This window comes from Antechinus flavipes, chromosome 2 (genome assembly GCF_016432865.1).
Source record: "Antechinus flavipes isolate AdamAnt ecotype Samford, QLD, Australia chromosome 2, AdamAnt_v2, whole genome shotgun sequence".
In the NCBI taxonomy this organism is placed as follows: Eukaryota; Metazoa; Chordata; class Mammalia; order Dasyuromorphia; family Dasyuridae; genus Antechinus; species Antechinus flavipes.
The window spans coordinates 146,923,484-147,067,662 of NC_067399.1; the positions used below are offsets into that span (position 1 = coordinate 146,923,484).

At 37.4% G+C, this 144,179-nt stretch overlaps 2 protein-coding genes across 4 annotated transcripts in view; one reads left to right on the top strand and one right to left on the bottom strand.

Moving 5' to 3' along the window:
* The first annotated feature begins 9,879 nt into the window (after positions 1-9,879).
* On the top strand, positions 9,880-74,790 carry LOC127548365 (serine/threonine-protein kinase 10-like). Its single transcript, XM_051975755.1, has 18 exons — positions 9,880-10,560; positions 36,961-37,125; positions 38,076-38,124; positions 38,621-38,770; positions 43,267-43,339; positions 44,490-44,684; positions 47,283-47,364; positions 49,436-49,546; positions 54,360-56,396; positions 56,761-56,891; positions 57,953-58,076; positions 63,170-63,346; positions 66,914-67,043; positions 68,631-68,755; positions 69,532-69,717; positions 71,438-71,563; positions 73,173-73,286; positions 73,970-74,790. The coding sequence occupies exons 1-18, from the start codon at positions 10,414-10,416 to the stop codon at positions 74,081-74,083; spliced, it is 4,236 nt and encodes a 1,411-aa protein (XP_051831715.1). The 5' UTR covers positions 9,880-10,413; the 3' UTR covers positions 74,084-74,790.
* A 21,777-nt stretch (positions 74,791-96,567) lies between these two features.
* The window catches only part of NCAPH (non-SMC condensin I complex subunit H), a 52,563-nt gene continuing 4,951 nt past the window's right edge, over positions 96,568-144,179 (bottom strand). For 2 of the 3 annotated variants that reach the window (XM_051975756.1, XM_051975757.1), the window contains exons 3-19: positions 142,712-142,955; positions 142,430-142,523; positions 141,461-141,553; positions 141,063-141,201; positions 139,948-140,072; positions 134,970-135,159; positions 132,222-132,313; positions 130,258-130,457; positions 112,269-112,417; positions 111,645-111,751; positions 109,172-109,294; positions 107,938-108,045; positions 106,402-106,590; positions 105,644-105,760; positions 104,118-104,200; positions 103,526-103,601; positions 96,568-97,127 (exon numbers count right to left, since the gene is read on the bottom strand). In XM_051975756.1, coding sequence (XP_051831716.1) covers positions 97,068-97,127; positions 103,526-103,601; positions 104,118-104,200; positions 105,644-105,760; positions 106,402-106,590; positions 107,938-108,045; positions 109,172-109,294; positions 111,645-111,751; positions 112,269-112,417; positions 130,258-130,457; positions 132,222-132,313; positions 134,970-135,159; positions 139,948-140,072; positions 141,063-141,201; positions 141,461-141,553; positions 142,430-142,523; positions 142,712-142,955 — 2,189 coding nt within the window. In that variant the 3' untranslated portion in view covers positions 96,568-97,067. The remainder of the gene's footprint in view (positions 97,128-103,525; positions 103,602-104,117; positions 104,201-105,643; positions 105,761-106,401; positions 106,591-107,937; positions 108,046-109,171; positions 109,295-111,644; positions 111,752-112,268; positions 112,418-130,257; positions 130,458-132,221; positions 132,314-134,969; positions 135,160-139,947; positions 140,073-141,062; positions 141,202-141,460; positions 141,554-142,429; positions 142,524-142,711; positions 142,956-144,179) is intronic. The other variant, XM_051975758.1, reaches the window with a different exon arrangement.

Consider the following 144,179-nt stretch of genomic DNA (forward strand, 5'->3'; position numbering starts at 1 on the left):
TCCTTATCCACTGACTCATTCACCACTGCTCATAAATATGCCCATCATTGTCAATCTTAATCTTTTCCTAATGTCCTTTTCTCTCTAAGTCATGTGACATGAATTTATTTCAATTCCTCCTACCTATTTGACTGTTCCTCCTTGATTTCCCTGTATACTATTTCACTTGTGATCTTGTCAATTTCCATGAATTCAAACATCATCTCTACATAGACAATTCTCAGATCTCCTTATCCCGCTCTAGTCTTTTCTAACTTCTAGGCTCATAGCTCAACTGCCTAGTAGACATCTCAAACTCAACACTTCAAAACTGAACTCATTCTCTTTCCCTTCCTTCTTCCAAACTTCCTTATTTCTGTTGAAGACGCCACCATCCTCCCAGTCACCCAGACTCACCACCTGGGCTTCTGTTCTTGACTTCTCACTCTCTCTCATCCTCTATATTAAATGTTTCTATGCCCTGTTAATTTTTTCTTTGTAGCATCTCTCCCATGTCCTTCCTTCTCTCCACCACCTTGGTTCAGAGCCTCATCACTTCACACAGACTATTGGAATAATTTACTGATTAGTCTCATTGCCTCACTAAATTGAATGCCATCCTTCTATTGGATGATGAATTAATCTTCCTGAAGTGCAGGTTGGACTACATCACCTGGCAGTTTAATAAACTCTAGTGACTTCCCATTACTTTGAGGATCAAATACAAAATGTTCTGTTTGGCATTCGAATCCCTTCACAATCTGGCCCTTTCTACCTTTATAATCTATTTTATTCCTCATTATTTCCATGCACTCTATAAATCCAACATTGGTGTCTTTGTTTTTACTCATTCCATACTCCATCTTCCAATCCTTTCATCTTTTTCATTGACTTTCTCCCATTTTTGTAAGTTTCTGTCTCCTTCTGCCTCCTGGCTTTCTTGGCTTTTTTCAAGTCTCAGTTAAAATCCCACCCACTAGGAGAAGCCTTTCTGATCCTTCTTAATGCTAATTAATGCCTTTCTTTTGTTGGTAATATCTAGTTTTATCCTGTTTATTTCTTTTTTGAACAGTTATTTTCATGCAGGCTTTCTTATTAGGCTGTAAGCTACTTGATAATAGGAAATATCTTTTGTGTTACTTTGTATCTCCAATGCTTAGCACATTACTTTGCAAATAGTAGGCTCTTAATAAATGTTGGTTGACTAATTATTTACTATTGTTCAAGAGTGCTGTAAATATTGTCCCAAATTGTACTGGCGTTTGGGAGATATATTGAAGGGCACAGAGGAGTTACACCAATTAGGATTTTTCTCTCCAGGCTACATATGCTTGATATTACATTAATGATAAATTAAATCCAAATTGTTTCAGGTAGATATGACTAAAATGAAGAATATAATACTAAGTTTAAAAAAAATGACTTGCCCAGCACTGACTATTCTCATTTTTATCCAACTTAGCCAGTCTGGGTTTGAGGTAAAATTTCAGGTTTGTTTTTATTTGTAATTATTATTACAGTATTATATTTTATATTATGTAGTATATATTAAATAATATAATATATGACATCTTTATTATTTATAATTATTATTATTATAATAATTCTTTCACATGGTTGTTAGCAGCTTGCAATTTTTATTTTGAGAACTATTTTCTTCACATCTTTTCATAGTTTATCTCTTCTGAATTACTCTTGCTTTTATATGTTTTTCTGATATAAAACTTAGATATTAAACCTTTAACAGAAATATTCGATACTGGATTCTTTTCCCAATTAAATGCTTCTTCTTACCCTAATTGCATTGATTTTATTCACAATTTTTTTAAAATTTCACATAATTAAAAGCATCTTCTTTCTCTGCAATTGCCTCTAACCCTTATATGGGTAAAAATTTATCCAATGTCCATAGGCGTGAAATTTTTTTATGAAATAATCTTTAATATTCAACTTGTCCTTCACTTTATTTCTGACAAATTATTGTCCAGTTTTCCCAGAAATTCTTGTCAAATATAGAGTTCTTTCTTCTGTAATTCATGTATTCATATTTATCAAACCTTGGGTTATTGAGTTTGATCATTTCTGATTCTTTCTTGTCTAGTGTCTTCCACTAATTAAAAGCAAAATCCTAAAAGTATTATGCTATTTTTAATCCAATACCAAATGATTTGGATGATTGCTACTCTACAATATAGTTTGAAGTCTGAAAGTCCTCTCCTTGTTTCATTCCTGCCTTGTCCCATCATTTCCTGTAATATTCTAGATCTCTTGTTCCTTCAAATGAATTATAGTATCATAAGAGGGCAATTTAAGTAACTCATTTGGGACTGAAGCCAGATTAGAAGCAATTGAAAGAGTGGGTAGTGAACAAGTGAAGACATCTGATGTCAACAACCTTTTAAAGAGGTTTGGTCAAGAAAGAGAGGAGAGAGAAGGTGCAGAAGTGTTGAAGGAATGTTGGAGGGTTTTTGGTTTTTTGCTTTTTCTTTCATTTTTAAAGATCAAGGAGATATATGTGTGTTTCTAAGAAGATAATACATAATGCATAAGATGATGCTTTGAATATCATAGCAATTTAACAAATGATGATGGAAATGAACTGAATCCAGTGAAAAGAAAAAGATAGTATTCATACAGGATGTCCCAAAAGTCTTAGCATAGTTTAAGCTCCAAATTACACTAAGAATTTGGGGATATCTTGTATAGACCTTTAAAGTTTAAGAGATGCCTAGTTATGTTCCATGAGCATATAAAGATATCCCTCTCTCCATTATATAGATGACAAAACTGCATCTTAGGTTAATTGATTTGCTTAGGGTCACACAACTAATTTAAGAGTCGGGATGAGACTTTTTAAAAAAATTAATTAATTAATTAATTTTATTTGAAAGAACAGTAAGAAAAAAAGAAAAACAGAAAAGAAATCAAAACAAAATAAAATAAAACAAGAGAACATTGTCATGTGCCCAGCAGAACATCAGGGAGAATTAAAAATATATAACAACAAATTGCCAGATCAAGAAAATGTATATATTAGTGGAAGAAATTATATTTATGAATATCCATTTTTTCTTTACTTTCTTATGAATTGTTCTTTGGTTCTCTGCTGCACACCTTCTTTATTTTATTCTTTTTCTCCCTTTTATCCCTCCACTAACCCCAAGCAAGTTACAGTTAAGAAAAGATATATTTATATATACATATGTGCATATATACATACATACATATACATATTCACACAGATCCCACATACACCCACATGTCTTTCCTATCCCTGCTGCCTCTTTAATTAAGTTCTGCTCCATAACTTGCCTTGCTATTACTTAACCTCCCCCCATCCAAGGATCCCTCTCTTGTCTTCTTTCCTCACTCTTTGCTTCCCCATATACCCATCCCTCCCTTATTTCTTTATAGATTTTGGAGAGTGCTATGCCCTTCATGGTATATATGTAATGTTGCCTATTGAACCCATTCTCGTTGTGAGTAGATTTTCAGAATTACTAACCCTCCTCCTCCCTCTAATGCCTCCGTGTCTATTCTTCCTCTGCACCTCCTTTGTATAATATGATTAGTATTTTTACTTTAACTCTGCCAATTTATCTTTTGAGCTACCTTATTGTTGGTGTGAATCTTAAATATATATAAACACATATATAAAAAACATAACTAATTTGTCCATATTTAAATAGTTTGTCCATGTTAAGTTCCTTAAAACTGATCTTTCATATTGGTTCTTTTGTGCTAAATTTTCTGTTAAGTTCAGGTTTGGTTGGTTCTGAAAATCTGTAAGTTCATTGAATGTCTATTTTTCTCATTCAAAATTATAGATAATTATAGATATTTTTGGCCACAGGCCTAGTTCTTTTGATTGTAGGTAGATAGGATTCTGGGATCTGCAATCATTTATTGTAGCTGCTGCTAAGTCTTATACAATTTTAATTGTAGCTCCAGCATATTTGAATTGTTTTTATCTTGCTTCTTGCAAAATTGTCTCTTTGATCTGGAAGTTTCCATTTTGGCAATAATATTCCTGTCTGTTTTCCACAAAGGATTTTGTTTACCTAGTGATCAGTGGATTTTTTTCTATTTCTACTTTCCCCTCATGTTCTATCACTCCAGGACAATTTTCTAGGATGATTTCCTGCATTATTGTGTCAAGTTTCTCTTTTTGCAGTCCAATTATTCTTATATTTTCTTTTTTTAATCTGTTCTCCAGATCTGTAATTTTTCTTATAAAATGTTTCATATTCTGTTTTATTTTGTCATTTTTAAATAATCTGTTTTGTTATTTCTTAATCTCTCATAGCTTCACTAGCTTCCCCTTGCCCAATTCTAATTTTCAAAGAGTTGTTTTCATCTTTGAGACTCTGTATTGCCTTTTCTAATTAGTTAACTTTTTTTCATAATCTTATTTTTCTTAGATGATTTTAATTTTTTTGTTAGTTTTTCCTCAACATCTCTTATTTGATTTTTGAATTCTTTTTTGAGTTCTTTTATAAATTCTCCTTGGGCAGGAAGCCATTCCACATTACTCTTTGAGGTAGAAGTTTTTTTTTTTTTTTTTTTTTTTTTTTAACTAAAGTGTCTTCCTCTGAAGATGAACCCTGGTCTTCCCTGTTCTCATAATGTTTCAATAGTGGGATTCTTTCTTCTTTGCCAGTTAATTTTCTTTCTTTTTTTTAAAACAAAATGTTTTAGTATAAGTGCCTTTTATTGTAGGGTGGGGGATGGTGCCCCAACCTTCCCTTCACATCTCTATTTTGACCAGAAACCCCAAACCAAGAGCTCCACCCTCCTGCCTCTGCACTTACCAGGTATTGGTTCCTTCTTACCCAGGGACACATCGCAGCAGCACAGCTGGGCTTGGAGTTCTTGGGGTGAGATTTCAACTGAAGTAGGGGAGATATCACTGAAACTATATAGATTTTAGGGATATTAGTCTGATTTGGAGTGAAGAACAGATCAGAGACAGGGAAACCAGCTAGGAACTAGCAATTCAGGCACAAGGTCCTAAGGATCTCTTGAATTGGATTAAATCCAGAAAAGAGGAAAAGACTGAACATTTATATACAATGTCCCAAAAGTCTTAGTGAAGATACTCTATTCCACCCTCCTACCCCTGCTTCTTACTCTGATCCTAACCCTAAACTTAATTCTAACCTCCTACAGATATTACTCTGATTCCCCTCCTCATGTGTGCCATGAAATAATAATAATAGCTAAGATTTATTATTTACTTATGTATGAAGCACTGTGCTAAGCATTCTACAGTTATTATCTCATTTAATCAAATGTCATTATTATCATTTTACAGGTAAGGAAACTGTGGTAAACAAAGGTAAAATGATTTTCACATAGCTAGTAAGTGTCTGAGGCCAAATTTGAACTCAGGTCCAGAGGTCTTTCCACTAGGTCGCTTCATTGAAATAGAAAGAAAAGGGATAACTAAGTCACACAGTGGATGGAATACACTTCTTCATGTTGTATGATGCTGAGTAAGTCACCTTACTCTGTCTGCCTCAGTTTCCTCTTCTGTAAAATGAGCTGGAGAAAGAAATGGCAAAACACTTCAGGATCTTTCCCAAGAAAACTCCAAATGGGGTCATGAAGAATTGGACATGACTGAAAAATAAACAAGTAAGAAGCATTCTGGTAAAAGAATTGCAAATTACAAGACTTAAAGTTGAAAGAAACTTTAAAAATTATCTTTACCTTCTTCCCTATTTTACAAAAGAGGAAAATGAGATCCAAAAAAGAGAAGTAGTTTGTCCTAGATTACACAGGCTAGTACAGACTCAGCAGGGCATATAGATAAAGAAGGGTGCCTTGAGTATCACCAGTGACATTTGCTGCATTGACAAGGTCTCAAGGAAAGGCAGGATAGGCAAGAATGGAAATAAACAGAGTAAGGACAAAATTAAGTAGAGTCCAGTGGGGAAGAATAAGCGTCAAGTGCCAACAGCAAAAAATTGCTACTAAATATCTGATAACTTCCATCTTTTATTTGTAATCAACCACAGATCAAGCAGAGTCAAGTGTCCAGAGCTGAGCATATAACTTGGGACTTGCCAATCACCAAAGAGCTCTTCTGCAAATAGTACCATAAAGATAAGAATGTCAGATGCTTGTCACAAGAAGGAAGCCACACCTCTAGAAAAATCTAAATCCAAGTGCATGGAAATCATCATTCTAGAGAAGTCTTTTCCCCCCACCTTAAAATAGCTGTGGGTATCATGGAGAGGGCACTAGATTGAGAATCAGAAGTCCTGGTTTCTTGTCTCAATTTCCCATTATTTGAGGGACTTGAAGATCACTTAATCCTTTGGGCCTCAGTTCCCTCCTCTATAAAATGGGAAGATTGAATTAGATGATTCCCTAAGGTCTCTTCAAATTTTCTGGTCTCAATTCTCAGATGAAGAAATTAAAACTATTTATAGCCATATGAAAATATGCTCCAAATCATTATTAATCAGAGAAATGCAAATTAAGACAACTCTGAGATACCACTACACACCTGTCAGATTGGCTAGAATGACAGGGAAAGATAATGTGCAATGTTGGAGGGGATGTGGGAAAACAGGGACACTGATACATTGTTGGTGGAATTGTGAACACATCCAGCCATTCTGGAGAGCAATTTGGAACTATGCTCAAAAAGTTATCAAACTGTGCATACCCTTTGATCCAGCAGTGTTTCTATTGGGCTTATACTTCAAATACTAAAGAAGGGAAAGGGACCTGTATGTGTCACAATGTTTGTGGCAGCCCTGTTTGTAGTGGCTAGAAGCTGGAAAATGAATGGATGCCCATCAATTGGAGAATGGTTGAGTAAATTGTGATATATGAATGTTATGGAATATTATTGTTCTGTAAGAAATGACCAGCAGGATGAATACAGAGAGGACTGGCGAAACTTACATGAACTGATGCTGAGTGAAATGAGCAGAACCAGGAGATCATTATATACCTCAACAACGATACTGTATGAGGATGTATTCTGATGGAAGTGGATCTCTTCGATAAAGAGAACTAATTCAGTTTCAATTGATCAAGGATGGAAAGAAGCAGCTACACCCAAAGAAAGAACACTGGGAAATGAATATAAACTGCTTGCATTTTTGTTTTTCTTCCAGGGTTATTTATACCTTCTGAATCCAATTCTCCGTGTACGACAAGAGAACTGTTCAGTTCTGCACACATATATTGTATCTAGAATATACTGTAACCTATTTAACATGTAAAGGACTGCTTGCCATCTGGGGGAGGGGGTGGAGGAAGGGAGGGGAAAAAATTGGAACAGAAGTGAGTGCAAAGGATAATGCTGTAAAAAATTACCCTGGCATGGGTTCTGTCAATAAAAAGTTATTTTAAAAAATTCTCTGGTCTCCTTATACCATGTGTGCTACTGGTTGGAAAAATCTCATTTAATTTTCCCAGCATAATTAAGATGACTCAGGTAGTATTTTCCCAGTGAGGTAATGTAAATCTCTTAAAACAGAATTGTCTTACATTTGGCTTTGAATCTCCAGAGCATAGCACAGGGCCTGGCATATAATACACATTTAATATATTAGTTGATTGATTGATTGATTGACAGTATTGACAGCAAACTGACAATCTTTTGATTATCTGAAAACAGCATGTTTCCCCATCACCCCCATTCCAAACTTCTCTTCTATAGGCTGAGCGTTTCCAGTTCCTTTAATTGTTCTTTATATGGCATATATCCAAGACTTTACTATCTAGGGAGCTCTCCTCTGGACACCCTCCAGCTTATGTTTTAGTTAGTTGTGTTCTATTCTTTGTGACTTCATTTGGGATTCCTTGGCAAAGATATTGGAGTCGTTTATCATTTCCTTCTCCAGCTCATTTTACTGATGAGGAACTGAGGCAAACAGGGTTAAGTGACCTACCCAGGATCACCCAGCTAGTAAATGTCTGAGGTGGATTTGAACTAAGGTCCTCCTGACTCCACCACCTAGCTGCCCTCCAAGTTATTAATGTCCCTAAAATATGGTAAATAAAAAACTCCAGATGTGGTCTGAGCAAAACAGAGTCTGAGGAATTTACCATCTTTTTATTCCTGTACAAAAGTGAACTATAAAACCCTGTCAGATCTCTTCTAGGCATGGACTGTATGTGAAAAATCTAGGAGTGTAGTTAGACTGGAGGAAGTGACCCTAATTTCGGTGTTTTACTTGTCTCTGTATCTTTTTCCTTCCAGGGAGAAAAAACTATGGAGGAACCTTGAATTCCAGAGCTATTTGGCACTGATTTATAGTCTAGATTTTAGAGATTAAGAGGAATGTAGAATGCTTATCATAAACTAGAATTAGGTTTCTGACAGAAGTATCCAGGTACCTGGACCAGGAAAAGGAGTACCAAAAAAGAAAAAGAAAAAAAAAAAAAAGAAAGAAAGAAAGAAAGAAAGAAAGACCAACCTTGAGCATATTAAGCAGCTGGAAAGACTTATTATTTTAAAGATGATGATGATGATGATGATGATGATGATGATAATTGGAGCTAGCATTTATGTAAGGTCTACTTTGTGCCAGGCACTAAATTAAATGCTTTACAAATATCTCATTTTTATGTTCATAATAACCTGGGAGATGTTATAATTATCTGCAGTTTGCAATTGAAACTGAGGTAAACAGAGGCTAAGTGACTTTTGCTCATGGTCATATAACTAGTGTCTAAAATCAGATTTTAATTCAAGTCTTCTTGAGAAGATCTTCTGGAAGAGCTTAGAATCTGGGATTAAGAATCTCCATCTAGGGAAATGAGAGACACCCAGCCAGAAATCCGTAGGGAACATCAGAAAAAGAACCAAAGGAAAAGGATTTTTGCTAGTATCAGGCAAGAGTATGTGTTTTTAAAAAGAGCAAGGAAAAAAATCTATGGTATTTAAGATATATGAGCATGGACTTCCCTGCTTTCTTGAGAATGAGAAAGCCAAGGACTTCAGTACAGCCAGAAGTTGGAAGTCAGTCAGTTAGTCAAAAGCATAGTAATACAAAAGCTTGTATTAGGCACTATGCTAAGTGACTAAATTAAAATACAACCAGAAAGGCAATTTCAGGCAGCATTTGGTAGAGCATCATTCCTCAAAGTATCAAAGGAGACTTTAACCAAAAGAGCAATGCTTTTTCTCTCTGTCTCAGTTTCTTCATTTGTAAAACAGGGATAAATTCTGCACTATTTCACAGAGTTGTTTGGAGATAAGTACTATGTAAACTACAAAACAGATGATTTAACATTTATTATGTTCCTAGGCTACTATTAGGTAAGGGGAACAGTGATTATTAGGTGAATAAAGATGGTTTGATTGAGAGCCAGTAAGACTGCCTTGTCTAGAGCAGAAAGTAGATATGAGGGGCAATTAGGTGGTGCAGTACATAGAGCATAGTCTCTGGAATCAGGAGGACCTGAGTTCAAATCTGACCTAAGACACTTAACTAGTAATAGGACCCTCAGATTGCCTCTAAAAAGAAAAAAAAAAGATAGTGGATATGAGCTTGGGAAATGTGAGAAATAAGACAGAAGTATCCATTTCTCACATTTGGAAAATAAGAGAAACCTGAATGTAGGTCATGTAGGAAATGTAGGTCAAGAACCTTGAATGTCAGACTAGACCATTTGGATTTTATGTTATAGACAACTAGAAACAGTTAAAACTACTCAGAGCCAGGGAAGAGCCAGGACCCTGCTACCAAAACTCTTCTGAAACTAGAAGGGAAGAATTCTCTAAGTTTCTCCCTAAAACATCTGCCTTCTGTGTCAGCCATCTGTGAATGTACATGTGTATCTCTCTTTCTCTCTCATACTCACGTGTTCCTTCTGTCGACTCTTATCTGCAGTTCATTTCCTGTCTTAACAGCCCTCAGTGACCTGCTGGCAAAAGAAACACCAAGTATTTGGGACCTGCCCCAGAAACCACTATGTTGGCCAACGCCCCTCCTGCCCAGGTAGTGCGGATCCTGGGAGCCACAGGTCAGGGAGGAAAGGATCAGAGGGATGAGCTGTGAGGGGTCCGGGCTTGGTGTGAGAGGCACCTGGAGTCCACAAGTCCAGGATGAGAAGATGGGTTAAATCAACCTTGGAACTATCTACTGCTCCACGGTTTATCTCCAGAAATGGGCTAGAACGTGAGGAAAGGGGAATTCACCTCAGGGCCCTTCTAAGATGCCTATTAGCCTCTTCTCTTCCAAAATCTTCCAGGTTCTGAAGTTTCCTGGGTTGTAACCGGGTCAAGGTGCTGGATAATAAAGGGCACAGTGGCCTCAGTGACTATTACTTGTCCTGAAGTCTTGAGACTAGGGATCTCTTCTCCTCCACCCCCCACCTGTACTTCAGTGGGGTATAGTCATTTCAAGGCCTCCCTAGGAAGAAGACAGCATCCCAGTAGCACCTGCGAGGAATAAAGTGCTCACCATGGCTTTCTTCCTGAGGCTGCTCAGATTTGGGACCGAGAAAAAGAAGGGAAAGCATTACACCAACGTGAAACGAGATGTGAATCCTGAGGATGTGTGGGAACTTGTGGGAGAGCTGGGGGACGGAGCCTTTGGGAAAGTATTTAAGGTAAGCAAGAGATGGCTGCGACTAATTCTTGGGAGGGAGATGGAAGATGTTTACTGATTTGACCCAGATGGAGACGTACCTCAAAGGAAATCAGCTTCTCTGGGATGAAGTCTTGGAGATCTTAGTACTCTAGGGATGGACCAGAAGGGCACAAGGGAGCAGGATCCTATATCTTTTCCCACTAGGGGTGTGGGTAGGAAAAATCCTGATTTTTCTCAGTCTCATTTGCCCTTGGCTACCTGCTAGAAAGATCTTGCGTTAGGAACATAGGTTGGAGATTTTACTTTACAAAAAAAAGTAATGAGGCACAAAGGGATAATGACTTAGCCTGGATCACCAGTTAATAGGTATTAGGATGGAATTTGAGCCTAGGATTTCCTGGCTGCCTATCCACTATGTCCTACATGTTGCCCTAGATAAAGGTACAACACATACAGATACTCAAAATAAAACTGGGAATTCCATGGCCCCCACTGCCGATATGTGACTTCCTAACTTCTTCCTGATTTCCTCATGTATTTCCCATATTTCCCATATTTACTTTTGTCCTCTTTTTTTTTTTTGCCTTGTTGATCTCATCCACATACAGTCTCTTCGACTGTTACCTCTCTGTAGACTATTTCCCCACTTTTTATTTCCCACATTTCAAACTGCCAACTGTCATTGCAACTTAAATGTCCCACTGACTCTTCAGACACACCCAACAAAACTCACCACCTTCTACCTCGAATCACTCTCTCCTGACCTGGCCACCTCTAGCGACAGCACTAACTTCGTAGGTACCAGCAGTAGAAACATCACAGTAATGTCAGGTACAACCTATCTTCAAGTCCTATTGATGACTGAGTCTTTCTTCTGATGTCACTTGAAAGTGTCTCCTTTCCATTCCCACAACTTGAACTTGTTTTCATTATTTCTCATCAGGACTAGTTCAGTAACCTCCTTATGGGCCTCCCTGCCTCCATTCTCTCCCCTTCTAATCCATATCTGCCATTACTCTATTAATCTTCCTAAAGCAGTATCCTTCTCTTCTTGCTCAATAATTGGTCACTCCAATCAGAAGTGATTTCTCTTTGCCCTGGGAGGGAGGCTGAAGATGTTTGCTGATTTGACCCAGATGGACACGTATCTCAAAGAAAATCAGCTTCCTCTGGGATCTTGGAGATCTTGTCTCTTGGGATGGGCCAAAAGGGTACAGAGGAGCAGGATCCTATATCTTTTCCCACTAGAGAGGGGTGGGTAGAAGAAATCCTGCTAGTATTTATTTGTCCCTCTTCTCTTATCCTACTTAGAGGGTAGGGGCTGTCCCTGATATTTTATCTCATACAAAGCAGGTTGGTGTTTGTTTGCTTTTTAATGGGTGGTGAATTAATGAATGAATCCACATTGCCTGAATGTTTTCTGCAATAATAATAGCTGACATTTATACATTGCTTTATAAATTGCAAAGTGCCTGGCCTTGTAGAGAGCTGACCTCAGGGCAAGAAAATCTAGATTCAAGTCTGGCCTCTCAAACCCAATAGCTAAGTGACCTCAAAAAGGCATTTTCCTTTTCCCCAAACAATTCTAAGATTGTAAATTACCCGGGGACCATGATAAAGCAAGTTCCTCACCCAGACTTTCCTACTCTGATGTAATTTCAGATAAGACTTTAAGACAAAATCCCTTTGCATAGATTATATCATTGGAACCTCAGAGCCACCTTGTGGGGTCACTTTTATCTATAGGTATGATTAACTTCACTTCACACCTGAGGAAAATGAGCCTCAGAGAGTCTGAATCTCTTGCCTGGGGTCACCCAGCTGTCAGCGCTTTCTCACAAATTCAGCCCTCTGTCTACTATAGGACACTGCTGGACTGATGCTATCAAAACAGCAGAGTGATCTCTTCAAGCTCTCATTAAATTAGTGTGACCTTGGGCACACATTTCTCTCTGTATTTCATTTCCCTCATCTGAAAATGAGTGGGAGTGATTAGCTGACCCATAAGGTCCCTTCAAGCTGAAACACTTGATGAGTTTGGAAGGGGCCTGAGCCCCTTTTCTAGGGCCCTGTTATCTGAGGCTCAGAACAATGACACACCAGCCTTCGGTTTCCTGTTTACGGCTCTTGTTATTATGAAGTGTGGTTTCAACGAGGAAAAAAAAAAGTCTCACTAAAGCAAAGCTTGTGGAGAAGGACTTATTTTTGTCCCTTATACATTTACAGTTTTTTTTTTTCTGGACACCCACTTAGGCAACGTGCTTATTCTAATTGCTCAAAGAGTAATTGTGGAGAAGGGGAAGGTTTTCAGATAAGATGGAACAGAGTCTACACTACCAGGTGGGCTCAGATGCCCATTTTGCTGACCTGAACCAAAGGTAGCTTGCTTATATGAACTTTCCACCTTTCGCCACTTTATACAATTTTTACAGCAACAGCCTGGTTCTTGCTGGGAAGTCCACTGACCAGATGGAGCAACCCAAAAGAATTCCGTTCACAACTGCCTCTGTTTCCTGTGTGCCCACAATAAACTGTGAGGTTCTTGAGAGCAGGGAATGCTTTTTGACTGTCTTTGTATTCCCAGCACTTAGCACAGCATAATAAAACTGATGTCTATTTTTTATTTCAGTTAATTAGCAGCTAAAAGTTCATCTCTACTTGTTGAAAAAACACAATTCAAACCTATGTAGGCAAGAATTGTCGTATTTATGGTATAAACTGTGGTATAGTGAATGCTGTAGAGTATGATACAGTAGACGATGTGCTAGGGCAGGGAGATATAAACAGGTAATTTAATCCTCACCCTCAAGAAGCTCACAGTCTAATAAGGATGACAAATGTACACAAATATAGAAAATGATAGGTAAAAAGAATTGCATAAAATGAAGTGAAATCAGATGAAATAAGAGAACAATTCCTTCTGCGAGGATCAGGGAAAGCTTCACAGAGGAGGCGTCATTTTGAGTTGAGACATGAAAGAAAAATCAGTTCAAACTGAGGCGAGTAGAAACTAGTTTAATTTTAAAGTGGAGAATTTAATAAGCCAGCTAACTGCATGGGAATATGTTTCCATAGCATACAGTGCAGAGAAACTGAGGTGTAGAATTTATATAGTGTTTTAACTAACTAGAGTTTACAAGAAAGATACAGAAACCAGACATGCAATTAGCTTGCTACTTTAACTAACATCTTGCAGCTTTGTCATCTTTAGGAAGATACTTCAGAGAGACAGGAGACAAAAATGAACCTGGTACTAACAAGATGGGGACTATAACTTAGGCCCAGGAGATAAGGGAAGTTGGGTCTCCTCTGGGATGATAGGGAATATAATTCTAGGGAAGGACAAGCTTGTTAAGATATAAAAACATAACTGGGATATGGGGAATAACTTAGCTTAGGACAATCTTGGGCAGGGATTGAGTCAAGGAAGTAGGCACTACCTGGACAATGTTTTTCTTTGCTATCCTTCACTGTGTCAGAAGTGTATGTGAAGGGGGCCAGATCCTCAAGACTTAGGATTTTATCCAAACTCAGTTTTTTCCTGACCCGATTGCAGGAAAAAAAGGAGGCTATGGCCTATTATCCAGGGCTTAATAAAATGTGGGACAGAAATGGGGTGTATGGTGGACTTTGCAGACAAAGGCACATGTATGTGCAAATGAATAGAGAAGGAAAAATTCAGGAAATATTTGGGGTTCTGGGACTCATACAATCATATTTTTAGATAAAGACTTGGATATCATTTAGGCAAACTCCTATATTTTATAGATAAAGAAGGCAAGAATCAGAGAAATGAATGAGCAGCCCAAGAACAGCTCGACAGGAACACACAGAGGGAATAATGGCCAAAAAATTAGAAAAGTAGAGTTGAGTCTGATTGTGAAGGCTCTTGAATGCCAGCCAAAAAGGTAGAGACTTCATTTGATTTAATTGGACCAAAGTTTAATTGAAACTATGGACTTCAATCTAATGAGTGATATGAAGTCATAGCAAGTCATAATTGAGTCTTCAGATTTTATAGATCATTAGGGATACACTACCAGTTTTACTGCAATCTTCAGTATGAATGAAGAGCTTATTAGAAATAAATCAAGTACCAACCCAATTTGTAGACCATATTCCTTTTCTCAAATTATCTCCATAGCATTCTGTTCCTTCCACAACATCCTTGCTGCCATCTCTAGATGGTGTGGCAAATCATGTGATGTTTTTTAACATAATTGAAGCATGTTGGATTTCCTTTGGTAGAAGTCTGAAATTCTACAGCCAAATGTGACATATTGGGGATAAGGAATGACGATCAGGCTTAACATGTTAACCAATCCAAAGATAATTGCATTTTAAACACAATGATGGCTTAAGTGATGTGGACTTTGGCTTTAAGAGGAACTTTCCACTACATGATCTCATTTGCTCCTCATAATTGCTCCAAGAGTGAAGAGGAGATACTCTAGGTATTGCTTATGTCATTTTCAATGGGAGAGGCTAGAGCCAAGAAAGTTTGAGTTATTCCTCTAGAGTTGTTAAGTCAACAAATTAGTTGTGAAGTATTTATTAAACACCTACTATGTGCCAGGTACTATGATAACTGCTGTAAATACAAAGCACAGCAAAAACAATAATCCTTGCTCTCAAGGAGCTGATGGAGGAGAAAACATGCAGTTACATACAAACAAGAGATATACAGAATTAGCTGGATAAACTCCCTCAGAGAGAGGACACTAAGATTAAAGAGTAAATGCCCAGAGTTGAATGATGGAATGGCCTGTGGGAGGAACACCAAGAGCTCTGCACTGGATTGCAGTGTGTGTAAATGGGATCAAAGTATAAGAAGACTAGAAAGTTAAGAAGGGGCCAGATTGCAAAGTCCTTAAATAGCCAAACAAGGGATTTTTTATTTGATCCTGAGGATGACTGAGAACCACAGGAGTTTATTGTATGAAGGACTAACATGGAGATCTAATAATTGTTGCTTAATAACAGCAATATAGTCTAATTGCAACAGCTGAGTTCAGGTCCTCATCCCCTGGACTACAGCAGTAAGATCCTAGTTGGTTTCTTTGTCTATGTCTTGATGTAACTTGACTGGTGGGTCACTCCTTCTACTGGACTGGGGTCTTGAATATCACCCCTTGATCCTCAGGGCAATCTAGCCTAGGTCCCTTGTAGATAACTTTCTCAAAGTTGGAGACTCCATTCTCTAAACCTAGAACACACAAGAATGGATGAACCAAAAAACCAAACCTAGGATCCATTTCTCTGGGTTAGATGGAGGAAAATCTCATAATTCTTTCTCTTAGAGCAAAGTCTCTCACTGAATGCCTTCATACTACCAGAGGCTGGCTGAAGACACTAAAGTGAAGAGATGGCTAAAGCTAACTCGAGCTTTTTTGAAGATGCTGACTATGCTGCTAATCAAAAAAGGTTCTTCCTAACCACATGGCTTGCTAAATGACTTGCATAGCGTCACACAACTAATAAATGTTTGAGGTCAGAAAGGAGAGACTTCCTGACTCTGCACCAACTAGATGTATATAGATGTATGTGTTGTGTTTGTTGTTCACTCATCCTATTATTTTTAACTCTTCATGATCCTATGGACCATCGCATGCCAGGTCCTTCTATCTATCCTCCATCATTCCCTAACGGCTGTTCAGGTTCATTTTTGTGGCTTACATGACACTATCCATTTCTCTTTCTGCCATTCTCTTCCTTTGCTTTCAATTTTTCCCAACATCAGGGTTTTTTCCCAATAAGTTTTGTCTTCTCGAACTATTTAATCTTCAACTTCTTATTTATCCATTTAATGAATAGTCTGGATTAATTTCTTTTAAAGTAGTGACTTATTTGAGCTATAAGGAACACTCAGCAGTCTTCTCCAGCACTATAATCCCAAAGCATTGGTTCTGCACTCAGATTTCCTTATAGTCTAACTCTCATAATCATAGATTACTAATGGAAAAACCATAGCTTTGACTATGTGAACTTTGGTTGCCAGGGTTATATCTCTGCTTCTTAGAAGACTGTCCGATATGCCATAGCTTTGCTTCCAAGGAGCATGTTTTTGTTTACCATGTGCAGTGATGTTTGAGCTTAAGAATATAAAATCTGACCCTGCTTCCATTTCTTCTCCATCTATTTGCCAGGAAGGTGATGGGTCCTGTTGCCAAGATCTTACTTTTTTTTTTTCTGTTAAGCTTCAAGTCAGATTATTCACTCTCCTTTTTCATTCTCACAAAGCGGTTTCTTAGCCCTCTTCGTTTTCTGCCATCAGAGTGATCTTATCTGCGTATCTGAGATCATTGATATTTCTCCCAGCATTCTTAATTCTAGCTTTAGATTCATCCAGCTTGTCATTTTACACGATGTACTCTGTATGTAAATTATAAATAAGGTGACGATATAGAACCTTGTCAAACATACTCCCTTCCCTTTATTTTATTTTATTTTTTTTTAATTGAGGCAACTGGGGTTAAGTGATTTGCCCAGGATCACACAGCCAGGAAGTGTTAAGTATCTGAAGTCAGATTTGAACTCAAGTCCGCAGGGCTGGAGCTCTATCCACTACACCAACTGACTGCCCCTGCCTTCCCAATTTTAAACAAATCAGTTGTTCCATGTTTAGTTCTAACTGTTATTTCTTGGTCCGCATATAGGTTTCTCAAGAGACAAGTAACATGATCTGGTATTCCCATCTTTTTGACAACTTGCCACATTTTGACATGTTCTACACAGCCAAAGACTTTAGTGTAATCAATGAGACAGAAGTAGATGTTTTTCTGAAACTCTGTTGCTTTCTTCATAATCGAGCAAATATTGGCAATTTGGTCTCTAGTTCCTCTGCCTCTTTAAAAACCATCCTCTTCTTTAAAAATCTGTGCTCTTCTGATAATTCTTAATTCACATATTGCTGAAGCCCAACTTGCTGAATCTTAAACATAACTTTGCTGGTATGCAGGTATAAAACCTGATAAGACAGCCATTTTGCTTCCAATTGTTTGGTGATTGAACATTCCTTAGCATTGCGCTTCTTTAGAACAGGAAGTAAACTGATCTTTTCTAATCCAGTAGCCACTATTGAGTTTTTCAAATTTACTGCCATGTTGAGTGCAGAATTTTAGCAAAAACATCTTTCAGGATTTTAAGTAGTTCAACTGTAACTCTATTACCTCCACTAGCCTTATGGTTAGCAATGTGTACTGAGGTTCAGGTTGACTTCATTCTCCAGGATTTATGGCTCTACAGTAATAACCACACCATTGTCATTATCAATTATTTAAGCTCTTATAGAATTCTTTTGTGTATTCTTGCCACTTCTTAAACTCTTCTGTTTTGTACCTCTTCCTAAGTCCCTACCATTTTCGTTTTTATCTATTTTTGATTGAAACATTGCCTTGTATCTCTGATGATCTTGAAGAGATCTATCTTTCCCTTTCCTATTGTTTTCTTTTATTTCTCTGCATTAGTCATTTGAGAAAACCTTATTTCTCCTTGCTATTCTATGGAATTCTACATTAGGTTGAGTATATCTTTCCCTTTCTCCTTTCCTTTTTACTTTCCTTCTTTCCTTAGCTATTTATAATGCCTGATAAGACAGTCATTTTGCGCTCTTGCTCTTTCTTTTATTTGGGATTTTTTTGTTGTTGCTGCCTCCTATACAATATTGTGAACCTCTCTCTGTCCATAGTTACAGGCACTCTATCTACCAGACATAATCCCTTAAATCTATTCATAATTTCATTTCATATTCATAAGAAATGTTGTTTAGGTCATATCTGTATGGTCTGGCACTTTTCTCTATTTTCTTCAATTTATGTCTGGATTTTTCCATGAACCCACAACCAGCTCCAAGTCTTAACTGACTGTATAAAGCCTACACATCTTTGGTTGCAAAGTACATAATCAATATGATTTTTATATTGGTCATCTACTTTGATGTGCTTTTGGACAGTCTTTCCTTTTGGATTGTTGAAAAAGAGTGAGTTCTCTTAACAAAATACTTATCAGTTTTTGCCCTGCTTTATTTTGTACTCCAAAGCCAAATTAGTTTGTTATTCCAGTTATCTTTTGATTTACTACGTTATCCTTCTAATGCCCTATGATGAATGTCACATTTTTTGATATTATTTATTTTTTAAAAATATTTTATTTTTCCAATTACATGTAAAATAATTTTTAACTTACAAATTCTCTCCCTTTTATCCCTCCCCAAGACAGCAAGCAATTTGATAGAGGTTAGACATGTGCAGTCATGCAAAACATATTTCCATATTAGTCATGTTGTGAAAGAAAACAGACCAAAAAAACACACAAAAAAGTTTAAAAAAAATATGCCTCAATCTGCATCTAGACTCCATTTCGTGTTATTCTGGAAGATGTTGTAAATCTTCATAGAATTGAACAACTTTGGTCTCTTTAACATCAGTTATTGTATATAGACTTGTATCACAGTGATGTTAAATGGTTTGTCTTAGATTGAAATAGATATCATTCTGTCATTTTTTAGATCATGCCCCAGCATTATTTTCTTCACCTTCTTATTGAGTAAGGGGGCTACTCTGTTTCTCCTAAAGTATTCTTGCCCACAGACCTATATGTAAAGATCACCCCATCAAATTCAACTATGCCCATTGATTTAAGTTCACTCCTACCCAAGAAGTTAGTGTTTAATCTTTCTATCTCTGACAATATTGACCTTTACAGAATCACCCTTTCATTTTGTTATCACACCCACCCACATCAGAGCTTCCTTTCTGCTGTGACCCCACCACTTCATTCTTTCTGAAGTTACTTGGAGTTGTCCTATGTCCTTTCCTAGTAGTATTCTGGAAACCTTTCAATTCGGGGGAGTCATCCACCATCATCTCTTTTATCATTTTAATACTGTCCATAGGATTTCCATGGCAAAGATACTTGAGTGATTTGCCATTTCCTTCTTTGGCAATCCATTTTTTGTCAGAACTCTCCCCTATGCCTTGTCTGTCTTGGGTAACACTGCACAAAATAGTTCATGGTTTTCTTAAGCTACACAAGCCCCTTTGCCATAACAAGAACAAGGCAGCAATCTAGAAAGTGAACATATATACATATGCATATGAAATATTGAATGGATTTCCATGTTATCCACTCATGTTAGCCTTATGCTAAGAATTAAGGACTTGATAAAGAAATAAACTCAGATAAGAAGACGCTCATCTGTATTGAATTTATTTAATCAGATTAGCGTTCTAACACAAAAGAAAACTAATCATTTCTTTTAATATAAGAAAACCATCACTAATTTTACATTAGAGCAGCCATTTGTTTGATTTAATAAGACACAAAAGTAAGAAATAAAAAAGACAAAAATACCCTGTAAGTTATTCAGAAAACGCTGGGCTTTATAGCATGAATAATTTCTGCAAGAAGGGAGTTGGAAGATATAGGACTTGATTAGCACCAAAGAGGATTTTTGAACAATTAAACTGACTGTATATTAACTAACAGGAAATAACCAGTAACTAATGTGCAAGATATTACAGAACTAAATGCCTCTGTATGATCAGATCATTGCCTGGTTAAAGGTAAGATCAAAATGAATGTTAAATTAAAGGAATTGATAAACACGAGAAAGTAAAGTGCTCAATCTCAACTGCTGCATCCAAACCTCTTTAAACAAGCTGTTGACTGAAGGAAAAAAAAAAGGGGGGAACTGCAAGTTAAAACATTGATAAAGATAAATTTAATCAAAGAAGTCAGAGAGCCAAGAAACTACTTTAACCAACAAACATTTCTTCCCTTTGCCAAGTTTAAGAATTTTGGCAACCAAGGATAAAGCTAATTTAAAATATTAATTCATTTGCAAAACATTATAGAGGACTACATCAAAAGCTTACAAACAGTATCATTTTACAAACCAGAAAAAAATAGTGTAATGGAAAATGAGGTTGGGAAAAATTAACATGAAAGCCAATTAAATTAGAATATTCCAACTATTGTAGGAAGGAAAACAAAGAGATGAACTGGACTAGTTTTCTGAGATTTCTGTAGTGATTTATTTCTGTTAATGTCAGTGAAACCAACATATTTGTATCCTAATACACTATACATCAGCATTCAGCGTTGTATACCCTGATCCTTCACTTCAGTCATGACACCCCTAAAAGTTATCCCCAGGATCAAAGCATGCTTTGGATCAGCATCACTCAAAAATCATAGTTCTCAAGCCTTCACTGACTTTTTTTTTTTACTGGAACAACCAAAAGACTCATTTATTTGCAGCAAAATATTTTTAATTAAATAGCACAGTAAAATATATGAGGAGAATTTCTTCTATATATACATGCTTCCACAAATTTCTTCAGCAAAGACATTTTCCTCTTTAAATTCAGTCCCTATGTTTTGTTGCCTCTTTGTGCCAAGGCAGAGGCACCCTGAGTCTTAAAGGCAGTTGCATTAATTCTCAAATAGCTTGTTTAACAAAGAAAAAACATAATTAGGAAAAATCCCTTTTCCTCTTCCAATCCTCTATCATAAAGCAAACTTTTTTTTTTTTACTGGATTGTATAGGGGCTTGAGAGTTTCTATCTAAAGCTATATTTCCATCACAGGGTTCAACAATTTAATGGATTTTGTGGTAAATTACAGGTTTCAATATCTTTCTCCAGGAGAGAATGAAAACGTTTATAGAGTAAAACTGGAGATGATTTAATGTATGAGGTAATTTTACTCATAATTTTGTTAAGATAGAATATGAAAGTGTCCATTAAAGAAAATTAGCTTTAACAAGAATACTATACTTCAACAACTGTCAGAAAAAAACAGAGACAGAAGGAAGCATAAACAGAAAGACAAAGATAGAAATCTAGAAACATAGAGGGAGACAAACAGATTTTAAGAAAGAGAAAGGCAGAGTCAGAAAGGAAGAAAGAAGAAAGACAAAGAAAGAAAAATAAAAGATGAGAGAAAAAGAAGGGGAGAAGAAAAAAGAAGGAAAGGAGAGGAAGGGAAAGAGTGAAAGAAATCATGTATTTTGTATAAAGAAGACAACTCATTTCAATAAGAAGAAATACCATAAGATTCTACTTTGAACAATTTAGAAGATTTAAAAAATGTGCAGACCATTATTTGAAAACATAGATTTGAGCTAAGTATTTAGCAGCAATACATATTAGTTATAGATAATTCAATTCAAAAATATTTATTTCATGCCTTTTTGTGCAAGGATTGAAATAATGGTCTCTAGTAATGATGAGTACCTAAGAATTTTTCCTACTGCTCCTTCCAGGACAAATACAGTGAACTCCAAGAATTTTTCTGCTTCTATAGCAGATAATATGAAATGATCTTTTCATGTCAAAATTTCTGTGTATTAAATATGGGCAGGAGGATGAGGTCGTGTGAATAATGAAGAAGAGAGCATTAAACATAGTCCTTGCTTTTGTCCCCTCCATCTCTTCCACAGAGAAACACATAATCTAAGAAATTCTCGAATAACTCTGTTACATCCCCAAAATAGGGAGGTCCAAATGGAAGATGATTTCCTTTTTTCCAGATAATAAAGTTTCCCAGGTATTCTTGTTTTCAGATGACGTTGTACTGATTTCATTGAGCCCCAAAGTGCTGATAGACCTCTTCAAGACTCTCTATGGACACTCAAAAGAGAATGGCCTAAAAAATCACACAAGAAAAACCAAGTGAATGAAAATGCTTAGCATATGCAATTGGATGGGCATCCCATTGAGTTAGTCTATTAATGTTGGGGTTTTTTTGGTTGAAAGACAGAGTAGTTGAACAATGATCTGGGCTCAGAACTGAGTAAGAGGAAAGTAGACTACTTATTTGGGGGAATGTGCAGTTATTTCAATAACACCAGACTGCTCCCTGCTGTTAAAGTCCATTGGCATTATAAGGCTATGAATCATACCATATCATCATCTCAAAAGAATCAAAACTATAAATAACCCAAAGGGCAGAAGTAGGCTGCTATATATTACCAAGGCATAGAAAAAATATGTATAGTTATATATCACTAGAACAGAAGTGAGGTGGTCACATGAGGAGAATGAGCAATGAAAGGTGGGAAAGTTGAATGTTGAACTGGTTCTTATAAAATATATTCCACAAAGCTGCCAAAGTGACTTCCCTAAAATGCAAATCTAACCATGTCATTTTCTACCCTAACCTGCCTCAACTCAATAACCTTCAGTGGTTTCCTATTAATTCAAATATATAATTCTCCATTTGTCATTTAAGGTCCTTTACAACCTAGCCTCTTCTTATCTTTATAAGCTTTTCTACTCTTTCTTCCCCTCAATGATACTCTCAATTCTAGAAACTACAGCCTACTTGCAACATGTTGCTCTCACATGATTTCTATTTTTGACTGAGTTTTTTTCATTGACTGTCTCCCATGTTTGGAATGTTTTGCCTTTTTACCTCTTTGTCTCCTGCCTTACCTTTTGTTGTTGTTCAGCCAAATGACATCAGTCATGTCCAACTCATCCTGTCCCATTTGGGGTTTTCTTGGAGAGATACTGGAATGGTTTGTCATTTCCTTCTCCAGTTAATTTTGCAGATGAGGAAACTGAGGCAAACAGGGTGAATGACTTGCCCAGGGACAGACAGATAGTTAGTATCTCAGTCCTAGCACTCTATCCACTGCACTCCCAGTTATTCCTGGCTTCTGTAGATTCCTTTAAGACTCAGCTCAAATCCTACTTCCTACAGGAAGCTTTTTTTTTTAATTGATTTTAAAAGCTTTTTAAAAATTTTTTAAAACATATGTATAGATAATTTTCAGCACTCACCCTTGTAAAATCTTGTGTTCCAAATTTTTTCTCCCTTCCTTCCCTCCATTCCCTCCCTTAGATGACAAATAATCCAATACATCTTAATTAAGCATGTGCAATTCTTCTGTACATATTTCCACAATCATTATGCTTCACAAGAAAAATCAGATCAAGAAGGAAAAAATGAGAAGGAAAACAAAATGCAAGCAAACAATAACAAAAAAGAGTGAAAATATTATGTTGTAATCCACACTCTGTCCCCACAATCCTCTCTCTGGGTGCAGATGGCTCTCTCCATCACGAATCTATTGGAATTGGCCTGAATCACCTCACTATTGAAAAGAGCCACGTCTATCATAGTTGATCTTCACATAATCTTGTTATTGCTATGGACAAAGTTCTCTTGGTTTTACTCAGTTCACTTAGCATCAGTTCATGTAATATCCTGGTAGTCTTTTCTTACAGAACAATAATATTCCATAACATTCATATACCATAACTTATTCATCCATTCCCCAACTAATGGGCATCCACTCTGTTTCCAGTTCCTTGCCACTACAAAAAGGACTGCCACAAACATTTTTGCACTTGTGAGTCTTTTTTATGATCTCTTTGGGATACAGGACCAGTAGAGACACTGCTGGATCAAAGAGTATGCAGTTTGATAGCTCTTTGCATATAGTTCCATATTACTCACCAGAACGGATGAATTAGTTCACAATTCCAACAACAATGTATTAGTGTCCCAGTTTTCCCACATCCCCTACAACATTCATCATTATTTTTTCCTGTCATCTTTGCCAATCTGAGAGTTGCATAGTGGTATCTCAGAGCTGTCTTAATTTGCATTTCTCTGATCAATAGTGATTTAGAACATTTTTTCATATGACTAGAAATGGTTTTAATTTCTTTGAAATTTGTCCATATCCTTTGACCATTTATCAATGGAGAATGGCTTGTATTCTTATAAATTTAAGTCAATTCTCTATATATTTTAGAAATGAGGCCTTTATCAGAACTCTTGGATATAAAAAAAAATTTCCGAGTTTACTGAGGAAGTTTTTCCCAGATCCGCTCCCAACGCTGGTCATTTCCTTCTGAGATAGTCTTCCATTTATACTGTATAATGTCTAGTTATTTGCATGTTATTTTCCCCATTACAACAGAAAATCCTTGAGGGTAGTATTTTTGTCTTTCTTAGCATAGCTAGTCCTTCATACAATTCCTGTACATAGTAAAAACTTAATAAGTGTTTGTTTATTGACTGACAAAAATATTTAAGAATCTAGACTAGAGGAAGGATTCCATTAAGTTAGGTAAATTTTCCAAAGGAATTTGAGAGTTCATGGACAAGACTATATAGGTTGAGAAGACACAGAGAGTATGCAGCCTGAGAACAGTGATGAGAATATGGATAATCTGCTGATTTGTTTTGAGTCTAGCTTTTCTTGAGGCAATCTGCTTGTGTTTTACATCCCTGTCCCTTTACTTGTAGAATTGCCCCAATGGTTGGGCTGCCCTAATGCATCAGTAATCCAGCTAATTGTGGGTATAGTGTCAACTCATTACTCTAGGGTATGAGTGTGGGTTCCAGGTCCTAAGGTGGGGTATTGAAATGCTACCCCAGTGAAAGTAATGACCACATTCATCTCCCACAAAGCTAAAGATAGGAGACCCCAAGGCTCAAGAACAACTTCTTCAGCTACCTGTTGACACCTGCTCCTTCATTTACCATTGGTCCTAAAGCCATCATGCCTGAGGTTCAGTGACCAATGGAGTGGTGGTATCCATCCCTTGTTACCCATGACCTATACTCTCTGCTGCCTACCCTCTCTGCTTAGGTCTCTGGCCTTCCTTTAAATGATTAAAATCGGATTCTTGCTGCTCTCCCTTACTGTTAATGCCTTCTCTAAGATTACCTTTCATTTTTATATATATATGCATATATATATTTATATACATACATAATAGATACATACACATAATATATATGAATAATAGGTAATATATTTAATATATATACTATATCTCTCTCTTATATGTGCATAATTTTTGCATCTTATCTTTCTCATTAAAATATAAATTCTTTAAGAGCAGAACTGTTTTTGTCTTTCTTTGTTCCTAGTACTTTACACAATGTCTGGCACATAGAAGGCACTTCATAAATGTTTATAGATTGATTGATAGTAGGTGTTTAATAAATCCTTGTGGACTTACTGACTTGTTTGACTCTTGGGAAGACCTCTAAGTCCTAAAACTGTTACAAGTGACTGGGAGAGATAGGTATTTATTAACTTGAAAATAATTATGACTACCTTTTGGGGAGAGTTTGGAAATATCAGCAATAGCAAGCTTGTCCCTGGATTCCTGGAGATTTTGTCCAAAAGGCACATCAGCCAATCAACTGCTATCTTTTTTTGTCAGTTCTGATCTGAAATACATCTGCAAGTACTCCTAGGGATGACAATATTGTCTGTAAGAGCATAGATTTAGAGCTAGATTGGAGTTTAAAAATCACTAAGTTTAACGCCTCCTTTTTGTGATTGAGGAAACTGAGGCAAACAGTGCCACACATATCTCTAAAATGGAAGATGAACCCAATGCCTCCTAATTCTAAGTCCAGTACCCCAATAACAACCCTAAGCCTTTTTGATTCCAGTTTCAGATGTTTGACTCCCTGCCTTCTTTCCTCCATCCTTCCCCTCTCTGCCACACACACTTTCAGAGTTCTCCAAAACATTAGTAATTTGTAACTTTTGTTCATCAGAAGTGACTTCTCTACCCATGACTCTCATATATCCTTTTGTGCTCTTGCACTCCCACCATATTCTATTTTCCAAAATGATGATGATGTTTCACAGTTATTCAGTTCCATTTGAGAAGTCTTTACTAAGCATTGCTATGTTCTGGGAGTTGAGGAACCAAGGACAAAACTTGTCTTTGTTCTCTAAGAGCATCCATTCTACTGGAGTAAAGGCAGACAGTATATAACATCATGCTGATATATAGAAAACATTCATCATACTGACTCTAACTATAATATATTGTTATATTAATAATAGTAGCTAATATTTATAAAGTGCTTTAAGATTTGCAAAGCTCTTTATATAAGATGTCCAAAAAAATCTAAGACATTTTAAATGTCAATAGTTAATTAACTATTACTTAGTTAATTAATAATTATTTTTATTAATATTAATAGTTAATAAGTTATTTGCTTTATTTATTTATTTTATGAGGTAAAGTGACTTGCCTAGGTCATAAAACTAGTAAGTATTAGATGTCTGAGGTGGGATTGAATTCACATCTTACCAACACTCTATCCACTATACCAACCAGCTGCCCCAAACAGATTTTTTTTTTAAATAACTACACAATAGCTATTTAAAGCTTTAAAATGTCCTAAGACTTTTGGAACATATATGCTATTAAAGTTTTAAACTATATTGACACATTTGGGACTCATTGTTATAGATGCCCTCGTAGTCATATTATAGCACAATGTCATATAGATATTATATCATATTATATATGCTACATATATTATATAATATGCATATTGTAACAATATAGCATATATATTGCATAGTATTACATGGTTGCATATTTGTTATAATATTTTTTAATTATAAGCTCATTAAGGACAAGGATCATGTCTTAATTATCTTTGTATCCTGTAAGACTCAGCATTGTATTTTTGTCTTTTCTTTTCTTTTTTCTTTCTTTTCTTTTTTTTTTTTTTTTTTTGCTGAGACAATTGGGTGTAAGTGACTTGTCCAGGGTTGCACAGCTAGGAAGTGTTAAGTGTCTGAGACCAGCCTGAGACTTCAGGGCTGATGCTCTACCCACTGCAGCACTTAGTTGCCCCTTCAACATTGTATTTTAAGCTGAATAATTATTTCATAAAACAGTGTTAAGTAAATATTTCTGTGCCTTTTTTAGAGGCAGCAGGTAGTGCAGTGGTAGAGCTCTAGGCTTAGAGTCAGAAAGACTTCAATTCAAATATAGCCCTATTTACTAGTTGTATGATTCTGCATAATTTCCCTTGTTTGCCTCAGTTTCCTCATCTGTAAAATAAGGATAATGATAGCACCTGCTTCATAGAGTTGTTGTGAGGATCAAATGAAATAATCAAAAAAGAAAAAGCACTTAGCACAGCAGCTGGCATATAGTAGGTACTATATAAATGCTTATTTCTTTCTCTTTGTTGACTGGCGCTGTTATTATTTTTTCTCTACCTTGGTCTCTCTATTGGTGTTAGTCATCTCTATCTCTGGCTTTCTCTTGGTAACCCCCTTTCTTTTTCCCATTTCCTCTAAGCTTTGAATCCTAGAGTGGGAATCTTTCTTCATGCATGATTTCCCGCCTTTGGTTAAGAAAAAGACTCCTTATCATGTACTGGAAAATGGACTAGGACCCTATTAGAACCCATCCCGGCATCTTAGAACCTAATGGAGTTTATGCTTTGCTAACAGAGGCTTCATGTTAACATGACAGAACTTGACAGAATTTATGCTCGGCTAGCGTAGCTGACGGAGAACTTCCTCGAATGGAGATTCCAAGAAGGAATTCACCAATTGGAGAAGGAAGTCATGTGCATTAGGCGTGTTGCCAGCTTGAGAAGGCCACAGGGGTAGAGGTGAAGTAATCTGGACTGTCAGGAGGTGAGCCAAGTTTTAAGAGTTGGACCAGAATAAACAGGAAGGGATCAGTCAGGATCATCTTTGGGAAATTACAGAGTTTTAAATGACCTCCAGCTTGTCCTGGAAAATCAATATTCCAATGGTATTATTAAAAGGCTTCAAGACATGGAGAGGCTCCAGAGAAAGTGAGTGAAAACAGGTTATGACATAAAACCAATCTATGGAGCACCTCAAATAAGAACAGAATATTAACAGGGACATGTCCAAGAGAAAAAGAAGATGATCTCGTTACATTGCAAGAGTGAAGGATGACATGTAGACAATCGAAGTCCCACCACCCAAGCTGTTGCTTGTCCTTCGCTCTTGAAGATGACCTTGACATTAGGGAGTTGATTCCATGACATGCAAGCAAATTATATTTGAGGCAGGAAGGGCTGTGCAAGGTTACTGACCTCACTTTCTTCTCTAGAACTCTTTGGGTCCTAGGACCAGATAGAGATCAGGATGACTGGAGATGGCCCTGGATGCAGGCCCCCACTGACATCCTTGAGATGTAAAGAAGTGAGGGATGCAAGGTTAGGAGGACAGTTCTCCATATTTTGCACGGATGCCCATTCCATGGGATGATATGGACAGAAGCCACAAACAAGTCTAGAGAGATTGCAATCTGCATCTTTGGAGAGAACATACAAAGTAATGAAATCATAGATTCATTTGAGCATTTGGGTGAAGTAGCCTGATGTTGGGGGATAGAAGGTTGAACCTAAAAGCTAATAAGATCTGGATACAAACCCCACCTTAAACTCATCCTTGCTGTGTGACATTAGGCAAGTCATGTAACTTCTTCAGGCTTAGTTGTAAATGGAGCTAACAATACCTGTTAGTGCCTGCCTTATGAAATTTTAATGAACCAATAAAATGGTATATGTAAATTAATTTGCAAGCTATAAATATATATATATAAATGTCAACTATTGTTATCACTATGGTATAGAAGGAAGAACAAAGGTTTGAATTTCAAGAAGATATGAATGTGAGTCCTATCACCAACTTGCTGTTTAATATTGGAGAAGTCTATCGTCTTCTCTGAACTTCAGTTTATTTCTCTGTCAAATGAAGGGGTCACACTAAATAAGTTTAAAATACTTCCCAGTTCTAACATTTTATAGTATTCAGTATATGAATAAGAGCTCTGAGAGAGGGCCTTTTATCACTTCCCTGACCCAGGAAATATGTGAATCAGCAAGTTTGCAGAGAAAGGCTAACTGTTTTAAGTTAGTCTCATATCAATCTGAAAGATGATTCTGTCCATTCCTGGAAGAGTAGGAAGCAAAATAGCAAAACAGACTGGAAGAGCCAGGAGATGGAAGCTGGAGAGTGTCCCAGATCAGTTCCTCCTGAGCCAAATCTGTACTGTTGCTTCATTCATTTTTTTGCAATGTTGTGAATTCCTAGAAAAAAGACACCCACAGCCAGATGAAAACACAAACTGACATACAAAACCAAAGTACAAAGCTTGGAAGTTTAGATTCCCTTTGGGAATTGTCAGTACTCCTTTCTATTAGCAAAAACAATAGCAACCAGAGCACCAAATTTATCCCCCTCTTACTGAAGGGCAAATAGCAAGCTTAACATTTTGGCAATAAGGTATTATGACCAGAACAAGACCAGCTGATTTTATCTACACCCAAGACTAACTCTAGCCTATTCTTATTTGAGGTGCTTTATAGATTGGTTTTGTGGCACAAAACCTGCTTATATTCACTATGACCCACTCTACCACACTCAGTGTGTTGGTAATATTCAGTGTCTTAGAGACTCTCCATATTTTGAATACTTGTAATAATATCAATAGGATATTGATATTAAATAGACCATCTAAAACTCCTTGTAATTTCCCAAAGATCCCAGAGCAAAATACAAGATATATTATCTCCCAAATATTTTATCACAATAAAATTAATAACAATAACAGCAACAATAATAATGATAGCTATCTTTTACATAGTACCTACTATGTGTCAAGCACTGTAATTTTAATTACATTAAAATTAAATCAGATTAAAATAACCATTTAAAACTGCTTCTTTTAAGATAGGGAATCTATCTACATCCATGTGTGTGTGTACATATATAATATATATAGTGTAATTACTAATTTACATGTATTTATATATTATATATTTATATTTGTGCTGTATATATTTATGCACATACTTCTTGTCTCTCCCATTTGAATTTAAGACCCTTGTGAATGGGGGATTTTTTTTTCTCCTTTATACTTTTGTCCCCAGAAAGATTGCTTATCCCAAGGGAAGGTTATAAAATAATGAAAAACAGTTAAAGAAAACTAGTTGACATTGTATACATGTCTGATAGCATATGAAACATCCCACTCCCTTAACCCCTCAACTTTCTATCAATGTAATGTTTTTCACCATCTGCCTTTGGAATCCTAATTGGTCAGTCCTACCAAGAATATTCCAGGTGAGTTTAGCTTAGACTTGGACTATTCTGTTCTGTTGTGAAATAATATCTCTATTCCTGTAAACCATCCAGTAACAGAAAATGAATTTTGTTGATTAACTAGGAGGGGGAGGAAAGACAGACTTGGGATGACAGACAGTTCAAGTTAGTGGGTAAGTTCCAATATGATTGAGTGCATTTTCTCTGTGAGGGAGGAAATGTGTGTGATCTAGGGCAAGAGGTAGAGAATGAGATCTTGATGCTGGTGAGCAGCACTTCCTGCCAGTCTTGGTGAATGGAGGAGAATCGGAAACCACAATGATTTCCTCTGGACTGTGGGGTTCAGCGTCTAGGGCTTCTCTGAATCGGGTGGGGAGTGGAGAAGAGGGTTGGGCAGGGATCATATAAACTTAGGAATATAGCAAAGAGGAGAATTGAGACCCTTGTTGTCATATGGATGAGGGAGAGGGGTAGGGAAGGGAAGAAAGGGGAAGGGAATACGCATTATTCCAGGGTTACTATGTGCCAGGAACTGTGCTAAGAGCTTTTTTCCTTTTTTCTTTTTTCTTTTTTTTTTTTTTTTTTTTTTAACAAATATTGACTCATTTGCTTCTCACAACAATCTTGTGATGTAGTGCTAATATTATCCCCACTTTATATCTGAAGGAACTGAGGCAGACAGAGGTTAAGTGGTTTGTGAGGGTCACATAGTTAGTAAGTGACTGAGGTCAGACTTGAACACAGGTTTTGCTGACTCCAGATTTAGCATTCTATTCACCACACCATCAGCGGTTGGGTGGGAGCCCAACACTGGCTGCACTCTCCATAGACCTTCTTTTTCTCTGATCTTTCTGTTTCCCATCCTTCCCTTTTTCCCTTTCCTTTCCTTTCCTTCCTTTCCCTTTCCTTCCCTTTTCTTTTTTTCCCTTCCCTTCCCTTCCCTTCCTTTCCTTTCCCTTTCCTTTCCTCCTCACATTTCTCTTCTGAAAGTTAGGGAGGGTGATAGCAGGAAGAAGAAATATGTCAGGCTATTTGCAGAAATTCTGTGCTAATGGTTTCCCCCTCAAAATAATTATGAACCACATATAAATGGATTCAACGGCCATCACCCCAACGTTGTTATGTGCGTGAGACAGGAGGGAGATGGAATTTTAAGTACTCTGACAGACTGATGTAGGAGATATTCTGGGTCTGAGAGCCTTGCTGGTAATACTCCCTTAGATTTCAGCTCCTCAGTCTTCAAACCGCTTCTCAGAAGGTAGGGAGGAGGATATAGACGTATTCTCGTGTAACAAAGGAGAAGTCCTGGCTCTAATTCCAAGTCCTCAGGTGAACTCAATATAACCTAGACACTGTGATGAAATGGTTCATCAATGAGATCTAGACAGAGCAATAGCCAAAGAAGGCAATAAGGCATTGCCATAAGATGCTGGAATTCAGGGAGCTCACTGTTGACCTGTTCCCGTGATTCCCAGTCCTCTGACAGCCCATGCTACATGTGCTATAACTGCCCTATTTTCTTTCCCAGCCCCTAAACCATTTTACCCTCTTTCACCATTTTCCCCAGTCTACTGAATTCCCCAACCTTATCTTTATTGCTTCCACAGGAATTGGAGGGTTAAGGGTCAAGGGCCTTCTAGGGAATAGGCAACTTTCTTTTTTCCTGAGTAACTTATTTAAGTCATTTCAACTGACCTCTGCATCATCTTCTCCTCAAGGCTGAATTTGCCCCGTTACATGAATTTCTACTTATAATTCTGGACCTGGAGTATTGTCCTTCCTCTCAAGTCACAGCCTTAAAACTCAGAGATTTCCTATATAAACAGGAGTGGCTGGGGGAGGGCAAGCAGTAGGAGATTTAAAGAAAAAACATTCTAAGGATAGGGTATTTCATGATCAAAATTACTAAAGCAGGAGAGCATGGCATAACTATGAATGATAATGAGTAAAGTCTACTGAACATTTTCCAAGAATGTCAGAGGACAGTGCTTTGTATGCTAAGTGTTTATTAAATGCTTTATTCTTTCAATCACTCAATGTAAAGTACTTAAAAGGAAGCAATATGGAAGTAAGACTCAAAAATATGAATGGTAACAGATTGCCATGACCTTTGAATGCCGAACTAAGGAATTGGGATTTATTCTAGAGGTAATAATAATAATAGGCAATTGAAAAATTTTAAGCAGACATAATGAAAATTTCAGATCTAGCCATTTTACTTTGAAATATTGGTGGTTTTGAGGAAGAAAGGACCAACTGCTCAAGTACCACCTTCTGCAAGCAGCCTTTCTTTAGTCTTTAACTCTAAGGCCCCCTTCCCAAACCACTTGGTAGTTATCTAATCTGTATATATTTGTATTTGTTAACTTTCATTTGTAATATGGTGTATTGTTGTTTGTCCTTCATTCTGGAAGAGGATGATTTAGGCTAAGTAGAAGTTAAGGTAAAGAATGTCATCTTTCACCTAATCTCAAAAAATCTAAATAAATAAATAAATGTATATACTCCTTGTCTCCCCTATTAGAATGTTAGCTCCCTTGGAATTCTGCCCCCTACCCTCAATTCTTTGTGCTTTGTGTATCCCTAATATCTACTACAATCAATGCTTGGCAAGCAATAGACATCTAATAAATATTCGTTGGTTGATGGAATGAATTAGCAAAAGTGTAAGTCACAGCAAAGAGAACTCTTCTCCTTTCCTATTTTAGTGGCTTTCCCCCATCTTTAAGAACAAAGCAAAACAAAAAACTTCCTTTGATCCTACCAAGCCCTCAAACTATTGTACTCTATCTCTTCTACCTTTTATGATCAATCACCTAGGAAAAGCTTACTTCACTACCTCTTCTTTCTTATTTCCATCACCTCTATTTTCTCATCTCTACCTCACTTCTCAATCCTTGGCAAATGATTTCTGGGTTATGCTCCAGCAAGATAGAGAACCCAATCCTTGTGATCTCATATCTTTCCAAAATAAGAATTATTTTAAGAGATAAAACAATTTCAGCTATTTCCATGATTTAGGACACAAAGGACGCTAAAGAAGAAGCAAACTGATGAATTAGCAACAAAGAAGGATAATCTTTTATTGGTTCAATTTGCATTTATTTTCAGCCCTGAATTCTTTTCTTCCTACCTCCTCTTTTCCCTCATTGAGAAAAAACAAACAGAATTCCTTATTATATATAGTTGAGCAAAATTAATTTCTGCTTTAGCTATATGTATGTGTATATGTGTATGTGTGTGTGTTTATATCCTGAATTCATAATCTCTCCATCTGAAGATTGATAGCATATTTTTAGAATTGTGTTGGTTCTTGTGTTAATAAGAGTTCCTAAGTCTTTCAAAGCTATTATTATTGTACAAATTGTTCTTTTGGTTCTGCTGACTTCACTCTGCATCAGTTTATAGAGGTCTTCTCTGAAACCATCCCAGAGAAAAGCAGTCTCTTCAACTATTTGTAATTTGACTTCTGATTTCATCATGTAACTGAACCTATTCATGTCAAAATTACCAATGATCTCTTAATTGCTAAGCCAGGTGAGTTTTTCTCAGTCCTCCTACTTCTTGAACTCTCTACAATATTTAACACTATTAACCACTATCTCATTGTAGACACTTACTCTTCCCTGAGTTTTCATTATACTCCACTCTTCCTGGCTGTCCACCTACCTGTCTGACCACTTTTTCAGTTTCCTTTGCTTTGGGATGTCCCATTCCTTGTATATGACTGTGCCCCAAATCTCTAACTTGGATTTTCTTCCCTTTTATCTCCTTAACTCTCATGGAGATTTAAATCAGTTTTCATAAGTTCAACTATCATCTCTATGCAAACAACTACTATATTTACAAATCCAGTTTTAGAATCTCTTCTGAGCTCCAGTTCCATATCATGAACTGCCTATTGGGTATTTCAAGTTGAATTTTCCATAGATAACTCAGAAACTCAACATGTCCAAAACAAACTTCATTATCTTTTCCCAAAAACCCTCTCTTTTCCCTAACTTTCTATGTCATACTCCTCTTTGAGAACAAAGGAAAAACAATTTCTTTTGAAGGTTTTTCCACTGATCTGAGTTTGCAAGCTTAATGTCATCCTTGACTCTTTCTTCTTCCTTACTCTTCATACCTTATCATTTGCCAATACATTCTACTTTTAAAGTTTATCCAGTCTGTCTCCTTCTTTCTATTAACACAGTCACTCTCTTAGTTCAGTTCATCATAACTTTTTGCCTAGACTATTACAATAGTCTTCTAATTTGTCTCTCACTGCTGCAGCACTTAGCACAGTGTCTGGCACACAGTAAGTAGTTAATAGATGCTCTATCTATCTATCTATCTCTCCAATCTTTCTACTGCATATCTGCCAATACCCAAAGCACAGCTCTGACCATCTCATGCCCTCTAACTCAGAAACCCCAGTGTCTCCTTCTTACCTCAAGGATAAAATATAAAGTCTTCCTTAATACCTCACTCTAGCCTACCTTTCTGGGCTTATTGCAATTCTCCTCATATTCTCTATTTAAGTCAAGCTGTCTGCTTACTATTTCTCCAATAATAACATTTCATCTCTATCTCCCTGTCTTTACATAAGCTGTCTCTCACACCTGGAATGCACTCTCTCCTCACTTCTGCTTCATGGAATTCCTGGATTTCTTCAAGGTTCAGCTCAAGTGCCAGCTTCTAACAAGAGACTTATCTTGAAAATTACTTTGTAATTATTTTATCTTTTATTTTCTTTGTATGTTTTTCTCCAATAGAATGTAAGATCTATGAGGGCAGGAATTGCTTCATTTTTGTCCTTATATATCCAGCACCTGCAGTTTGGGGCATGTAGGTACTTCAGTATTTGTTGGGCTGAACTGAAGAGATATCCTAACTACTTCATGGTTGTTGTGAGGCTCAAATGAGATCATAGGTGAGAAAGTATATTAAAAAGTATGCTTTTAATATTGTGCAATCGAGAGGGTATTATAATCATTGGAGCAGCAGAGTGGAACTATGGAGAGAGAACTGGGCCTAGAGTCAGAAGAATCCGAGTTCAAATCTGTCTTAAACATTTGCTAGCTGGATGACCCTGAGTAAATCACTTAACTCTTGTCAATAGAAATTTGAAAAAGAAAATGGCAAATCACACCAATGTCTTTGCCAAGAAAACCTCATGGTCATTATTTAAAATGCTAAAAGACATGATGTCAAAAGATGGACCCTCAAATCAGAATGATCTGGAATGTTACAGTCCAGGTAGTCATGAAGAGTTGGATATAACTGAATAACAACAATAATTATAATGATTGTCTCTTATCCCCCTCCCCACCTTATGTCATTCCTTTTCTTTATGATTTAAAAAAAGATATATTTCTTTGGGGAGGAGGTTCTATTTTTTCAAAAGTGTTTTATTTTCCCAAATACATATAAAGATAGTTTTCAACATTCATTTTTGTAAGACTTTGTGTTTCAGATTTTTCTCCCTCCTTCCTTTACCTCCCCTAGCCCAAGGCAGCAAAGAATGTGATATAGGTTATATATGTGCAGTCTTTTTAGATGCATTTCTACATTTGTCATTTGTATAAGAAAAAAATCAGACCAAAAGGGGAAAAAAATGGTGTCATTCCTTATGGGATTATTTGGGAACTATATAGCAAGCTTGAAGGAAGAAAAAAGTTTGGATAAAAGAAGGTGGGGAAAAAATGTGAAAGCTCTGGAATCTGCGGTGATAGCCAGGAAGAGTAGACAAATAGGCTAGAGACGATATAGGTTAGAAGAAAGAGGCTGGACAATTTAGACTCAGCAACAACATCCAGAGAAACAGCATTTAGTAAGCTTTTAATAAATATTTAACAAATGGATGAATTTGTGAAAGGGTTTACCTGAAGGTAAAGGGTACTGAAAGAGAATGGAAAGTTTTCTCCATTTCCCCTTCATATCATGAAAGAAAAGTTCTTAGCACTTGCCAATTATAGAGTAAACATTATATATATGTATATAATAACATAATAAATGTTTACTGATTCATTGGTTGAAGAAAGATGCCAAGACTCACAGTCAAGGCCTTCTAGTAAGTTCATAGAATTGCCAGGAAATCACTTATTCATTCATTCATACACACACACACAAATCTTAGTCTAATCTTGAGCTCGTTGTTAAAGCTTTAAATCACACTAAGATTTTTGGGACAATACATTGCACTAGATATAGAGATAGAGTTAGAATTAGAAATGTGATTAGATAGGGATAATTTAAGAATTAGAAATCCTAGATTTCTTAGAGTTGCCCATCCAATCCACTTCTTCCCTCAAGCTTGAATCTCCTCTGCATCATCCCTGATACATGGTCAACCAGCTTCTACTTGAAGATCTCTGGTAAGCAAAAGCTCACTTCTTCGTGAGATAACTACTGAATAAAGCATGGCCTTGGTTCCTGTTGGAACTTATAAATCAATAGAACCCTGGATCCTTCTATTCCTCTTGTAAAGGGGTCATGGGAAAGTTAGGGAAGGTAGTAACTGACTCAAGAAGGATCATTTGTGTCTGTATCTTCCAGGCTCAGAATAAGGAGACCGGGGTCTTGGCTGCAGCCAAATTGATTGAGGTTCAAAGTGAGGAAGAGCTGGAGGATTACATAATGGAAATTGATATCTTGGCTAGCTGTGACCATCCACACATTGTCCAACTACTGGATGCCCTCTATTGGGAGGGCAAACTTTGGGTAAGTTGGTGGGGCTATTAAGTACTAACCCATGCACTGATGGAGATCCTCAGAGCATCTCTATCGTTCCTAATACTTAGTTTGAAGTCAGGTAAATGGGGGCATTCGATTCTGTCCCTGCCTTTGCTGTGTAGAGGATGATATGATGTCCATTCTCTCTTCACAGGGTTGTTGTAAGGATCCCATGAGATAACATTTGTTTAAAAAAAGAGACACTTAACACAGTGACTGGTACACAATAAATGCTTATTACCTTCTCCTTCCCACAGTCACATAGCTAGAAGAGCCAGGACTCAAACTTCTGACACTCCCCCTTCCTCCCCCCAAGTCCAATGTTCTTTCCACCTTCTGAACTTGACCTTCTTGAAGACAGTCACCTTTTGTACACCTTCTATCTCCCCAACAATCTGACAGGACTCGGCACAAAGTAGACACTTAAGTCTTTGGTGGATCATTCACTAGTGGGGAGAAGCACTATGAATAATATAGAAAGTGCTGAACTTGGAGTCAGAAATACCCCCAGAGTCTCTCATACTTGCTGGCTATTCTCTGAGCCTCCTGCAACAACTTGACGCTGTCTGGTTAATGGATTGCAGTATTGCAACATAAGTACCACATATACGTGGATGTATTTCAAAATTCAAAATTTCAAAATGTATTTGAAGAGTGGATACATGTGGATGGGTCATAGGACTATTGATTTAGAGCTGGGAGGGAACATAGAGAGACCAGTGTCTGATGTCCTCATTGTACAGAAGTAGACAGCAGAGATGGGATTCAAGTACAAGTCCTCTGATTGATATATATGTATGTGGGGGAGCGGGGGGGTGACGTATATACATGTAAGAGGGACATAGAAATATATACATCAGGTATATGCTGGGGTGCAAGACATAGCTTCAGACAGATTCTCATAAGACATTTGACTCTTCCTCATCTCTGGTCCTCAGATCCTTATTGAGTTTTGCCCTGGGGGTGCTGTGGATGCCATCATTCTGGGTAAGTATAATAAGGAGACTACCACTAAATTAGATACTAGTTTCCACAATTCTGAGAATGTAGCCCTTCAAAGATATCACATCTTACCCAAGTATTTCGTCCCCATTACACAGAAGTGAAAGCTAAGACCCAAGCTATGAAATAGGGTCTCTGGATCTTCTACACTCCCCATTGCCTTGGAATCAAGAAGATCTGCTTGAATCCTGCTTTGGATGCTTATTAACTATGTCACCCTAGGCAAGCAATTTAACCTGTTAGCCTCAGTTTCCTTATCTGTGAACTAGACATAATAATAAATAAGATATCACATGTAAAGGACTTAGCAAACCTTAAAGCACTCTACAGAATGGGGCCAAATGCTTGTGGGACACTATAAATCCTGGCATTAAGAATGATGTTGTTGTTGATGATGATGATGATGATGATGATGATGATGATGATGATTGGAACTTCCAGTACTGAGTCCAAGATCTCATTTTCTCTTTCCTCCTTGCAGAGCTAGAGAAAGGGCTGACAGAGGTACAGATCCAAGTGGTCTGCAAGCAGATGTTGCAGGCTTTGGAATACCTGCATGGATCTAGGATCATCCATCGGGACCTCAAGGCTGGGAATGTCCTGCTTTCTTCTGAAGGCTATGTCAAACTTGGTGAGTAAAATCCTGAACCATCTCCCCAAATCCTCCCCCAACACTTCCTGCTCCCTCATAAACCTTTCTAACAATATCAATTCCTGGACCATTTCCCCACTCCCCAACTGGCCAAGATATCTGTCTCTTAGATCTTGCTACAAAAGTGTACCCATGTGCCTTTACATTAACTTCCAGTACACCACACATTGCAAATCCACAATATAAATCTTCACATCACCCAATATTTTTCTTATAAAAGCCTTTCAACCCCGTCCCCCAACATGCTTACATAACTCTTGAACTACCTCACAATAATAGTAATGATGATGATGATAGTAGTTGCCACATTTTAAGGTGTTCAAAGTACTAAATATGCAATTACATAATTTGAACATCTAAGCAATTAGGCAATGTGACTTGCCTATGATTGTGTATCTAGTAAATATCAGAAGTGAGATATGAACCTGATTTCAGAACTAATACATTTTCTACTATGGCAGTTGGTACTGTATGATAATTGACTAACAAGTCTAATTCCAGTTTGAATCTTTTTCCATCCCTTAAATAATTGTTTCTTGCCCATAAAAGGTGCTAATCTGAATTGGTAAAGAGAGTTTCCTCCTGTGAGGTCCCCATGCCAATTAAACTAAACTAGATCCAGTCCTTATTCCTAGCCTAGTACTCTGCATATAACCATAACAGAAAATGAGATGGATAGCAGGTGAGAGCTCTAATACTGCAGTGAACAATACCTGGCTTCAAATTTTATCTCTAACACTTATTAGTTGTGTGACACTGGGCACATCACTTAACCTCATCTACCTCAGAGAGTAACCTTAATCACCAAGATTAAGTTACTATTGTACTACTACTACTAGCTATATAGGCAACATTTATATGTTACCTTAAGATTTGCAAAGTGCTTTCTTTACACATGTTATCTCATTTGTTTCTCATAACACTTTTAGGCACTATTATTATCCTCATTTCACAGATGGGGAAAACTGACACCAAAGGATTAAGTGATTTGCCTAGTGCCAAATATCTAGTTATCCTAAGACAGGATTTGACTACAAAGGCTGATACTTATTATCTACTGAACTATCTAACTGCCCAGCTAAATCACAAATGGGATACAATCTGTGATTGTAGAGGGAGGACCCAAATCTAAAATGTCCCCAAAATGTGACAGAATCATAGATCCTTTATATGTTTGTGAATTTCACACGTATACACACTCCTGTCACCATCCCCCACTCAACAAATATCTAGTCCCCTCCATGTGTGCTACTCTTTATTGTGCATATCTTCCCAAATATACCTTCCTGCTGATAAGGGACCAAAACAAAGCAATGTTTGGTTGATATAAGGGAGTGAAAAGTCTTCTCTGATGCCACGAAGTACCGATTTCCCCTTCCTTCTCTCTATTCTCTTCTCAGACCATTAAACCCACTCCCTGGTTCAAGCTCAATCATCTTCATTAGGAAATCTCATTCCTACTGACTGACTCATACAAAAACTTTCCATGTTACTCCCCTGCATTCTAGGATCCACTCACTGCTCACAAGCCAGGCCCCATCCCTCAGACAGAGATAATCCCCACACAGACTAGTGACGGTCAACACAGCTGCCCAGGCAGATGACATCATCCTGGTCCTTATGAGCCATCAGGAGACGCTCTCATTCTGCCCCACACCTGGCCTAGAAACATTAGTCTCAAGGTGACTGCTGTGAAGGTATAGGCCCCTCTGGAGCACCCTGAGATCCCTCATGGGGGAATGAAAGAACCCCAGTTTGGCTGACTTTAGGCAAGATCCTTCATCTCAGTGTGCTTTGGGCTGAAGCACAGGGGATCTCAAAAGGAAGAGTCACAGCCCAGGACCCGGTCTCATTACTTCTCAAGGAAAAAAAAAAAACTCAAGATCTCCCTTTTTAGAATTAGAGAGATTATAATTGGGTCCAACACAAATCCATGCCCTCAAACTTTAGGCTCTTTCCTTTGAAATATCATCCTTTTCATTTATCTATGATTAGTTCCCCTCTCAAATGTCCCATAGTAACTGTTCAGACCCTTTAGGAAAGATGTTGATTGCCCAGAGAAGGAGTTTGGATTTTGTCCTATAAGTTTTTGGATTTTTTTAAGAGATAGGAATGGCAAAATCAAAATAGTGTTTTAATAAATGTATTTAACAGTACCTGCAGGTTGAAAGAGAGACCAGAGACAGGGAGAACATTGCAATAAGGTCATATAGCAGATAATAAGTGTCTAAACTAAGGTAGGAGTGGGCTTAGTCACTAACTAAATGTGGCCAGTCAAGGAGATAAATGATTCCCAGGACTGTTTATTCACTAGACTCACTACAAATTTATGTTACTTAGTCTCAATGGGCCTTCACTACAGCAAAGCAATCCTTATGCACTTCCTAATCATTTCACTATCCCTCTTACCAAAGAGATTATTCCAAACCTTTTCATCCTTCTTCGAGCCTCTCATTAAAACCACATCCTCTTAGGCTCAGCCCAGGACCCTGTCACATTACTTCTCAAGGAAAAAAAAACCCTCAAGATCTCCCTCTTTAGAATTAGAGAGATTATAATTGGGTCCAACATAAATCCATGCCCTCAAACTTTAACTAGACTCTTTCCTTTGAAATATCATCCTTTTCATTTATCTATGATTAGTTCCCTCTCAAATGTCCCATGGTAACTGTTCAGACCCTTCCTTCTAAAGTCCCCAATTCTACTCACATTCATTTTCTTCAACAAATATTATTTTTGTCTTCTTTACTGAGAAGGAACCATTGGTTCTGAGATTTCCTATCTCTTCTACACTACACCTCATAAACTCCATTCATTCTCACACATTATCTCTGTCCTTCCATTAGCATCAAAGGAAGTAGAATTCCTCTTTGCCAACATTATTAACTTTCTCTTCTAATAAGCTTTTCAGATATTTTGAGACCTTTCCCTATCAATTGTTTCCTATCTCATCTTCAATTTTTCCCACTCTACTAATTCCTTCTCTGCCTACAAAATGTTCCTTAAAAAAAACAAACACTCTTCTCTTGATTTAGGATTAAGCAATGCTTTTATCTCTCTTCCTGTTCATTGCTAAACTTTTAGGTGGTATGATCTACATTTGCTATATCTCCTCACTCCCTCACTCCTCAGCTCCTGAATTCTGACCTTTTTGTCTCTACTACACTAATGAAACTGCCATTTCAAAAAATACCAATGGCCTCTCGATTGCATGACCCAATGGTCTTTTCTCAATTCTCATCTTCCTTGAACTTTCTGCAACACTTGACATTATTAACTACCTTGTTTTCTTGATACTCTCTCTTAATTGGGTCCAATACAAATCCATGCCATCAAATTTAAAGTAGGCTCTTATCTTTGAAATATTATCCTTTCATTTATCTATGATTAGTTCCCTCTCAAATTCTTCTCAAGTCCCCAATTCCATGCTCATTTTTGCAATATTTGCCATTACAACCACCTGTTTTCTTGATACTTTCTTTTCCCCTGCATTTTTGTCATTTTCCTCCAACTTATGGTCCATTCTTTTAAAATTTCCCTTGCTGTACCATTTTCTTTTTCTAATGGAGATGAAATACATGTTATGTCTTTTCTTCTCACTCTAAAATCTTTTCTTTAGTAATTTTAATCCCTTCTTTGGCCCCAATTATCCTCTCTATATAGATGACTCCCAAATTGACATATCCAAACCTGATTTCTCATTTGGTTTCAGGTCTACATTTCTGGCAATCTCCTTTGAAATGTACAACTGTCACTTTAAGCTCCACATGTCCACAATTAAATTCATCACCTTCCCCTATAGAATCTATATTTCCTCCAAAATTCTCCATTTCTACTGAGAATCATTATCCTCCCAATGACTCTGATTTAATACTTTGGAATCATCCTCGTCTCTTTCCTCTTCCTCACTTCTACTTTCCTCACCTAACAATGAGCTGCCAAATCCCATTGATTCTATTTCCACCATCTTCTATTATCTATCCCTTGCTTTCCACTAAAATGCTGCTGTCTTAGTTTGATTTGATATCATCTCTTGCCTAGAATATTGTAGTAGACTACTAAGTGCTCTTCTCCTTAGCTCCTTTTTCTCCCCACTCTAATCCATGCCTCAAACATGATGAAATATTCTTTCAAGGAAAGAATTCTGGCTCAGTTATTTCCTACCTTAAAACCTGCAATTGTTCCCAATACAGTCAGACCTCTGTAAGTACCTTAAGGAAAGGGACCATGTCCTTTTTCCTATATTTAGTAGGATACCTTGCATAGGTCGAACAAAGTAAGTATTCAACAAGTGTTTAATTGTTGAAGAGAAATAGGAAAGTACAAAGGCCTGTAGATTTGCAAGCAAAGAAATAAATTTGTGAGTAAATAATCAAAGGTATTTAAAGACTCATCCTATGGGAGTTGGGAGGAACAAAGAAAATCTCTGTTTTCTATCCCTCACTTCACCTCCTCCATCTCTTTCCTTAAAACAGCTGATTTTGGAGTGTCAGCCAAGAATTCCCGCACCTTACAGCGAAGAGCTTCCTTCATCGGGACACCATACTGGTACAGCTAGGGGCCCAGGGGCTGGACAAAGTGTCCAACTTCCAAGGGAGCTCATGGCTCCTACTCAGGGATGGGGTGAGATGGGAGATTGGCTGAGCTTTGGGCGTCAATATTTAGAACACAGAGGTGTCCACTGGCTCTAGCCTTTGGATTCTGGCCTCTTAGGGAGGAAGGGGATAGAACAGATACTTGGAGTGATTAAGGGTCCTCCTGGGTAAGAGATGGGCATGGCCCAAGTAATGTAATCTGAAAAGATGTACAGTTTGTTGAGGGAAGTTTATGTTACAGCCAAATCCAAAGGCTAGGTGGGAAATCAAGAAAAAAAGCGAGATGGCTGGTTTCAAGAATAGGAGATTTAGCAGAAAGCCATGGAGTATATACATAATAACTATTGAAGAGACCACAGTTCATCTCACAAAACTCCTTCTCCATGTCTCCTATCCTGTAAACAATATTCTTTTTTAATATACTGATACATTTTGACAATAATACTCATTTCCAGATATTGCCCACCCCTTCCCTCTGTCTTATTAAATCTTTGCTCATGTGACAAACCAGTGACCACCTCCACTGTGTCTGACAATGTGCATATGATATTCTTCACCTTTAGTCCCCTACCTCTTCAAAAAGGAGAAAGAGGGAGGCGTGTTTTTCTACCCTTTTTCTTGGTCATTCAGTTAATTTCCCTTTGGGGAAATTTTATTTTAAGGTGGCTTCTCAGTTTCCTGCTTTGAATATTAGGTGCAAAGAAATAGAGGTGCAAGAGAGAACACTGGGAGTCAGAGGACTTGGGTCCAAACCCTGTGTGGCCTTTGGGTGAATTATTTTTCCCGGATCTCAATTTTCTTTCTGGCAAGGATTGGACTAAAAAATTTATCATGTCCCTTCCTGTTTAATATCAATTATCTTAAAGCTTTCTTCCCTTGCTTGTTTCCCCCAGCCTGCCCCTGAAAAATCAGGCTTTCCTTAGGGACCTCCAGGAAAGACTATTAAGAGGGATGGGACATTCCAAAATATTAGTCTACTGACTACCACACCCCCAGTTTTAGCCTTTTGGTTCCTCTTTTCTTGGTAACTTAAGGGCAGAAAGAGGGGGTCGTTCAGGGAACCAAGATGGACACTAATGATGAATCTGTGCTTCTGGCTACAGGATGGCACCAGAAGTCATCCAGTGTGAGACGTCCAAGGAGGCTCCCTATGACTACAAGGCTGACATCTGGTCCTTGGGGATCACACTGATAGAGATGGCTGAAATGGAACCTCCCCATCATGAGCTGAACCCCATGCGGGTGCTGCTAAAGATCCACAAGTCCCCACCACCCACTCTGCGCTACCCTCAGCAATGGCAAGTGCTCTCCTCTCTTTCATTATAACTGGAGCAGTGCCGAGGAAAAAGCAGGCCAGATTGGAAACAGTCAGAACCTAGGGAACTAATAGACCCAGGGGAGGTGCCAGTATCAAGCACAGGGGAGGATGGAGGCAGTCAGGCAGAAAAAGGAGCGGTGGGCAGCTGGTGGCAAGCAGTCATGGTGACATAGTGTCCCGGAGATTTTGCATCATTCAGCAGGGACCTAACCAGGATTATCAAGATTTAGGGACAGGATTTCAGGATCCAAAAGAATTTAGAGGGGAAGGAAGTGACTGTAGACCAAACCTGTAGCAGTAGAGGGTACAACCAGTGACGTGGGAAGGAGGCATCTCTAAGTTACAGATTGCCCAACTGATCCTCTCCCAGTTTACTCAGTTCTCAAGGACATAAACAGTAAAGAGGACAGGAATTCACTATTTGTTCACTGACTGAAAAAACAAATCCTTGGGAAGGCTTTTGTGATTGTTCTTCCATGAAGGCAAATCTTTATCTTCCTCCCTTGGTGCTGCTGCTGATCTAGGATCCCTGGTCTGGACCATGGACCTTTATTGCTGTCCTTGTAGTTTCACTAGGCTTAGAATGAAAATAAAGGTCTAAAAGATTTTTCTCCTTCCTGTCAATTTCTTTTGATTTAAGTCAGCAATGGTTTATTGGATTTGGGATCAAAAAATCTGCATTTTAATTCCAGCTTGGAGGGAGCTGGAGCAATTGACTTTTCCTCTTTAGAAACGGGTTTCCTTTTCTAAAAGGCCAAAAAGTAGGAAATATCTAAGTTCTGTTCTATCTCAAGTTCAATTCTTCCGTTCTATTTCAAGATATCCTATGGGCCTTAGAAGCTTACTGGATGCAAATTATTGTAAGTAGACGAGTATGTGAATCAGGGATGATGGGCTAATGAAGAAATATGATTGATATTGCCCTCAGACCTATTAGGGAAATGTTGCACATATCCAGCAAAGTGCTGTGTAAGGTCCAAAGTGGAACCTGCTGGTGTTTTCAGGGGAAAATTTTTTCTTAAAGATGGCATTTGGATTGGTTTAGGATACTGTTCCCTGTCTTTTCTCCCAAAACATATTCTTCGCAGTATTCACTATTAAAAATAAAAGTTCACTTAAAGGATTTTCATAGATTTTCCCCCTTCCAGGGGACTGAGTCTGAAACTCTTAATCCTTAGAAGAGTAAGACTGAGAACTGAGACTTTGGTCTCAGAGCAAAAAACATATCACTTTAATTCAACAGTTCAATTCAGTAAAGCAACAAATATTTATTTTTCTTAATAGTTTTTCCCAATAACATGTTAAAACAAAATTTTAAACTTAAAAAAAAGTTTTGAGTTTCAAATTCTATCCCTCCCTTTCTCCTTTCCCCCTCCCTAAGATGGTAAGTAATCTAATATAGTTTATAAGCATGCAATCATATAAAACATTTCCATATTAGTCATTTTGTACAATGACTCAAATTTAAAAAGTGAGAGAAGAAAGTGAATAATAAGTGTGTATTAAGCACTTGGTATCTGTGTTAGAGATATAAGGACAAAAAGAAACTATCCCTGCCCTCAAAGAGCTTATAGTCCATCAGGAGAGACAACATGTAGACATACAAGTATATGTGGAATGTAGATGAAATAACAAAATTTCTAAAATTCCAACTCTGTACAAGTCTCTATCCCATGTACCAGAGACAACTAGATGACATAAAACACACAGCACCTCTTCTCGTGAGACCCACTTCTCTCCCTTTTATCATTATCTAGAGATCAATATACTAAGCAGCTGGGTGACACAGTAGAGAGAACACTGTATCTAGAATCAGGAAGATCTGGTTCAAATCCAGCCTCAGACACTTCATAGATATGTCATCCTTAGTAGTTCACAACCTCTATTTGCCTCAGTTTTCTCATCTGTAAAATTGGGATGTTGATCAAATGGCATATAAGTGTAAAATGCTTAGCACATTTCCTGGCACATGTTACATAAATGTTAACAATTATTAATACATCAACATCTCCTGGTAAGCACTAAATAAATGTTAGCTCTTATTAATATATACATATATTCCATTTCTAATGCTTTTTTTTCTTGGAAAGAAGTTATTGATAATAATAGCTAATATTAATATGCTGCTTTAAGATTTGCTAAATTCTTTCCATCTGTTATCTCATTTGAACACAACAATATGTGGGGTAAGCACTATTATTAAACCCATTTTACAGATGAGAAAACTGACCCAAGAGTGGCTAAATGACCAAGGTCATCTGCTAACAAATGAATGAGGCAGGATTTGAGATCATCTTCCCCACCTCCAGTACAGTACTCCATCCAATATACCACCTAGTGCTGCACGGGGATTACGTGAGACCTTTCATCATTTAAACATTCGTCTTTAACCCTCTCTACTTCCTGATTGTCCCCTCCACTTTCAAAGAAGGAAGCAAAGGCTTTTGTGAGAGTGAAGAAGTCTCTAACGTGGCCTTTCCATGGACATCAAAGGTCGAGGAGAGTTGTTAGGGATGACCCTGAATGTCAGCCACAAGGTTAAGCGTTAAGGGAGCAGTTTCTTGGACATTCCTTTTAGGTCAGAAGAGTTTAAAGACTTCCTGAGGAAATCCTTGGAGAGGGATCCTGAGATGCGATGGTCTGCCTGTCAGCTCCTGCAGGTAAGCAGCCCATCTCCAAGGTGTGACTTGTATCTCGATATCTCTACCACCTTCCACTGTCTTCTGTTCAAATGACCACCATGCTGGAGTATCAGTGTTTGACCCAAATGATCCCCAACGAGGAAGGGGAGTCTGAGAATAAATCAGTCAATTAACAACCGTTTGTTAAAAGTTTAATGGGCCAAGTGCTAGGAATACAAAGGCAAAAAAGAAATAGTCCTAGACCCTCATCGAGGAAGACAGCCCTCAGAATATCCTCACACATGACCCTCCATCTCCCCTTGCCAAACATTTAACTACCTGTCCTTCATGCCTGGTTACGTAAGCAGTAAGTGATTAGAAAAATCACTACTCCTTTCTCAGCTTCAGTTTCTTTAGCCATAAAATGGGAACAATAAGGCTTGCTCTATTTCAAGGACTTGTTGAAAGGCTATATAAAATTTTAAAGTACTCTAACTACATGAACTAACATGATTTGGAATAAATATATGTAATTTTTCTGTCTTTCAAAAGGCCTTTGAAAAGGGTTTGTGCAGTTCCAGTTGTTCAGTAATGACTTAGAGAGTTATCTATATACCCAGAGAGAGAACTATGGGAAATGAGTGTGGACCACAACATAGCATTTTCACTCTTCTGTTATTATTTGCTTGTATTTTTTGTTTTTCTTCTCAGGTTTTTTTCTTTCTTTCTAGATCCGATTTTTCTTGTGCAGCAAGATAACTGTATAAATATGTATACACATATTGGATTTAACATATATTTTAACATATTTAACATGTATTAGACTACCTTCCATCTAGAGAAGGGGATGGAGGGAAGGAGGGGAAAATTTGGAACAAGGTTTTGCAAGGGTCAATGTTGAAAAATTACCCATGCATGGATTTTGTAAATAAAAAACTATAATAATAATAATAATCATGAAAAGAAAAGGGTTGGTGCCAAAGGATCCTTTTAGTGTCTTTTTTTGTGATTCTTCCTTCATTACTCATTGAAACTGAGGCAAACATTTTTTGTCACAAAGAACTAGTTCTAAATAGGAACTATGGAATAGGTATAAAGGGCATTTCTCCAACCTACCCCATCCTAGTACAACCATTTTATTATCCGACCATGATACAGATCTTAGCTGCTGTCTCATCATTTCTCTCTTGTTTCAGAGCCTTTTTAGAAATCCAGGCTTGTATTCCTTCTGTATTAAGACTCAGGAGTCCTATGAACCAGGTTTTGCTGTAGCTTATGCCCAGGAAAACTTGGTAAGACTAGAAGACTGTCCAGAAGTTGAAATGACATACATACCAAAAATTGTAAGAAGTCATGGTATCAGTAACTGACTTTGTGCAGTTTCTAATTATTGCCCAACCTATCCTGCTCCTCAGATATCAAAGTATTGCCAGTAAACTCCTTTTGCTGTTCAGTCATTTTTCAGTTATAGCTGACTCTTCTTGACCCCATTTAGAGTTTTCTTGGCAAAGATATTGGGATGATTTATCATCACTTTTCCAGCTCACAGATAAGGAAACTGAGGCAAACAGGGTTAAGTAATTTGCCCAAGATCACACAACTAATAAGTTTCTAAGGGCAGATTTGAACTCATGCAGATGAGTGTGCCTGACTTCAGGTCCAACTTTCTATTCATTGCCCAACTAGCTGCCTCCAGCAACCTCATAGGCAGCATCAAATACTGCATTTAGTGGTTCCTAAAATAAATCAGCTAATCCTCTAAAATGAAACTCCACACTTACTAAAGATCAGTGACTCAGTTCATTTCTGGTTTAAGTGGAAAGGAAATGCAAAAGGTAATGGAAAGAAGGAAGAATTAATGCCTGTCCCAACCAAGGCTACAGTTCCTGCCAGCCTCCTCCTCTATTTCCCTTTATAGCCATAAATTCTATCCAAAAAACCTTTATGTGCATGAGCAGAGAGATAACCCACCAAAGAAAGAGGTAACCTTCTAGTCTGCTGGAAATCATTGCCTTTTGTGGCTAACATAGAGGGATCCTTTTGCACCTTCCCCTTTTTGCTGGAGAAGAAGCCAGTTCCAAATTTCCCCTTTATTCCTTCTCCTTCCTAGCATCCTTTTGTGTCAGAGGTGGAAGACAGCGGACCTCTACGGGAGCTGATTGCAGAAGCTAAGGCAGAAGTTCTGGAGGAGTTTGAGGAAGAAGAAATAGCCTCCTTTTCGGTAAGCTACAGCTGAATGGCATCTGTATGACTTTTAGCTGAATTGCTCCTTCCTCTGGATTGATTTCCCTGGGGACTGCAAGGCCAAGGACACTTCAGTTTATCTAGGGAACCCATGATTCTCTTGGATCCTTCCCCTTGGAAACAATCCAGTTTGGTACTCTAGCCGCTGGAGCATGAATAATAGAGATAGCAGAGCCTCAATGAACCTTGAAAATGCTATTTTTTTTAAACCAGGTTCTCTCAGAAGCATTAGCATAATAAAAGATGGAAGATAGAGGTCTGTAGACAAAAAGTGTCCAGTAGACTTGAACATAAGAGAGCCAGTGGATCTTGGGCTAAAATTGTTTAAAGGAGGTACAGCCCAGTTGTACTCTGCCCTGGTAAGAGCATTATAATCAGATTCAAAATGAAGTATTAGATTTCGTTCTGGGTTCAAGAACCTCCTCTTGGAGGACACACATACTGGTTGCAAGTCCCTGGGCAAATATCTAGGACTAAAAGTTGCCAAGCAAACAGGTCTCAATCTACATTGGTGCATTTGTAAAGAGAATATTCCCTCCTCCAGGGTTCTCTACACCAGTTATGTCAAATTCAAGTAGAAATAGGGGCCACTAAACCATATATTATAGTCCTTGGGGACTGTATATTGACTTTTAAAACTACGTATTAATATTACCCATGTTTTATTGTATTTTTATTTATTTTGTTAGCTATTTTTCCAATTACATTTTTATCTAGGTCAGACTGCACTTGGAAGTGGTGTGGACTGACTGCATCTGTTCTCCACCAATGAAACCATTGAAACATGGTTTTTGAAACATTGAAACAATAAAACAAATGAAATCCAATATAAAAAATAAAATTTTTTTACATGACCACTGTGAAAAAAAATTGTTCTGTTAATATTACTGCATCATAAAATATGAGTTGGTATTATTAGTCATAATTACCATGCTTTCCAGAAGTTGTTCAAGGGCCAGTACGCTGGATGCAGGATCCATAAGACAAGGAATTAATTGGACTGACTTCTCTTTCACTCAGATTTCTCCTCTATAAAATGAGCTGGAGAAGGAAATGTCAAACCACTCCAGTATTTTTGCCAAGAAAACCCCAAATGGGGTCATGAAGAATCAGACATAACTGGAAATGACTAAACAACAACAAAAATGTCTTTCTCTACTATCTTAGTTAGCCCTTAGACCAACTCCCTGATTTTACAGAGAAGGCAAATTAATCTCCCAGAAAGAAAATCACTTGTCCAAGGCCATACAATTAATAAGGAATAGAGTGAGGATTCAAATTCAGTTCCTAAATCTCATGCTTTTTCAACTCTTTGGTGCCTCTCACCAGAACAGGGGGAGAAAAGAGACATTTAATCAGCATTATGTGCTAGACATTCTGCTGAGCACTTTGATAAATATTATCTGATTTGACCCTCACAAGAACTCTGAGAGACAGAGGCTGTTTTTCTATCATTTTACAATTGGGAAATCTGAGGCAAACAGGAGTTAAGTGACTTGCCCAGAATCATACAGTTAGTAAGAGTCTCAGGCCAGATTTGAATACATTTTTTTCTGATCTAGAATCCAGAACTCTATTAATTAGGCTGCCAGTTGCCTACAGATAAAGGTGAAGTGATTTTGGTCACTTCAGTGATGGAACTGACATTTGGACCTAAGTATTCCAACTCCAAATTCATAGCTCATTCTAAGACACCTTAGTGCCAGCTGGGTTACTTCCTAGCCATGTGATCAAGTCATTTCTTGCCATTGAGGCTCAGTCTTTGGATCAGTTGCCGTTTGTTCTCGAAGGGGACCATGACATCAGGATAGTGATGCCGTGACATGCAAGTGAATTGGATTTCAGTGAGGGGGGGCTGGGCAAGGTCACCTGCCTCTCTTTCCCCTCCAAAGTCCACTGGGTCCAGTGTCTGGATACAGGTCAGGACAATCAGAGATGGTCCTGGATGCAGTGAGAGACTTTGGCCATTTTAAGCTAAGGTCTTCAACAAGGCTCAGCTTACTGAAGCAATGCTCAATTAAGGCTAAGTAGCAACTAAGGCAAAGAATCCCCTCTTTCACCCAGTCCCAAAAAATATAAATGAATAAATGAATTAATGTGGGAGGGGAAGATTCTCAGAGTTTCTGGCCAAAGCAGAAATGACTGCTGTTTACATTCAATCTGAATCAATCAAGACCCAGACAGTGACCAAATGTAGCTTGGCCTAGGACCTATTGGTGGCCAATTAGAATCAGAATGGTTTGATTTAAGGCCTTTTGGTTTACTTAAGAAAGAGATCTAGCCAGTAAACTCTAAAATACCCTGGGAGGATTCAGAGGAGGAAGGGATTAGATTCATAATCTCCAGGATCTCTTTTAAATGACTGGATAAAGTCCCTTGTAGTTCTTTAATCCCCAGTGCCTCCATCAGTAAAAATGAGGGCATTAGACTAAATGATCTCCAAGGTCCCTTCCAGTAATAACATTCTGTAAACATGAATTTTCTAAAATACGATAATAACATGTTGGAGTTGGAAAGAACGAAAAAACACTTCTCAGGCATTGACTTTGTCCCAATATATCATCTAGTCGAATCCAGACTTTACAGATGAGGAAACTGAGTCTCAAACTGACTTGTCTAAGTTTACATAGTTTATCCGGGGGCAGAGGCACCAATTCTAGTGTAACTGGGACTCGAGGTTCTGATTGCTAGATGAGTGTAGTTTTATGACTTTCCATGGACATGTCATCCAGTTCGAGATTCCTGGCTGAGGATAAGATTTCCCACTGACTGGTAGAACTAATATAGCTTGACTGGCTAACAGGGCTGGATTACTCAAGCCATGCTCAGGCTGCAGAGGCTGGCAGTGAACAAAGTGTTTACCTAATGGGATTCAATTTCCTTTGGAGACTTCTTGCCTCCTAGAGACAACTCTGCTAAACACTGGATGACACTTGTCTAATTTCAAAGATCTGCAGGATGAGCACACACTTACACACAAGCTGCCCGTCACAATCTCTCCTCACCTTTAGTTTCTTGGCTTGCTGAAGCTAGGAAAACGTATCACTTCATGGTTATCCTGCATGGCTCTTCTAAGTCAACCAGTCCTCAGATGAGAGATCAGGTTCTGTTCTAAGTCTTGCTCAAAGATGTTCTAGATCTAGAGACTGCCAGAGATAGCAGTCTACCTGCATAGACTCCAAGAATATACAACATGGCGAGCTGGGGGCAAAAGATACCCTCACCTCCATGCTACAAAGGAGCATTAGACCAGGCTGGAAGGGACCTTGGAGGCCCCAGAATTGTAGCTCTAGAACAGGAAGGAAACCTCAAAAACCATCTAGTCCTAGTCTTTCATTTTACAGATAGAGAAACTGAGGCCCAGGGAGAGACCAAGGGCCTTATCCAAGATCCCATAGCTAATCCATGGCAGTTGGAATTCAAACTGAGTCTTCTCCCTCTCAATTCAGTCTTCCACTGTCTTAAACTTCCTTCTGGCCTTAGCTCAGATGGGCAGCAACAAATGAACCAAAGCCAGATGCTATGAGCATCCATTATTCTTTGTCTAAACTTCTAACAAACACAAGCTCATCACATGACAGAGAGGCACTCCTGCTTTGGGATAGGTTAGATGTGACTGGTTCTTCTCTCTGTTTTTCTGATTATCTGATCTGTCTGCTTCTCTCTATCTCTGTCTATCTCTGTCACTCTGTCTCCCTCTGTGTGTGTGTGTATCTCTCTGCCTTTCTGTGTCTCTGTCTCTGTCTCTATGTCTGTCTCTCTAATTGTGTTTCTGTCTGACCTGTCTCTGTCTCTCTATTTCTCTTTCTGTCTCTCTCTCTCTGTGTCTCTATCTGTCTGATCTGTCTCTATCTATGTCTCTCTTTCTTTGTCTCTTTCTCCCTTTCTCTCTCTCCTCTCCTTTCTTTCTTCTCTATCTTTCTGTCTCTCTTTCTCTTTCTCTCTCTCTTTGTATGTCTCTCACTATCTCATCTGTCTCTGTCTCTCTGTCTCTGTCTCCTCTAAGAAATGTTTTATCTGTTTTCTTCTTTAAAAGATTTTAGCATATTTTCCAAAGGCCAGAATTAACCATGAAAGAAAAAGCAAAATACCCAAATTCTGCCCCAGTATTCTAATACCATAAAGAGAGGTGGCTCAGCCTGATATCTTGGATAAGAGGAAGGCTTCAGAGGCAAGAAAGCCTTTCCTTTGAGACATACTAGTTGGGAAACCCAAAGAAAATTCTTAATCTTACTCTAAGCAACTCTACAAGATGACATTGCAGAACAGCTACAGATTTGCATTAGTATCAATCATCTTTTCATCAGCAGTGTGTAATCTTGGGCAAAAAAAATATCATAGAAGGTCTAAAAATCAATAAATATTTATCAAGTATCTACTATGTGCCATGTATTAGGCTAAGCACTAGAAATACAAGAAAAAGAAAGACACTTCCTGCCTTCAATAAGCTTATAATCATAGGAGACAATAAACAAGGATGCTGGACTTCAAAGTCAGGCAGTGTGGGTTCAGATGTCAGCTATGATGCTTATTTTGTAACCATGAGTAAGATACTTAAGCTGAGATTCTGTTTTCTCATCTCTAGAATGGCAATAATACCTATTGTACCCACATCACAGAGTCAAATGAGGACAGTGTTTTCTCAAACAACAAGTATTTATTATGTGTTTATGACAGGTGCTAAGCTAAGTTCTGGGGATACAAAAAAACTTGAAAATGCCGTGGAAATGTGAACTATTATTATAAAAAGTCAGGAAGGCCCTAACTTTGCTTCTCTTTTTGCCTCTCAGCCAAGTCAAGATCACACACGTTCCCTCTCTAGTGATGATATTCCTCCTGTAGAACCAGAAAGAGACTCAAAAGATAAGAAGTTCTCCTTGGAGAAGCCAGATAGAGAAGATATAGACAGCAAGGGTGTCCAACTCCTACCTACACCTCTAGCTGTCAAAGGAAATGACTTTAAACCTCAGGCCAGGGAGGAGAATCCAGTATTCCTCCAGCAAAGTCTTCAGGGAGGGTCTCCAGACAAGCCAGGTGATGGTGCTTACACCAATTCCCTTGCTCATTCCCTTAATCCACCAGGACTTAGGCTCAATCGGCAAAGCTCTGTTGGTCCAAGTCAAAGGCTGCTTCGGCCAAGAGCCAACCGGACTTGCAGTTTGAAGAAGCAGATGAGACGCAAGTCTGCACCTATCCTGGTTACCACCATTGATTCTCAAAGTTCCGCGAAGCTTTTCTCCAAAGGCCCTTCAGAAGTCTCGAAGCTAATGAGACGAAGGTCATTCTTCAGTGGGTTTAAGTCCCAGGACATTCTTGACCCACTAGCCGGGAGGACTCATGAGCTGTTGGTCACTCAAGGTGAAAAAGATCTTTTGGAAGAGCAACCCACTTCCAGCTCTGAGCCTCAGGCTAAGTTAAACTCACAGAGTGATGTTCTTCCTTCTCCCAAGGCACTCTCCCCTGAGTCAGACACAGTGATGAAATGGACAGCCAAGACTGATTGCCCAGCTAAGCCCCAGGGATGCCAGCTTTTCCCATGCTCCCCCACGAGCCTCTCTGAGAGACTCCTGGCAGGGGAAGGAATACCTACTACTCAGAGTGGGACTTTGAAGACTCCAAAGAGTCAAGAAGACATTGGCTCAGACACCCCAGAAGGGCTGCCCATCCCAGATGGCCCCAGAGGGGCTGTTACCCACCCCTCAACAGGAGACAAGCAGCAGGTTAATCTGGATCTGGAAGAGCCCACAATGACCAGTTCTATGGCAGTTCTGGAGAATTCAGAACAGAAGCATGATCCCAGAGGAAACCTGGAGATTTCCTTATATAAAAGGATGTCTCTTGAACCAGAACTGTCGAATGATCCCCTCTGTGATAAAGAAAGGAAAGTCTTCTATAATCAGCTCAGTTCTACTGGCAGGCAATGGACTGGGGGTGAACTGCTGGAAGGAACCAAATCTCAGCACTTAGATGGGATGTTTATGTCTAGTCTCACAAAAGATGAAAAGTCAGGAGCTGAGTGTGTGATGGAGGGTTCCAATCTCTGCCAGAACATGACCGAATTCCTAAACATCCAAGACCCAGGGGCCCTCGTTCAGACTGACCTGCCCAGTAATACTGAAAAGCTAATAACAGAGGATTCACGACACTGTTTATGCTGCCCTCAAGAGTCCCCCAACTCAGGAGATGAACTTGGCTGTGGTACCCAGAATCTAAAAGGGTCGCTCAGTGCAATAGACTCTTCATACCAAGGGGAATCCCATCCCCCAAAGCCAGAGGAAGGAGCTAATTTGTTGCTGAGAAAAACACAGGAGGGAAAAATTGAGGATGCCAAGAAAAACATGTCTTCAAACTCAACAGAGAAATCAAAGAGGCTTGAAGGACAGGGGGCTCCTTGTCCTCAGGCAGTGACCATACAAACAAATTTCTCTAAAGGTGAGAAGGAGATTTCAGAGACAGAGGATAATGTAGTAGTGGCCCCCATGGAGACCTTTATAAATGTCACAGAACATGTCCAGCCTTCTGAGGACCAAGCCAGAGACGCAGAAGAAGGTCATGTTAAGGAGCTCGCTCTACACCTGGCTCGGACAGCTGAGACCTTGCAGGAACCATCAGGGTCGGGAATCCCTGAGCCCCTGAGTGGTGGGGAGAAAGTTAACTTTGCAGAAGGGAACTTGGAACAAAGCGGGGGATCATGGAGTAAAGGCAGAGTCCAGAAGACTGAGGCAAGCCTTTTGGAAGGAACGGATTCAAGAACTATCATGAACCACGTGGCTGGTGACAAAATGCCCATTGTCAGGTTTTCACCAGTTACCAGTGACATTAGCCAGGTAAGGTTGTTTATTGAGAAGGGAGCCAGAAAAAGGGTTTCTCACCGTGGTTGGGAATAAAAGTCACCTTGAGATAATCCCATCCCCAGGACTGGTAATTTAACCAGGCAGAGTTTATTTTTTTTCTCTGTATAGTTCAGGATTGGCCCTAGGGGAAGGGACCCACGATAAAATTATCTACCTGCACAGCTGGAATAATTTAAAGTCATTTTCCTGCAACCAATTTGGCCCTGACCACCCTACCTTGGTGGGACCAGAACAAAGAAGGGGCTGCCCCCTGGTGGGAGAGGATAGTACTTTCATCACCTTAGGTCCCCAGGATGCTAGAGTTTATGGGGATGCAAACTCTGTTTTTTGGCTTCAGGACAACATTTCCTTCAGGAAAACTGTAAAGAAAACGCGCAAGTTTGTGGTGGATGGGAAGGAGGTCAGCGTGACAACTTCCAGGCCCGTGCAGGATGCTGACCGGAAAGGAGAGAGCGTCCGTTTCGCCCGGTACGATAAAGGAACCCCCGGCCCCCTCGGAACGGCCGGATTCAGAGAAGGGAACCAGTTCCTCTCTGCCAAACCAAAAATGACCTCAGGAGTTTCCCACGGGAAGCGGGGCTTTTGTCTGGGCTGGGGAGCAGGAGTGATAGAGTTAGAAATTATTGATTATGTCAACATAGCAGGAGGGGGTCTGAGGCAGATACAGAGAAACACGGACAGCTTGCCAGTCCCCCCCGGAAGCATTCCATCTGCCCCGTGGCAGACCCCTGAAAGTCCTTTCCAAACTTAGGACTCAAAAATATCGGAATGAAAACCTGCCCTCACCGAAGCCCACAGGGTTTCCTCCTTTAATCCATTTGCCACTGAGGTGCAAAAAGGTTCCCCACAATGGCCTTGTATGGGCAAACACATAACCACTTTTAGAAACAAATGTAAGCAGTCCATCAGTGTATACCCAGATGCCTATATAAGTACATATAATCTCTATTAAATGTTTACTCTGTGATAGACATTGTGCTGAGGGCCGAGGACAAAAATGCAAGAAAACAAGATGGTTCTTTTCCATTATAAGGGCCCAGAAGGGCTGATGGGACTCCTGTATTCACCTGGCATTAGTTATTCCTTGTGACTAGGGGAATATTGTTGCCCACTGAGGCACTGAGGGTTATCATTTAGAGTTGTAAACTAAGATTGGTTTTCTTCCAGTCTAACTCCCTCGTTCTACAAATGAGGAAACTGAGGTCATGAGAAGGGTGATGGATGGGAGAGAAAATAAGTTTGTTAATTTTAAAAAAAAAGTTACAAAAAAAAGCAACCTAAGATCCAAAGAGATTGTGACCCATCTTAAGTTACAGATGTAAATGGGATTCAGACCTGGGTCCCCTGATCCCAGATCCAGTACTCTGTCACAGATTGGACAGTCAAATCTCCCAGGTTTCTTCTCCATCCAGGTGAATGGGTATTTCTTGGTTTAGCCTCAGTGTTCACACCTATAAAATGGATCAATCTCCCCCAGGGAATGCTTGAAGACATCCTATCACAATTCTGAATAGTCTGCTATGTTTCAGTCGTAAGGAGCTACAGGAGCTGCGGCTCCTTCAGAAGGAAGAGCAGAGGGCCCAAGCTCAGCTGGACCAGAGACTCCATCAGCAGAGGGAACATATGTTCCGCCACATCGAGCTGGAAATGACGGTAACTATAATCTTCACCTTATGTATGTGGCGAGAGTACTCGCTTATACAAGTCAGAGAAACTAGATTAGAACACACTTCCTCTATTTACTATCTTTATCACTTATTTCAAATTCTTTAACTTCTCTGGACCTGTAATATAATGAAGGTGAATGAAATGATCTCAACATCCTATGATTGTTACATCCCCTTTCTCTTTGTCTTCCTTCCTTCCTTCTTACCTTCCTTCCTTCATTCCTACTTTTCTTTCTTCCTTCCTTTTTTTATTCCTACCTTCTTTTCTTCGTTTCCTCCTCCCTTCCTTCCTCCCTATCTCATTTTGTCCTTCTCTTCTTCTGTCCCTTCCTTCCTCCCTTTTTTCCTTCTTCCTTCCTCTCTTCTTCCTTCCTTCCTCTCTCCCTCCCTACCTTCTTCCTTCTTTCTTTCCTCTTTTCCTTCCTTTCTTCCCTTCTTTCTTCTTTCCTTTCTCCCTTCCTCCCTTCCTTTCTTCCTTCCTTTTTTCATTCCTATCTTCCTTCCTTTCTTCCTTCCTTCCTCCCTACCCTCCTGCCTCTGTCCTTCCCTTCTTCTGTCCCTCCTTCTCTTCCTCCCTTCCCTTCCTCCTTTCTCCCCTCCCTCCTTCCTTCCTTCTCTCTCTCTCTCTCTCTCTCTCTCTCTCTCTCTCTCTCTCTCTCTTTCTCTCTCTGTAATTAAGTGACTTGTCGAGGATCACATAGATAGTAAGTGTCTGAGATCATATTTGAACCTCCTGACTCCAGATCCACTTGCTCTATCCATTTTACCATCTAGCAGACCCTTACATCCCTTTTCTCAAAACAGAAATGGCCCTTGAAGCAACCCAGTGGTAGGGGAAGTATTTTGTACTCCCTCTTCCTTCTTTGTTGCCTACCCTCTCCCTCTAATCCTCTTCCCTACCACAAAATAATCTTACCATGTTGCTTTTCTACTCAAAAATCTTCTGTGACTTCTTATTGCCTCTAGGATAACATACGAACTCTTCAATCTTTTAAGTCCTTCACCATCTGGTTCTGACCTTATTTCTTATTATTCTTGTTTACACTCTGTGCAGCCCAACTAAACTGGCTTATTTGTTCTTCCCCAAGGTTCACACTCTGTCTTCTATCTCTAAGCCTTCTTTCAATCTGACCTGGAATTCCTTCTATCTTAGCCTTTTTAAAGATTCAGTCCAAGGCCATGCACGTTGGGAGTCTTAAGTGAGTTCCTCTGTAATTGATGCTTCCTTACTCCAATAAACTTCTTTTTGCTTCTCTGAGTACAACTTTTAACTCTACCATCACCACCAATGGAAAAATGGACTCATTTTTCATTCTTTTTTTTTCTTTTCTTTCTTTATTTTTTTTAAATCAAAGCTTTTTAATTCTTAAAAGATATGGATGGATAATTTTTTGTCATTAACCCTTGCAAAACCCTGTGTTCCAATTTTCCCTCCTTCTCTAGATAGCAAGTAATTCGATATATGTTAAACATGATAAAAAATATATTTTAAGTCCAATATATGCATACATATTTATACAATTATTTTGCTGCACAGAAAAATCAAATCAAAAAGGAAAAAAATAAGAAAGAAAATGAAATGCAAGCAAACAATAAGAAAAAAGTGAGAATTTTATATTGTGATCCATACTCAGTGCCCACAATCTTCTCTTTGGGAATAGATGGCTCTCTTCATCACAAGGTCATTAGAACTGTGGACTCATTTCCTTCAGTATTCTCAGTGCTTAGCACAGTGCTCTTTAAGTACAGTAGGAACTTAATAAATATGAATAATTAAATATGTAATATAAATAATAAATATAAATGAATGAATGAGGGAATGAATTAAAAAAACTTTATTAAGAGGCTTATTATGTGCTGGGCACAGTATACTAAGCACTGAGGATACAAATAGAAAAAGTAAGATAGCTCCTGCCCTCAAGAAGTTTACATTCTAATGGTAGAACCAAAAAAAAAAACCAACAAAAACAACTATGTACATATAAGATATATACAAAATAGAGAAAGTCATCTCAGAGAAAAGATACTAGCAAGTGTGAGAGACGGGCAAAGATGGGGTTTGAGCTGAGTGTTGAAGGAAACCAGAGAATCCCATAGACAGAAAGAAAGAAGGTATGGGGGACAGTCAGTAAAAAAGGCATGGAGTGGCAGTTAGGAAATGGAAGGTCAGATATATAGAACAGTAAGAAGGCAAGTGTTGCTGGATAGTAGGATATATGGAAGAAATTAAAGTGTAAGAAAGGGGCCATGCTGTGAAGGGCTTTAAATGCTCCACAGAGTATTTTATGGTTGATCCTGAAAATAATATCCTGAAGGTTGCTGCTAGAGTTTGTTGAGTAGGTCAACAGCATGGTCAAACCTATCCTTTAAGAAAATCACTTTGGCAACTAAATTGAGGGTGGATTAGAACAGGGAGGGACTTGAGGGAAGGAAGACAACAGAAAATCCTTGTAAAATAGTCCAGGTAAGAAATGTTGAGAACCTGTTCCAGGGCAATGGCTTGGATGAATGGAAAGGAGGGGATGTATGTGAGAGATGCAATGAAGGTAGGAATGACAAGACTTGGTAAGAGATTGGATGCTATGTGGAGTGAATGTCAGAGTGGAATTGGGAGAAAAACCAAGGTTTCAGGAAGCCTAAGTGAGTAAGAGAATGGAGGTATGCTTCAGAGAAACAGCAAAGTGTGAAACAAGATAAGTTTGGCGAGTTGAATTCTAAACATGTTAACTTGGTTTGCCTTTGGAACATGCAGTTAGATATGTCTTCTAAGAGGAAGTGCAAGACTGGAGTGCTGGAGAGAGATTAGGGCTGTATATATAGATTTGGGAATAATCTGCTTAGAAAAGATAATTGAAATAGTGGGATGAGGTCACCAAGCAATATAGGATGGAGGGAGAAGAGAAAAGGGCCCAAGAAAGAACCCTGGGAGAGACCCACAGTCAGTGGGTATCATGTAGATGAAGAATTTGTAAAGAAGAATGAGAGGAGATGGGAAGATAGGTAGGAAAGCTAAGGCAGAAAAATGACAAGAAAATCTAGAGGTGAGAGAGAATGTAGGAGAAGAGGGTGATCAATTATCTCAGAGGTGACAGGGGGTATAAGAAGGATTAGGACTAAGAAATAAACTGTCCATACCCCTTCCTTTGTGGTTCTTGACCAAGATCTCCCATAAATCCTCCACAAGGATCTACCCTATATGCTCTGGGCATAAAACAGAGATCTAGTTCTCCCAGAACTCTTGACATTGCATATCAACAATAGAATACATAGATAATGATCTCTGGCTCATATTTCATTTGCTAAGAAACCAGCCCATTTTCTTTTCTTGCACCCATCTCTTTGATGAAGCACCATCTGCTTCTTCTGCAGTTCTTTGTCAATAATGTATTACAGTCTATTTTCAGTCTAATCTTTTCCCAAACTTCATGTATTCATTCCAGAGATAATCAAGCTTTCTGATTCCAAAAGTCCAAAACCAAATGGGCACCACAACCCTATATTTTTTGTCTTTCTTAGACAGGGACTCCAGAATTCATCTTTAAACAAGACTGACAGAATTTTGAAGGCTATGTGAAAACCTCCCCAAGTTCTATACCCTTCACAATTCATCTCAATTAATTTTATTCTTTTAGAGAGTATCCAGTCAAATCACCTCTGGCTTTCTCTATTCACTTTTCATTTTGGTTCTATGTTCTCTTTTTGGTATATGTTCTCTTTTCACTAGTTACAATCCCAAAGCAGTTGAGTAATAACATTTTATTGCAGAAAATGCAAGTACTATTCAGACCAGATTAAGACTACTGAGACGTTCATTATTCTTCATCCAGAAAGTCTGATCTAATCATGTTTTTTTTTTTACTGGAGTATTCAATAATCAGAGGAAGGAAAATTGCTACCTCTACTGTGAGATATTTATTGTGTTTTTTTATCTACTTGAACTACAAGCTAATGGTTTTTATTGTCATTTAATTGTGTCTACTCTTTTTTGTACAAATGAGAATAAAGGTGTGTCTTTATAACAACAAAAATAAGAAAATGCAAACACTTCACATAAAATGAAGCATACAGTAAATGATAACTGAAATAGAATTTTAAACATTTGAAAAATACTTTCTCATTAGACTATTATAGCAGCCCTGTGAGTTGGGTACTCTCGCTCACAGGGACATAGATTCAGAGCAGTCAGGTGCTTTAGAAATTATTTGATCCAACCTCCTCATTTTACAGATGAAGAAACTAAGACCCAAAGAAGTAACTTGCCTAATGTCTCATAGGTGATATATGAGAGAGGCTGAGATTTGAACCCCAAACCTCTAACTCCAAATCCACGTTTCTTCCCTCATAACATCTTTGTCCACATTTTATAGATGAGAACTCTAACTGAGAGAGTTTAAGTGACTTGCCTGTACTCACACAGCTTGGCAGGATTCGAACCTCCTGACTCCAATCCCAATATTCTATCCACCTGTAACAATGAGTTTATGCTGTCTACAAGATAATCACAATCATCATCTAGTCCATTTATCTTTTTAAGGTTTGCAAAACACTTTGATGGATAATAAAAGTATGAAAAAAATATAAAAAACTGAGGGTTTATCTTTGTTAGTAATTCATTGTGTTCTGGCTTTGAAATGTAAAGTCACAGAATCAGACCTTCCTCCGGTTCTGGATTGCACATTTAGGAACTTTTGTCTTTCCCTCCTGTGTTTTTAGCCCTCTTGCCTGTGCTTAGGACATCAATGGTTATGAAAGGATAGCCTTGAATCACCTCAGAAATCTACTTTGGTGTTGCTGAGACTTGACTTTTTAAAAATGCCAAATCACCTTTGAGGAAGTCAAGCCTGTACTGAGCAAGAGCTAGAATATAAAAGTGTGGCTCCCCTAGGAATTCATTTCTAGGGAGACAGGAAACTCGAATCATCTTCCAGCCTTCCCTTCTCCTTCATTCCCAAGAGTAAACCTCCCCACTTCAGGAGCAGAGTTAAATCTGTTCCATGCTTAGGAGAAGTAAGGGGATACCTGGAACATGTTGGAATGCATTCACAATAAAGAACAGAGTGGGAACCCGTCTCTTCACAGGGCAAGAAACAATACTATGATAGCCAAGTGGAGGCTGTGGAACGCCATCACCAGCAGATTACAGAAAGGCTAGAAGCAGAGTATACCCAGAGACTCCAGGACCGGGCTCTGCGCCTAAAAGCCCAGCAGGAGAAAAGCACTAAGAAGTTACCTGACCTGAGAGAGAACAGGAAAAAGGTAAGAAACTGCATTTCTGTGTAGTCCAGATCCCAAGGATGATCTTTAGAGTCTGGGAGGAGAATGTGAGATAAAGAGGAGCTAAGGGCCCAGCAGTCCCAGTACAGACACATGCCATCCATCACCTACCTGGTATCAAGTTAGGATCTTACTGATGCAAAAATTGGAACAATACATATTGTTTCAGGAGGTATTTCAGGAGTCCTCAAGTTGATTCTCACCACGGAACAAGTAGAGATAAGACCATAATTTGGGTGAGGTGACCAGGATTTAAGGAAAATAGGAAAAGGGAGGGAATAGAGTGATTGGTTAGATTTAAGCCCTTCAGAAGACAAATTTGATATGGATCCTACCTGATTTGGGACTAGAGGTAGGTAGGCTTATTTTTTGTTTATGTTTATTTTTTTAATAATAGCTTTTTGTTTTTCAAAATACATGCAAAGATAGTTTTCAAAATTCTCCCTTGCAAAACCTTTTGTTCCATATTTTTTCCTTTTCTTCCCCTCTCATTCCTCCCCTAGACAGCAAGTAATCCAATATAGGTTAAGCATGTGCAATTCTTCTAAACATATTTCCACATTTATCATGCTGCATAAAAAAAATCAGAACAAAAAAGGAAAAAATGAGAGAAAAAACTAAGTACACCAACAACAACAAAAAAGGTGAAAATACTATGTTGTCATCCCCATTTAGTCCCCATAGTCCTCTTTCTGGATATAGATGACTCTTTCTATCATGTCTATTGGAATTGGCCTGAATCATCTCATTATTGAAAAGAGCCAAGTCCATCATAATTGATCATCACATAATCTTGTTGCTATGTACAATGTTCTTTTGATTCTACTCACTTCACTTAGCTTCACTTAGTTCATGTAAGTCTCTCCAGGCCTTTCTGAAATCATCCAGATAGAATATTTCATGAAGAGACACTTTTGAACATTACTTTTCATAATTTATATATTTATATTGAAGAAAGCCAATTCAAATGTTAGCATGCAGTGTCAAAGCCTCTGATGGACAGTTATAAATAATAATTATCAAGCATTATATAGCCCTATTAAAACTTACATAGTGCTTTGCAAATAATATCTCATTTTATCCTCACAATTCTGGAAAGTAGATACTATTATTATCCCCATTTAACAGATAAAGAAACTTAGGCAAATACTGATAAAAAGTCTAGTGTCACATAGCTAAGTAAGTGTCTGAGGCTTGAACCAAGTTTTCCTTTCCGCAGCATTCTATTCACTGTACCACCAGGCTTCCTACATAGACATTAAAGTAAAGTGCTTTACATAAATTATCTAGTTGAGTTTCTATAATAACCCCATGCAACAAGAAGTACTTAAAAAGCATAGGTAGATTATTTATAGAGTATAGATGTCCTATTATAGATGAGGAAACTGAATTTTAGAGATGTAGGATGGCTTGTCCATGGGACAATGTTCAAATATGGGATTTGAATCCAAGTACAAAACTCTAACCATTAGGTTCATGATCTAGACATAAAAAATGATATTATAAACAAATTAGAAGAACATAGGATTGTTTACTTCTCAGACCTGTGGAGAAAGAAGGAACTTGTGACCAAAAAAGAACTAGAGATCATTATTGATCACAAAATAGATAATTTTGATTATATTAAGTCAAAAACTTTTTGTACAAACAAAACTAATGTAGACGAGGTTAAAAGGGAAGCAATAGACTGGGGAAACATGTTTACATTCAAAGGTTGTGATAAAGGTCTCATTTCTAAAATATATAGAGAATTGACTCAAATTTATAAGAAATCAAGCCATTCTCCAATTGATAAATGGTCAAAGGATATGAACAATTTTCAGATGAAGAAATTGAAACTGTTTCTAGTTATATGAAAAGGTGTTCCAAATCATTATTGATCAGAGAAGTGCAAATTAAGACAACTCTGACAGATACCACTACACACCTGGCTAAGAAGACAGAAAAAAAATAATGACTAATGTTGGAGGGGAAAAGGGAAAACTGGGACACTGATACATTGTTGGTGAAGTTGTGAACGAATCCAAACATTCTGGAGAGCAATTTGGAATTATGCTCAAAAAGTTATCAAACTGTGCATACCCTTCGATCCAGCAGTGTTACTACTGGGATTATATCCCAGAGAAATCTTAAAGGAGGGAAAGGGACCCACATGTGCAAAAACGTTTGTGGCAGGTCTCTTTGTAGTGGCCAGAAACTGGAAACTGAATGGATGCCCATCTATTGGAGAATGGCTGAATAAATTGTGGCATATAAATATTATGGAATATTATTGTTCTGTAAGAAACACTCAGCAGGAGGATTTCAGAAAGGCCTGGAGAGACTTACATGAACTGATGCTAAATAAAGTGAGCAGAACCAGGAGATCATTATACACAACAACAAGGCTATATAACGATCAATTCTGATGGACGTGGCTCTCTTTGACAATGAGATGATTCAAACCAGCTCCAGTTGTTCAGTGATGAAGAGAGCCATCCTACACCCAGAGAAGACTATGAGAACTGAGTGTTGACCACAACATAGCATTTTCACTCTGTTGATGTTCACTTGCATTTTGTCTTCTTTCTCAGGTTTTTTCCCCTCTTCATCTGATTTTTTTTGTGCAGCAAGATAACTGTATAAATATGTGTTTATATAGTGAATTTGGCATATATTTTAATATGTTTAACATATATTGGACTATTTGTCATCTAGGGGATGGGATAGGGGGAAGGAGGGGAAATTTTGGAACAGGTTTTGTAAGGGTTAATGTTGAAAAATTACCCATGCATATGTTTTGTAAATAAAAAATTTTAATTTTAAAAAAGTTAAAAAATAAAAAAAAATAAAAATAGAAATTTTCCTGGCCAGAACAAAAAAAATAAAAGTATGCAAAGCATGAAAAAAAGAACTCTACCCATTAGCCAACATTGTCTCTTAGTAACACAGAGAGGATATAACTTTCAAAGACAGAGGGTCCTTTTCTTTAGCACCTACTAGAAATTAATTTGTACATTTTTTTTTGGTTGTAGTTCATTTGGGGTATCATTCTGGGCAATACATCTTTAGCTTATGTACCATATGCCAATCTAGTGGGGTCTGGAAAAAATAGATCTTTTCCTTATTAATTCCATCTGTGCAGAGAACACTGTATATGGAGACTTCATTCACTTAAGTAGATTGGCATTCATGTATAATTTAAAGTCTTAGAATTTCTTGGGGCCACAGAGAGGTTGTTGCTTCATACAATGAATAATGTCAGAGACAAGACCCCAACCCAACCCAGATTTTTCTTCTATACTGGTCCTCTATACACTATATGTTATGTTATCTTTACACTTGTTCTTTGTTTAAAAAAAAAAGATTTTCCAATTTAAATGCCTTGAGGAAAAGGACCCTCTCTCATGCATCTTCCTATGTTCACTGTTTATCCATGGTGTTCTGCACCCAGCAGTGGATGAAAAAATACATGATGATGATGGTGATGATGGTGGTGACAATAATGGGATGGTGATGGTGATGCTGCTGTTGTTATTGGACTAAAAAAACTTTTCTTTTTTTTTTTAGGAGCAGAATTTTAACCAGCATCAGCAAGAACAGTTGAACCAAGCCCTACAAAAACTGATTCAGGAGCATAAGAAAAAAGTGACCTCCATTGAATGGGAATGCACCAGCAAAGTCCATAGCCTCAAAAGAGGTAGGGCTAAGCTCAAAATTATATACAGATGTGACAGATACCCTTGTATGTGAGGAACTGTCATTTATGAGAGGAGCTAACTCTATTCTGAGAGGTTCCAAAGTGCAAACATTGGGCCAATAGGTCAAAGTGACTGAGAAGTAGGTTTTATCTCAATATAAAAAAAAATTCCCTTTGTAGGGCTGGCTAAAAATTGAATGATGTGTCTTATTAGGTGATGAGTTCCTCATCATTGCATTCATTAGGAGTTAAGTGGCCTCTTATTAAGGGATATTATAGAAGGGATTCATGCTTTGAATAAGAAAAAAGACTAGATGACCCAAAGATCCCTCCCAAGTCTAAAATTCAGTGATTCCATGACCATCCATGAAAGGACAACAGGGATCCTAAAAGAAATTATGCATATAGTTATTCCTTTCACATCACAGGGGTTAGGGGGGCTGTATCCCCATGAGATGGAAAATCTATGTAAAAATTTTGGCCCACCTTTTGTACCAGAGAAGTCTGAATTATTACAGTATCAAAAGATAAAATATGTTGATATTATACAATGCTATTCATATATTTTGTGTATTTTTGATTTTCTAAACTTTTCCTGTGTCATTTGCTGGCTTTTACATGTTATCTCTGGCTTTTGCAAAAAACAAAACAAAACAAAATTCACATTTAATCTCTTATGTCAACCTGTGACATATCAAAACTATGATGGAGAAAGTAGCGATGTGGAAGAGATAACAACACAGTACCTGGAATATCAACATGAGGATCTAGGCCAGAGTCTAATGGCAAGGAATTCTAAAGACATGGGTCACTCTTTCCATAGTATCCTACACATTCTACCCCTACCTTACCTCAGGCTCAGAAAGAATTGACTTCAATGTTCAGTGACTGCAGCACAGAGTCTGGCAGGGAAACTGAGGGATGGTCTGGAGAGAAAGTGACCATAGGTAGACTTCCTATGGAGCTTTCTAAGAAATGCCAGTCTTTTACTACAGGATCCGGTTTAGTGAGCAAGGGGCATGTAGACAGTAGAGGGAAGGATGAGAATAGGAGACAAGGCGGTCAGAATGTAAAGTACATGGAATGGAGTGGTATATGGAAAAATTGAAAAAAAATGAATTGGAGCTAGTCTATTTGAGGGCCTTGGATCAGGATCTTGGTTTATAAGATTAAGAATGTATTGAGTAGTAGTTTCCCACAGATTAGCAGACAGCTGTGGACCTAGAAAGAGGGGTAGTTATCCTAAGCCATCTTTCATAGGACCTTCCTATCAAGGTTGAAGACCTCAACAAGAGCATCCAAAGATCCAATTGACTGGATCAAGTTGATGGAATAGGAGCCGAAAATGGATGGAATAACCTTTGACAGAAGTTCATGGAAGTGTTAGACCTGGGAAGGGCCTTAGCAATGACCTAGTCCAATCATTCACAACCTTCTGGAATATAAAATCCACATTTTTCATGTCAAAAAATTTTGCAAATTTCTGTCCCATCCTCAATAATAATAATTATGTTATTAATGCCCATTTTTTGAAGAAAATACATAATTATGAGAATTTGTAATGATGAAGAAACCTCTTTTCTGCAGCTCGGGAGGCTGTGATCTGGCAGCTGGAACAGTCCCACTTACAAGAAAAATATCAACTCTTCAAGCAGCAGGTGAAGGAACAGTACGCCCTGCACAGGCAACAGTTGACCAAGCGCCATGAGAAGGTAGTACCAATGCTTTTTTTTTCCCCCTGAGGCAATTGGGGTTAAGTGACTTGCTCAGGGTCACATAGCCAGGAAATATTAAGTGTCTGAGACCAAATTTGAACTCAGGTCCTCCTAACTTCAGGGCTGGTACTCTAGCCACCTAGCTGCCCCGCTCCCAATGATTTTTTGATACCTAATCTTACTAACCTCAATCAAAGAGCAGCTCTGCTTGAATCCAATCCCCTCTTCTTAAATGACTCTCCCAAAGTTGCCCCTCAAGGCATTCAGGGTCTAAAATGGGGTAAGTAGGCACTTAAAGGAACTGGATTTATTCTTCCCATAACTATTAATAGGTTTGAGTTTTACAAGGTTAGCCCATTACTTTTTAGGCACCAAATTCAGCATTCAATTGACTGCCCACATATCTTTTTATATAGTGCTTTATGGTTTGCAAAAAGCTTTCCAGGTTATCTCATTTGATCCTCACAATAACCTCTGGGAGATAGGTGCTACTATCACCCCCATTTTGCAGATGAGAAAGCTGACACTGAGAAAGGTGACTTGTTTAGTAAGGGTCACATAACTGTTAAGTGTATAATACTTAACATTGGGTTGAGAGATGACAACCCAAGTCTTCTTCACTCCAAATCCATTATCCTATTTATTGTATCATCTAGCTATTTTAGAAAGAAAGAAAAATCAGGTAACAGGAGAGTAATAGAAAGTGAAGGAGAAAGAGAATAAGATGGATGGATAAGTTACTTTATATGAAAGTCTTGTCTTGTGCTTTGCAGGATAATGAAAGGATGCACAGCTTCCATCACCTCCTATTGGAAGAGTTGAAAAACCAGCAGGCCCAGGAGAGAAGCCAGCAGCTAAAATCTCAGCGAAGCGAGGCCAGGGCCCGCCTAGCCCAGTTCAAAGAGAGCCTCAAGTTTCAGGACAAAAGTGGTTCTGAGCACAGAGAGCAGCTCAAACAGGTACTGGTCCATGGAGTAAGTATTTGTCAGTCCCTTACCATGAGAACAGTAATTTAGAATGGTACAAGGGGCCTTAGACATCCTGTGCGAACTGCTCACTTCATGGAGGGGGGATTTGGAACCCAGATGGGTGAAGAGACTTTATCCAAAGTGACGAACAGAGTTAGACTGAAAACTTAGGAATCTTGAGTCCCCATCCAGGCTCTTTCCATTAGAACAGGATTCCTGTTCAGGTACAGGTTAGTCCAGACAGCCACTGAAGTCTCTTCCAACTCCAAGATTCTGTGATTTCGTAAAAGAAACATGAGGTAAGCTAGAACCTAAAGGAATATGATCTAATCCAGTCTGGTCTCTGCCACTAGAAGCGTGACTTCAGGCAAATGCTCTTACCTGGCTGGTTTCCAGTTTCCTCCAAAATGAGGGGCTTGGCCCTTCTGCCCCTTTAATGTCAATACCTTCCCTCTATTGATTACCTCTTTCATCATATGTATGTGGGTGGATATATGCTTACCTATATCCACCCACATACATATATATTCTGCCTACACACACACACACACACACACACACACACATATTCTGCCCATATATAGTTGTTTATTGTCTCCCCTCTCTTAGATGGTGAACTTCTTGTGAAAGGATTAGTTGATTTGGGTTTTTTTTGGTGCTTTGAGGTTTTTTGATTTTTATCTCCAATCCTTAGTATAGAGCCAGGTACATAGTAGGCACTTAAAAATGCTTATTGATTTGTCTTCTGTCTCTAACATACTTTTATATCCTGCTGATTCTGTGATAAGGTAGAATATAAAAGTAATAGATGAAATATGGCAGCAAAGTACTATGAAAGTTCAGAGGACTGATCATCAATTAATAATAGTAATAATTATATTAATATTTTTATAGTGTTATTCACTATAATTAATGTATTAATAATATATTTCTATATAAGTATAGAAAGGATAAATTTCATAATTATTGTAAATATTAAGCAAAGCATAATAAATACAGCATTTATTATTTTTATTGTTATTAATAAATAAAGCATATACTATTATGTATTTATATAATGCACAAAGAACTGCGCTAAGCATTAGGGATACCTAGAGAAAAGTCAGATCACCCCTGTTAACAAGGAATTCATATTCTAAGGAGGGAGACCACACACAGGGAATGTTTCAGCTGCAAGTCAGTTGGAAAAGCCCCGTGGTCCTCAGGATCCGTTACCAAAGGAGATGTTACTGAGAGGTCCCTTCTAGTGGGGGTTAGGGATAGGGAACCAGGGTAGGCTTTGTAGAGATGGCATCTAAATGGCATATTGAAGGATGGATACGATTTCAGTGTGTGGGGAGGGGAGGGAGGTCATTCCAAAAACAGAGCACAGCATAAAAAAAAACAAATGGTCCAGCTTTTCTAGAGCACAGGAACAAGAGGGAGAGTAACGAGAAGCAAAGATGGAAACATCAGTTGGGATCAGATTGCACAGGGCCTCCATCACCCAGGTGAGGAGTTTTGCGATTACCCTGAGTATAGGCCATGGGGAATCCGTGGAGGTTTCTGAGCAGAGGTCTGGTGTGATCAGAGTTGTGTGTGTAATTCTTATTATACAATGCCTGAGCCAGGAGCCCAAAGTCCCCCTCACTGCCCTTCCACTTCAGGAGATTCTGGAAGCTTTGTTGCCCTGGTACCAAACCCAATTTGGCTTGATGTGTTTCTTGTGCAGTTCTTACAGCAAGAGGAAGGACGCCAGAAGGCAGAAACAGAGCAATGCCAGCAGAAGCACCAAAAACAGCTGCAGGAACTACAGCAGCAGCTGGAGGCCAATGTGCAGGAGGTGGGGCAGATGCAGGTGAGTGATAGGAGCCCTCTTTGCCTCAGGTGAGAGAGAGCAGAAAAGGAAATGCCAGAAACCCAGCAGACCCCATGTAGGGATGCTCCGACCTTCAAGACAGGTGGGAAAATCTTGGTTTCTGTTGCTTCTAGAAATCTGCAAAGCTGGAAGGGACCCTCAAGATTATCCCCTTCATTTTTATAAATGGGGGACTTGGGTCTGGAAAGGCTGTGTGACTTGTCAAAACTGGGATCTGAATAGAGTGCTTGGTCTGAAGAGAAGGAGATTCATCTTCCTGAGTTCAAATCTGGCTATTAATTTGAACTTATCCATGTGATCTTGGATGCTTGGATGAGTCTGATTTTCAGATTTCCTATATGTCAAGTAGGGATAGGAAGCCCATCTTCCCAGCCTCAAAGTCACTGCCCCACTGTTTTGTTTTGTTTTTGTGCTTTGAAGTTTTTTGTTCTTTCTTTGTATATCCAATCCTTAGCATAGAACCAGACACATAGTAGGCACTTAAAAATGCTTATTGATTTGTCTTCTGTCTCTAACATACTTTTATATCCTGCTGATTCCATGTCTAGTCTCATACACATTCATGCCCTCCCACAGAATCTATATTCCATCCAAACTGAGTTTCCTTATATTCTGCATTTTTAGCCATGGCCCATTCTTCTTTAAGACAGAATAACAATTGTACTCTCCTTCATGTTAGCAATGAACTCCTCCTACATCTATGGAAATCCTTTTTTTTAAGGAACAAATTCAAAACACCCTTTTTGTAGAGCCTTTCCTAATACTCTTTCCCTATCCCCCTCACTGGAAATGATTCATTTCTCTTTGAATCTTTCATTCCACTATGTGTGAATTCTCCTGTGCACTCAATGATATTCTAGTTTTATTGTGCTTATCTGTGTACACATGTTTTATTTCTTCTTCCCTTCCCCCAAAGTTTAAGTTCCCTTTGAACAGATGCTGTGTCCTTTTTCACCTTTCTGTCCTCTGATACTTACCATAATATCTTGCACCTACTATAATCAATGTGGATTCTCCCCTTTCCCCCAACATGGATCTCAATCTCTCTATAATTTAGGCTCGAGAGTTGTTATGGTCAAAACCTCTGCAATCAACCTGGCAATGAGCCTTTCCAACCTTAGATACGCAAGTTCTTGGGTAATAGATGCAAAATCTATTTCCAGACCTGGATTTCTTTCCAGCTTGATAGAGCCTACCAACCCTTGTGTTCCATTGGCTAGACTTTGAGAACCAGGGCAATATCAAGGCTATGTTGGAGCCTAGGAAAATGGGATCTTAGTGGAACCCTTGTACATGGTTAGTGCTTAGTGAAGTTAGTTGAATTGAACACCTGCCTTCTTTCTTTCCATGGCTGATGTGATAACACAATAAGATAAGGCATATGAGAACTTTTAAAGGCTGTATAAATTGGAGTATCAAGTATTATTTGCAGCCCATCCTTAAGAAAGGTGAATCCCATCTGCGGGTGGCAGGTTAATAAGTGGAAACTTGGTCAGGGCATATATGCTATGATGAATCTAGATGAGTAATGGCCAGTGAAGTTCCAAGCAGAGACCTCACCAGCTTGCCTTTTTACCTCTCTATATAGAATGAAAAAATTCAGCGCCTGGTAGCACAGGAAAAGAAGAAGCTGATGACTCTGGATGATGAACACACCATGGAGCTACATGAATGGCAGGAGAGGCTAGCTGCCCGAAAAGAGGTATGGTATATGAGACTGATGGAAGAAGAAGGTCAGGGAAACGTGAAAAGTTCTGGTTATTGTCCAGGCTTAGACATGAAGAGATGATTTGGAAATTGTGGTTCACAGTAGGCACTCCATAAATGCTTGCTGAGGGGAGTGATGATGTCCAATTGGATCCAAGGCAAGTCCTTGTCAGAATTTTTCAGACTCTAAGAGGCGGAGATAGAAAGGGAGAGCATTTGAAACACGAGGGATAGTACAAAGATGTGGAAATGGAAGACAGAATATCATTTGTGTGTTTTTCTGGATGTACCATCGAAAGCAGGGTGAGGAGTAATTTATAACAAAACTAGAAAGGAAAATTGGAGCCAGATTATGAAGGGCTCTAACGGTTAAACAAAAGAGTTTGTACGTGATCCTGGAGGTAACAAGAGCCACTGAAGTTTATTTAGCAGGGGAGACACAAGGTCAGACTTTGTGCTTTAGGAAACTCAGTTTGGATGAAATATAGATTCTGTGAGAGGGCACGAATGTGTATGATACAGGTGGGGAGGGACTGGAAGAGAGGTACTAGGGAGTCTGGACTTTATTGGATAATCAGTGCAGAATTTTGAATAGGGAGCTGTGCATTAGGAAGACTAACCAGGCAGATCAGAAGAAAGGAATGAACTATGTATAGCTTCCTTCTTTCTATCCTTCAGATGCTGGAGGAAGAGCTGTCTAGAGCCCAGCTTCGTTTCCCAGGGCCCCGGCGAGGGAGTGAGCCAGCGAGGAGGCTTCAACGGTTCTTCCCTGTGTTCCATTTCCCGACATGATAACCTCAGTCATCGTAAAGAGAGCTAACCCACTGTTTTCCCCTGTGAGAGCTAGCCCACACCTTCTTTCACCTCTGAGAGCTAGCCCACACCTTCTTTCATCTGTGAAAGCTAACCTACATCTTTCATGAGGACTTTTTTTGGAACTTCTTCAAAAGTGGGGATACACTATACCTTAAGGAAAAGAAAAAGATCTATTTGTAACAAAATATTTTTAATAGTGAAAAACTGGAAAGAACCATCCCACCAGTCATGGAATGGTTGAATAAATTGTGGTTTATGAATAAAATGGACTATTACTGAATCCACTGCCGTAACTAGGGTGGGGCCATCAGAATATTACTCCAAGGGTATTAACATCCAGTTGGATTTTTTGTTCCCCACATTGATGGTCTGGTCTATCCTGGTATTTCACAGTCCTCTGCTGGTCTGTGGCACATGGTGCAACCCCATTCCCTTCTGCATAACACAATACTTCTACAAAGAATATGAATATGAAAAAAATTGAATAAAGTGGTTCAGAGTAAAAAAAAATTTAACCAAAAGAGCAATCTACATACTGATTACAATAATATACATAATAATATATGCAAATATAGAAAATGTACCCTAAATCAGGAGAAAAAAGAGAATTGTACACAGAAAAGACAGATTTGACATGACTTAAATTTATATATTTTGTTACAGTATAAACAATGTAAACTTCTGATTTTGTGTAAATTGTTTTGCTTTTATTCATGTGCTTTAAGGTTTCAAGTTTATAACAAAAATATTATAGTATTGTTATAATAACATCTTATAGTAAAAAAAAATTTTTTTAAGAGTGAAGGTCATAGCTCCAGGTGTTATTTTAACAATCTGGTTTGGGGAATATGCCATTTAAGGACAAATCAAATCCTGCTCATAAATAACTCAATGTGCTTCTGAAGATCTTCCTGCAGAGGGAGATAGAAAGCAGGTTTGTGGCCCCAAACCAGTCTCCATCTAGCAGTACTCTAGGCTCAGTCCATCAGAGGTTTACTTAGAGAAACTAGGTTGTTAGGACAAAAAGTGTTAACAAGAATCCCTTTTCCTCCCCCTTTTTTTCTAAAGGTGCTCTTATTTAAGGAGGATGTAAACTATTATCTGCTTTGGATGTACCCAGAGCTCAAAGCTCCAACAAGGTATATGACTTTAATTATAAAGTATTAGATTCATCAAATGAGGCATCATCCTTGTCTCTAAGAAAGTATAATAGTTTTGGAATCTAAACCCTGGGTTCAAATCCTTCTTCTATTTTTTATTGTATCATTTTAGGAAATTCTTTCAATGTTTCAGGGGAACTAGGCAATACAGGGGACTCAGTACTGGGACTAGAATCAGGAAGATTCAAATTTACTAGCCTCAGACATTTACCAGCTATATGACTCTGGACAAATCACTTAACCCTGTTTGCCTCAGTTTTCTTATCTGTAAAATGCCAAGAAAACCCCAAGAGGGGTAAATGTGTGTGTGTGTGTATATGTGTGTGGAGGGCATCTATATTATCTATATATATCTATACATAGTATGCTTAACTGTAGCCTGCTTGGGAGAGATGGGGGAATGAAAGGGGAAAAATAAAATAAAATAAAAAGTGCTTAGCAGAGAACACAAGGAAACAAAGAAAAGATGGAAGTCAGAATATAATTTCTCCTATTATTATATATATTTTCTTGAAATGGAAATGTATTGTTATATATTTTGAATTTTCCCTGATATTCTGCTGGGCACATGATAATGTTCCATTTTCTTTTGTTTTTTATTTTCCTTTTCTGTCTTTTTTCTATTCTTTTTTTTCTTATTTTATATTTAGTTCAATCAATTAAAAATAAATAAGAAAGAGTAAAAAGATTTAAAAAAAAGAAAACTCCAAGAGTTGGAGACAACTGCAATGACTTAACAACAATTGTTTTAGAGCTTCAGTTTTTCAGCCTATAAAAATAGGGAGATTAGACAAGATGAAATCTTCCAGATCTAAAAGCCTATGAACTTGTTAGACTAACCAAGTCAGTTTATAGGAGAAAATGAGGGGGAGAACTAATTTGTTCAAGATTGCCTTATAAATGTATGGCAGAGAGCTCACTCAGTTCTCATATCTGATCTATAGTCTGTAATTTAGGAAAGACATTATAGTAAGGTTAAAAATGAGTGCCCTAAAGGGGAGGGACTATGCTCCTCTATTTCATGTTCTATGAATATGGGCTGAAAGAAATGAGGATTTTTAGTCTGAAGAAGTGAAGACTTAGGGAGGGAGTGGGGCAGAGAACATCTAGCTGCCTTTGAGTATTTGAACAGCAATCGTGTATAAGAGGGCAGTGAATGGCACAATTGGAGGAAAAGTAGCATGACTGCAGTTATGACATGTAGTTAACCAGGGAGGTCAACTTGAAATATTTCCATTACTTTGAGTTATTTCTCTAAGGATTTGTTCACTGAAAGAAAATGGGTATATGGCAGAAAAAAGTTGTTTATATGTTAAGACCACAATAACATTATACCAAAGGCTGGAATTCTTGCAGGAAACACAAAAATTCTCCTCTTTCAGTCCTGAGCTTCCTATTCTCTTGCTCAGACCTTTTCCCGGAGAACTCTAGCATAAATGGTACTTACCACAGGGCTGTTAACATAGAGGGCATTTCCTGTCTGCTGACCTGAATTAATTTAGTTGAATAAATTCCAAAAACATCCCAAACCACAGACTTTACCTAGCTTCTACATTTTCTATATGATCACTGGCAAGATACAACCTCTCAGTCTCAATTTCCTCATCTGCAAGATGGGAATAAATTTTTTATAGATCTTAGAGGACTACGGAAATGTGAGTTGTCAATCCATTAAAGCAGAACAATAATGCCACGTGGTTGCCAAACCTATAAATTCCAGAATTGCACCAATTATGTCACTGCCCTGAATGTTCCATTAAAAAGAAAAACACTGTGTGCCCTGTAAGTCTTATCACAAGCTGAAAAGTTTGAGGCTCTGACAGGGGTTATCACTCCTACATCTCCTGGCTTGGCTCAGTTTCCTTCCTAGAAACAAAACAAGCTTGTTTAGCAGGGCTCTGGCTGGCGGTTCTCTGTCTAATTGCACAAAGGGGAAAAATGTTATTTGGAGCTATAGTCCTCCTCCTCCATCACTCAGAGCCAGGATTGAATCTTCATCCTGGAAACCTCCAAGCAATACACTTAATCCCAGTGTCAAAAATATAGCTATCTAAGAGAGGAGATCGTACAGGACAGAATGAATCAATCTGACAATTTTGGAGGGTGAAAAAATTTTTTTCTGATACTGCCAAACTATAGAGCAGTGGTATCCAAATCAAATAGAAAGAAACAATTCTCTTTGGATCCCTTTTTGCCATATATTCACTCAGTTTTATAATGTAATGTTTATTTTTTATTGTATTTTTATTTATTTTGTTAAATATTTCCCAGTTACATTTTAATCTGGCTCCTGAGGTACTTGGAAGTTTGTGAGACTTAGTGTTTGGCATTCCTACAGTAGAATACAAAATCATTTACTCTGTTTCCATGATCAGATGCTATTTGACCTTGTCCCCTGTATGGGATCCTCAGCTGTAGGAAAACAGAGGACTCTTATGATCCATGTTACAAAGCAGGCTAATGTCGAGAGGGCATTTCAGAGCCACAAACTCCCAGAATCTCAGAGCCAGAAGGGACTTCAGTGGCCTTCAAGTTCAAGGTACACATGAACTCTTAGAATCTGATTTACAAGATATTAGATAGCTAGTCCAATAGTCTTTGCTGGAAGACCTCCAATGACAGGGAACTCACTACCTACCAGGGGAGTTGATAATCCACTTTGGTAACTTCCATAGCTAAGAAAATTTTCCTTGTATCATTCACCTCTTCTCTCTAGATTCTCCCAGTTCTCCTCCTACCTGTCCAACTGCTTCTCAATCTCCTTGGCTGGATCTTCATCTAGGTCTAATCAGGGATGTCTTCCAAAACTTTCTCCTGAGTCCTCTTTCCAATTCCCTTTATTTTCCCTCACCTCATGATCTCATCAGTTTCCAGGTATTCAATTATCTATCATTCCCAGATTTACATGTTGTTGTTTTCAGTCTTTTTTCAGGATTGTTCAACTCTTTGTGACCTTATTTGGGGTTTTCTTGACAAAGATACTGGAATGGTTTGTCATTTTCTTCTCCAGTTCATTTTACAGAGGAGGAAACTGAGGCAAATAGGGGTAAGTGTCTTGCCCACAGTTAGTTAGTAAGTTCTTATTTGAACTCACAAAGAAGAGCCTTCCAGTCTCCAGACCTAGCATTCTACCCACTGAGACACCTAGCGGCGCTGGCTACAGATCTATGCATGCAGTCCTAATCTCTCTGCTGCGCTACAATCATGAATTTCCAGCTACCTCTTGGATACTTCAAACCGAATATCCTATTGGCATCTCAATCTCAACTTGGGCAAAGTAGAATTCACGTTTCCCCAGGCTTCCCTATTACTGTCAAGGGCAGTAATCATCATCCATCATCCCCATCACCCAAGCTCACTTATAACTTTAGTATCATCCTTGACCCCGCCCTCTCTCACCAGATATATCCAATCCTTTGCAAACCTTGCCTTTTCTGTCTTTACAACATTTATAAGCCCCCTTCTCTCCCACACTGCCATATCTCTAATGGGTCTCCCTGTTTTACCTCTCTTCTCAATCCAATCCACCTTCTATTTAGCTTGATTTTTCTAAATAAAGTGTATGTCTGACCATGTCAGCCCAACCTGTTCAAGGGATTCTAGTAACTCCCTATCACCTCCAGGATAAAATATGAAGTCTTTATAGCTCTTTATAAGCTCTTTATAACCTGGACTCTTTCTTCTGACCTCTTAAAATCTTAGCTCTTTTCATATATTCTATGATCCAGCAACACTGACCTATTTGTAGTTCCTGAGCACAACACTACTCCTATTTCCATAAAAAAGCACTTACTGTCCCCCACACCTGGCATGCAGGGAGCCTTCCTGGTTCTCCAGACCCCTTCCCATCCCAATCTCCAAGCTACTACTCCACTTTCATACTCACTTTCACCTATTCTGTCAATGTCCTATACTTAGATGGGATATCTTCCATTAGAAAAAGGGCTCCTTACTATGCTCAAAGAACTAACAAACTGTGAATACCTCTTGATTCAGCAGTGTTTCTACTGGGCCTGTATATTAAAGAGATCTTAAAGGAGGGGAAAGGACCCACATGTGCAAAAATGTTTGTGGCAGCCTTCTTTGTAGTGGCCAGAAACTGGAAACTGAGGAGATGCCCATCAGTTGGAGAGTGGCTGAATAAGTTATGGTAAATGAATATTATGGAATATTATCGTTCTCTAAGAAACAATCAACAGGATGATTTTAGAGAGGTCTGGGCAGACCTACACAAACTGATGCTGAGTGAAATGAGCAGTATAGATCACTACACGGCAACAAGACTATACGATGATCAATTCTAGGGCCATGGCTCTTTCCAACAATGAGATGATTTAGATCAGTTCCAATAATCTTGTAATGAAGAGAACCAACTACACCCAGAGAGAGGAGTATGGGACTAAATATGGATCACAGCATAGTATCTTCACTCTTTATGTTGTTGTTTGCTTGCATTTTGTCTTCTTTCTCAGGTTTGTTTTTCTTCTTGATTTGATTTTTCTTGTGCAGCAAGATAACTGTGTAAATATATGTACATATATTGAATTTAACACCTATTTTAACATATTTAACATATATTGGATTACCTGCCATCTAGGGGAGGGAGTGAAGGGAAAGAAGGGAAAATTTGGAACACAAGGTTTTGCAAGGGCCAATGCTGAAAAACTATCCATGCATATTTTGTTGGTGGTGGTGGTTTTGTTTTGTTTTTGCTAAGGTGATTGGGGTTAAGTGACTTGTCCAGGGTCACACAGCTAGAAAGTGTTAAGTGAGGTCAAATTTGAACTCAGGTCCTCCTGACTTCAGGGCTGGTGCTCTATCCACTGTGCCACCTAGCTGCCCCACCCTCCATGCATATGTTTTGTAAATAAAAAGCTTTTTAAAAATTGACTTTTTTCATTAAGAAAAAAAAAAAACATGCTTCTTGAAGCTATATTACATGCAGCTGCCATACCTCACATCTTAGTAGAAGAGTTAACGAATAGATCTCAAACCTGTTGATGAGTTAGGGGATTGTCTACCCAAGCGTGTGAAGACTTTTCTTGGAAAAATGTATGGATAAGACTAATTTGTTCCAATGGTTGAAGCAGCCACTGAGTAGCACTTAGAGCTTGGTCAAACAATGAAGATGCTAAGGTCATCCATTGCATCCTCAGCAATCGCCAGTCATCTTGACTTTTGTCTTGTCATTGGTCTGGGATGACTCTGGAAGAGAATGTGAGGCTGATGACTTTGTGCAACTGCCTCATTTAAATTCAATTCACTTGAGAGCAAGATATTACCTCACAATGAATTGTCATTGGTCCTCTTCAAAAATGATGGACAACAATATATGCTCCTTGAGAGCCAGGACCGGATTTTGCTTTCTTTTGTAGCCCCAGGTCTTAACTGAGTGCCAAGATATAGAAGATGCTTAATAAAGGCCCTTTGACTGATTGATTTTCATTAAGCTGAAATCTGCGTCTTTGCAATGGGCACTCATTGTTTCTACTTTTATCATCTACACCAAATAGAACAAATATGAGTCATCCATCAGATGATAATGATTTTCAAATATTGTAAAAGCTATCATGTCTCTCCAAAAGCTTTTCTACTCCAGGCTGAGCGTCACTAGTACAGTCTAATAGAATATACTTTGGGCATGAATTTAAGGTCTTTTACCATCCTAGTAACCTTGCTCTGGACAATTCTGACCTTTCCTATATCCTTCCCAATGTGGTACCCAGAATTGAACATCACACTTATCAGAATCTTACCAGGGAAAAGTACAGAAGGATGATTTCCCCAGTGCTGTACAACATGCTTTTCAGTGCTACCTCTGATCAAATCAACTACTTTGGCTGCCATGTTAAACTTGTGGTTCCCTGAAATCCCCACATTGATGTGGTCCTAGACATTAAAGTATTTGGATCGTATTTCCATTCTATTAAGGTAGCAGAATAATTTGGTAACAATCATTTGACTCCTTTGGATCAGCAAAACGAAAAATGATACTGACTTCTTAACTTCTTTAGCAGTCACAAAAGCAAAGCAAATGAATGAAATTATGCCATCAAATCTTGGCATTCCTTGAAGAAAATATCATTTCACTATTAAAAAAAATAATTTTCTGCTTTTTCAAAGTACTTTCACACCCATGCCTTATTCACACAATAGCCTTAAGAGGCATTATTATTCTCGTTTGATAGATGAGGAAATCAAAACTTAGAACAATTAATTTTACTCCCCTAATGTTATGCAGCCAATTAATAACTGCTTACATTTTTTATAATCTAGAAAAGGAAATGGCAAAGTATTCTAGCACTTGACAAATCAAGAAAACCCCAAAAGGTGTCACAAAGAGCCAATCACAACTGAAAATGAGTATACAACAAGCAACAAAATATTTTTATAGTGCTTAAAGGTTTATAAAATGTTTTCCTCACAGGAGGCTACAAAAAAAAAAAAATAATGGATTTAACACCAAAACCTGAGTTCAAATCCTGACTCTTCCATGTGATAACTTTTAAAGATTTCTTCTGGCTTTAAATCCTAGGATTCTATGAAACTATAAAAGAGGGAATAGAGGTATTATAAATCTCAAAGCATAGATGATGAAACTGGAATTTAGAGATTAAATGACTGGCTCAAGGTCACCCTTGATCATAGCAAATGCCATGAACAGAGTTTAAACTCAAGTCTGCCAATGGCCAAGAATTCTTCCCAGTGTTCTTTCTATTCTATTACCCCCATCCCTTCTCTGGTTAATAACAAAAAAAAGAACCCAAGCTCTTGTCTATAAGACTTTTACTTTCCCCTGGGTTAAGTTAGCTTATAGAGTGATTTTGTGTTTTTTAAATATATAATAGCTTTTGCTGAAGTATTTTCTCCTTAAGTACTGACTAAATTCTACTGTAGAAAGAATGGGTCAAATATTGGTTTTAGAACCTGTGAGGAAACCCGTCTTCTTTCTCTCAATAAAGGGGAAAAGATATTCAGCAAAGATATGGAGTTAGTTCAGTTAGGTACAATTCCTCTATAACCTCCTCATTTGTCATAGAATGTTATATATGTCAGATGGAGACATTGTATTGTACAATGTCCTTTTCCTTTTTTATATAGGAAGGCTTTTATGGAGGAGGCCTACAGTGTTTTTGTTTTTTGTCTCCCTCTGTCATCCAGGCTGGAAGTATAGAGGCTACTCTCTACCTAGTGATGATCATGGATTTGTTTTCAATCTGTCCCAACTGACCTCTTCTCAAGCAATCTGCTGGCCTCTGATTTCCAGGGGCTAAATTTAGTAAAGACAGTTACTTAACTTAAGCATCTAAGCTCAATAGATCTACCAGTCTATCCCTAAATCTGGCAAGGTAACACATTGAAAAAATATAAGGGTGTAAAAAAAAAGATATCAATAAAACTTTTTTCCCTTTCTTTTAGAGAGGTCTAGTTGATGAAGTACACAGTTAAAGTAGCTTGCATAAATGGTCCCATAGGCTGAATAGTCAGCAAAAGACAGCAAACTAGTACAATTCCTATATATAACAGCAGCCAATAACCTTTCTAGGACAAAGTAATACAGTGTTGGTTTATTTAACCTTGTATTTCATAGCATTTTTCTTTCCTAAGGTGCACTTTATAGCATCTCAAAGCATAATAGTTCATTAAATACAGTACAGCAGAAATATCAACAGGGTAAAAGTTAGAAGCTCTATGCTCCTGAGTTCAGCTTTTCAGTCAGTCATCAGTCAAAAAGTATTTATAAAGAGTTTACTATATGCCAGGAACTGTGATAAACCTACAGATTCAAAGAAAGAGAAAAACACTACCCTTGCCCTTATAGAGCTCAAATATTAGTGTAGAAGACTACAGGCCAAAAACTATATATTTATAAGATAGATTCAGTGTAAATGTAAGGTAATCTCACAGGGAAAGGGATTTGTAGTAGCAGGGTCTTCGAAAGACCTCCTTCATGATGTAAAATTTGAACTGAATCCTGAAGCTGAAAAAGTCAAGAAGCAGATGGAGGCCCTGGGGTAGTAGATAGATAGTGAAAAGACTTAGGAAATAGACTATTAACGAGTCCCTTCTAAAGGACTGTTTCCTCATCTATCAAATGGATACAATGGGACCTAATGTCCTGGGCCAGGCTTGACTCAGGTTATCCAGCGGTTCAGGATTGGGATTAGACCTCAAATGAGACATGTATAGGTCATATAATTGTTAGGAAGACAAATGTTACACAGCAAGATTGTGTGATGGTGGTCTATTATTCAAGTACTTTATTCAAAGTAATTCCAATAGACTTGAGATGGAAAGTGCTATCCACATCTAGAGGGAGAACTATGGAGAATGAATGTAGATAAAAACATATTATTTTCACCTTTTTTTTTCCTTTCTTGTGATTTTTTTCCCTTTTGGTCTGATTTTTTTTTTTTTGCACAACACAACAAATATGAAAATAGGTTTAACATGATTGTACATGTGTAACCTATATAAGATTGCTTGCTGTCTTGGGGAGGGGGGAGGAAAAGGAGGAAGGAAGAAAAAATGTGGAACACAAAATCTTACAAAAATGAATGTTGAAAACAATCTTTGCATGTGTTTGAAAAATAAAATACTATTGAGAAAAAAAAGGCAAATGTTACCGGGCAACAGGATCAAAAAGATATTCAACAAAGATAGAATAGGTTCAGTTGGGGGCAGTTTATCTCACCTCCCATTTGCCATAGTGACCTAGCTGTTCAGAAGGATGGATTGACTGTCAAGCCTGAGGGACATGGATTGCTTATCCATGTCCTGGGCTTTTGTGCCACTGAGAATCACTTCAGTAGTTCAAACCCTAGTTCCCGGACCAATAAAATCTCAAAGACAACTTCATTGATAAAAAAACCAAACCAAAACAGACAAACAAAAAAAACTCTAAATAGTAAACTAGCCTATAGGGCAGAAGCCTTTCAGGCCTCTCTCTACTTGTAGCTATTGCTCTCATCCTACCTGTCTCATCTCTCTCATTTGACTCATGGGACCAAGGGAGAAAACAGATGTGAAGGTTGTTCATATTTTTATATATGTATATATATATATATGCATGTAAGTATATATATGCATATATAATATCACACTTTGTGGTGGTTGGTATTATTCAAGTCATTTTAGTCATGGCTGACTCTTCATGACCTCATTTGGATTGGTTTGTTTTTTAACAAAGATACAGAGTAGTTTGCCATTTCCTTTTCCAACTATACTATGATGATCCAAATATAAGTTGTACTTTCCTCCCATATTTGACTTGTGTAAAACCTGAAGAAGGACTATATGTGTTATTTATTAATGTATGTCTACATACCAAAGGCAGCAAAGTGGTGCAGTGAATAGAACGCTGGTCCAGCAATCAGAAAAATCTGAGTGCAAGTTTAGCCTAAAACACTTGACTATTGTGTGACCTTAAGAAAATCATGAACCTCTGTCTGTTTCTGTTTTCTTACCTATAAAATGGGGATGGTAATAATAGCACTTATTTCCCAGGGGTATCATAAGGATCAAATGAAATGTTATTTGTAAAAAGTGTTTATGCATTTTTTCCTTTTGGAAGAGATTTAATTTTAGGGGTGTAGCCTATGTTTTTTAATGCCCATTCAGACCAATAATTATAAATTATTATTAATCAAAGTGCTTTCCTTCTTTTTCAGAATATCCCTTTATATGAGGTGAGGATGGATTATTTCTCTTAGTTTTATAAGAGGTTCACTGATTTAGTCAGTTACACAGGAAGCAATTAACAGAGGCAAACCCTTCAACCTAGAAATCCTGACACATAGGTCAGTGCCTTTGCTCACTAGGGACACAGTTTCCTGACCTTGTCAGATTTCTAAAAGGAAGCTGATTCAAGATATGAAATGAATAAGTACTTCAATTGTTGAACAACTACCAAAGACTGTATTTTAAACAATATATTTACAAATTAGTGACCCTACTCATTAAGCTACATCTCAATTAGCTCCCAATTCAATCTAGAAAATATTAAGAACATTTACTAGATGCTAGGGATACAAAGAGTGACAGTTAGATGGCCCAGTTGATAGAGCACTAGACTGGGAATCAAGAAGACTGTCTTCCTGAGTTCAAATCTGGCCTCAGATATTTACAAACTGTGTGATCCTGGACGTCACTTCACTCTGTTAACCTCAGTTTCCTCATCTGTAAAATGAGCTTGAGAAAGAAATGGCAAAACACTCCAGGATCTTTGCTAAGAAAGCCCCAAAAAGGATTATGAGGAGCCCCACATGACTGAACACCCACAAGGGATACAAAGACCAAAACCCCCCACAATTCCTGCCCTCAAGGAGCATACATTTTATTGGAGGGCTACAACATGTACAAAGATAATTAAATACCAACAATTTGAGGGGAAAAAAAAGGAGGGGAAGGGGGAAAATTGGGGGATGAGGGAAAGTTTAATCCGTGCAAAATGGCACATGAAGTGAGTCTTGAACAAAGCTTGGTATTTCAACAGGTGGAGGAGAAGAGGAGGTAAATTCTATGCACCAGGGAATAGTCTGTGCATACGTGAGATAGAATGGTAGGTTGGGGAAGAGCAAGTTGGTAAATTCAGCTGGAACAGAGTGTGAAAGGGATTACTGTGAGATAAGCCTAGAAAGATAGACTGGAGCCATATTGTGAAGGTCTTTAAATGCCAAACTGAGTTTTACCTTAGAGATAATAGGGAGTTTTATCTTATCAAACTTTTATCCTAGAAATAATGAGGAACTATTCAGGAAAACGATATGATCAGCTTTGTAATTTGGCAGCTGTACGAAGGATGGATTAAACAGGGGAAAAAGTTGAGTTTGAACATTCAATTCACCTGTCACAATAGCACAATAGTCAAGAAGTGCTGGGGACTTTCCCCAGAAAGGTGGCAGTGAGAGAAGAAAGGAAGCCTTGGATATGTTATGGAGATAGAATGAACACAACTTGGCAACTGGCTGGATACAGATACTGAGGGAGAGTAAAGAATTGAAGGCAATCTCAATGTTGCAACTCTAGATGACTGGAAACATGATGGTCCCCCTAGTCTGGAAAGCAAAATGCAAATGAGGACTTGAAACTCAGCTGTCCAATAAATGAATTACAAATCATTTATTCCACACTTAACATTGTGCTAAACACTGAGGCTACAAATGGATAAGCAAGAAAGTGTCTACTTTCAAGGAGTTCACATTGTAACTAGGTTCCAACCCAATACTCTAGAAGTAAAAAGGAAGCTGAGTGGTTTACCAACCATACAGTACAATGCCTAGCACACAGTAGATGCTTAATAAATATTTGTTTAATTTAGTTGAATGTATATCTATAGGTGTTAAACGGTTCACCTATTGTGACATGGGACATAGAACCATAGACTTTCTTCTGTCCTAATTAATCTAAATTCCTAAGAGTTTTTTCTCTGCCAGTGTGAGAACAGTTTCTTCAGTGAAAAAGAACAAAAGTCCATGAGAAACAGATCCAAGAGAGTTAGATTAGTTTACCAGCTCACTACAGCCATTTTCTTGTGTCTGCCAGAAATGAATTCTCAACAGCCCCAGGCAAGCAGAGATTTAAACAAGCTTTGTATTACACTGCTGGGACAAAGCTATTCAGAATTCTCAAAGAGGTAAGTAAACAAACCTCCAACAGATTTCACAGCCTGATATTTTTAATTGAGTGCTCAGTCTAGTCTTATGACTAGAACAAAGTCCAGTTCTTTTTGGCAAAGGTTCTTTTCTCTCAATCCAGACATCAAACCAATAGAATTATATTCATGCATATCACTAGGCTAAAACTTATCTTTAGATTAAATACACACCCTCTAGAAATTTACATACAATTTTTAAACATTTTGCATTTCTATTAGTTCTTTTTCTTAAGAACACTGACAAGAAATTTACAAGACTGCATTAATAAAGGAAGAAACTGATATACAGACCAGAAAGGCAACTTCCTCAAGATTAAAAAATCTAGGCAACTTCCTCAAGATTAAAAAATTAAAAAAAAAAATTTACAAAAAGAAGAAAAAATTTAAGATTAATTGTTAGATAATATAAGAATAATTAAGTAAAGATTTAAAAATTAAAAAGAAAACTAGAGATTAAAGCTTTCAGTCCTCTCACTCTGATGTCCCTCTCCCAAGTTCCAGGATCTGTCTCTAGTTCCCTAGCAGATACATGTTTGGAGGTCCCAATTGATGAGTAACTGGATGCAGTTGGCTCAGAGGAAAAGTATTGATGGAGTTGTTCCCTGAGTCAGGCAGGGAAGGGCATTGATAGGAATTGGTTTAGCCTCATAGTCCTACCCTCTGTGGAGATCATGAACAGTCCCACCTTGTTATATTTGGTCAGAAATTTAAGTTATGTCAAGCCCCGAGAGTTAGATTTCCCCTATAAATCTATTCATGGCTCACACCATCTTGGCTATGATAACTGTTTGGGTTATAGCCCACCATAACTCTCTGCCTCATGGTGTCTTTCTCCTCTCGCATAGCACCCCAATTTTTTCTTCCTCCCTATGCCTTATGACATCTTCCTTATAGATAACTCTTTTAGGGTGCTAAACTCCTCTATAGATTTAGACTGTCAGCTAAGAGTATACTCCAACCTTGCGGAGTGTTCCCTTTCTCCTGGTTAATTGTGAGTTCCACTGAGGAATTTGTCCTTCCCACCACTGATTGTTAAAACCCTTTACTTGCTAACCATATGCTCTCGCACTTCTATTTCATATTTACCACTCCCATCCATTTTATCTCTTCATTTTGTCTGTAACCTCTTCTCCTTCAAAAACCTACCTTTTGCCAAAGAAAATGGCCATTGTGAATTCTTCACATGACCAAACCCCAACATTTAGTGCCTACAATGTCATTTGGTGCTGATGGGGGTGAACCTTAAAACTGTGTCCCCTTTAATCTGTAAAAAAAGGGAGATTCGGGGTCTCAGTTCTCCCCTGGGAAAAGCATACCTTCCCAGACAATGCCTTCCCAACTTAAGCAGTCTCATTCAGTTGGAGATCTTGGCCTTATATTGAGTGGCTCAAAACTCCAAGAAAAGTAAGTACTCTAGGCCTGAGGCATTGACAACATTGAAGGAATCTCATTTTGAATGAGAGCAATCCTCAGACTGCTAATAAAAGACAACTCTGAACCCCAAATCTTTGCAGAAGTCCTAAATAGGATTGTGCTTGTTGCCAAGGAAGCTCTCGTCTTGGTAAAGTTGCCTGCCAGGACTTTTGCCCACAAAAGTGTTAACCTTTGCCATCTCTCTAATAGGACCTTTTGACGGAGAACTATGTCTTCCTAACAGGCTGGCTTCTCAGTGCCAATAAAAATCCCTTTTGCCATACAGATTTCGAGTTTGCGAATTCTTTGCATTGGATCTATGCCGACCCAAGGGGATTCCCCACCCCAATTCTTGTACCTCTTCACTACTATTAACCTCATCCTTTTGTACCTCATCAGTGCTAAACCCCAAAAACATCATTTGAGACCAGCAATTGCTCTCATAAATCACATTGATGAGGGGAGCCCCAAAACTCTCTAAAACTCCTTGAAAGACAAATTCTGCTTGAATCCTGCCACTGTGGGGACCCCACCCGAGGACAAACAGCTTCATTCTGTTTTCTGTTTTTCTTCAATGTCTCTCATTTGCTTTTTAAATTCTTTTTTGAGTTCGGTCTATAAATTTTCTCTGAGCAGGGAAGTCATTTCACATTACTCTTTGGGATAGAAGATGAACCTTGGTCTTCCCTGTTGTGAGCTTTTTCTTCTCAAAAAGCAGCCAGGTGATAAAAGTTCAGATCTTTTATTATCCCAATATAGCCCGGTTAGCTTAGAGGCCTATCTCTCTGCTTGGTTCCAAGAGCTCTCTCCGAATGTCACCAAATCCAAAGGTCTGGTCCTTCAGCCTCTGCCTCTGCTTTCTTCAGCCTCCAGCCAGCTCCAGTCTTCATGTCATTCCACTGAAATCTCGACTTGTAGCGTCTTCACTCTCTCGAACTCTCCGACTGGCCCATTGGCCTATTTATGTTCCTTCCAGAGAGAGGGATTATGGGTAGTTCTACTTAGTACCTTGTTTCAGGTTCTGCCCAAAACATCTTCTTGTAAGATTAGATCAACTCTAATTACTTAGCAGTTAGTAAGGATTCCAACATCTTCCCCTTTCTTTTGTTTTAAAACATAGGGGGTTTCTGAGGGGGTACACATAAATCCATCAATATGGGCCAGAACTTTGTAACAGATATACATGGTATACATAAATCCATCAATATGGGAGGCATTATACATAATTTACATAAGTACATAGCAATATAACACAGGCTAGTAGTAATGTAACAACATGAATCAACCTAAAAATTTACACATGTCCATAAGTCCTAGAAACAGTCCAATAGGATTCCATCATTTGAGAGCTCATTGTAGATATGGAGATAGAGTGAGAAGACAGGGTGAGAGAAAACCCCAAACCCCATGTACAAAATGTAACCGAGGCTTTCATTGGGCCTCTAAATGTATATTGACCCAGAGGAATGAGAGGCAAGGCCCAGCTCCAAAGTATCAATCAAAGGACAGGTGGGGCATGATAGCAGCTGAGGTTACACCCAGAGAGACTTTAGAAATTCAGGATTCTGATGTCATCAACCAACAGAAAAGCAATCAGGATTACAGTTGGGAAGAATACAGGCCTTTTAAGACAACAAGACAATATCCAATGCAAACAACTCCAATGTAATTACCAGATGATGAGGAGAAATCCCAAACTTGGTAAATAGAAGGGAATTAGATTAACTGCTTGGGGAAGAGGATCTGCTTATATTTCCACAGATGAAGAAAGAATCAGATGGCTAACAATGAGACTGTCAAAAGAACTTTAAAATCTTCAGCTTTCAGTTCCTGAAAAACCAGCAAGAATCACTGGATTCCCTGAGATGAAAAATTGTTGATGAGACTTTTGCAGTACTTCAGAGCTTACAGGAATTATTAGATTCCTGGCGCATGAACTAATGAACAATGGATTCCTTATGGACTATTTCTAGGACTTATGGACATTTGTAAATTTTCAGGTCGATTTATGTTGTTACATTACTACTAGCCTGTGTTATATTACTATGTGCTTATGTATTTTAAGCAATTGCAAGAATCATTGGATTTCTTGAGATGAAAGATTGTTGATGAGACTTTTGCAGTAGTTAAATTTTCATGTTGATTCATGTTATTTGTTACATTACCACTAGCCTGTGTTATATTGCTGTGTGCTTTTGTAAATTATGTATAATGCCTCCAACAGAGATGGAAGATCTCTCTTATCTCCTTCTGGGGAGCCCAGTCGCCAAGTTGCCGCGGAGAGAGGGCTTCTGGCGTAGCTCCACTGAAGTCGGTCAAAAGTGTTCTCTGCAGCAGAGTCGTTCCTCTCGAGTCTAGCGCGATCAGCCAGCCAAGAGGAAAAAAAGTGTATTCTGGAATGGCTGTCTCGCCTTATATCTGAACCTTCTGAGAGAATGGGATTATGGGTTTTCTCCCATAGTGCTCTCTGGCCCAAAGAGCTTTAAGGTGTGGACTTTGAGTAAAGGTGGGAACACAAGTCTTGTCTTGATTAGTTCTACTTAGTACCTTGTTTCAGGTTCTGCCCAAAACATCTTCTTGTAAGATTAGATCAACTCTAATTACTTAGCAGTTAGTAAGGATTCCAACACTTCCCTATTCCCATAGCCCAGGTGGGGCTGGTTGAATCTGGAGTTGGAGAAACCAATCTCATTGAACTGAAGAAACACCCATTCAATTCTAAGATTTTCTATTCAATTCCAGGTGGGGCTAGCTAGCTCAAACTGAAACCCAGCTTATAGACAAAAAGAGCCAACTTGGAACTTCACCCCATTACCCCCCATTAGCTCCCTTTGACTTGTAGCCAAAGCTTCTATTCTAAAAGAGCCGATCTTAAACCCTCTCTTTGCAGAGGACCTAAGATGCCAAGGAATCTTTCTTCTTGGCATAGCAAGCCTCTGCCTGCTGGGATGATATTCTTTTCCAGTAGGGAAAGGGACCTGTATGTGCAAGAATGTTTGTGGCCGCCCTCTTTGTAATGGCCAGAAACTGGAAACTGAGTAGATGCCATCAATTGGAGAATGGCTGAATAAATTGAGGTATATGAATGTTATGGAATATTATTGTTCTGTAAGAAATGACCAGCAGGATGAGTTCAGAAAGACCTGGAGAGACTTACATGAACTGATGCTGAGTGAAATGAGCAGAATCAGGAGATCATTATATACTTCGACAACAATACTATATGATGATCAATCTGATGGACATGGCCCTCTTCAACAATGAGATGAAACAAATTAGTTCCAATAGAACAGTAATGAATAGAACCAGCTACACCCAGCGAAAGAATGCAGGGAAATGAGTGTGAACCACTACATAGAATTCCCAATCCCTCTATTTTTGTCTGCCTGCATTTTTGATTTTCTTCACAGGCTTATTGTACACTATTTCAAAGTCCGATTCTTCTTGTGCAGCAAAATAACTATGTATACATATATTGTATTTAACTTATACTTTTAACATATTTAACATGTATTGGTCTATCTGCCATCTGAGGGAGGAGGTGAGGGGAAGAAGGGGAAAAATTGGAACAAAAGGTTTTGCAACTGTCAATGCTGATATCTTGTAAATAAAAAAATAAAATAAATGTTTAAAAAAAAAAAAGATATTCTCTTTCAGTGTTACCCTCTCTTTATCCTCACCTATTTCCCTAACAAGACTTTATATCTTTCTGCTGGGATTTTTCTGCTAGAAACTTTATACTTGCCTGCTGGGACCACGCCACTAAGGAATTCAGCCTTTCTATTCATGCATAGCAAAGGCTGACTTCCCAATGCCAATAATAAACTTCTTTTACCACCAATCTAGGTTTTTTCAGATTCATAAATTCCTTTATGAAGAATCTCTGCACTGCCATAAGAGGGTTCCCACAATTCCCTATCTATACGCCAAACCTCTTCATTTGATTCCCTGAACCCCACTGCCACTAGACTTCATCATTTAATTCCCTGATTACCAGGAACCCTAATCTCATCATTTGGTTCCCTGACCCATTAATCCTAAATCTAGACCTCATCAACATCACCAATGCTACTATATCTATATCTATATTTATATCTATCTATCTATCTATCAGATATATATTGTTTTATTTTCCTTGCTTTCTTAGTAGGGAGAAATGAGAGAAGATAATTCTTTATTTGAAAAAAAAATGTTATAAAAAAAAATTGTCACCACACTTTATCATACCTAATATTACTATAATGTTATTCTATTTTGGTTTTGCTTTTTAAAAATTTTTTTTGATATTATTGTTCTTTTCATTTTATTTTTTAAAAGAATTTTTAAAAAGGAAGATGAAAAGGAAAACAAGACAAAAGAGAACATTCAAAATATTCAAAATATATAATTCAAATTCAAAATATATAACAATAAATTACCAGTTCAAGAAAGGATATATAATAGAAAAAGAAATTATTTTCATGAGTGAACATCTTTTCTTTACTTCCTTATAGGTTGTTCTTTTGCTCTCTGATGAACATTTTTATTTTATTCTTTTTTTCTCCTTTTCATTCTTTCCCATCTCCCCCAAGCAGCTATAGTTAAGTAAGGGTATATTTATATATGCATATATAGATACACACACACACACACACACACACACACACACACACACACACACACCTCCTATCCCTGCTAAATCTTTGCTTTAATTTTGCTCCTTAACTTGTCTGGCTATTACTTAATCTCCTTCCACCCATGGATCTCTCCCTTGTCTTCTTCCTCCATCCTTTAATTCCCCCTTAACCCATACATTTCCCCTTATTTCTTATAGATTTTGGAAGGTAAGACGCTCTTCATTGTATGTAATGTTGCCTATTTAACCCATTCCCTGATGTGAGTAGATTTTCAGAACTATGAGCCCTCCTCCTTACTCTAATGCCTCTGGTCTGTTCTTCCTCTGTATCTTTTTTTGTATAACATAATTACTATTTTGACCTTAATTCTGTCCTAATATTTCTTTTGGGCTACCTAATTGTGATGTCAATCTTAAACATATAATATACATTTCCATGTAAAAAACATAAGCAATTTGTCTATTGTTAATTTAAGTTCTTGAAACTGATCTTTGATCTTTGATCATGATCTTTGGCTCATAATATTAAATTTTGATTGAAAGTCCTGAAAATCTGCAATTTCATTCAATGTTCATTTTTTAAATTCAAAATAATAGATAATTTTGCTGGATATGATATCTTTGGCTATAGGCCTAATTCTTTTGATTGCTGGTATATATGATTCCAGTACCTAACGTCTTTTATTGTAGCTGCTGAGTCCTCTACAATTCTGTAGCTCCAGGATGTGAATTAGTTTTTTCTTGTTTCTTAAAAGGTTTTCTCTTTCATCTGGGGGTTTTAAATTTTGGCAATAATATTCCTGTGTTTCCCACAAAGGATCTCTTTGAGGGAGTGGAGAGGATTTTTTCTATTTCTACTTTCTCCTTCTATTCTATCACTCCAGAACAATTTTCTTGGATTATTTCTTATAGTATTGTGTCAAGGTTCTTTTTTGATCACAGCTTTCAAGTAGTTCAATTAGTCTTATATTTTCTCCATCTGTTCTCCAGATTTGTTGTTTTTTTTAATAAGATATTTCACTTTTTTTTTTTCATTCTTTATATTCTGTTATTTCTTGGTCTCGCATAGCTTCACTGGCTTCCCCTTGCCCAATTCTAATTTCCAGAATTATTTTTGTCTTTGAGACTGTAGATATCTCCTTTTCTAATTGGATAATTTTTTTTTCATAATCTTGTTTTTCTTGGTTTTTATTTTTTCCTCAATGTCTCTCATTTGCTTTTAAAATTCTTTTTTGAGTTCAGTGTATAAATTTTCTCTGAGCAGGGAAGTCATTTCACATTACTCTTTGGGATAGAAGATGAACCCTGGTCTTCCCTATTCCCACAGTAAGTTTCTATGACTGGATTCTTCTTTGCTGGCTCACTTTTTTTTTAATGAGAAGTATTAGTATAAGCCCTCTAATTGTGGGTTTGGGAGGATGGTGCTTCTGTCTCCACTTCAGCTCTTCCCTTTGATCTGGAACCCCAAACCAAAAGGTTCCCTTTCCTGCAACATTCCTGTTCCACTGCCTCTGTACTCACCAGTTGTGCTGGTTCCTTCTTGACCAGGGTCTTTCCTGTCTTTGCAGCATATCTGGGCCTGGCGTTCCTATTCAGCCAAAATTTCCTCGGTTTTCCTGGACTGAGACCCCTAACACTATGGAAGGTGAAAGTTCTGTGATTCCTGCTCCAACCACACCCTGCTCTATGTTCTATTTGTGGGGGAACTGACCTACTCCACTGAATTTCCAAAATCCTCCCCCAATCAGGGTATACTAAATCCTTTACCAGAACTCCCATGTTGTCATAGCTTCCTCCATGACTAACAACAGCCCTTGAAGGACAGATGCAGGGAGGTGAGATCAGATGGGGAGTGCTGGGTGAGTTTTTGAGGTGAGAGGCAAGAGGTAGAAAGTCACATTATGATTTAGGTACATCCTTAACGGCATACCAACAACTGCATTAATCTCTGGGGCATTTGAGTAATGCCATGTTTCAGTTCTGGGGGTCCAAAGACAGACAGGAGCACAATGGGCAGGACTCAAGGACCCTAGCAGAGCAGAGCAACCAGGTTTCAGTTTGTCTTTGTGACTGTAACTATGAAAATCACAGAAATTTCTATAACTATCTCTAATCCTGTTGTACAAGTTAACTTCTTGTGACCAACTCCAATTTTATAGGGACAAATGGTCTACTATACGGCACCAGGTTTCTTCTACAAATTTTTCTCTTCTGCTCATACTATGGTCGTATGGCACTTTGGCTTGAGACAAAATTTCTGGGTAATTTAATCATTAATAATGCCAACATTTTAATAAATGGATGGTCATTCAGCATCTTAGACCAAAGACAATCATGGAGGTGGATTCTCAATTTTCATGCCCTTTTGGAAGAGGTACAATGCTTTGTACAAAGGGGTCACTTAATAACTACTTGTTAAATTTAAAGCTTTGCTTTTGTCAGTTTGCTCATTCCTCAATTCAAAAGCCTTCAAATGCTATCCACTGCTTCAGGATAAAATTCATATTCCTTAGCCTGACATTGAAAGTACATCCTCCATAATCTGACCCCCATTTGTCTTTCTCACTCTGACCCTGAATTTTGTACATTTTCCTTACAACAATCCCATGAAATGTTGGGAGTGCTGTCCCTGTTTTAAGAGATCAGAAGTTAAGTGAAAATGTCCTATCTGGAATTTCAACCAAAGATGACCTTCAGATTCAGTCCCAATTTTCATGAGTCCTGTCCTGTCTCCAGCCAAGGTGGCCAACTTAAAGACCATTGCACCAGTGGTCATATTTTGCTTTTTGACTAAAATGATGTTTCCTTCCCCAACTACCTAATCAAACTCTCTCCCTCCTTCCAGTCCCACCTCTTGTCTTGAACATCTCTACTTATTTCTCCTTCCTTTGAATTCTTATAGCATTACCTATAATACTTATTTGCTCAACACATAGTCTTATGTCATAATTTTCTTACTTTTTCTTTTTAATTTCAATAGCATTTTATTTTCCAAATACATGTAAAAATATACTTTTCAACATTCATTTTGTAAGTCTTTTGTGTTTTGAATTTTTCTCCTTCCCTTTCTTACCTTCCCGCTTCCTCAAGACATCAAGTTATCTGATATAGATTAAGTATAATACTTTATTTCAATGAAAACATGTGCTGCCTCTTCAGACAGACTATAAATCCCTCAAGTTTGAGGTACATGGGAGGGGAGTATCAAAGAATCAGATGTAGAAATCATAGAAACTTAAAGCCCCTCAATTTTTTTCATATGAGGAAACTGAGGCTGAAAGGATTAAATGATTTGCCCAAAATTACACAAGTAATAACTAGCAGAGCCAGAACTCAAACCCAGATCTTCTGACTCCAAATCCCACTTTTGTCTTACATTCTTATACTTTTATGCTGCACAAAAGGTCTCTAAATCAACAAAGTCAGATTTATCTCTAAGCTAAAAGGCCCAAAGCATTTATTAAACACCTACTATAAGCCAGGTACCCATAATGGTACTCTGAACACATACATATATATAAACACACACCATATAAACATATAATTTCTATCCATACATTTTTTTTCCTTCAGCTATAAAATTAAATACAGGTAATGATTATCAACAGGCAAAGGGTTCTGATTATCAATTTTATTTCATAAACATTATTTATACATACATATTTAAAGAGTTCCTAAAATTTTTTAAAACTTCATATGTACAAAATTATCAAGTAAAAACCAATGAAAAATTTTTCCAATTGCAATTTGTGTGGGAATCACACAATAGATAAAATAACAAGTGATCAGCCTTAAAATGACCAGTCAGAATAGCCATAAGGTTATATAATCTAAAATAACACTATCCCTCCCTGATTTCTCTTAAGTGGGCGATGGGAAAAAAAAGTACAAGGCAGATAGTTTTCACTATCCACAATATGCTCCAAGGTGCTAATTGTCATAGCAAAGAAACATTGCACCCGAATTAGAGTCCATCCAAATTTGTATCTCAAGCATTTAATGAAAATTCATCAAGGGATGTAGTCCAAAATGCTGCCACCAGCAAAGAGAGTGACTTTTGGTTCCTTTTAGCATAGCAGGATGAAGGCCTGCTTATGATCTCGCTGCAATGAAGGATCAATTCCCTTGCATAACAAGAACATCGGAAAGGTCTTCCACTACTTTCAGTGTCAAATTCTGAAGAAACAATACAAAAATAGATATCAAAATCACTTACAACAGAATTATCAAAATCACTCATCTCAAAATAAAAGAAACCAAAAATCAAATTACCATCAGAGAGAATGGTAGGTGACAAAGCCCAATCTAGAAGAGAGAAACATTATTCAAACTGTTCCCAGGTCCTGGCAAATGATGTATAAATGTTTTCTTTGGGGTCTGCCCATGTAAATTATTCTCTACAATGGCTGCATTTGTGCTGGGTGCATCAGAAGGGAGGTAAACTGAACTATTCCTAGCATTCTTGTTTTGCTGTTAAGCAGACATTCTTTTTAATAATAAGTTTTTTAGTTTGGGTTAAACAGATTTGTGGCCAGGGTCTCATCTTCTGTAGGGTGCATTGATATATGCAGAACACTCACTAAAGACTTTCCTCAAAACTCTCAAATGGCTGATCTTTGTCCATGGCTCTTTCCATGACTTTCCCTTCTTCTATCCTGGGCAGGATATTTTGGGCAGAAATGCCACATAAATATTCCTATATTACCTTTTGATTGTACAAAGTGTATCTTTTTTCCCTCTTTCCATCTCACCCCAAAAAACTCTTGATTCTCAATAGATAGCATACATAAGCAATCCAATCATAGTTAATTTTAACTTTCCTTCCAGAAGTTACTTGTATTTAAAAAGAAGGCAGTATCCAACCCAAGTAAGTATCTAACTGGCAGAATATCTTCAAGACATAGGGAAGCTAACCTAGACATTCCCTCTTGGGTGCCATTTTTCAATCACAAGAGCCACAGATAACAGAATAAAAGGATTTAGAACTGGAAAGACTATAGAAATTGTATCGTTCAGTTCCTCATTTTACAACTAAAAAATCTGAGACGTCAGACCTACATAACTTGCCCAAGGTCATACTTGGCAGAAGTAGGACTCAGATCAGGTTTCTGGCACTTTCTTTCTTACATGGTCTCTGGGAAGATGGTGGGATGCTTCACCAAATTGCAAAGAAACCTCAGAAATCTAGCTCAATTCCCCCATTTTTCAGCTGAGGTCTTGATAAGGTTCATTATTTTACTCAACAACACACAGGTGATACAGCCAGGATTTGAAGCCAAATCTCTGCCTTCAAACTCCCCAGTTTTTCTTGTGATCCTAACTCTGAAAAGTCTTTTAAGACCTCCCCCATTACTCTTCCCTACACCTTCTAATCTTTGAATAAAGAACATAATAAATAAGAAATATAAAATATTGGCATGGAATTAAATATCTCTTCAGGGGCAATAATCTAATTCTTGGCCATGGCCTCTAAATTTCATTCTATCAGTTCTGGTCTCAAGTAGCAGTGATTTTCAAGACTGTGGCTCCTATGTTAACTGCTCCATGTTTAGCTATAGCTAAAAAAATACTAGAAGGTTGAGTTAAAGTATAAAGAAGGTACCTTCTTCCCGCCTTCCCTCCTTGTTGCAGACTTACTTTTAAAAACTATCAAGGTTTTTGGAGACTGCCAAAAAAGAGAAACTAATCTATAGTAAATTCAGAGAAGCTGCTACTCTCTAACAAGTATCAAAATGCTGATTTCCAGATATAATTATTTTAAACTCATCTACATTTCATAATGGTTCTCTAAACTATCTCCTCTTTCAGTTAATTTTTTTTTTTTTAATTTGCTGAGGCAATGGGGTTAAGCAACTTGCCCAGGATCACACAACCAGGAAGTGTTAAGTGTTTGAGGCCAGACTTGAACTCAGCTCCTTCTGACTTCAGGGCTGGTGCTCTATCCACTGCGCCACCAAACTGCCTCTCAGTTAATTTGTTATTAACTGAGAACTTCTATTGGCATTTTAAGAAATGTGTCATGGCCCTAAGAAAGTTACGCAGTTAGTTTATAGTGCCATTGGGAAGGGGGAAAAAATTGCAAGAAAGAAAAAAAATTGCTGAAATGGTCCTAAATGGAAATTAAGTGAGCCAAGTGTATTTTCCTAGTGCCCCTAAGACCTGAGTTCTCATAGATCACATTAAGCTGTTATTCTGAACGTCATGGCAAACATTACAAAGAAAAACCCTTTCAATAAGGCTAAAGCCAGCCTGGGATAAAGGCCTCCCTATTCACACAAGCAGGTCATGGTCTGTAACTTTCCCCTCATTCTTCAAATGCTGACTGCTCTGGGGTTATTTCCAGAGAGACCTGTCTAACAAAAAAGAACAAGGGCTGTACTGTTAAGAGAAGCTGAGCCAGTGCTGTGGTCAGAATCTCTGCAGTTGGTTCAAACCTGTTATCACATATTTTACAGCTTCATCATGCTCTAGCAGAAACTGGCTTATCAAAGCACAATGTATTCTAGGTAAAGCGAGAGAATGGAATTTGTTTTTAGTGGAGCTGAATTGAGAATGTTTTGTGCAAATATGTGAGGTCTATGAGACCAGCTTTGTAAAGGAAAAAGAAAATGCAGTTCTGTCAAGATGTTCCTGGATGTTTAGTTAGGGAAGTCCTTGTTTTTAGAATAAATGACTGTTTAACCTGCTTAAGAAGTAATTATCTACCCTGCTACAGGAAGGAACATAGAGTGCAAGCCAGAAGACCTGTGTTGTGGTCTCAGCTTTATCAGTAACTAGGTGCACTTAGGTAAATCACTTTCTCTCTTTAGGCCTCAGTTTCCTCATCTGTAAAATGAAGGGATTACACTTGATGATTTTCTTTGTGCTGAATTGACAACAGATTTGAGATAAGTCAATGGAGCAGTCAAAGAAACTAATGCAATATTAGATCCAGAACTAGGGAAGTGACGGTTCTTCCATATTCTACGTGGTCACACCATATCTGGAATATTGTGTCATTCTGGATGCTAAAGCAACATTGAAAGGCTGGAGTACACTCAGAGGAGAAACAAAAGCAAAAAGAAACAAGGGGAATGGTTAAAATAGGTCAATATATTTGCCCCGAGAACTTACTGATCAACTTGTATATTTTTTAAAATGTAAAGGAAGAAGAGAAGGCAGCTAAGCAATAATAAACACAAAAGCGTGACATTTAAGAATGATGACAAGAGCACTTAAGTTCTAAATGGGCTGAATTTGTTAAAGAAAGCTAAAGGGCTTTAATTAACCACATGAGGGAAAAGAGAAGGATCAAAGAAAGGTTTTTAAATTGGAAAAAGCAAAAAATAATAATAATAATAATAATGATTACCCAGGAAAAGAAATGCAAAGTAAGGAGACAGTTTGAAAGCACTTAGTTCTTTTTGAAAAGTTCAATCACAAGAACTAGTCAAACTACAGCAGACGTTCTGACAGAAATGGGAAATGGATGGTTGCTTTTCGAAACACTTATAGAAATCTCTGAAAGATAACTGAGGGGAAAAAAGGTCAGGAAGAGAGGGAATGGTACCAGTGGATAAGAAAAAGACAAATTTTGTCCTGGTTTACAAAGAAGATCAGAGAATCATCCCAAATTATATAATACATCAAGCCTGACTTTGATTCCTGGCAAAATTCAGAAATATCAGTGTTATGGTTTAACTCTGGGGGGGAAAAAAAGAAGTGAACCCAAGGAGACTGCACAATTTCTTTTTTTTTTTTTTTTTAATATAGGATTATTACCAACTTGTAGATCAAGTGACTACTCTAAACAGAGCATACCTAAATTTCAGCAAAGCATTGAATAAAATTTCTTGTGCTTTTCTTGTACATGAGATAGAAAGATATGTACTAGATAGAAATCTAGTTATGTAGACTCAGAGGTCTTATGATACAAACTAGATTATTGGTACAAAACTAGTAGGATGAAATTTAAAAGAGATAATATGAAAGTCTTATACTTGAATTAAAAAAAAATAAACTTCATAGTACAAGGGAGAGAAAACATAGTTAATTGTAAAATAGCTAGGGAATTTAGTAACTTTTGAGCTCAATACAATTTAATATTACGATATGACAGTAAGACAAACTAATACAATCTTGGGCTTCATTGAGAGGTACACTCTTCAAACCAGGGGAAGTAATAATCAGTGGTCAGTGGTCAGAGCACATCTGGATTACTACTTAGTTCTGGGTCTTATAATTTAGGAGAGACATTAATAAAAGTTCAATAGCATCTATAGAAGAGCAAACATGCTGATAAAAAGTCTCAAGGCTTATGAGGATCAGTTCAAAAAGCTGAGAATGTATTTTGTCTAGAGAAGAAAAAATTGGAGAAGGAATAGGTACCTTCAAATATTTGAGGGACTGTCTTGTGAAAGAATTAGACATATTTAATTTTATCCGAAAAAGTAGGAACAGAAACCACCAAAAGGTGAAAGGTGCAGGAAAGCAGAATTCAACTCAAAACAATAAATGATATGCTTTGGAAAACAAGATGCTCTATCATTAGATGTCTTCAAACAAAGGCTGGATTACTATTTATCAGAAAAAGGCTGTAGAATGGATTTCTTCATTGGTTTGAGTTGAACAAGATAAATGACTGTGAGACCCCTTATATTTATTTCTTTTTCTTTTTTCTGCTGAGGCAATTGAAGTTAAGTGACTTGCCCAGAGTCACACACCTAGAAAGTGTTAAGTGTCTGAGACCAGATTTGAACTCAGGTCCTCCTAAATTCAGACCTGTTGCTTTATCCACTGTGCCACCTAGCTGCCCCCAAGACCCTTTCTAATTGGATGCTATGAATCTATGAGAAATGTACAGTAGAATACCTCTTTGCTCCTTCATATTGCAGCTTTCTATACCATTTCAATGGCAATGTCCAAGTAAGAGAAATAAGTGACAATGTTCATTTTCCCTTTTGGGGGGAAGGAAGAGTGTGCAATCTAGGAAAATACATATTAAAATCACAGATCAGTGCCCTAAAAAGTGAAGAAGGCATTGGACTGGACTCTTTTAGTTTAGGTTCCCTACATCACTAAAGTATCCAATACTTCTTAAGAGAGAATTTGTGAATATCCAAATTTCATTCTCTACTCTGCCATTTTTCACAAAGAGAGAGTGAATGGGGCTGGAATAAAATATAGTGGGAGATATCAACAACTACACCACAGAGCAGGGCACTCAAGTTTCTTTCAGAAACTCCAACATTCTTTATTCTTCATGCTAAGCTAGATATTTCTAACCCAATAAACACTACTGAAAGAATAATACTCCACTGATATGACATTTCTGGAGTACTGATCTAGAAACATACCTTGTCTACATTTACGTTTTTATACATACCTCACACATTAGAAATTAAACAGACACAGAGCAGAGTGCTGAGGGAACTAAGGGTATTGCTCAAACGTTCAGTTTTTATAATTACAGTCACAGAGGATCTATGAAATCATCTTGTCCATCCCCCAGTCCAATTTATGAACTGTCAAACGATCAAAATCACTACTCGATTTTGCCAACTAAACTTTCTTTTCCTTTGGAATCAGAAAGCACATTACCCATTTTCATTCTGTGGTGAATATTTAGTTGGGCAGTGAGTGCTTTCTAAGGGTTTGATGGGCAGCATTATAGGAGGATGTTTTTCATCTTGGTTCTGACAATCAAAATATAGGCCTAGAAAACTGAATGAACAAGTGTTGTACAACACTGATGATTATCCAAAAAAGACACAATCATGGGCATATAGGAAATCCAAAATGATTGACCTTTTAGAGTCCTTGACAGTGACAATACTGATGATTATCCAAAAAGCCACAATCATGGACATATAGGAAATCCAAAATGATTGACCTTTTAGAGTCCTTGACAGCGACAGCCTTTACCTTGCTATCTAACTGAGGTCCCAGACCACTGCACTTGTCTAATTGATATTGGCCATTCTGTCTTTTTTCTTCTGACCATCACTGTTCTTACCCCACTAACATTAAAAGCTCTATTTCAGGCCACTCATTACTTCTCATTTCCTCTGTCTTTCTCTCTCCTTTCCTTGAAATTATCCTCATTGCTGAACCAGATGAATTCCAAAGTCTTTCCTAGTTCTTGTGTCTTGGCTTTGGGATCAGCAAGTTTGGGATTTCAGAGTTACTAGCCAAAGAAAAGATTTTTTTTCAGATCAGTTAAAAGCAACCAACCACAATGTATTATCCCAAATCTTAATTTTTAGGACTTTTCTTCGATATTTTCATTGCTGCACGTAATTGGATTATATTTTGGTAATATCTAGATAAGTAAACTACTACTACTATAATCTAAGAAAAACAAAGGGGAGCGAGGTGGCAAAGTGGATAGAGCATTAGCCCCGAAGTCAGGAAAACCTGAGTTCAAATCTGACCTTAGACACTTAACACTTCCTAGCTGTGTGACCCTGGGTAAGTCACTTAACCTCAATTGCCTCAGAGGGGGAAAAAAAAAAAGGCAAAATTTATCTGTTCAAAAAAGAAGCTAAAATGGGGTGTTCTTGCTATCCATTATGCTTACCAAATAATTTACCTACCTTTTCATTAGCTAAATGTAAGAGACAGGCAAATGCCAGAGGTACAGAAAGGTTCTGAGCCATCAGAGGAGGTAAGCTGTAAAACAAAGGGGAAGAAATAGTAAGATACAAAATAGGTGTTAAAAACAAAATCTCTTTCATTAAATATGAATCATATACATAAACAAAGAATGAACTAGTAAGAAACAAAGAAATATTTTAAGTGCTTGTAACCAATAGGTTGAAAAATCCCAAACCTTTGGTTCTATTCAAGTCCTTGGCAAGGAATAACTTCTCATGTTACTGGTCTGGGCTCATGTCAACCAATATGCCAATGCAGAGCCCAAACTAGCAAGTGACACGCAATTAGGACAAAAAGCAGACTGCTTTTAAATCACGTGACAGTAAGTACAGATAACTAGTGCCTTTGTCCTGTCACATGATCTGTCAGTTGCTGTTTTCAATCAAGGAATAAGCTGGAACACTTGTGCCCTAAGCTTTATAAAAAGTAAGAACAAAAAAGCACTTAATGAGTTCACAACATTGATAGCCCCCAACAGTTAACCTGACTGTGGGCTTCAGCTGCCCTTGAACTAGAGGCTTGGGTACTTACTTCTTTAGAAGATCCTTTGTAAGATCACTGAAAATTTTCTCATCTGGTACCACATCCAAGTTCCCTTTTGGCTCAATTTCATTCTAGTTTTATAAAGGAAAAGGACATTGAGAAGAAAAGTAAATTGGCTTTTTTTTTTAGCAGTAATATTGAAAAGCTCAAAGATTGCTGTTCTGGGTGGAAGGGATCATAACAACACAAGAAGGAAGCTGAATTTCAACTCATTTGTGTTAAATGTCTCCTCTAAGAAGAATATCTTTGATTTGAGAAGTAAAGAATCAAAATAGTTAGCAGGTTGTAGAAATCCAAAATAAGCTAGACTGAAAAGACATACCAGTAGCAAATAGCTTCAAGTCATCAGGCCTGGGTTAACTCTACCTGGAGAACTAAAAAGACTGCTGATGTGATTGCTAGGCTGCTACCAAAGCCTCTCAAAGACTGCAGACAATGGAAGAGAGGTACAGGACAAATAAAGGCCATATGTCATCCTAACTTTCAAAAAAGGAAGAAGGTAGTCTGAAAATAGTAAGAGTCATAAATTAGTTTCTGTTCTTGAAAAACTGTAAAATACATTATTGAGAGAATTAACTTCTGAATACTTTTAGAAAGAGAAACAACAACCATAAGCAGTTATCACAACTTCCTCAGAAACAGGCTATTTCCATCTTTCTCTGATTTTTGCAGAGGGGAAGGACTATGGGTATAGATCACTGATTATGTCAAACTTTTTGGATCATCTGGTTAGTTTTGGTAACAAGCTGCTTAGTCTTACATTGCATTTCCTTCTTTATTAGAAACGATGGCTCTCTGGCAGAGAGTGAGAAGATGGGTACAATGGGAAATGTAGGTGAAGTAAAAAGATATCAAGAAAAATTTGCTTTCAAAAAATGATCATGCCAATCTAACGTCATTTCTTTTTTGAAAAGGTACATTTATTAGGAGATCAGAAAGTGCAACAGATATTATCTACTTACATTTTACTAAAGTCTCTTATCTTATAGTTATGGAAAAGATGGAGACAAACATGGGAAAGATAATTAGACAAATAGTTTTGGAACTGGCTCAATGAGTGGACCCAAAAATAGTAATTATTAGGTGAATTAATTAATAAATCAACAATTTTGAACATCAGCTGCTCATATCTAAAATTTGATATTTATATTTACCTAGCAGTAGTAGTCACAGAAGTGATCATTTGAGATGTCCGCTATCAGGATAATCACAGGTAAGAGAAAGGTTGGATCCAGTTATCTTTAAAGCAACAAAGATGCTGCTAGGCTCCTTTGCAACAACAACAAAAGGCTGAGAATTTTGTTTCATTGGATTATAGGGTTTAGAATAAGAAGGGGCATGAAAGTATTTTTCCTAATCCCTTCATTTAATACAGGAGGACATTAAAGTTCAGAAAAATTAAATAATTACCCCAACATCACACATCTATTCTCCAGAGGCCAACAGCTAATTCTTCTAAGACACACCTTTTTGTTTCCTAGAAATCAAATTATGACTAAGGAAAGACAAGATACCTCTGTAACTGCTTCTTTCTCCTGGCCATCAGTCAGCAGATTCCACATGCTCTGCTTTAATCTCTTCATGTCCATCTTTTTGGCAGTCTTGGCATAATGAATTTCAATTTTATTCACCTAAAATAGACAGGTTGAAAGAAGACAGAAGAATTTGTCTTGATTTTTATCTGGCCACTGTAGAAATGAAAGCCCAGATGCATGAAAAAGTAGCATATTAGCACATGTTAAGTTTTAATGGTGGAATTACAGATCTTGCTCTGGAGCCAACAAACTTGGTCTCTCATTCCAAACCCGTTTTCATTTATAACTATTTATGACCACGGTTACCTAGAATCCTAATCCAGTCAGAAATTCTCAGGTATACCTAAGGAAGTGAAGTCTAGTGAATTAAAAGACCACCATTTTTCTGATTCTTGGCTTGAAAATGGAAAATTTATCTCAACTAGCTCTATGAATATCAATATGCCCAGTCTAACAAGCTCTTCCTCTACCAGAGCTTTTTTGGAGAACTGGTCAGTTTCACTTCCTGTCTATTTATGGACAGCTCACACTAAAGTAATCCAAGAGTTCTCCTTCACCCCCCAGCCTTCCCCGAGATTTGGAGTATCCACTCAGCCACAAAGTAAACAAAAGAGGAATAATTGGGGGTGGGGGGGAATAAATCTTACAACTTTATCTAGTTTGTAACTTGGACAATAAGCAAAAATCAATACCAAACTATCACTATTGTACATATGTGTTAAATGTTTAAGTCTTACCTTCTGTGGTTCAGCTACTAATTTTAACTCCCCATATATAGGATTATCCAATCCATTTACATCAGCATCATTTTCATTATCCTGTGAATTTCCAAATCCGGTGTTGGGATTAATTGTAAAATCAAATTGGGTCCCATTTGGTCCTACAAATAATCCATCAGGGCCATCATCATCATCACTGTCAGCAGCCTAGGCAAAGAAAAATAGCTGCTCAAGTTTTGGACAAAATGGCATTAAACTTAAAAGATGCATTCAAAACAAAAGTGAAGGAGAAGGTCTTATGTTTTATGAATTTACTCAAAACTAACAGGGACCACCAATTACACTTTTTTGCTTTCAGACCAAACCAAAACTGGACCACCCCAGAGACAGGTACCTCTCCTGTTTTAATATCCCTAAAGGTTTTAGAACTATACTCAGAAAGGAAATAAATTGCCACAAATACCAACTGATCTCTTTGATGCCTAGCTATTGATAGAAATATCGTTCTACTATTTGTTCAATAAACATAACTGAAGTACACAAATAAAACACAAAACGTATGCCTTGATCAGATTTGTTATAGTCACTAAAAAACAAAAACAAAAACAAAAAACAAAAAAAAACTAAAGACAACAATAAAAACTTTCCAAAGATTCTCTAGGTTTGATATCTGATGAGGAAAATTTTACCAGAAGATTAAAGACTTAAAAGATTTTACAGGATTAAAAAAACAAAAACAAAAACAACATTTTCTCTTAAGAGATAACTAGGGGGAATGATCAGTCCTCCTGGTCCCCCCAACTCACTTACAGGAATGGAGACCCTCTAGATTATATTCTTCTGCTTCTACTACTTATCATTCCTGCCTTTTGTTACTAGTTTCTACTTCTTCTGTGTGTCTCACCACCCCCAATGGTTGTAAATTTCTCAAAGGCAAGAACTCTCTTATATTACTTTGTCTCTCCTAAAGCACCTAGAAATATCTTTTAGACAGCAGTTGTTCAGTACTGATTGATGGATTCTGTGGGCCAAATGGATTACACTTTGGTACAAATGGCTTAAAGCAAGAATGACTAGAAGCACACAGTCTCTGCCTCTGAGGAAGCTCTGGGTCTGGAGGAGGAAGAGGTTGCCCAGGTCCTCCTGGTCGTTGGTGAACAGCTGCTATAACTCTGATAAAGGAGAGATGATTCCTGGTCGGGGGAACCCTCAGTTGTATGAGAGGCATAAAACACAATGCCCAAATGCAGGGAGCCCCAGGCCTGAAAGAAAAAATACAGCCCCTACCTTCAGTATGATGGGGGAAACCAGGCTTCCCTAGAGAACCTCCAGGTTTCCTAGTATAACAGCAGTCTCTTCCTGAGGATGCTCTCAGTTTTTCTCTGCTGACAAGCAATATACACCTTCTACATACAAAATGTGCATGTCGCTGTCAGATAGATACCACCACTTATGCCAACCAAAGGGGAGAACATGAGGCAAATAGAAGAAACTTTTCCTCCTCGTTGGCAAAATCCAAAAAATCTCTCCCTTCCCCTCTCCATTCCTCCTTACCGGCACTGCAGGGCAAAATTCAGAGGTATCATTAGGGTTGTTGTAATCATACTCTTCAATCTCATCGTCCTGTTCTGATGAAGCACTCTGTGAAGTTTTCTTCCTTAACTATCAAAGACAGATCAGAATGGCAAGTGGGAAATAGTTACCAAAAGGGGAACTAAAACTTTTAAGATGAGGGAGATAAATTCAGACACCAATATCTATTTCTACATAGAAGCATGGAATCACAGACTCTTAGAGTTAAGAATGGGCCTTGGTGGTCATCTAAAAAGTAATCATGGTATGCTGAAAGACAACTGGGTTTGGGAATCAAAAGACAGGGAGGGATTGAATAGTATCCAAGCTGAGTCCCTATAGGACTATGAGCAGTTCACTTACCTTTCAGAGCTTAATTTTCTCATTTATAAAATGAGGTAAAGTATAAGACTTCTAGGGTACATTCTAGCTCTTTATTTTGTGATCTACTTCAACCTTTTTTCTGATGCAGGAATTTTTTTCATTCCCAGTTTCCATTTCTGGGACAGAGAACTTAGAACCTCAAGGTAGCTTGTTCTATTGAAGAACAGCTCTAACAGCTGTCTTGGGACCAAAAAAATCTTATTTCCTCTAATTCTATTTTAACTTCAGTTTCTTGTACAAATCAGAATAAACCAATTTTTATATTTAAAGGTTATTTTATCCCTCTTTGTCTTCTGTTCTCCACACAAAACATCTCATTTTTTCAAATGTGCCTCTTGTGATATAACTATCAGATATGTCATGATTATAGACACTGTTCTCTGAAAAGTTTAATCTATGTCTCTGCTAAAATGTGCTCCAAACCAAACATAATGGTCTTTCTCACCTTTTTCTTTCCTCCTTTCTTCCAAAAATCTTGGGTAGATTTTCCCCCTCCTTGCCTGAAGGCAGAAGCAGCTATATATTTATCTACATGGCTGGAGTAGTGCTTTTGGACACCTGTGCCTTTCTTTTTCCCTTTTCTAAACAGTGCTCAAAGATGAGAGTAAATGTTTCCAGTTCAAGAGCCAGAAATCAAGATAGTGGAGGATTATCAAGGTTGATGATGAGCTGGGTGATCGATCATAAACACCAAGTCATTGAATGTCTCTAGGACCAGCTTCTCACCTATCAAATAGAACTCATCATACTTAGGGTATTGTGAGGGAAGCTTTTACAAATCTTTAAGCATGTGTGGAAGCCCTGTCCTGAGCAGCCTGAGGAATAGCCTCACCTTGTTTCCTGGTTTCAGGTTCAGCTGGACAATGTTCTCTAGTTCATAGTGAAAATCAGCAGGAAGGGTAGTGGCTCTTTTACTCTGGTTGTCCAGAGTTGACTTGGCCAGTGTGGTAGCAGCCTGGAGATGAGAAATAAATTTTCAAGAACCTTTAATGACAGTGACTAGAAGATACCTTTTCCCCATTAAGAGAATGCAGAAGTAGGATTCTGGGAAAACAGCAGGTCAGAAAATTCCAAGCTCTCCAGATTTCCCCCACAAACAAAACAAAATTGCATCTCAGAATAAACACAAACTGGTGAAAAACAAATAAGACTGGCAGGACAGAGACCCTCCCAAAACAATCTAGAGAAGAACTGAAGAAAACCCCCAGGATTAAGGCTTAAGAGTGTGAAGTGTAAACATCTCCAGGCTAGCTCTGCAAAAACAACAAGCAAGGAGACCTGGGACTACCCGGGTTTGGAGGTAGCTTTAGCCAGAACCACAGGAACTTCCACCTCTGGAAGGGTAGTTAGGGGGTTTGAGTCTGGGAAAACTGAGGGAGCCTTAGCTGATTAGTAACATTAGGACCAGCTAAACTGCTGAGACACAGCCCTGAGTGAAAAGGAGCCTGCACATGCCCAGTGAGTACAGAAGAAGCAGGGGCAGGGAACAACAGATACTTACAGGAGGATGGAATTCTTAATTTGCAGTTCCAGACCAGAAAGGAGAACTGAACTGAAGAGAGACACCATCTCCCATACCCCAGATGGTTATACTAATAAGATCTCATTTTTAAAAATGAGTAGGTAAAGAAGAAAGAACTCAACTATCAAGACTTACTATGGGAATAGAGAAGACCAAAGTTCATCTTCAGAGGAGGACAGTGAAATAAAAAAAGCTTCTCCTACTCCAAAGAGTAATGTTAAATAGCTACCTGCCCAGAAAGAATTTATAGAAGAACTCAAAAAAGATCTTAAAAAACAAATGAAATCGTTTGAGGGAAAACTTAAAAACAAACAAACAAAAAGTTTATGAAAAGAAAGTCACCCACCCAACTAGAAAAATAGACCCAGAGTTTTAAAGAAGACAATTCTTTGAAAATTAGAATTCAGCAAAGGGAAGCCAGTAAAGTTATAAGAACCAAGAGATAACAAAACAAAATATGAAGAATGAAAAAAATAGAAAAGAATATGAAATATCTTGTGAGGAAAGCAACAGATCAAGAAGCAAAAACATAACAATTGAATTACATGAAAAATGTGCACTCCAAAAGAACCTTGACACAATAATACAAGAAATAATCAAAGAATATTAATATGAAGTTATAGAACAAGAAGGGAAAGTAGAAACAGAAAAAACCACCACCTCAAAAAGATTCTACAAAGAAAACATGAGAACATTATTGCTAATTTTGAAACCCCCAAATCAAAGAGAAAATTTTTACAAGAAACAAACAAAAAATCCAACTCAAATAAACTGAAACTATAGTAATTATATAGGATTCATTAGCAGCTACAATAAAAGATTTTGGGTTCTAGAATATTATATATCAACAATCAAAAGAACTAGGTCTACAGCCAACAATATTATATTCAGTAAAATTAAACAAAAAAAAGTACATTTGATGAACTCACAGATTTTAAGGATTTTGTCTCAACCAAATCTGTTATTCAATTAAGAGAGAAAAATATACATTATACGTCAGCTATATTAACATCATTTCAGATGTATGTCCTTGTACATATAAAAGCATATGCATATGTATTTATGTGCATGGATATATGTATAGGTATGCACCTAGATCTGTATGTGTATATATGTGTGTGTAGTCATAAACATATACTTGCTTAATTGTAGTTTGCTTAGAGGAGGGGGAGGGAAGTGAAAGGGGAAAAAAGAATATAATAAAAAGTGTACAACAGAGAACAAAAAAATAACTTACTAGGAAGCAAAGAAAAAATGGACAGTCATGAATATAGTCTCTATTATTATATATGTTTTCTTCAAATGAAAATGTACTGTTACATATTTTAAATCCTCCCTCATATTCTGCTGGCACATGACAAATGTTTTGTTTTTCCTTTTTCTTCTTTCATTTTCTATTTATTTTTTTTCTTAATTTGTACTTCATTTTAAATAATTAAAAAAAAAAAAAGAATATAGAAATTAAAAAAGCCAAGTCCTATGGAGCTAAAGACTATAGCGAAAGTCTCCAGATAGTAAGAAATTGTTATAAAGCTGCACTCTGCACCAGGTCTCCTTCCCTCTTCAACCATTACCTAGTTCTCTCTGCTCTTCACCTAAAACCACTCTTGCCCATCTTCATTCCTATATGTAGGGATCAGCTTGATAATGCCATTTTACTTTTTTTTTGAAAACTGGATTGATTGGGCTGACATGGTAAAACAAAATAAAACCAACCTTATCTCTAAAATAACAAGAAAAGGCACTTGGGGATAGCACAGCTTATAATAAATTCAATACAAACCCTAGTTTTTCGGAAATATGTATTAAAGTCAATCTCTTCCTCAAAGTTGATTTCAAATACTTTCTTTGTAGTCTTCTTTTTCTTCTCTTGTTGAGAAGTAGGGTCTTCTGCAGAAATAAGCACATAAGACAAAACAATATTGTCCTGTTTGGGACCTAAATAGTGGAACTCAGCAAGATGTTTAATGGATTAATACTTTTTCCTCACTTAAAATTTATCATTCTATTGAGATCAAGAAATCATACGCATCTTAATATCATGGCAATGTTAGGAAAGGTAAACTTTCTCCAAGTCATTTGAGTTTTAAATTTATATTTTGAGAGAGAATTTGCCTTGCTATTTAGCACAATTAAAGAATGTAAATTTTAGCCTCTACCTTTGTGGGTAATGAGAAGAGGAGGGGGAAGCAGCCTTTGTCCTAATTTACTCTTAAACCCATTTGTAGCCCTACTATTTCTTCATTAAAAGGGCTAACGTAGTATCCTAACTTAGTAGGACATACCAAAAAGCTATGATGATCTTCCTTTCCTTTTCTTTACTTGAAATGACGGAGGGCTGGTCAGCCCTGCTAAAAGGAAGTTGCAGACTGCCTCCTTTCTTAATACCACTACTATAAATACATACGTTTGCGATGGGGTTTGAAGCTCCAGTGGTCAGGACCAGCCCACATAGACATGGTTCTGGGACTGAAATAGGAATATTCTCCAGGCTTCATGGATAAGTGAAGGCACATGGTACCAATGTCTCCGTCTCCAAGGGAAATCACCTCTTGCCTGCAACATACCAAAAAAAAAAAAAAAAAAATCAGAACTCGTGCAAGTTAGAGTTCCATATATAGGCTTCTTCAACATAAAAGGATAATTCCCAAACTAGAATTCCCTCATTAGTACTAAAAATATTCTTCATTTGTATATATTCACAAAGTTATAAAGCACTTTTATGTCTGTTATGTCTGATTCTATCCTCATAACAACTCTGGAGGCAGGCAGAGCAAATAAATTTGTTGGGACATAAAAATCACTTTGAAAGTATAAAGTGCTACACAAATCAACAATGTTTAAGTTTGTTTAAACTTGCAGTCAGTTATAGAATCAATTAATTTAAAAGTGGAAAATTCGAACCTTATCAATCATCTAGACCAATTCTCTCTATTTACAAATGAAGAAACCAAGTGCCCAGAGAGATTAAATGGCTTGGTCCAAGATCACAAAGGTGTCAATTAAGGGCATAAACAGGTCTCCTGACTCCTGACAATGAGCTCTCTTCTACAAAATCAAATGACTGGTACAGCAGAGTAATTGTGCATTTCAAAATACTGATATCTGCTGTGCTCATGCCTTGCTTTCATGCAACCAGATAGTCCCCACAGCAAACTGACACAGTCCCTAGTAAAGGTGAGGAAGCTGCATGTCTAACACAGTTTCACCTATCCAACACAATTAACTGCCCAACGTGGCTTGCCCATCACTCCCTCCAGCATTGCTCCCTGGCTCTTGTGCAATATACTGAAAAGATGGCTAAACAGGAAAGATCTTTTATCCCACCTATCAGTGTACTAAAATAAAGATCTTTGAGCCCATGAATGAGTTGGGCTCACAAGGGTCTCAAAGCATGTTGGAAGTGTGCTACTCTGCTGCCACCTAAAGGTTAAGGTAACAAAGGAGCAATTTTAGAGAAATAATGCTATTAATATTTGAACTATACAGATAAAATCCCCTCATGTCCAATTCAGGAGACACACAAAATGGTTTGCTGGTGGAATTATACTAAAAAAAAAAATGTTTCTAGAAATCTCAGTCCCTATCTATAAGGCCAAGAAGCAACTCCTAACACATCACACTGTTTTGCCCCTTTCTAATTGATTTGTATATTATATATCACAATATCCAGGCATGTGCTTTATCCCCACACTGTCAGCATCTTCAGGGCACTGATTGTATCTTGTTTAAATTGTCTTCTTCTCAAATCTAGCACAAAGCTCTACACAAAGCAGATTTTTAATTGACGTTTGTTAAATTGATTTGATTCAAGTCTCTCCCTCCTAGATGGAGGTAAATATTGGGATACATGTCATATGCCAACCCCCTTTTTCTGCCTTGCTTAGAAAACTTTTTTGATCATTTTGTCTTAGTAGATTTAGAAAATAAAGATGCTTTTCTCTCACATTTTCGAGATGTTTTAAGCAAGAAGCCAACAGAAAGAGTCAAGAGTATTCACTCCTTGGATTCCTATTTGATGAGAAGATAAAAGAAGAATAAAGTATAGTTCAATAGAGGTAATATGTGAAAAGCCTGGGGCTGGACCTCTGGTGAGTTCTGCTCCCAGCAGCCTCAGTTTTCTCATCCATAAAGTAAGGGGGAATAGACTACTGGTCCTTTCCAGATGAAAAACTATCAGGACTTTGATGTCTTTCCCAGTCTTCAAATGGTACAAATATAAAGTTATTTTGTTATTGTGTGTTATCTGCACAAATTAAGTAAAATTTGATACAGAATGTAGCACTGGGGCCAAAGAAAGCACTTCTTGTGCAGAATGACAGTAAGCTAGAGAAAGCTGGAGACAAGAAGTCAGGAAATGAAGGCTGCATCCCAGCTCACCATTAACTACATTGTGTGACCTAGGATAAGTCAATTCATTTCTGGAGTCTCAATTTTCTCCTCTGTAAAAAGAAGGGACTAGATTTCATCAGTTCTGAGGTCATGTTAAAAGTTTATATTTTTTGTTAATTTTTTGTTCTTTGTTTAAAACTTGTTTTAACTAGTTTTACATAGCACAATTGCCTTGGACATATTACAAGGGCTTAGAAACAGTTTTCTCACATCTTTATAAGGACATTCATTGCAATGAGATCTTGTTATTGCCTCTTAGTCACATAAATATGAAAAGATTTTATTATTTAATAGTTTTTATTGTTTTCTATTTTTAATTTGAAAAGATGAATGGAAGTAGTTTCTCTAAAACAAATAAATCTGAATCTCCCCTCCCAAACTTTCATTTAAATTGCTTTTACCCTCCTATATTTTCTGTTTTTCCACAAGTCAGTGGATCAAAGTAGAAAAATATGATTCCCAGAAACTACTACATCCTTCATGGATAATACTTAGTTTTAATGATACAAAATTGGCAATATTGATAACCTTCACTTTTTTATGCCTGCTACATTTTGGAGTGTGTTTGGATTTCACCACTTTTAAATAAGTAGCTTGTCTATTATCAAAAAAAAATCAGAGCTTCCAGGAATGAGTTGCCACTTTCACTGAACTGAGCTCTGATCAGATCATATCTAGAATATCTGTATTCATTTTCAATCACCACTACTGAGAAAGAATATTGATAAACAAGGAAGTGTCCAAGGGGTAACCCAAATGGTGAAAGGCTTTAAGTTTGTATCATATTAATATCTGAAGGGACTAGGGAAATTTAGCCAGAAGAATGCTCAAGTATCCAAGAGGTTGTCACATGGGAGAAGGCTTAGATTTTTTCTATTTGGTCCTAAGGACAAAACTAGAAATCGTAGATAGAAATTGCTAAAAAGAAAATTTAGGTTCCACTTAAGAAAAAACCTACCTAACAATGAGAGTTGCCCCAAAATGAAATGGGCTGCATTGGGGAAGATGCCTTTCACTGAGACAAGCAGACCTTTTGTCTGATATGAAGTAAATGAGGATTATTTTTCAGCTATGTTTTGGACTAGGTGACTTCCAAGGTTCCTTTCAACTTTGAAATTCTGTGATTTGTTTAATTTTGATTACCTAAAAGAATTAGATCAAGTAAAATCAAGAATGTATGAATGATAGGGAGTCAATTGGTCATCATCAGTGTATCTATTCATTTTACCACATGGTCTTCTTAAAGATTTGCTCCAGGGAGCAAGTTCACAGAATTATACAAAATGTGATACAAATAACTAGTCTCTAACAGTCTTTTCTCTCATGGAATCAGAAAGCTTGTCAGGTTTTCCATCCCAGGCCTCCAATTTACTTGGGTGAAGAGGTCCTGGCTACGCTGTGGGGCCTGAATAGGATGAAGCTACAGAAAGGCCAAGGACCCATTGGAGATTACTGCTTGAATGGAATTGACAATAGCCATGGATACCAAGTACTATCAGCCATATTCTCCAATCTTTAGAAATCATATTTTAGAAAATTCAGAGAAATAATAAACATGATCTAATAGCATAAGACAACAAAATGGAAGATAATTCAGAAGGGATTACAAATCATCAAAAGCAAAATTTAAAATGTTAGCAAATAAAGATGAAGTGAGAGCAGCATCTAAAGATCTATGTAGATACACAGGGAGCTCTCTGAAAAACTCACAACAACAACAAATGTATTAAAATTAAAATGAGTACATATAAAAACTTAAGAGATTTTAGTTGACCACAAATTCAACTTCAATGAACAATCTGAAATGGTGGTCAAGAAAGTTATTATAGTCTTAAGCTACGTTAATACTAGTGCTTACCCTTTTTGTAGTGGAAAGTGTAATAAGTGATCTTGTTGAAAATTAATACCTGTGCACATATCTGAAATAAAATACTGTAAAGCTACACTTTAATTCACCTAGTTACTGACTCATTCTTTGACATTCACAATTTTCCATTTTGGTGCTCCTTTATCTCCTTACCACCTTGTACATAGCTTATACTTAAATAATGTTTAAGGAATTCAGATGTGAATTCCTAGAGATTAAGGATACCATTTAAGTACTTTTTTGTCTTCACTTTAGCTCAGGACCATATGAAGTTGGGTGTTTAATAATTTTTTGTGATAACATATATATATCCCCCTTTTAGGACTAAGTGTTCACTTTCTATCTGCAATTCTGCCTGGTTTGAATTCTATGGAACATGGCACTCCCATAGGGTCCACACCATCTCCCCAACCTTTCAAGCTTCCATTCTATGTTGTTCTCCCTTTTTAGATGGAAAGGTTCTAGAGAGCAAGAGCCTTTTGTTTATTATTTGTATCTTCATCAAAAAACAGAAAAAAGGTCCTTGCCCTAGCATAGTGCCTGACATATAGTTAGGATTTAATAAATGTTTATGGAATTGAATTAGGAAAGATTTTTTTAAAATAGTTTTCAGTGGAAAACATCTTAAACTTTTGAAGAAAGGCTGACATACAGTTTGAGATATGAAAATAAAGGGCAGAATATATCAACCCTTTTAGAAAATTATAATCTGCCCACCCTTTTATAAACACATTCCAGGCATTCCAGAGTGCCTTCTTCCCTCCCCTTCCTTCTTTGTCTTCCTATTCCTCTTCCCCCAGGGTTAAACAGAAAACCATGCCATCTGTGATAAAACATTTTAGGTCCCTCTTCATTTCCTAGCTTAAGCCCAGTGTTTCACTCTATTTAAATACTTGTTCTGGTAATGGGTTTTTTTTCTTTTTAAACAATCACTGTTTTATTTACTGTATAGTAAAGGGATGAGCTTCATCCCAAGGTGAAACATTCAAATTAGGGGTACAGACTAAATGAGCACCAAAAGCCTTAAAGCATATTTTTCATGCTAGTGAAATAGTTTGGGTGGGCTCTACTCCTGACCTACCAAGTTCTCTAAAGCACTTCAATCACTTAAGGTTCAAGGTAACATCACTGCCATTTCCAGATGAGAAGAGAAAAAAAAAAAAAAACATACTTTCTTAAACACTCATCCCTATTGCCACTTTTCAAAAACCCTTCTGGGGTATCAGAAAGTACCTTGCCAACTCCCTTTTTCCCTACAGCCTAAGTGTTACTCCAGTAGTGTAGCATAAGGGATACTAGGCTTAAGATCAGAAAACTTAGGTTCAAATTCTGGCTTCTACCCTGGTACCGTGACAATGGCAATCTGATTTTTAGTTTTTTTCACTGATAAAATGAAGGAAACAATACTTGGACTGCCTTTGTCACACAGACATTATAGAAATGCTTTGTAAATATAAATATGAACTTTATTATGACTAAAATTAGAATTGCCCTTCAATATCATCAAAGGAACTAGACTTATTAATCAGCATAAAGATGCTTTCAAAATCGTAAACTGCTATATAAATGTAATTATCTAATTTACATTTCTATAGCACTTTATGGTTTACAAAGCATTTTCCTCACAAAACCCTGTAATGGAGACAGTGGACCTCAGATGCCTTATTCAAGAGGGTTAAATTAGGTGATCCCTAAGGTTCCTCTCAATTTTAATATTTGGTGATTCTATAGTAAAATGCTGGAGAAAAAGGCTTAGCTTCATTGCACGCATTACCCATGGTTATAAAATTCACTCCCCTGAATTCTGCAATAAAACTCTTATTTCAACTAAGTAAGGTGCAGATAAAACAAAGGTGGAAAAGGAAGGTTCTGCTGGATGTGCAGACATCAATATTCCTAAACTCCTATGAAATGAAGTCAAAATAACCGGTCAGGAGCAGTACCACTACTAGAACCATATCCCAAAGAGACCAAAGAAAAGGGGAAAAAAAGGAATCATAGGAACAAAAATATTTGCAATGATTCTTTTTGTTAGTGGCAAAGTACTGGAAACTCATAGCTGAATAAATTATGATATATGCATATAGCATAATTCTATTTTGCTGTAGGAAATGAAAAGGACAGTTTCAAAGAAACTTGAGAAAACTCATATGAACTAATGAATGTAATGAGCAGAACCAAGAGAACAATTTATATATATAAAATAAAATAACAATATTATAAAAACAAGCAATTTTTGAAAGATTTAATAACTGTGATCATTCCAATGACTACCTGATTCCAGAGAACCCATGATGAAACACACCATTTATCCCTTGAAAAAGGTTAAGGAATTCAGAGCGAGATAGAAACATATATTTTGAACATAAAACACGTGGGAATTTGTTTGCTTTACCATGACTATTTGTTACAAAGGTTTTGTTTTTCTTTTCTTTTTCCCAATGAAGGAGAGAAAATAGATTTGCTAATTGAAAAAAATTTAGGTTTCAAAAAAAATTGGTAAGTGAAGGAATCAAATTTAGGTCTTTAGACTCAACACTATAACAGCCGGACTTCCGGTTAAGATGGCGGAGAGGAGGCTCACAGTTGCATAAGCTCCGCGCTTTCTCTCACTATCCACTTCATTACAAGCCTCTGAATCAATGCTTGACTGAAAAAAAACCCACAAATAGTTACCAAGAGAAGCCATCCTTGAGATCCGCCAAGAAAGGTCTGTCTTTACTGGAGAGCTGGGGCGGTTTTAGATCGGGCGCAGGCTGAGGGCAGCGGCAGTGAGAGCACGGGAGCAGACTGGAGAGGGGGTGGGGAGTGATCGCAGCTGTCTCTGCGGGGAGAGCTTCGCTACAGGTTTGGAACCTGCAGCAAGTCAACAGCCCAGCAGAGAAGCTAAAAACACCGGGGCTGAAGAACATAACCGCAAACAGCTGGAGTCTCTCAGGACCTGGCCGCCCCCCCTTTCCCCCCCCTCAGTGACTCAGCACGCTTTGGGATCTCAGAGCGCAGGCGCAACACAGTCCTGCTAGTGCCTCACTGCTGCCACCTGCAGTCTGTAGAGGAAGCTCGATAACACACCCAGCCCCCCCCCCCAAAGAAAGACTCCAGTTTTTTCTGTTTTTCTTTGGTAGTTTGTCTCTGATTAATAGACAGAATGAGCAAGAAGCTGAAGAGGACTTTAACCCTAGACAGCTTCTACACAGATAGAGAGCAGACTCTAAATCCTGAGGAGACTAAAAACAGGCAGTCCCCAGGTGATTCCCCAAAGGAGGAGATCGTCTGTTCCTCAGCACAGATGAACCTCATAGAAGTGATTAAAAAGGCTCTCACAAGGGAGCTAGAAGAAAAATGGGGAAAGCAGAGTGAGGCTTGGCAAAAGGAGAAGGAAGCTTGGGAAAAGGAGAGGGAGGCTTGGCAAAAGAGCCTGGAGAAGTCAGTTAAAGAGAGAGTGGATAAAGAAGTAAAATCCTTGAAAAACAGGATTAGTGAACTGGAAAACAAAATTGGCGAAATGGAAAAAAAATCCACAGAACAAAAGAACTCAATTGGACAATTAGAGAAAGATTTTTAAAAAGTGAGTGAAGAGAATACTTCACTGAAAATCAGAATTGAACAAGTGGAATTGAATGACTCGAGGAGACAAGAAGAATCAGTCAAGCAAATCCAAAAAAATCAAACAATGGAGAAAAATGTGAAATACCTTCTGGGAAAGACAACAGACCTGGAAAACAGATCCAGGAGAGACAATCTGAGAATCATTGGACTCCTAGAAAAACATGATGAAAAAAAGAGCCTGGACACTGTCTTCCAGGAAATTATCAAAGAGAACTGCCCAGAAGTCATAGGAACAGAGGAAAAAATAAACATTGAAAGGATTCATCGATCACCCACTGAAAGGGATCCTAAAATCAAAACACCAAGGAATATAGTGGCCAAATGCCAGAACCCTCAGATGAAAGAAAAAATATTGCAAGCGGCTAGAAAAACCCAATTCAAGTATCAAGGAGCCACAATAAGGATCACCCAGGATCTGGCAGCATCCACATTAAAAGATCGAAGGGCCTGGAATATGATATTCCGAAAGGCTAAGGAACTTGGTATGCAACCAAAAATAACTTACCCAGCGAGAATGAGCATCTTTTTCCAGGGAAGAAGATGGACATTCAACGAAGTAAGCGAATTTCATCTATTTCTGATGAAAAAACCAGAACTTAACAAAAAGTTTGATCTACAAATATAGAACTCAAGAGAAATCTAAAAAGGTAAAGATTAATCTTGGGAACTATATTTTGACTATATAGATGCATAAAGAATACATGTATACCTTGTTCTAGAAATTGATGTGGAAAGGACATTGTACCAGAAAAAGGGTAAAGTGGGGGTAGTACATCTCATGAAGAGGCATAGGAAACCTATTATATCTGAGAGAAAGAATGGAGGGGGATGAATATAGTGGGTATCTTACTGCCTTCAGAATTGGCTTTAAGTGAAAAATCTTAAGACATATTCAATCTATGGTGAAACTTCTCCCATCTCATTGAAAAGTGAGAAGGGAAAAGTGGAAAGGGAAGGAATAAGCTAAGCGGAAGGGAATACGGGAACTGGGAGGGAAAGGGGTAAGATAGGGGGAGGAACTCTAAGGCGGGGGGAGGGACACTAAAAAGGGAGGGCTGTGAGAAGCAAGGGGTGCTCACAAGCTTAATACTTGGAAGGGGGGGAAAGGGGAAAGAAGGGAGGAAAGCATAAACCGGGGTTAACAAGATGGCAAGTAATACAGAATTGGTCATTCTAACCATAAATGTGAACGGGGTAAACTCCCCCATAAAGAGGAAGCGGTTAGCAGAATGGATTAAAAGCCAGAATCCTACAATATGTTGTTTACAGGAAACACACCTGAAGCGGGGAGATACATGCAGGTTAAAGGTAAAAGGTTGGAGCAAAATCTACTATGCTTCAGGTGAAGTCAAAAAAGCAGGGGTAGCCATCCTGATCTCAGATCAAGCTAAAACAAAAATTGACCTAATTAAAAGAGATAAGGAAGGACACTATATCTTGCTAAAGGGTAGCATGGATAATGAAGCACTATCTATATTAAACATATATGCACCAAGTGGGGTAGCATCTAAATTCTTAAAAGAGAAACTAAGAGAGCTGCAAGAAGAAATAGACAGTAAAACTATAATAGTGGGAGATCTTAACCTTGCACTCTCAGAATTAGATAAATCAAACCAGAAAATAAATAAGAAAGAAGTCAAAGAGGTAAACAGAATACTAGAAAAGCTAGATATGATAGATCTCTGGAGAAAATGTAATGGAGACAGAAAGGAATACACTTTCTTTTCAGCAGTTCATGGAACCTATACAAAAATTGACCATATATTAGGACATAAAAACCTCAAACTCAAATGTAGTAAGGCAGAAATAGTAAATGCATCCTTTTCAGACCACGATGCAATGAAAATTACATTCAACAAAAAAGCAGGGGGAAGTAGACCAAAAAATAATTGGAAACTAAATAATCTCATACTAAAGAATGATTGGGTAAAACAGCAAATCATAGACATAATTAATAACTTCACCCAAGAAAACGATAATAATGAGACATCATACCAAAATGTATGGGATGCAGCCAAAGCGGTAACAAGGGGAAATTTCATATCTCTAGAGGCCTATTTGTATAAAATAGAGAAAGAGAAGGTCAATGAATTGGGTTTGCAATTAAAAATGCTAGAAAAGGAACAAATTAAAAACCCCCAGTCAAACACTAAACTTGAAATTCTAAAAGTAAAAGGTGAGATCAATAAAATTGAAAGTAAAAAAACTATTGAATTGATTAATAAAACTAAGAGTTGGTTCTATGAAAAAACCAACAAAATAGACAAACCCTTAGTAAATCTGATTAAAAAAAGGAAAGAGGAAAATCAAATTGTTAGTCTTAAAAATGAAAAGGGAGAACTCACCACTAACGAAGAGGAAATTAGAGCAATAATTAGGAGTTACTTTGCCCAACTTTATGCCAATAAATTCGACAACTTAAATGAAATAGAAAAATACCTCCAAAAATACAGCTTGCCCAAACTAACAGAGGAAGAAGTAAATATCCTAAACAGTCCCATCTCAGAAAAAGAAATAGAACAAACTATCAATCAACTCCCTAAGAAAAAATCCCCAGGACCAGATGGATTTACATGTGAATTCTACCAAACATTTAAAGAACAATTAACTCCAATGTTATATAAACTATTTGAAAAAATAGGGATTGAAGGAGTCCTACCAAACTCCTTTTATGACACAGATATGGTACTGATACCTAAACCAGGTAGGCTGAAAACAGAGAAAGAAAATTATAGACCAATCTCCCTAATGAATATTGATGCTAAAATCTTAAATAAAATATTAGCAAAAAGATTACAGAAAATTGTCACCAGGATAATACACTATGACCAAGTAGGATTTATACCAGGAATGCAGGGCTGGTTCAATATTAGGAAAACTATTAGCATAATTGACTATATCAATAACCAAACAAACAAAAACCACATGATCATCTCAATAGATGCAGAAAAAGCATTTGATAAAATCCAACATCCATTCCTAATAAAAACACTTGAGAGCATGGGAATAAATGGACTTTTCCTTAAAATAGTCAGGAGCATATATTTAAAACCATCAGTAAGCATCATATGCAATGGGGAAAAACTGGAACCTTTCCCAGTAAGATCTGGAGTGAAGCAAGGTTGCCCACTATCACCATTATTATTTAATATCGTATTAGAAACACTAGCCTCGGCAATAAGAGTCGAGAAAGATATAAAAGGAATTAGAGTAGGCAATGAGGAAACCAAACTATCACTCTTTGCAGATGATATGATGGTATACCTAGAGAACCCCAGAGATTCTACCAAAAAGCTATTGGAAATAATTCATAATTTTAGCAAAGTAGCTGGCTACAAAATAAATCCCCATAAATCCTCAGCATTTTTATACATCACCAACAAAACCCAACAGCAAGAGATACAAAGAGAAATTCCATTCAGAATAACTGTTGATACCATAAAATATTTGGGAATCTATCTACCAAAGGAAAGTCAGGAATTATATGAGCAAAATTATAAAAAAGTCTCCACACAAATAAAGTCAGACTTAAATAATTGGAAAAATATTAAGTGCTCTTGGATTGGCCGAGCGAACATAATAAAGATGACAATACTCCCTAAACTAATCTATTTATTTAGTGCTATACCAATCAGACTTCCAAGAAAATATTTTATTGATCTAGAAAAAATAACAACAAAATTCATATGGAACAATAAAAAGTCGAGAATCTCAAGGGAACTAATGAAAAAAAAATCAAATGAAGGTGGCCTAGCTGTACCTGATCTAAAATTATATTATAAAGCAGCAGTCACCAAAACCATTTGGTATTGGCTAAGAAATAGATTAGTGGATCAGTGGAAAAGGCTAGGCTCACAAGACAGAATAGTCAATTATAGCAATCTAGTGTTTGACAAACCCAAAGCCCCTAACTTCTGGGAAAAGAATTCAATATTTGATAAAAACTGCTGGGATAATTGGAAATTAGTATGGCAGAAATTAGGCATGGACCCACACTTAACACCATATACCAAGATAAGATCAAAATGGGTCTATGACCTAGGCATAAAGAACGAGACTATAAATAAATTAGAGGAACATAGAATAGTTTATCTCTCAGACTTGTGGAGGAGAAAGAAATTTGTGACCAAAGATGAACTAGAGACCATTACTGATCACAGAATAGAAAATTTCGATTACATCAAATTAAAAAGCCTTTGTACAAATAAAACTAATGCAAACAAGATTAGAAGGGAAGCAACAAACTGGGAAAACATTTTCACAGTTAAAGGTTCTGATAAAGGCCTCATTTCCAAAATATATAGAGAACTGACTCAAATTTATAAGAAATCAAGCCATTCTCCAATTGATAAATGGTCAAAGGATATGAACAGACAATTTTCAGAGGATGAGATTGAAACTATTACCACTCATATGAAAGAGTGTTCCAAATCATTATTGATCAGAGAAATGCAAATTAAGACAACTCTGAGATACCACTACACACCTGTCAGATTGGCTAAGATGACAGGAAAAAATAATGATGAATGTTGGAGGGGATGCGGGAAAACTGGGACACTAATGCATTGTTGGTGGAGTTGTGAACGAATCCAACCATTCTGGAGAGCAATCTGGAATTATGCCCAAAAAATTATCAAAATGTGCATATCCTTTGATCCAGCAGTGTTTCTATTGGGCTTATATCCCAAAGAAATACTAAAGAAGGGAAAGGGACCTGTATGTGCCAAAATGTTTGTAGCAGCCCTGTTTGTAGTGGCTAGAAACTGGAAAATGAATGGATGCCCATCAATTGGAGAATGGCTGGGTAAATTGTGGTATATGAATGTTATGGAATATTATTGTTCTGTAAGAAATGACCAGCAGGATGAATACAGAGAGGCTTGGAGAGACCTTCATGAACTGATGCTAAGTGAAATGAGCAGAACCAGGAGATCATTATACACTTCGACAACGATATTGTATGAGGACATATTTTGATGGAAGTGGATTTCTTTGACAAAGAGACCTGAGTTTCAATTGATAAATGACGGACAAAAGCAGCTACACCCAAAGAAAGAACACTGGGAAACGAATGTGAACTATCTGCATTTTTGTTTCTCTTCCCGGATTATTTATACCTTCTGAATCCAATTCTCCCTACGCAACAAGAGAACTGTTCGGTTCTGCAAACATATATTGTATCTAGGATATACTGCAACATATCCAACATATAAAGGACTGCTTGCCATCTAGGGGAGGGGGTGGAGGGAGGGAGGGGAAAAAAATCGGAACAGAAATGAGTGTCAATATAATGTAATTATTAAATAAAAAATTTAAAAAAAAAAATATAAAAAAAACAAAAAACAAAAAAAAAACACTATAACAGCCACTTGAGCTAACTGGGAACTTTAACTATTATTGGTCGTTCAAGTTTTTTCAGTAGAGGAATGACATGGTCAAAACAACACTTTAGGAAAATCACTTTGGCACCTGTGGGAGGATGGATTGGAAATTGTGTGTGAAACAGAGAGAAAAATCAAGAGGCTACTGCAATAATCTCAGTATAAGAAACTTAGTATGTCCTAGGAGAGAAGCTATCTGAATGGAGAAAAAAAGACAGATGCAAAAGACTGAGGAAGTAGAAATCACACGATTTTACACTGTGAGCCACAGAGAGGTTGAAACCCTAGGTCACCCAGAACATTCTACTACTATTTTTTAGGTGGCACTAGAGGAAGTTCATAAAGAATGATAAGTTGAGTCCATTACAAAATGATGCTATCTAGTCTCAACTGAATCCTACCCTTCCTGGTTCTTTGCCTGGAACATAGTCTCTTCAAATCTCAGCCTGAAAAAAAAGAAAGTTTAAAAAAAAAAATCTCACCTATTGAAATCCTTCTCTTCTTTCAAGATAAAGCTTAGATGATACATCTTCCTTGAAATTTTCTCTGACTGAGATCATTATATACTTCAACAACAATATATGAAGACCAATTCTGATGGACCTGACCATCCTCAGCAATGAGATCAACCAAATCAGTTCCAGTGGAGCAGTGATGAACTGAACCAGTTACACCCAGGGAAAGAACTCTGGGAGATGACTAAGAACCATTACATTGAATTCCAAATCCCTATATTTTTGCCCACCTGCATTTCTGATTTCCTTCACAGGCTAATTGTACAATATTTCAGAATCCAATTCTTTTTGTACAGCAAAATAATGATTTGGTCATGCATACTTATTGTATCTAATTTATACTTTAATATATTTAACATCTACAGGTCATCCTGACATCTAGGGGAGGGGGTGGGGAAGGAGGGGAAAAATTGGAACAAGAGGTTTGGCAATTGTCAATGCTGTAAAGTTACCCATACATATAACCTGTAAATAAAAGGCTATTGAAATAAATAAATAAATATAGATGATAGATAAATAAATAAAAAGAAATTTTCCTTGATCCCACCTACTGAAAGTATTTCCTTGTATATTTCTTATGGTATTTTTGTCTAGACCCCTTTCTTTGCCCTTATCAAATTCTACCCTGTATCATATTTATGTAATTATGTTTCTTACTTGATCATACCCAACTCAACTATAAGCTTCTGGAGAGTAGGAACTGTATGGTTTTCATTTCTGTATCCTCAGTGACCACTATTTGAATTCCATTCATTTCAATTCAAATCAACAACAACAAAAAAAGTACCAGATAGTACATTAGATGCTGGGAATACAAAGACAAAAATTACTTGTCCTTCAGAACTTATACTTTGTTGGGAGCCAGACAATTATCAGGGATCCAAAAGTAAACAAAAAACACCTGAAAGAGATTAAAAATAACAAACAACTTGGAAAGTCTATAAGATAAAAAATAGTGGAGTGAATAATCAATAATTCATAGGAAGAAATAATGGCCACTGGAAATAATATTTACGACCTTAGATATCTATGTCTCAATACACAAAGTGATAATGAGTAAAGTGAACTTGAGATTTTCATTAAAAGAGCAAACTAGAATCCTCATGGACATCACCAAAATGTGTTGGGATCATGCTCATTACTGGTAATGAAAGGATATACTTTTTTCCCAAAGAAAAGATTACATAAAAGTGGCAAAATAAAGATAATTCATATCAAAAAGATATAACTATATCTAAGTGGAAATCTAAAGACCCGAGGGGAGAAGCATGACAGTATAATGACGTTCCAGTATACTAGCTTTTCTAACCTGAGCTAAGAGGTAGACAGAAAGTGCTTTCGTGATGCAGATCACAAAATTGCCATAGTGATGCTACTGTAGTGATGTGGGGCAGTTTCAACTAAACAAACTTCTGCTGGAAGTCTTACTCTAATAAAAAGCAAAGTGGTAGATCAATTCTTGACATGCCTCATTGATAATTCCATCTTTCAAAGGAAGCAGAAGCACAGAAGGCGAAGTAAAATTCAGAATTTTTGAACCCAGGGCAAAAAAAAAAAAAAAAACAACCAGGAAAAAGTGGTGTGTGTGTGTGTGTGTGTGTGTGTGTGTGTGTGTGTGTGTGTGTGTGTGTAGAGAGCAGGGGGGGTGGGGAGTAAGGGAAGAGAGGAGTGTATGTACAGAGACCCCTCAGGGTAGCACATAAAAAATCTCTAGGTACTGTGAGATATGAAGACAAATAAACAATGATCCCTACCCTCAAGGATATTACAATCTACTGGAGGATGTAAAACATAGAAACATATAATTTATATGATAATTTACAAAAACACTAAGAGGACCACAAAGGGCTTCCTATTGGAGGTGATACATGAATTAAGTCTTGACAAGAAGAAGATAGGAATTCTAAAGGATGAATATTTTTAAAGAATGAATATTTTAAGAATTTTTTTAAGAATGAAGACAATTTATACAAAATCATGGAGGTGGGAGGTAGAATTCTGAGTTTAAGTAATATCATACTTGGCTGAAACAGTATATGAAGGAAAATTATAATGTGAGACAAACTCTGCCTTTAAATGTCAAGTTTTACTTTACCCTAGAGGTCATAGGGAGTCACTGAAGGTTCTTAATGACGTGAATTACATGATCAGATATAGGAAAATTATTCTGGCAACTGTATGAAGGGTGGATCACAGTGAGCAAAGATTGGGATTCAAATTATCCAGATAAACAGCCAAGTAAAATGTAATCAGTATGGTACAAGAGAAAGAACACTAAATTTCACCACCTTGTAACTAAGTGGAGAGAATGGCAGAAAGGAGAGTATCATAAAATGGGATCTCCCTATGACCTGCACCAGCCCAGACACTCATTTCTTTCTCTGCTTCTGGAGAAGCACGATGGAAGAAAAAAAAAAGGCCCAGATTCTCCAGGAGGGAAGGGGATGGAAGCTTAAACCGGCAGCACCCTTGCTTCTGATAAGATGAATGTCCTCTTAGTTTGTCCTGTTTCAATCAGATATCAGAGTGCTGCTGCTGCTTCTCAGGTTTTCCATCCCAGGCCTCCAATTTACTTGGGTGAAGAGGCCTGGCTACGCTGTGGGGCCTGAATAGGATGAAGCTACAGAAAGGCCGAAGACTCATAGGAGATTACTGCTTGAATGAAACTGACAATAGCCATGGATACCAAGTACTATCAGCCATATTCTCCAATCTTTAGAAATCATATTTTAGAAAATTCAGAGAAATAATAAACATGATCTAATAGCATAAGACAACAAAATGGAAGATAATTCAGAAGGGATTACAAATCATCAAAAGCAAAATTTAAAATGTTAGCAAATAAAGATGAAGTGAGAGCAGCATCTAAAGATCTATGTAGATACACAGGGAGCTCTCTGAAAAACTCACAACAACAACAAATGTATTAAAATTAAAATGAGTACATATAAAAACTTAAGAGATTTTAGTTGACCACAAATTCAACTTCAATGAACAATCTGAAATGGTGGTCAAGAAAGTTATTATAGTCTTAAGCTATGTTAATACTAGTGCTTACCCTTTTTGTAGTGGAAAGAAACTAGAAACTGAATGGATGCCCATCAGTTGGAGAATGGCTGAAAAAATTATGGTATATGAATGTTATGGAATATTATTCAGCAGGATGATTTCAGAGAGGCCTGAAGAGACTTAGATTAACTAATGCTAAGTGAAATGAGGAGAACCAAGAGATCATTATACACAGCAACAAGAAGATTATACAAGGATCAATTCTGATGGATGTGGCTCTTTTTAACAATGAGATTCAGACAAATTTCAATAGACCTGTGATGGAGAGAGCCATTTACACCCAGAGGAGAATTGTGGGAACTGAGAGTAGATCACAACAGAGCATTTTCACTTTTTTTGTTGTGGTTTGCTTGAATTTTACATTCTTTCTCATTTTTCTTAACTTTGTGATGTGATTTTTCTTGTACAGCAAGAAAATTGTATGAATATGTATGCCTATATTGGATTTAACATATATATTTTACTATGTTCAACATATATTGCATTACATGCCATTTAGGGGAGGGGATGGCAGAAGGAAAGGCAAATGGGAACACAAGCCTATTGTTGAAAGACTATCCTTGCATGTTTAGAAAATAAACTTCAATTAAAAAAAAATAGTAGTGCTCAAAATAAAAGGGAAGAGGGAAAAATTACTGGACTTTACACAAGTCATACTATAGCAAGAATATTATATTCACAAGTTGAAATACATTCAGAAAAGATTTAGAAGAGGTGAAAACTCTCTTCAAAAAACCGAAAAGCAGAGATTAGACTTCTGTGAGGAACAATGAACACATCTAAGTTTTAGGAAGGTGGATTTCAACTAAAGAAATTTACTAACAATTAGGAGCATCCAAAAATAGAAGAGCATTCAAGTCAACTTAACAAACATTTGTTGTATGCTTTCTGAAGGCATTAGAGAAAGACATAAAAATATAGACTATGCCTTCATAGTCCCTTCTCTCATGGAATTTAAAAGTCTAGCAGAGTAACTTGATACATACACAAATATTCATTAAAAAAAAAACTAGCATATAATGAAAACATAAAAATTCCCCATCCTTCTAAATGTTTAAGCAGCTATTATGTGACAACTTGTCAGGGATGTTATCGAAGAAATTTTTTATTTTGAGTAGAAAGATGAAGTGACTGACCTTTAGGATCCCATTCATCTCTAAACTAGATTGTCCCACATTCTACTTTTGGTGGTAGCTATTCCACTAAAAGGAATAACTTATGAACTATATCCTATGCATTCCTTTTCCCCTCCTTGACAACTGCTTAATTCAATCAGGTGCAGGCTCTGTATGCTCACAATATGTGGTGGAATTGTTATTTATAAGAATGATGATTTCTTTCACAGATAAAAAATTCAAAACAACTTCCTACCAGTCTATGTTGAGTCTTATTAAAAGAAAAAAATTACAAACTAGCAATATCTGAAATATAGCACACAAACTTCCATCAAAATACAGCTAGAATCAAATATCCCCATAGGAAATCTACTAAAAACTGATATGAAAAGTTCACAATAAAAAAATTTTCCTTTGCTCTAAAAGTCTGCTTTTTCTTTAATTTTACCTGGAATTTTTGAATTCAGAAGACTTCTGGCAACTTCTGAACTCATGATCCCCTCCTGCTGTTTGATCATGCATGTCTGCATCAAAGTCATCTTCCACAGGCATACCAGCACACTCCTCACTATCACTATCTTCAATCTCGGAATTAACATCAAATACCTGATCACTCTTCTTAAACTTGTCCACCAGAACTGACAAAGACTAAAAAGAACAGAAAGAATATATCAACACTTAGGATTCTTAACTTTTTGTGTGTGTCATGAATCCCTTTGGCAGTCTGGTGAAATCCAAGGATCTCTTCTTAGAATACTGTGTTTTGTTGTTTTTTTAATTCAGAATGAAAGGATTGTGTAATAGATTAACAAAGTGAAAATAGGTGTGCAATATTTTCCTATATCCAAGTTTGTAGCATCCCCCAAAAAAACTATCCAGAGACACCCCAAAAGGTCTATGGATCCTTGAATATGAGCCCATAATTAAAATACTCTAAATCAATATTGACAAGACAAATGCAGATTATGTACGAAAATAATTTTGTAGTAAGAAAGAATTGTAAACTGAGGGGATGAGGAATTGCTGAACAAGTAATGGTATATGATTGTGATGGAATATTACTATGTCCTAAGTAATTATGAGCAGGATACTTTCAGAAAAACCTGGGAAAGCTTATATAAACTGATAAAAAGTGAAGTGAAAAAAGAATGTTGTAAACAGTTAACAGCATTATTGTATGATGATCAACTGTGAATGACTTAGCTATTCTCAGCAATATAATGATCTAAGGTAATTTCAAAGGACTTGTGATGAAAAATGCTATCCTCATTCAGAGGAAGAAATGATGGAGTCTCAATGCATTTTAAGCATACCTTTTTTTGCTTTCTTTATTTTTCTTAGATTGGTTGTTTTTTTCTTTTTGGGGGTGGGGCTAGGGGTAGCTTTTTTAGAACATGGCTAAGATGGAAGTATGGTTTGTATGACTGCACGTGTATAATCTATATCAAATTGCTTCCCTTCTCAAGGAGGGAGAAGAGGGTAAGAGAGAATTTGGAACTCAAAACTTTTTTTTAAATATCAATTTTTTTTTTTACATGTAATTGAGAAAAAAAAGAGAGGAAAAAAAAATCCCCAATCAAGTGACCTACTCAATCTTCCCTCAATGAGTTAGTAATTATTTGTTCAACACTCTCACCACATCTTCTTACTTTTAAATTTTAACTAAAAGTTCTATTTCTTTACCTACATGTTTTAATTACTCCACTGCTCTCTTCCTACCACTCTCCCACCCCTACTTCTAAGCCCAGCATTCTTGTCATAAATAAAGAGCTGAGGAAGTTTATAAGGCACAATACAGAATGGAATTGTACTGTTGCCAGGCACATAATGTAGTACATGAAACAGGAATTCAATCCACAAACTACATGTTTTAGGGAAAACAATTTTCCATGGAGACCATTTGTTTTCTTAATTTTAATGAGGAGGCTAAAGGGGCCAAGCTAAAAATAAACAAAGGAAAGCTTTACACATCATGATTTCTCAGGAAACTCTGTGCCAAGGGACATAACCTCAAAGAGCAGGAAATTCCTGAAGCTTACAGAGCAACCTCAGAACACAGAGGCTATTGGGATAATCAGCAATGGAGAGTTAATCCTACTAAGGCTTTACTTAAGTAGGGCTGCCTCCCCACCATGAAGCAGAGGAGAAAAGATAATAAGAAACAAATTCCAGAATTCATTTTGTTTTCTAACATAGGGCTGTTTGTATTACCCTTCAGGTTTTTGTTCCTACAAACGTGCCAAAGGAAATATTTTCCCTACAACTGGTTAAGTAAGAATGAGTTTCAGAGTTTTTGTTCCCATCTGTCTGAACTAATCTTGGACTGAGAATACGCTGGGCACATTCAACCAAACCACAAATACATGCTCTGGGACTCACCCAGAGCAATTACACTAAAAGTTGACTCTATACCTCAGTAACAGCATCACTGTCCCACTTAGAAAACTGGAACTCAGCCAGCGAAGGGCAAATCTGGCGCTCCTCCACACACTGCAGCAGGGCAGCTGGCGGGAAGATTACAGAGATTCAAAATCAGATAAATTACTTTTCTCATCCATTTCAATTCAATGTCAAAATGAAAATGATTCACTCATTATGTTCTGACTGAGAGCATTGTATCAAAGTTACCAACAGAAGTGGCTGAAAGTCAGCTTTGTGTATTTTTAGTCAGCTGGAATTGGTCTTTGCAATGTGCGCATGCCAGCACACATACAATATTTTCTGCAGGGGAGGTTTATGTGCTACTCTGAGAAAAGACTCTCAAGCACTGACTTTTTTCCTCCAAATAATTTGTAAACCCTACATTGGAGCTAGAGAAGCTAAAAAAATGCCTTAGGAATTTGTAACCAATCCTAGAATCTTATTTTTTGGTCTTAAATCATCTAGTTTGCCTACATCAGAAGGAAATATGACAATATTCATATTTACAAACAAACACTTTATTTGGACAGTCACACCTTAAAAGACACACAAACAAGAAAAGGCAGGTTGTAGAAATAGGGACTCTATGTATTAGATAGTCCCCAGGAAGGGGCCAAATATCATAGCATATTATGTAAATATTATACACCATGTAAATATGAACCAGAGGTCTAGTCTGCAACCCAAGAGCCTGTCTAGTAGATACTTTTCTATAGAATGCCCCAAGCTTATAACTACCATATCCCTAGGACAATGCTGGACTAAAATTAAGGTATACATTTGGATTATTAAGCCCAGGTGACCCTTTCCCTAACTCACAAATGCCAGGAGGATGGGGATGGGGATGCGAATTTAGAGAAGGAGGTGATTTTCCAGTATGACTGGGGAATTAACAATCAGGGTGATCTTCAAAAGATGTGAGTCACTTCTAGGGTCTCTGCAGGAATTCTGATTGGCAAAAGAAGAGTCCCAAAAAGATTTGAACTAAACCACCCTGGAGATGGTCAAGTCTCATCTCCTCAGAACTTCCTACACTAAGTAGCAAAATATTTCTATATATATCTCTATAAACCTTTTCAGGTAGTCATCTATATCTTGAGGCCTCTATTCTAAGTCCAAACATTAAAATTCTAGAGTTATCTGAAGATTCTGCAGTATGAGTATAGGAACTAATCCATAAAAAGCTGAAGAATTCTTCAGAAGAAGAATTTTAAGCCTATCCTATTGTGCTTTGAGAGACAATATGCAAAGGCATATGAATAGGATAAGTATTACTAACCTGAAAAAAAACAGTAGAACTTTTTTTGTTTAAACTTTTTATAGTAGGAAAAAGTTTTTTTTCTCCAAGTGAAATTTGGCATTCTTTAGCACAATGGAAGCGCTCATACTACCTGCGGTTATCAGTTATCCATTGTATTTTTCTTTCTTGGAACTTCCCAATAATCTACCTCTTCCACTACTGCTGAGCTTTTGTGATTCCACTTAAGATAACTCCACTAACATCCAGCTCTGTATCTCTCCACTTATCATGTATAAAACCCATTTAATTTTTATCCTTTGAGGGTATAAAAATGTCTCATGTTGCACAGATGGATAAGAAACTTCTCCATAGTATTCTGTAGAGGGCTGGAACTTTGGAGAAGTTACTTGAAAGAAGTATACTTGAAACAAAGTGTTAACTCAGTGGAATTAATGAGATGATTCTCTAGTTCACATATATCTTAGTATGATATAATGATATTATCACTCTAGTTTGATATAATGATATAATCACTCTAGATTGGCTTATATTCAGTATACTGTAATGATGTAATAGGGTATTTAAGGGCTGAAAGAACTGGGGACAAAGTCAGATTCAGAGGGAGACTGGTTGAGATTGGCAGATTATCAGACTGCTGGAGGAGACTGGGTCGGACTATGACAGACACAGACTGTGAAGGAGAAAATAAAGACTTTGGACTCTATTCCTGTCCATCCTTGTAGTTCTGCTGAGACCAAGGCCCTTCCGGAAGACCTTCAGAAAGCTAGCCTGAACATTACAGTATTCCTTGCTACACTGAAATGTACTCTTCTTTGTGGTAAGAAATAAAGTCATGTTTTGATTAAGCTAGAAATTGCTATGTTCTGAGTATATCTACACACACACACACACACACACACATACATACACATACATATATTTATATATTATAAACCCTGGTTTATAATGAAAACTTGTACCAAGTTACAATGACTAGCAAATCATTCCTTGCAATTGTTTTTGGTTTGATTTGCCAGGGAAAAACAATCTGTGATTTGACAAACCATTCCTTTAGCGTCTCTAAGGTACTCAATGCAAACAAGATATGCAATTTAAAACAAGTTCTCTAATCTTTAATGGAGATCACTTAGAAGTAGTGGCACACAAATAATAAAAACTACTGACATTTGTGGAGCATTTTATAATCTATAAAGCACTTTAACAAACCATATCCCATTTGATCCTCACAAATAATAACAGCTGATATTTGTTACTTTAAGATTACAAAGTACTTTACATAGTAATCTCATTCAAGCCTCACAATAACCCTATGAGGTGAGTAGGGCAGGTATTTTTTTATTTTTCAGATGAAGAAAGTAGAATCCAAAGAGTTTAAACAATTTGGCAATGCTAAACTTGAACCCAGGATTTTAATTCCAAGTGCTTGGATCCAATTTTGTTTGGGACTCAAATGCCTTTGTTGGGGTATTTGTACCTACTTTTAAAATCTGCTACTTCCACCGATCCCAAAGCTGGGAACTTCAGAGGCTCTGCAGTGGAGAGGGGCCGGACATCAGAATGAAAGAGGAGCTCACTCCTGTAGTCAGAACAGTGAAGACTAGAGAGAAATACCCCAGCAGTGCTACACTCATCAAATGAGGCAGCTGTCTTCTGAAACATGGGATCAATCTGCGTGCAAATACAAAAGATGTAATGACATGATTAAGAAACAGACAGTGATAAGAAAACAAATAAAATTATAGTAAAACCTCATTCATTTGGAAATCATTCAAGTCTGAATTTAAATACTTGGTGCACATAATAATGAGAAGATAGGACTCACTGGAAAAGACCCTGATGTTGGGAAAGATTGAAGGCAAAAGAAGGGGAAAGCAGGATGAAACAAATAAATAATGTCATGGAAGCAAGAAACATGAGCTTGGATAAACTTCAGGAGATAGTGCTATGGAGTGCTATGACCTATAGGGTCATAAAGAGTTGGATACAACTTAACTGACCAACAACATATCTGGACAGAGATGGAGTTATGGTTTACCTTAGCACTTTGAAAGAAATGAAATTGCAAACTAATACAGGTAAAATGCTTTCCAAACAAATAGAATTTAAAAAACAAAAATGGGTCTAACAAAATTATTTCTATGTTCAGGCAGATGCCAATAGTAATACTGTGTAATTTTTCAATCGGTTTCTCTCTAACAGATAAGATCTATACAACAAATGCTTTCTCAATTCCTTGTCCAGATAATAACTATGCCATTTTAAAGTAGACTATTATAGTGTAAGGTCTATGAAACAAGTTGTTTCCACATCTAAGACTTCATCCTAACACTTTTTTTGCCAGTGCTGTTACATTACATTCTGCAAAATTCTGTAAATCTTCATGAAGGGGAAAAAAAAAAAAAAAAGATAATATCCAATACTAGAGGAAATAAAATAGGAGCCCAAGTGAGATGTGGAAGATTCAGCAAAGATAAGAACTTAGAAATAAGTGAAGAAGAAAAACAATTCTGATGAGGAAGAAAAGGAGGCGGGGATAGAAAGAAAGGAAGTCTAAAGAAATAAATACAGATGCACAGGGAATCCATTGACCAAAAAGATTTTTCTAAGGTATGCACAGAAAAAGAAGCAAGTACAAGTAAAAGAAGATTAATATAAAACGATGGCAAAATCCTTTAAAAAAAAGCTTCAGAAGAGCTAAAGCTCAAAATGAATGCCTAAAGAAATGAGAAAGCATTGAAATAACAACAAAAAAAAGATTTTAAGTTATATTGAGCAAAAAAGGTTACAAAAAGGGATGACTACTACTCAAGGCAGAAACCATGTGAAATGAGGGAAAGGAGAACAACTCCACTTCTATTTTGCTTCTTTCAAAGAGAATGATCCAGAGTGCCTGTTACAGAGTAAGTATTCAGTAAATGTCTGTAATTGAAAGAGAACAAAAAAGGCTTCAAGAAGAGCCACGGGATAGGAAGAGTACCTCCTTGTTGCCAATGAATGTCAGTCACCAGTCCAGACAAACTGTATCCCAAGGTACTGAAAGAACAAGTCAATTTGCTTGCTAAAAAACAGGCAGCTATTTGTGAAAGATCTTGGAAAATGAGAGAAGTGTTATAGAATTAGAAGACAAATATTTCAGATCTGAAAAAAGAAGAATTGGGTTTGAATCACAGCTTTGTTACTGACTACTTTGAGCAAAGCACTTATTCTCTCATGTTTCCCCAGCTATAAAATGAGGGGGTTGGAAAAGATGACTTTTCAAGATCCATTCTTGCTATAAATCTGTAATCTTCAGATTTCTAAGGCAGATGCAAATGAGTTGAGACAGGGGGAGAAAGGTGAAGCACAAGAATAGGAAATTGTGGGGAAATAACAGAAATAACTGGAGGAGGGAAGCACAATACACATACTAAATGCCTGAGCTGTAAGAGGGTTAGGGCATCAAGCATAGAAAGAATAATGACAATATTGATAACGATGATGATAATAATAGTAATAGAAGACACTTATATGGCATTTTTGTTCTTTTAACATACCTAACAGGTATGGCAGTTCAGTAAGATTGTCCTCGTTTGCGAAAACTGATGCTTAGAGAAATTAAATAGTTTGTGGAAATACAGCTAGTAAGTAATAGAATTGAAATGTGAATCCCGGTCTCTAGACTATTTAAATCTAGTGGAGGGTTTTCCTAATACAATTTGCTAGAAATGAAAAAGGAAAAGGAAAAGCAAATATAAGTGTTTAAGTGTAGAAACAAAATGAGAACCAGATCTAATAGCTGATAGAGGAAAAAGGAGCAAGAGAGACAGAGATGGGAATCCAATGTGATGATGAGGATAGCGTTCCTAAATTCCAGGGAACTTCAGCATTCCCAGAACTTAGTAACTACTAAGAAAAAGAACTTGAAAACAATGACAGTATTGGCATTTTTTTTACCCACCAGAGAAAATAACTTGTAACAATGGGAATCAAACCTGTCCATCTGTTTTGTTATCAGCACCTGTCAAATGCAGCTACAATTACAGCTATACTTTCATGTAAAGACCAGGAGATGAGAACTTTGCTAGCCTCAGAATCCAAACCTTGAGACTTCAGTGAAAATTTTAATTAAAGCTGCTGAAGACAGATCAAGCCAGAAGTGAAGAACTAAGCTTAGAAGGAAGAAGTCCTCTTAAAGATCATGTCTGTATCTTTATATACTGCCTCTTTCTACAATGAATCTTGCAAGGTTCTGGAAAGCAATATCCCTTCGACTATGAGATTCCACTCCTAAGCTAAGGAGGATAAAGATAAAAAGAAAGGTCCAATACACACCAAAATATTTGTCAGTTCTTTTCATAATATCTATGAATTGGAAGCAAATAAATGCCTGTTTACTGAGGGACAACTAAACAAATTGTGGCATATGAATGGAATAAAATTTTATTCTAAGATAAGAAATGATGAAAATAAAAAATATAGAGAAACATGGGAAGACATATGAACTGACACAAAGTAAACAATCAGGAAAACAATGTATACAATGATACGATAACATATATGAAAAGAATGACAACAAAAAGAAACTGAACACTAAGTAACTATAACCTTCAAGTTTGCCCCAAAGACGATGAAATGCATTTCCTTGCCTTCCTTGTAGAAGGTGGGAGATTATAAGTATGGAATGTTGTCAAACTGGTTAAAGATGTATTGCTTTAGTTGTGTTGAAATGCTTTTTCTCCCATTTCTTTTGTGTTCTTTGTTCCAAAAAATAGGTCTTCAGAAAGAAGATATACTTGTTGATAAAAACAAAAATTATCAATAAAAAAATACCCAAAAAAACCCAAAATGCAACATTTGGAAGAGATAACACAGAAACATGATAAATATTATCATTCCCATTGTACCGATGAGGAAACTGAGCTAATGGGTTAAGATGGGTTCTTGGTTTCCTCATTTGCAAAAAAGAGGGAGTTGAACTAGATGAGCTGTAATATTTCTTTTAGCTCTAAATCTCTGTTGGGTAACATAATGCTTTTAGAAAAATACAAGGCTTGGAGATAAGATAGATGGGTTCTTGTCCCACCTTAGCCACTATGTGACCCAGAAGATCGTGCAGCTTACCCAAAGTAACAAAAGCAGTACAGTGGCAGCCCCAAGATTATAAACCAGGTCCTCATCTGACCATAAACTTAAAGCTTTTTTTATTGCACCATGCTGTCTCCCCTAAACTACTTCCTGAAACCAAACAACTCTCTTTCAATTCCCTTTCTTGGTTTCTGTGAGTCCAAACTATTTATTCAAATGACCACTAATTAAAACAAAACAAACAAACCACAAACCTCCAGTTGCAGACACTAGCTGTATGACCCTGGGTAAGTCACTTTACCAATGCTGCCTCACTTTCCTCATATGTAAAATGGGGAAGGGAAAGAAGAGAAGGGAATAATCATTTATAGAGAGCCTACTAAGGCCAGGCACTGTTCTAAGTACTAAATAAATATCTTATTTGACCCTCAAAACAACCCTGTGGGCAGCTGATGCTATAATTCAGTTGAAGAGACAGGGGTAAACAGGACTTACCCAGGATCACACAGCTAATAAGTATCTCAGGCCACACTTAAACTCAAGTCTTCTTGACTTTCTGCCTAGCATTCAACCCACTTAGCTTCCTCTACTAATAATAACAGCATCAAACTCCCAGGGTGGTGGGGAAGACAAAATAAAACAACATTTGCAAAGAGCTTTGCAAACCTTAAAGTGTTATGTAAACATAAGGTGATTTATAATTATCAGTAGTATTATTTGATGATGTCCAAACAAGTTGGACAGTTTGTGACTAAATGCTCTTCCTTTCCCTCCAGAAAAGCTCAGTTTCTTTTCATTTGCTAATTCAATTTGCAGTCACAGAGCCTGACAAAATTTCTGAAATCTATTTATATTCTCCAACCAAAATTTCAGAATTCTTTTGGAGAGGGAGGGAAGAGTTTTATATTACAAATAAACACTGTTATGGAAGCAAAATCTAGCCTGTTTAATAAGATAACATTTTCAGGACTCATTTGCATTTGAAAATTAAAATTTTAAAATTTAAGTGCAAACCTATGTAATATAGCTTGCCATCTTGGAGAGAGGGATGGGGAGGAGAGAAAAAATTTCAAACTCAAGATCTTTTAAAAATGAATGCTAAAAACTATCTTTACATGTAATTAGAAAAAATAAAATACTATTTATAAATTAAAAAAGAAAAAATTTTAGTACAGAATTTTATATTAATCCTAGATGAAATTTAATCTTATTAGATTTGGCTTATTATTTTAGTCTAATGAGATCATATTTCTTTATCTAGTTGCTATCATATACAGATTTGATAAACATCCTATTTATGATCAGACACGCAAGAGGAGCAGAGAAAGGAATGAAGTAATCAAAGATCTGATTGGTGATAATGGGGTTAATTTTATACCTTTATTCCCTTACCTCATATTTTCGATCTGCCTCCGAGACATTGATATTGTTTAGATTCTGTTCAATAGTTTTACCCTGGTGCTTCTTTTTAGGTTTCTGGACTTTTTTGATGGTACCTGGTGCAGCAGAGCTTCCATCTAAAAGAATAAGAGAAAACTGACTGTACAGCCAGGAAATAAATTCACTACAAAACAGTTAAGTGAGTCAAGGAATTATAAAGGTGCCTCAGTATAAAACAGGGTCTTAGCTGGAATGAGGTTCATTCCAGGTACCAGAACTACCTAATCCACTGTACTAACATAAAAACTTAGCTACTTCATCAGTTTACTATTTATCAACATTCTGCAGATGAGTTTTCAGTTGCAGACATACCTCCTTACTCAGAGACCAAGGTACTCATTCATTAGTAATAGTATACTCATTGTTAGAAGGGGAATTCCTGGTTCCTGAAAGCTTTCAGTCTGTGCCCTAGAGCTGAGATGACCTGAACAGGTATCAAATGTTCATCATTAACTAAATCCTTTTAAAACCAACTCATGTATCAGCAGGTCCCAATTAACTAACTAGATGGTTTAGGGTTTTGGTTTTTTTTTACTTTATTTTTATTCTGTATATTTCCATTTACACAGTAGACCAGAATAGGATTATTACATGAAACTAGAGACCTCTATTAAATGGAATTTGTATGTATTTAAGTATAAAATGGGTTTCAACTTATAGTTTTCAAAGTTTCCCTGCTTAACACTTCTTTCTAACCACTACATTAATAGGGTTATATGCCCTTTGGCATCTTCAGGTTTCCCATTTTTTAAAAGGCATTTGGGCTGGGACTTTCAGAGTTGCTCAAGGTTTAATGGCTTCTCATGCTCTTTCCATACTAAATAATTTTAGCATCTGAATATTTTCTTTCTGTGCCTTTGTCCTCTGTACCTCAGTCCCTTTGATAACAGAATCTTATCTCTTCTCTCTCTCCTGTGTTTTAAAATAGGTCACATTTCTTTAAGGAGCTACGTTTGACTTCATTCTGGTACTGAAATCAGTTGACCTGACAGCACAATTGATTTGACAGAAAAACTCATGGAATAAACTTCTGTTCCCACCTTTCAAGATCACAAACCCCAACCTACCTGCCTCCTGACTGTCTGCTCCCTCTGCAGAAGGAGCATTTTTACCTAGTCCACCAAGCACTCTGTACACATCAGCATGGACAGCATCTACTCGAACAGCATAGATCTTGGTGCTGGCATCCAAGGTACCAGCAGCTACCTGAAACAAGCAAGAGGTGCATGTGAGAGCATGAGGGAAAAGCTAAAGGTTACAAACTACTGACTCCCCTGCCGAAAATTAAAAAAAAAAAAAAAGTTTAGGTATGAAGACAAAGCAAAGCTACAAAAGACGAAGTATTCCATCCCACTTAAAGTGCTGATTACAAAATTGCCCCACTTCAGAAGAGATATGCTTCATATTTCCAGATATATTTGCTCCTTCAGTTCAAAGGTACGAAAGGTTGATAAGTTCTCTTTACCTTAAAGTTGGTCAGTTCAGAGTCTTTTTCTTGGAGAATTTCAGTCATAAAATCAATTAAGTGCAAACCAAAAGCATTCTTGGTGGTGATTTTCTGAAGAAAAAGAAAAAGCAGAAAATTAGAGAAAAGTTTATTCTGACTTCTAAATAAGGCCCCAGATAGATGATGCCACCTGAAAAGAAGACTCTTAAGAACAGTTTTTGTCCCTAGGAGCAAAGGCACAAGGAAATTATGAAGAACTTGGAAAAGCTCAGTCACATGCACAACCTCCCCACACATAATTGAATAAACATATCATAGGTAACTGACAGGTAAAACAAGCAACTCATCAGGAAAGGGCTATACTTGCATACCTTACAGATGTACAGAAAATATCTTACAGAATAAAATTATAAAGTCATTACTAATCATACACTTTTACAATCAAGTCTGTGTGTGTGTGTGTGTGTGTGTGTGTGTGTGTGTGTGTGCGCAAGGCAATTAAGGTTAAATGATTTGCCCAGAATCACACAGCTAATAAGTGTTGCATCTAGCTGTCCCTACAGAGAAATCTTAAAACCGGTATTACAAATTTGGGTCTAAGTAGTATCAATCACTCCATTTTTTAAAAGAAGAGATTAAAGCAAAAAGCACTTGACTAACTTGATCAAAGTCCCAGGACAAAAACAAAGTATCACAGGAGGTAAATCACAGAGAGAAGGATTCTAATGTAGAGAAAATAGTGATACATATGATATAGTCAAAAGTCTGAAAAGGGAATTCTAGCTTTCCCATTAAGAAGAGTAATTTATTCTGCTGGACTCTCAGTTTCCTTGTCTGAATATGGGAATAATGATCGTGTCCACAAAGTACTTGTAAGGATCAAATGAGTTAATAGACATGCAATATTTTTCAAAGTATCAGTTTTTATTGCAACTAACTACCATTATTACAGAAGAAAGGGACCCAGATGGGATAGTAGGTACTCACATTTTCAGTTGACAACTTGATGCAGGTGGAATAATGATCTGCAATCTGTGTATTTGTAAATTTTGGGACCAGTAATGATGGAGTATCAGGTTTCCTAAAAAAGTAACACAATTAAGCAAATAGCTAGATATACTCCCCCCCCACACAACACAATTCTTGTACATGGGTATTCAGAACATACACATTTAGAAATATCTTGGGGATATACAAATATACATAATGGTCTCACAGAATAAAAATACCCTCCCAAACATTTGGTGGAAAGCCAAAAATTATACTCACCTAATAGAAGGGGATGCCACTGAATGTGGTGAATCTGTGCTACTGAGCTGTAGATCAACAACTCTGGAGCGCCGTCTTTGTCTTCTCTCCCATTCATCATCATTTTGAGGGAAATCTTCAAGGATAGGGGTACCAGAAATATTCAAAGTTGGCTGTTTGGATGTGGGGGTCAGGAACACATTTTCAGGTGAAGAAATGCTATTGGGATGACCAGCAGTCTCAAGCCCTGTGCTGCTCATTGTGACTAAATGAGAAAAAAAACACAAATTCAGAATCTATATCAAAAACAACATTTAATGTCAGCAACGGTAGTGATTCTCAACATTTTCCATATGCCAGATTTAAATCACCTTTACTATAAATTACAATTCCACAGGCAGCAAGCTGACTGAATGATCTGAATCAACTGAATAAACATTTTTTAAGCACCTATTATATATCAGCCACTGTACTAAGTAGTAGAAATACCCAAAAAAGGAAGCAGTAGACAGTCCCTGCCATGAGGGAGTTTAAAATCTAATGACACTTGGCAGTAAATACTAAAAAATTGAAACTACCCTCTCCTACAAGCATATGTCAACTTGGCCCACGTAATGGGCTGGGTCAGAAAAATTCAAACTCAAATCCAACCTCAGATACTTACTAGTTACCTGATCTTGGGCAAGGCATTTAACCTGTTTTTCCTCAGTTCTTTTAACTGTAAAATGTAAAACTGTAAAATGGAATAACATCCTGTGGCTCTCTTCAACAATGAGATGATCCAAATCAGTTCCAATTGTTCAGTAATGAAGAGAACCAGCTACACCCAGTGATAGAACTATGGGAAATGAGTGTGGACCACAACATAGCATTTCTACTCTTTCTGTTATTGCCTGCTTGCATTTTTATTTTCCTTCTCAGGTTATTTTTGCCTTCATTCTAAATCTGATTTTTCTTTTCTTCTTTTTTTTTTAATTATAGCTTTTTATTGACAGAACCCATGCCTGGGTAATTTTTTACAACATTGTCCCTTGCAATCACTTCTGTTCCAACTTTTTCTTTCCCTCCCTCCACCCCCTCCTCTAGATGGCAGGCAGTCTTATATATGTAAACATTTTAAAGTATATCCTAGATATAATATATATGGGCAGATCCATACAGTTCTCTTGTTGCACAAGAAGAATTGGATTCAGAAGATAAAAATATCCTGGGAAGAAAAACAAAAACGCAAACAGTCCACATTCATTTCCCAGTGTTTTTTCTCTGGGTGTAGCTGATTCTGCCCATCATCGATCAATTGGAAATGAATTGGATCTTCTCTTTGTCAAAGATATCCATCAGAATTGATCATCATATAGTACTGTTGTTGAAGTGTATAATGATCTCCTGGTTCTGTTCATTTCACTCAGCATCACCTCATGTAAGTCTTTCCAAGCCTCTCTGTATTCATCCTGCTGGTCATTTACAAAACAATAATATTCCATAACAT

Coding starts and splice junctions, on each gene's coding strand:
- LOC127548365 (XM_051975755.1), top strand. CDS start 10,414: ATGGCTTTCTTCCTGAGGCTGCTCAGATTTGGGACCGAGAAAAAGAAG. Junction 38,771..43,266: donor TGAAGGCTATGTCAAACTTG/GTGAGTAAAATC, acceptor TCCTTAAAACAG/CTGATTTTGGAGTGTCAGCC. Junction 63,347..66,913: donor TGAGAGAGAACAGGAAAAAG/GTAAGAAACTGC, acceptor TTTTTTTTTTAG/GAGCAGAATTTTAACCAGCA.